This window comes from Triturus cristatus, chromosome 1_1 (genome assembly GCF_964204655.1).
Source record: "Triturus cristatus chromosome 1_1, aTriCri1.1, whole genome shotgun sequence".
Taxonomy (NCBI): domain Eukaryota; kingdom Metazoa; phylum Chordata; class Amphibia; order Caudata; family Salamandridae; genus Triturus; species Triturus cristatus.
In genome coordinates this window covers 335,587,954-335,732,132 of record NC_140579.1, presented here as the reverse complement: position 1 = coordinate 335,732,132, position 144,179 = coordinate 335,587,954, and positions in this window count along the sequence as shown.

Genomic DNA, 144,179 nt, shown 5'->3' with positions numbered 1-144,179 from the left:
CTGCAATTGATAAAGGGCCCATTCTTGGCGGTATAACCACATGGGGAAGGGTGCCATTAAACCAAATAAGATGCTGCCAAGCAGATATTGGTATTTCCTGTGTCCTATACGGCGTATGGTTCGCTGGCACGGCAGCGGCAGTGTAAGAATGAAAGGTGTCATCATCCCCCACCGCCGGAATCGTCACCCAAGAGTAGAACAACTCATAGGGATGAGCCGCATCGGCTCCCACCACAAAGATGACGTTCATACCAGTGTCCGGCACCCCATACTGCGTCAAATGAAGTTTCAGAGCTGCACGGCTATGCGCCGCAATATCCACCGACATTAGGACAACACACACTTGAAACTATCAGTAGCACAAGGGTTCAATAACCTTTTTAATGATCAAGCTTGAAGGAACCTATATCAATAGACCTAGGTAGGTTTAAATCCGTCAGACTTGTTATCCGGAAACAAGAATGAGGGTGTTGTGGACAAACGCGAGCACTACTAAGGCGTTTCAACTCATAGACCAAACGTTAGGTGCGCCATGTTGCAGGGATTCTGCTTATACACAGAACTATGCGTAGAACCCCAGGACCTCAGTGAGTTGTGGTGTACCAGAAACTCACCTCAGAACCCAGAACCCAGTATCTGGCTAGCATAAGTGTCCCATTCGTTATCCGAGATTTAGCTCGGCGGTCCCAATGAAAAGACAACCCAGAACAAGCGACTCAGTACATACTCAGGAATGGTGGGAATCGGAAATACCTGTTCGTATATTATTCTCACATCAGTCCACAACAAGAATCAACAGAGACACGGTGAAAATAAAAAGAGTTTATTTTTATAGACCACGTGTCCTAAGATGCAGTACTTTGGCTAATACAAGCAGACACATGATTAAAATCAAAACCATCAACATAGTTACAATTCCATAGAGTATAAAAGGGGTAATCATGTTATAATGACAGTGGATACTACCACCTTCCCTTTACTAAGAAGCTAATATTATTATTAGACTATCAGAAGGTCTCTTAGGCTTGAATAGGGGACCCCATACCTCAAAGATCAGCTTAGTGAAATCACATCACAGGAGCATCAGGAGTCTTCTCGCAGGAAGGCTCGTCTTCGGTTTGAATAATAAACATGATGTCTGTGATATTAAAAGCACCAACTTTCAGGTATGTGCAGCTGCTCGTGTGTTATGACTAAATAGTGGGTCGATCAACCTAGAGTGGAAAACATGCATTGTCTAACAACTCAGACTGTTTGTCACATCGTGTGCAGACCAAGGTCGCTGCGCAGAGCTCGGGATGGTAACAACAGATTGCTCTCGTGTGAGGCAAAACTCGAGTCAGCAGTTTGTTTAAGCAATAACATGTGAACGCAGTGTCATGTGCAAAAGCAGCAAGATGGCTTTCTAACTTCTAACGTGGTTATGCTAACTTAACAATGTATGTACGTATTAAGGGAGTCCTTACTACAATGCACCTAGGGTGCATAGTGTCAATTTAGTTAGAGAGAACAGCAGGCTGGGGGTCTGATTAGCAGGCCCACAGCCTCAATATATCAAAAACCAGTGAAGCAAAAAGCAAAAAATTTGGGGTGACCATTGGATAGCAGACCCTACTCTCCTACACCGACCCACACAAGTGTAGTACCATTTTTCTCGTAAGACTTTGGGGAACGTGGGGTGGGTGGAATTTTGTGGATCCACGCAGATTTCAGAACTTTCCATCACAGAAATGTGGGGAAAATGTGTTTTTTGACAATTTTTTAGGTTTGCAAGGGATTCTGGTTAACAGACCCTGGTGGGAGGCAGTCAAGTCACCCCATCCTGGATTCCCCTGGGTGTCTATTTTCGAAAATGTATAGGTTTGCTAGGTTTGCCTCGGAGCCGGCAGACCTACGGTTCAAAAACTACAGCTAGGCACTTTGCCAAAAAAGGGTCATTTTTCACTGCAAAATTGAGGTGTGACCACGTTGCGTTTTACACCGTTTCCTGTCCCGGGCACTAGGCCGACCCACACACCTGAAGTACCATCTTTCTCGTAAGACTTTGGGGAGCGTGGCGTGGGTGGAAATTTGTGGATCCATGCAGATTTCAGAACTTTCCATCACAGAAATGTGGGGAAAATGTGTTTTTTTTTGACAATTTATTAGGTTTGCAAGGGATTCTGGTTAACAGACCCTGGTGGGAGGCAGTCAAGTCACCCCATCCTTGTTTCCCTTAGGTGTCTAGTTTTCAGAAATTTATAGGTTTGCTAGTTTTCCCTAGGTCCCAGCAGACCTATGGTTCAAAAACAACAGCTACGCACTTTGCCAAAAAAGGGTCATCTCTCACTGTGAAATTGATGTGTGACCACGTTGCGTTTTGTGCCGTTTCCTGTCCCGGGCACTAGGCCGACCCACACAAGTGAAGTACCATTTTTCTCGTAAGACTTTGGGGAACGCGAGGTGAGTGAAAATTTGTGGATCCACGCAGATTCCAGAACCTTCCACCACAGAAATGTGGGGAAAATGTGTTTTTTGACAATTTTTTAGGTTTGCAAGGGATTCTGGGTAACAGACCCTGGTGGGAGGCAGCTAATTCACCCCATCCTGGATTCCCCTGGGTGTCTATTTTTTTGAAAATGTATAGGTTTGCTAGGTTTCCCTAGGTCCCGGCAGACCTATGGTTCAAAAACAACAGCTAGTCACTTTGACAAAAAAGGGTCATTTTTCACTGCAAAATTGAGGTGTGACCATGTTGTGTTTTACACCGTTTCCTTTCCCGGGCACTAGGTCGACCCACACAAGTGAGGTACCATTTTTCTCGAAAGAGTTTAGGGAACGTGGGGTGGGTGGACATTTGTGGATCTACGCAGATTTCAGAACTTTCCATCACAGAAATGTGGGGAAAATGTGTTTTTTTGGACAATTTTTTAGGTTTGCAAGGGATTCTGGGTAACAGAACTTGGAGGGAGGCAGCTAAGTCACCCCATCCTGGATTCCCCTGGTTGTCTATTTTCGAAAATGTATAGATTTGCTAGGTTTACCTCGGTGCCGGCAGACCTAGGGTTCAAAAACTACAGCTAGGCACTTTGCCAAAAAAGGGTCATTTTTCACTGCAAAATTGAGGTGTGACCATGTTGCGTTTTACATCGTTTCCTGTCCCGGGCACTAGGCCGACCCACACAAGTGAAGTACCATTTTTCTCGTAAGACTTTGGAGAGCGTGGCGTCGGTGGAAATTTGTGGATCCACGCACATTTCAGAACTTTCCATCACAGAAATGTGGGGAAAATGTGTTTTTTTTTTACAATCATTTAGGTTTGCAAGGGATTGTGGTTAACAGAACCTGGTGGGAGGCAGTCAAGACAACCCATCCTGGATTCCCCTGGGTGTCTAGTTCTCAAAAATGTATACGTTCGCTAGGTTTCCCTGGGTGCCGGCAGAGCTAGAGTTCAAAAACAACAGCTAGGCACTTTGCCAAAAAAGGGTCATTTTTCACTGCAAAATTGAGGTGTGACCACGTTGCGTTTTGTGCCGTTTCCTGTCACGGGAACTAGGCCGACCCGCACAAGTGAGGTACCATTTTTCTCGTAAGACTTTGGGGAACGCGGGGTGAGTGGAAATTTGTGGATCCACGCAGATTCCAGAACCTTCCACCACAGAAATGTGGGGAAAATGTGTTTTTTGACAATTTTTTAGGTTGGCAAAGGATTCTGGGTAACAGACCCTGGTGGGAGGCAGCTAATTCACCCCATCCTGGATTCCCCTGGGTGTCTATTTTCGAAAATGTATAGGTCTGCTAGGTTTCCCTAGGTCCCGGCAGACCTATGGTTAAAAAACAACAGCTAGGCACTTTGCCAAAAAAAGGTCATTTTTCACTGCAAAATTGAGGTGTGACCACGTTGTGTTTTACACCGTTTCCTTTCCCGAGCACTAGGTCGACCCACACAAGTGAGGTACCATTTTTCTCGAAAGACTTTAGGGAACATGGGGTGGGTGGACATTTGTGGATCTACGCAGATTTCAGAACTTTCCATCACAGAAATGTGGGGAAAATGTGTTTTTTTGGACAATTTTTTAGGTTTGCAAGGGATTCTGGGTAACAGAACTTGGTGGGAGGCAGCTAAGTCACCCCATCCTGGATTCCCCTGGGTGTCTATTTTAGAAAAAGGATTGGTTTGCTAGGTTTGCCTCAGTGCCGGCAGACCTACGGTTCAAAAACTACAGCTAGGCACTTTGCCAAAAAAGGGTCATTTTTCACTGCAAAATTGAGGTGTGACCACGTTGCGTTTTACACCGTTTCTTGTCCCGTGCACTAGGCCGACCCACACAAGTGAAGTACCATCTTTCTCGTAATACTTTGGGGAGCATGGCGTGGGTGGAAATTTGTGGATCCACGCAGATTTCAAAACTTTCCATCACAGAAATGTGGGGAAATGTGTTTTTTTTGACAATTTTTTAGGTTTGCAAGGGATTCTGGTTAACAGACCCTGGTGGGAGGCAGTCAAGTCACTCCATCCTGGATTCCCCTGGGTGTCTAGTTTTCAGAAATGTATAGGTTTGCTAGTTTTCCCTAGGTCCCAGCAGACCTATGGTTCAAAAACAACAGCTACGCACTTTGCCAAAAAAGGGTCATCTTTCACAGTGAAATTGAGGTGTGACCACGTTGCGTTTTGTGCCGTTTCCTGTCACGGGAACTAGGCCGACCCGCACAAGTGAGGTACCATTTTTCTCGTAAGACTTTGGGGAACGCGGGGTGAGTGGAAATTTGTGAATCCACGCAGATTCCAGAACCTTCCACCACAGAAATGTGGGGAAAATGTGTTTTTTGACAATTTTTTAGGTTTGCAAGGGATTCTGGGTAACAGACCCTGGTGGGAGGCAGCTAATTCACCCCATCCTGGATTCCCCTGGGTGTCTATTTTCGAAACTGTATAGGTTTGCTAGGTTTCCCTAGGTCCCAGCAGACCTATGGTTCAAAAACAACAGCTAGGCACTTTGCCAAAAAAGGGTCATTTTTCACTGCAAAATTGAGGTGTGGCCACGTTGGGTTTTACACCGTTTCCTGTCCCGGGCACTAGGCCGACCCACACAAGTGAAGTACCATTTTTCTCGTAAGACTTTGGGGAGCGTGGCGTCGGTGGAAATTTGTGGATCCACGCAGATTTCAGAACTTTCCATCACAGAATTGTGGGGAAAATGTGTTTTTTTTTACAATTATTTAGGTTTGCAAGGGATTGTGGTTAACAGAACCTGGTGGGAGGCAGTCAAGACACCCCATCCTGGATTCCCCTGGGTGTCTAGTTTTCAAAAATGTATACGTTTGCTAGGTTTCCCTGGGTGCCGGCAGAGCTAGAGTTAAAAAACAACAGCTAGGCACTTTGCCAAAAAAGGGTCATTTTTCACTGCAAAATTGAGGTGTGACCACGTTGCGTTTTGTGCCATTTCCTGTCACGGGAACTAGGTCGACCCGCACAAGTGAGGTACCATTTATCTCGTACGACTTTGGGAAACGCGGGGTGAGTGGATATTTGTGGATCCACGCAGATTCCAGAACCTTCCACCACAGAAATGTGGGGAAAATGTGTTTTTTGACAATTTTTTAGGTTTGCAAGGGATTCTGGGTAACAGACCCTGGTGGGAGGCAGCTAATTCACCCCATCCTGGATTCCCCTGGGTGTCTATTTTCGAAAATGTATAGGTTTGCTAGGTTTCCCTAGGTCCCGGCAGACCTATGGTTAAAAAACAACAGCTAGGCACTTTGCTAAAAAAGGGTCATTTTTCACTGCAAAATTGAGGTGTGACCACGTTGTGTTTTACACCGTTTCCTGTCCCGGGCACTAGGTCGACCCACACAAGTGAGGTACCATTTTTCTCGAAAGACTTTAGGGAACGTGGGGTGGGTGGACATTTGTGGATCTACGCAGATTTCAGAACTTTCCATCACAGAAATTTGGGGAAAATGTTTTTTTTTGGGACAATTTTGTAGGTTTGCAAGGGATTCTGGGTAGCAGAACCTGGTGGGAGGCAGTCAAGACACCCCATCCTGGATTCCCCTGGGTGTCTAGTTTTCAAAAATGTATACGTTTGCTAGGTTTCCCTGGGTGCCGGCAGAGCTAGAGTTCAAAAACGACAGCTAGGCACTTTGCCAAAAAAGGGTCATTTTTCACTGCAAAATTGAGGTGTGACCACGTTGTGTTTTGCGCCGTTTCCTATCGCGGGCACTAGGCCGACACACACAAGTGAGGTGTCATTTTTCTCGTAAGACTTTGGGGAACACGGGGTGGGTGGAATCTTGTGGATCCACGCTGATTTCAGAACTTTCCATCACAGAAATGTGGGGAAAATGTATTTTTTTAACAATTTTTTAGGTTTACAAGGGATTCTGGGTGACAGACCCTGGTGGGAGGCACTCAAGTCACCCCATCCTGGATTCCCTGGGTGTCTAGCTTTCAAAAATGTATAGGATTACTATGTTTCCCTAGGTGCCGGCAGAGCTAGGGTTCAAAATTTACAGCTAGGCACTTTGCCAAAAAATGGGTCATTAATCACTGCGAAAATGAGGTGTGACCACGTTGCGTTTTGCGCCGTTTCCTGTCGTGAGCACTTGGCCGACCCACACAATTGAGGTACCATTTTCTCGTAAGACTTTGGGGAACGAGGGGTGGGTAGAAATTTGTGGATCCACGCTGATTCCAGAATATCTACCACAGAAATGTAGGGAAAATTTGTTTTTTTGGACAATTTTTTAGGTTTGCAAGGGATTCTGGGTAACAGAACTTGGTGGGAGGCAGCTAAGTCACCCCATCCTGGATTCCCCTGGGTGTCTATTTTCGAAAATGTATAGGTTTGCTAGGTTTGCCTCGGTGCCGGCAGACCTACGGTTCAAAAACTACAGCTAGGCACTTTGCCAAAAAAGGGTTAATTTCCAACGCCAAAATTAAGGTGTGACCACGTTGCGTTTTACACCGTTTCGTGTCCTGGGCACTAGGCCGACCCACACAAGTAAAGTACAATTTTTCTCGTAAGACTTTGGGAAACATGGGGTGGGTGGAAAATTGTGGATCCACACAGATTTCAGAAGTTTCCATCACAGAAATGTGGGGAAAATATGTTTTTTTTGACAATTTTTTAGGTTTGCAAGGGATTCTGGGTAACAGAACCTGGTGGGTGGCAGTCAAGACACCAAATACTAGATTCGTCTGGGTGTTCAGTTTTCAAAAATGTATACGTTTGCTAGGTTTCCCTAGGTGCCGGCAGAGCTAGGGTTAAAAAACGACAGCTAGGCACTTTGCCAAAAAAGGGTCATTTTTCACTGCAAAATTGAGGTGTGACCACGTTGCGTTTTGCGCCGTTTCCTATCGCGGACACTAGGCCGACCCACACAAGTGAGGTGTCATTTTTCTCATAAGACTTTGGGGAACACGGGGTGGGTGGAAATTTGTGGATCCATGCTGATTTCAGAACTTTCCATCACAGAAATGTGGGGAAAATGTGTTTTTTTAACAATTTTTTAGGTTTACAAGGGATTCTGGGTGACAGACCCTGGTGGGAGGCACTCAAGTCACCCCATCCTGGATTCCCCTGGGTGTCTAGATTTCAAAAATGTATAGGATTACTATGTTACCCTAGGTGCCGGCAGAGCTAGGGTTCAAAATTTACAGCTAGGCACTTTGCCAAAAAATGGGTCATTAATCACTGCGAAAATGAGGTGTGACCACGTTGCGTTTTGCGCCGTTTCCTGTCGTGAGCACTAGGCCGACCCACACAAGTGAGGTACCATTTTCTCGTAAGACTTTGGGGAACGAGGGGTGGGTAGAAATTTGTGGATCCACGCTGATTCCAGAATATCCACCACTGAAATGTAGGGAAAATTTGTTTTTTTGGACAATTTTTTAGGTTTGCAAGGGATTCTGGGTAACAGAACTTGGTGGGAGGCAGCTAAGTCACCCCATCCTGGATTCCCCTGGGTGTCTATTTTAGAAAATGTATAGGTTTGCTAGGTTTGCCTCGGTGCCGGCACACCTACGGTTCAAAAACTACAGCTAGGCACTTTGCCAAAAAAGTGTTCATTTTCCACTGCAAAATTAAGGTGCGACCACGTTGCGTTTTACACCGTTTCGTGTCCTGGGCACTAGGCTGACCCACACAAGTAAAGTACAATTTTTCTCGTAAGACTTTGGGAAACATGGGGTGGGTGGAAATTTGTTGATCCACGCAGATTTCAGAAGTTTCCATCACAGAAATGTAGGGAAAATGTGTTTTTTTTTACAATTTTTTAGGTTTGCAAGGGATTCTGGGTAACAGAACCTGGTGGGTGGCAGTCAAGTCACCAAATCCTGGATTCCTCTGGGTGTCTAGTTTTCAAAAATGGATACGTTTTCTAGGTTTCGCCAGGTGCCGGCAGAGCTAGGGTTAACAAACGACAGCTAGGCACTTTGCCAAAAAAGGGTCATCTTTCACTGTGAAATTGGGGTGTGACCATGTTGCGTTTTGTGCCGTTTCCTGTCACGGGAACTAGGCCGTCCCACACAAGTGAGGTACCATTTTTCTCGTAAGACTTTGGGGAATGCGGGGTGAGTGGAAATTTGTGGATCCACGCAGATTCCAGAACCGTCCACCACAGAAATGTGGGGAAAATGTGGTTTTTGACAATTTTTTAGGTTTGCAAGGGATTCTGGGTAACAGACCCTGGTGGGAGGCAGCTAATTCACCCCATCCTGGATTCCCCTGGGTGTCTATTTTTTTCGAAAATGTATAGGTTTGCTAGGTTTGCCTAGTTCCCGGCAGACCTATGGTTCAAAAACAACAGCTAGTCACTTTGCCAAAAAAGGGTCATTTTTCACTGCAAAATTGAGGTGTGACCACCTTGTGTTTTACATCGTTTCCTTTCCAGGGCACTAGGTCGACCCACACAAGTGAGGTACCATTTTTCTCGAAAGACTTTAGGGAACGTGGGGTGGGTGGACATTTGTGGATCTACGCAGATTTCAGAACTTTCCATCACAGAAATGTGGGGAAAATGTGTTTTTTTGGACAATTTTTTAGGTTTGCAAGGAATTCTGGGTAACAGAACTTGGTGGGAGGCAGCTAAGTCACCCCATCCTGGATTCCCCTGGGTGTCTATTTTAGAAAATGTATAGGTTTGCTAGGTTTGCCTCAGTGCCGGCAGACCTACGGTTCAAAAACTACAGCTAGGCACTTTGCCAAAAAAGGGTCATTTTTCACTGCAAAATTGAGGTGTGACCACGTTGCGTTTTACACCGTTTCCTGTCCCGGGCACTAGGCCGACCCACACAAGTGAAGTACCATCTTTCTCGTAAATTTTGGGGAGCGTGGCATGGGTGGAAATTTGTGGATCCACGCAGATTTCAGAACTTTCCATCACAGAAATGTTGGGAAAATGTGTTTTTTTTGACAATTTTTTAGGTTTGCAAGGGATTCTGGTTAACAGACCCTGGTGGGAGGCAGTCAAGTCACCCCACCCTGGATTCCCCTAGGTGTCTAGTTTTAAGAAATGTATATGTTTGCTAGTTTTCCCTAGGTCCCAGCAGACCTATGGTTCAAAAACAACAGCTACGCACTTTGCCAAAAAAGGGTCATCTTTCACAGTGAAATTAAGGTGTGACCACGTTGCGTTTTGTGCCATTTCCTGTCACGGGAACTAGGCCGACCCGCACAAGTGAGGTACCATTTTTCTCGTAAGACTTTGGGGAACGCGGGGTGAGTGGAAATTTGTAGATCCATGCAGGTTCCAGAACCTTCCACCACAGAAATGTGGGGAAAATGTGTTTTTTGACAACTTTTTAGGTTTGCAAGGGATTCTGGGTAACAGACCCTGGTGGGAGGCAGCTAATTCACCCCATCCTGGATTCCCCTGGGTGTCTATTTTCGAAACTGTATAGGTTTGCTAGGTTTCCCTAGGTCCCGGCAGACCTATGGTTCAAAAACAACAGCTAGGCACTTTGCCAAAAAAGGGTCGTTTTTACCTGCAAAATTGATTTGTGACCACGTTGTGTTTTACACCGTTTCCTTTCCCGGGCACTAGGTCGACCCACACAAGTGAGGTACCATTTTTCTCGAAAGACTTTAGGGAACGTGGGGTGGGTGAACATTTGTGGATTCACTCAGATTTCAGAACTTTCCATCGCAGAAATGTGGGGAAAAAATTGTGTTTTTTTGGACAATTTTTTAGGTTTGCAAGGGATTCTTGGTAACAGAACCTGGTGGGTGGCAGTCAAGTCACCAAATCCTGGATTCCTCTAAGTGTCTAGTTTTAAAAAATGTATACGTTTGCTAGGTTTCCCTAGGTGCCGACAGAGCTAGGGTTAAAAAACGACAGCTAGGCACTTTGCCAAAAAAGGGTCATCTTTCACTGTGAAATTGAGGTGTGACCACGTTGTGTTTTGTGCCGTTTCCTGTCCCGGGCACTAGGTCGACCCACACAAGTGAGGTACCATTTTTCTCAAACGACTTTAGGGAATGTGGGGTGGGTGGACATTTGTGGATCTACGCACATTTCAGAACTTTCCATCACAGAAATTTGGGGAAAATATGTTTTTTTTGGACAATTTTTTAGGTTTGCAAGGGATTCTGGGTAACAGAACCTGGTGTGAGGCAGTCAAGACACCCCATTCTGGATTCCCCTGGGTGTCTAGTTTTCAAAAATGTATACGTTTGCTAGGTTTCCCTTGGTGCCGGCAGAGCTAGAGTTCAAAAACAACAGCTAGGCACTTTGCCAAAAAAGGGTCATTTTTCACTGCAAAATTGAGGTGTGACCACGTTGCGTTTTGCGCCGTTTCCTATCGCGGGCACTAGGCCGACCCACACAAGTGAGGTGTCATTTTTCTCGTAAGACTTTGGGGAACACGGGGTAGGTGGAAATTTGTGGATCCATGCTGATTTCAGAACTTTCCATCACAGAAATGTGGGGAAAATGTGTTTTTTTGACAATTTTTTAGGTTTACAAGGGATTCTGGGTGACAGACCCTGGTGGGAGGCACTCAAGTCACCCCATCCTGGATTCCCCTGGGTGTCTAGCTTTCAAAAATGTATAGGTTTACTATGTTTCCCTAGGTGCCGGCAGAGCTTAGGTTCAAAATTTACAGCTAGGCACTTTGCCAAAAAATGGGTCATAAATCACTGCAAACATGAGGTGTGACCACGTTGCGTTTTGCGCCGTTTCCTGTCGTGAGCAGTAGGCCGACCCGCACAAGTGAGGTACCATTTTCTCGTAAGACTTTGGGGAACGAGGGGTGGGTAGAAATTTGTGGATCCACGCTGATTCCAGAATATCCACCTCAGAAATGTGGGGCAAATGTGTTTTTTTGACAATTTTTTAGGTTTGCAAGGGATTCTGGGTAACAGACCCTGGTGGGAGGCAGCTAATTCACCCCATCCTGGATTCCCCTGGGTGTCTATTTTCGAAAATGTATAGGTTTGCTAGGTTTCCCTAGGTCCCGGCAGACCTATGGTTCAAAAACAACAGCTAGGCACTTTGCCAAAAAAGGGTCATTTTTCACTGCAAAATTGAGGTGTGACCACGTTGTGTTTTACACCGTTTCCTTTCCCGGGCACTAGGTCGACCCACACAAGTGAGGTACCATTTTTCTCGAAAGAGTTTAGGGAACGTGGGGTGGGTGGACATTTGTGGTTCTACGCAGATTTCAGAACTTTCCATCACAGAAATGTGGGGAAAATGTGTTTTTTTGGACAATTTTTTAGGTTTGCAAGGGATTCTGGGTAACAGAACTTGGTGGGAGGCAGCTAAGTCACCCCATCCTGGATTCCCCTGGGTGTCTATTTTCGAAAATATATAGGTTTGCTAGGTTTGCCTCGGTGCCGGCAGACCTACGGTTCAAAAACTACAGCTATGCACTTTGCAAAAAAAGGGTCATTTTTCACTGCAAAATTGAGATGTGACCACGTTGCGTTTTACACCGTTTCCTGCCCTGGGCACTAGGCCGACCCACACAAGTGAAGTACCATCTTTCTCGTAAGACTTTGGGGAGCGTGGCGTGGGTGGAAATTTGTGGATCCACGCAGATTTCAGAACTTTCCATCACAGAAATATGGGGAAAATGTGTTTTTTTGACAATTTTTTAGGTTTGCAAGGGATTCTGGTTAACAGACCCTGGTGGGAGGCAGTCAAGTCACCCCATCCTGGATTCCCCTAGGTGTCTAGTTTTCAGAAATGTATAGGTTTGCTAGTTTTCCCTAGGTCCCAGCAGACCTATGGTTCAAAAACAACAGCTACGCACTTTGCCAAAAAAGGGTCATCTTTCACAGTGAAATTGAGGTGTGACCACGTTGCGTTTTGTGCCGTTTCCTGTCACGGGAACTAGGCCGACCCACACAAGTGAGATACCATTTTTCTCGAAAGACTTTGGGGAACGCGGGGTGAGTGGAAATTTGTGGATCCACGCAGATTCCAGAACCTTCCACCACAGAAATGTGGGGAAAATGTGTTTTTTGACAATATTTAGGTTGCAAGGGATTCTGGGTAACAGACCCTGGTGGGAGGCAGCTAATTCACCCCATCCTGGATTTCCCTGGGTGTCTATTTTCGAAACTGTATAGGTTTGCTAGGTTTCCCTAGGTCCCGGCAGACCTATGGTTCAAAAACAACAGCTAGGCACTTTGCCAAAAAAGGGTCATTTTTCACTGCAAAATTGAGGTGTGACCACGTTGTGTTTTAAACCGTTTCCTTTCCTGGGCACTAGGTCGACCCACACAAGTGAGGTACCATTTTTCTCGAAAGAGTTTAGGGAACGTGGGGTGGGTGGACATTTGTGGTTCTACGCAGATTTCAGAACTTTCCATCACAGAAATGTGGGGAAAATGTGTTTTTTTGGACAATTTTTTAGGTTTGCAAGGGATTCTGGGTAACAGAACTTGGTGGGAGGCAGCTAATTCACCCCATCCTGGATTCCCCTGGGTGTCTATTTTCGAAAATGTATAGGTTTGCTAGGTTTCCCTAGGTCCCGGCAGACCTATGGTTCAAAAACAACAGCTAGGCACTTTGCCAAAAAAGGGTCATTTTTCACTGCAAAATTGAGGTGTGACCACGTTGTGTTTTACACCGTTTCCTTTCCCGGGCACTAGGTCGACCCACACAAGTGAGGTACCATTTTTCTCGAAAGAGTTTAGGGAACGTGGGGTGGGTGTACATTTGTGGTTCTGCGCAGATTTCAGAACTTTCCATCACAGAAATGTGGGGAAAATGTGTTTTTTTGGACAATTTTTTAGGTTTGCAAGGGATTCTGGGTAACAGAACTTGGTGGGAGGCAGCTAAGTCACCCCATCCTGGATTCCCCTGGGTGTCTATTTTCGAAAATATATAGGTTTGCTAGGTTTGCCTCGGTGCCGGCAGACCTACGGTTCAAAAACTACAGCTAGGCACTTTGCAAAAAAAGGGTCATTTTTCACTGCAAAATTGAGATGTGACCACGTTGCGTTTTACACCGTTTCCTGCCCCGGGCACTAGGCCGACCCACACAAGTGAAGTACCATCTTTCTCGTAAGACTTTGGGGAGCGTGGCGTGGGTGGAAATTTGTGGATCCACGCAGATTTCAGAACTTTCCATCACAGAAATATGGGGAAAATGTGTTTTTTTGACAATTTTTTAGGTTTGCAAGGGATTCTGGTTAACAGACCCTGGTGGGAGGCAGTCAAGTCACCCCATCCTGGATTCCCCTAGGTGTCTAGTTTTCAGAAATGTATAGGTTTGCTAGTTTTCCCTAGGTCCCAGCAGACCTATGGTTCAAAAACAACAGCTACGCACTTTGCCAAAAAAGGGTCATCTTTCACAGTGAAATTGAGGTGTGACCACGTTGCGTTTTGTGCCGTTTCCTGTCACGGGAACTAGGCCGACCCACACAAGTGAGATACCATTTTTCTCGAAAGACTTTGGGGAACGCGGGGTGAGTGGAAATTTGTGGATCCACGCAGATTCCAGAACCTTCCACCACAGAAATGTGGGGAAAATGTGTTTTTTGACAATATTTAGGTTGCAAGGGATTCTGGGTAACAGACCCTGGTGGGAGGCAGCTAATTCACCCCATCCTGGATTTCCCTGGGTGTCTATTTTCGAAACTGTATAGGTTTGCTAGGTTTCCCTAGGTCCCGGCAGACCTATGGTTCAAAAACAACAGCTAGGCACTTTGCCAAAAAAGGGTCATTTTTCACTGCAAAATTGAGGTGTGACCACGTTGTGTTTTACACCGTTTCCTTTCCCGGGCACTAGGTCGACCCACACAAGTGAGGTACCATTTTTCTCGAAAGAGTTTAGGGAACGTGGGGTGGGTGGACATTTGTGGATCTACGCAGATTTCAGAACTTTCCATCACAGGAATGTGGGGAAAATGTGTTTTTTTGGACAATTTTTTAGGTTTGCAAGGGATTCTGGGTAACAGAACTTGGTGGGAGGCAGCTAAGTCACCCCATCCTGGATTCCCCTGGGTGTCTAATTTCGAACATGTACAGGTTTGCTAGGTTTGCCTCGGTGCCGGCAGACCTACGGTTCAAAAACTACAGCTAGGCACTTTGCCAAAAAAGGGTCATTTTTCACTGCAAAATTGAGATGTGACCACGTTGCGTTTTACACCGTTTCCTGCCCCGGGCACTAGGCCGACCCACACAAGTGAAGTACCATATTTCTCGTAAGACTTTGGGGAGCGTGGCGTGGGTGGAAATTTGTGGATCCACGCAGTTTTCAGAACTTTCAATCACAGAAATGTTGGGAAAATGTGTTTTTTTGGACAATTTTTTACGTTTGCAAGGGATTCTGGTTAACAGACCCTGGTGGGAGGCAGTCAAGTCACCCCATCCTGGATTCCCCTAGGTGTCTAGTTTTCAGAAATGTATAGATTTGCTAGTTTTCCCTAGGTCCCAGCAGACCTATGGTTCAAAAACAACAGCTATGCACTTTGCCAAAAAAGGGTCATCTTTCACAGTGAAATTGAGGTGTGACCACGTTGCGTTTTGTGCCGTTTCCTGTCACGGGAACTAGGCCGACCCGCACAAGTGAGGTACCATTTTTCTCGTAAGACTTTGGGGAACGCGGGGTGAGTGGAAATTTTTGGATCCACGCAGATTCCAGAACCTTCCACCACAGAAATGTGGGGAAAATGTGTTTTTTGACAATTTTTTAGGTTTGCAAGGGATTCTGGGTAACAGACCCTGGTGGGAGGCAGCTATTTCACCCCATCCTGGATTCCCTTGGGTGTCTATTTTCGAAACTGTATAGGTTTGCTAGGTTTCCCTAGGTCCCGGCAGACCTATGGTTCAAAAACAACAGCTGGGCACTTTGCCAAAAAAGGGTCATTTTTCACTGCAAAATTGAGGTGTGACCACGTTGTGTTTTACACCGTTTCCTGTCCCGGGCACTAGGCCGACCCACACAAGTAAAGTACCATTTTTCTCGTAAGACTTTGGGAAACATGGGGTGGGTGGACATTTGTGGTTCTACGCAGATTTCAGAACTTTCCATCACAGAAATGTGGGGAAAATGTGTTTTTTTGGACAATTTTTTAGGTTTGCAAGGGATTCTGGGTAACAGAACTTGGTGGGAGGCAGCTAAGTCACCCCATCCTGGATTCCCCTTGTTGTCTATTTTCAAAAATGTATAGGTTTGCTAGGTTTGCCTCGGTGCCGGTAGACCTACGGTTCAAAAACTACAGCTAGGCACTTTGCCAAAAAAGGGTCATTTTTCACTGCAAAATTGAGGTGTGACCACGTTGCGTTTTACACCGTTTCCTGTCCCGGGCACTAGGCCGACCCACACAAGTGAAGTTCCATTTTTCTCTTAAGACTTTGGGGAGCGTGGCGTCGGTGGAAATTTGTGGATCCACGCAGATTTCAGAACTTTCCATCACAGAAATGTGGGGAAAATGTGGTTTTTTTTACAATTTTTTAGGTTTGCAAGGGATTCTGGGTAACAGAACCTGGTGGGAGGTAGTCAAGACACCCCATCCTGGATTCCCCTGGGTGTCTAGTTTTCAAAAATGTATACGTTTGCTAGGTTTCCCTTGGTGCCGGCAGAGCTAGAGTTCAAAAACAACAGCTAGGCACTTTGCCAAAAAATTGTCATTTTTCACTGCAAAATTGAGGTGTGACCATGTTGCGTTTTGCGCCGTTTCCTATCGCGGGCACTAGGCCGACCCACACAAGTGAGGTGTCATTTTTCTCGTAAGACTTTGGGAAAAACGGGGTGGGTGGAAATTTGTGGATCCACGCTGATTTCAGAACTTTCCATCACAGAAATGTGGGGAAAATGTGTTTTTTTGACAATCTTTTAGGTTTACAAGTGATTCTGGGTGACAGACCCTGGTGGGAGGCACTCAAGTCACCCCATCCTGGATTCCCCTGGGTGTCTAGCTTTCAAAAATGTATAGGTTTACTATGTTTCCCTAGGTGCCGGCAGAGCTAGGGTTCAAAATTTACAGCTAGGCACTTTGCCAAAAAATGGGTCATTAATCACTGCGAAAATGAGGTGTGACCACGTTGCGTTTTGCGCTGTTTCCTATCGTGAGCACTAGGCCGACCCATACAAGTGAGGTACCATTTTCTCGTAAGACTTTGGGGAACGAGGGGTGGGTAGAAATTTGTGGATCTACGCTGATTCCAGAATATCCACCACAGAAATGTAGGAAAAATTTGTTTTTTTGGACAATTTTTTAGGTTTGCAAGGGATTCTGGGTAACAGAACTTGGTGGGAGGCAGCTAAGTCACCCCATCCTGGATTCCCCTGGGTGTCTATTTTCGAAAATGTATAGGTTTGCTAGGTTTGCCTCAGTGCCGGCAGACCTACGGTTCAAAAACTACAGCTAGGCACTTTGCCAAAAAAGGGTTCATTTTTCACTGCAAAATTGAGGTGTGACCACGTTGCGTTTTACACCGTTTCGTGTCCCGGGCACTAGGCCGACCCACACAAGTGAAGTACCATTTTTCTCGTAAGACTTTGGGGAACGTGGGGTGGGTGGAAATTTGTGGATCCACGCAGATTTCAGAACTTTCCATAACAGAAATGTGGGGAAAATGTGTTTTTTTGGACAATTTTTTAGGTTTGCAAGGGATTCTGGGTAACAGAACCTGGTGGGAGGCAGTCAAGTCACCAAATCCTGGATTCCTCTGGGTGTCTAGTTTTCAAAAATGTATACGTTTGCTAGGTGTCCCCAGGTGCCGGCAGAGCTAGGGTTAAAAAACGACAGCTAGGCACTTTGCCAAAAAAGGGTCATCTTTCACTGTGAAATTGAGGTGTGACCACGTTGCGTTTTGTGCCGTTTCCTGTCACGGGAACTAGGCCGACCCGCACAAGTGAGGTACCATTTTTCTCGTAAGACTTTGGGGAACGCAGGGTGAGTGGAAATTTGTGGATCCACGCAGATTCTAGAACCTTCCACCACAGAAATGTGGGGAAAATGTGTTTTTGACAATATTTTAGGTTTGCAAGGGATTCTGGGTAACAGACCCTGGTGGGAGGCAGCTAATTCACCCCATCCTGGATTCCCCTGGGTGTCTATTTTCGAAAATGTATAGGTTTGCTAGGTTTCCCTAGGTCCCGGCAGACCTATGGTTTAAAAACAACAGCTAGGTACTTTGCCAAAAAAGGGTCATTTTTCACTGCAAAATTGAGGTGTGACCACGTTGTGTTTTACACCGTTTCCTTTCCCGGGCACTAGGTCGACCCACACAAGTGAGGTACCATTTTTCCCGAAAGACTTTAGGGAACGTGGGGTGGGTGGACATTTGTGGATCTACGCAGATTTCAGAACTTTCCATCACAGAAATGTGGGGAAAATGTGTTTTTTTGGACAATTGTTTTGGTTTGCAAGGGATTCTGGGTAACAGAACTTGGTGGGAGGCAGCTAAGTTACCCCATTCTGGATTCCCCTGGGTGTCTATTTTCGAAAATGTATAGGTTTGCTAGGTTTGCCTCGGTGCCGGCAAACCTACGGTTCAAAAACTACAGCTAGGCACTTTGCCAAAAAAGGGTCATTTTTCACTGTAAAATTAAGCTGTGACCACGTTGCGTTTTACACCGTTTCCTGTCCCGGGCACTAGGCCGACCCACACAAGTGAAGTACCATTTTTCTCTTAAGACTTTGGGGAGCGTGGCGTCGGTGGAAATTTGTGGATCCACGCAGATTTCAAAACTTTCCATCACAGAAATGTGGGGAAAATGTGTTTTTTAAAAAAAAGTTTTTAGGTTTGCAAGGGATTCTGGTTAACAGACCCTGGTGGGAGGCACTCAAGTCACCCCATCCTGGATTCCCCTGGGTGTCTAGTTTTCAGAAATGTATAGGTTTGCTAGTTTTCCCTAGGTCCCAGCAGACCTATGGTTCAAAAACAACAGCTACGCACTTTGCTAAAAAAGGGTCATCTTTCACTGTGAAATTGAGGTGTGACCACGTTGCGTTTTGTGCCGTTTCCTGTCACGGGAACTAGGCCGACCCGCACAAGTGAGGTACCATTTTTCTCGTAAGACTTTGGGGAACGCGGGGTGAGTGGAAATTTGTGGATCCACGCAGATTCCAGAACCTTCCACCACAGAAATGTGGGGAAAATGTGTTTTTTGAGAATATTTTTGGTTTGCAAGGGATTCTGGGTAACAGACCCTGGTGGGAGGCAGCTAATTCACACCATCCTGCATTCCCCTGGGTGTCTACTTTCAAAAATGTATAGGTTTGCTAGGTTTCCCTAGGTCCCGGCAGACCTATGGTTCAAAAACAACAGCTAGGCACTTTGCCAAAAAAGGGTCATTTTTCACTGCAAAATTGAGGTGTGACCACGTTGTGTTTTACACCGTTTCCTTTCCAGGGCACTAGGCCGACCCACACAAGTGAAGTACCATTTTTCTCTTAAGACTTTGGGGAGCGTGGCGTTGGTGGAAATTTGTGGATCCACGCAGATTTCAAAACTTTCCATCACAGAAATGTGGGGAAAATGTGTTTTAAAAAAAAAGTTTTTAGGATTGCAAGGGATTCTGGTTAACAGACCCTGGTGGGAGGCACTCAAGTCACCCCATCCTGGATTCCCCTGTTTGTCTAGTTTTCAGAAATGTATAGGTTTGCTAGTTTTCCCTAGGTCCCAGCAGACCTATGGTTCAAAAACAACAGCTACACACTTTGCCAAAAAAGGGTCATCTTTCACTGTGAAATTGAGGTGTGACCACGTTGCGTTTTGTGCCGTTTCCTGTCACGGGAACTAGGCCGACCCGCACAAGTGAGGTACCATTTTTCTCGTAAGACTTTGGGGAACGCGGGGTGAGTGGAAATTTGTGGATCCACGCAGATTCCAGAACCTTCCACCACAGAAATGTGGGGAAAATGTGTTTTTTGACAATATTTTAGGTTTGCAAGGGATTCTGGGTAACAGACCCTGGTGGGAGGCAGCTAATTCACACCATCCTGGATTCCCCCGGGTGTCTATTTTCGAAAATGTATAGGTTTGCTAGGTTTCCCTAGGTCCCGGCAGACCTATGGTTCAAAAACAACAGCTAGGCACTTTGCCAAAAAAGGGTCATTTTTCACTGCAAAATTGAGGTGTGACCACGTTGTGTTTTACACCGTTTCCTTTCCAGGGCACTAGGTCGACCCACACAAGTGAGGTACCATTTTTCCCAAAAGACTTTAGGGAACGTGGGGTGGGTGGACATTTGTGGATCTACGCAGATTTCAGAACTTTCCATCACAGAAATGTGGGGAAAATGTGTTTTTTTGGACAATTTTTTAGGTTTGCAAGGGATTCTGGATAACAGAACTTGGTGGGAGGCAGCTAAGTCACCCCATCCTGGATTCCCCTGGGTGTCTATTTTCGAAAATGTATAGGTTTGCTAGGTTTGCCTCGGTGCCGGCAGACCTACGGTTCAAAAATTACAGCTAGGCACTTTGCCAAAAAAGGGTCATTTTTCACTGCAACATTGAGGTGTGACCACGTTGCGTTTTACACCGTTTTCTGTCCCGGGCACTAGGCCCACCCACACAAGTGAAGTATCATTTTTCTCTTAAGACATTGGGGAGCATGGCATCTGTGGAAATTTGTGGATCCACGCAGATTTCAGAACTTTCCATCACAGAAATGTGGGGAAAATGTGTTTTTTTGACAATTTTTTAGGTTTACAAGGGATTCTGGGTGACAGACCCTGGTGGGAGGCACTCAAGTCACCCCATCCTGGATTCCCCTGGGTGTCTAGTTTTCAGAAATGTATAGGTTTGCTAGTTTTCCCTAGCTCCCAGCAGACCTATGGTTCAAAAACAACAGCTACGCACTTTGCCAAAAAAGGGTCATCTTCCACTGTGAAATTGAGGTGTGACCACGTTGCGTTTTGTGCCGTTTCCTGTCACGGGAACTAGGCTGACCCGCACAAGTGAGGTACCATTTTTCTCGTAAGACTTTGGGTAATGCGGGGTGAGTTGAAATTTGTGGGTCCACGCAGATTCCAGAACCTTCCACCACAGAAATGTGGGGAAAATGTGTTTTTTGAGAATTTTTTAGGTTTGCAAGGGATTCTGGGTAACAGACCCTGGTGGGAGGCAGCTAATTCACCCCATCCTGGATTCCCCTGGGTGTCTATTTTCGAAAATGTATAGGTTTGCTAGGTTTCCCTAGGTCCCGGCAGACCTATGGTTCAAAAACAACAGCTAGGCACTTTGCCAAAAAAGGGTCATTTTTCACTGCAAAATTGAGGTGTGACCACGTTGTGTTTTACACCGTTTCCTGTCCCGGGCACTAGGTCGACCCACACAAGTGAAGTACCATTTTTCTCGTAAGACTTTGGGGAGCGTGGCGTGGGTGGAAATTTGTGGATCCATGCAGATTTCAGAACTTTCCATCACAGAAATGTGGGGAAAATGTGTTTTTTTTGACAATTTTTTAGGTTTGCAAGGGATTCTGGTTAAAAGACCCTGGTGGGAGGCAGTCAAGACACCCCATCCTGGATTCCCCTGGGTGTCTAATTTTTAAAAATGTATACGTTTGCTAGGTTTCCCTGGGTGCTGGCAGAGCTAGAGTTCAAAAACGACAGCTAGGCACTTTGCCCAAAAAGGGTCATTTTTCACTGCAAAATTGAGGTGTGACCACATTGCGTTTTGCGCCGTTTCCTATCGCGGGCACTAGGCCGACCCACACAAGTGAGGTGCCATTTTTCTTGTAAGACTTTGGGGAACACGGGGTGGGTGGAAATTTGTGGATCCACTTAGATTTCAGAACTTTCCATCACAGAAATGTGGGGAAAATGTGTTTTTTTTGACAATTTTTTAGGTTTGCAAGGGATTCTGGGTAACAGAACCTGGTGGGAGGCAGGCAAGTCAACAAATCCTGGATTCCTCTGGGTGTCTAGTTTTCAAAAATGGATACGTTTGCTAGGTTTCCCTAGGTGCCGGCAGAGCTAGGGTTAAAAATTTACAGCTAGGCACTTTGCCAAAAAATGGGTCATTATTCACTGCGAAAATGAGGCTTGACCACGTTGCGTTTTGCGCCGTTTCCTGTCGCGGGCACTAGGCCGACCCACACAAGTGAGGTACCATTTTTCTCGTAAGACTTTGGGGAATGTGGCTTGCGTGGACATTTGTGGATCCACGCAGATTTCAGAACTTTCCATCACAGAAATGTGGGGAAGATGGGTTTTTTTGACAATTTTTTAGGTTTGCAAGGGATTCTGGTTAACAGACCCTGTTGGCAGGCAGTCAAGTCACCCCATCCTGGATTCCCCTGGGTGTCTAGTTTTAAAAAATGTATAGGTTTGCTAGGTTTCCCTAGGTGCCGGCAGAGCTACGGTACACAAACTACAGCAAGGCACTTTGCCAAAAAAGGGTCACTTTTCAGTTCGAAATTGTGGTGTGACCACGTTGCGTTTTGCGCCGTTTCCTGTCGCGAACACTAGGCTGACCCACACAAGTGAGGTACCATTTTCTCGTAAGAATTTGTGGAACGAGGGGTGGGTAGAAATTTGTGGATCCACGCTGATTCCAGAATTTCCACCACAGAAATGTAGGGAAATGTGTTTTTTTGGACAATTTTTTAGGTTTGAAAGGGATTCTGGTTAACAGACCCTGGTGGGAGGCAGTCAAGTCACCCCATCCTGGATTCCCCTGGGTGTCTAGTTTTCAAAAATGTATACGTTTGCTAGGTTTCCCTTGGTGCCGGCAGAGCTAGAGTTCAAAAACGACAGCTAGGCACTTTGCCAAAAAAGGGTCATTTTTCACTGCAAAATTGAGGTGTGACCACGTTGCGTTTTACACCGTTTCCTATCGCGGGCACTAGGCCGACCCACACAAGTGAGGTGTCATTTTTCTCGTAAGACTTTGGGGAACACGGGGTGGGTGGAAATTTGTGGATCCACGCAGATTCAAGAACTTTCCACCACAGAAATATGGGAAAATTTGTTTTTTTTACAATTATTTAGGTTTACAATGGATTCTGGGTAACAGACCCTGGTGGGAGGCACTCAAGTCACCCCATCCTGGATTCCACTGGGTGTCTACCTTTCAAAAATGTATAGGTTTACTATGTTTCCCTAGGTGCCTGCAGACCTAGGGTTCAAAATTTACAGCTAGGCACTTTGCCAAAAAATGGGTCATTATTCACTGCGAAAATGAGGCGTGACCACGTTGCGTTTTGCGCCGTTTCCTGTCGCGAGCACTAGGCCGACCCACACAAGTGAGGTACCATTTTCTCGTAAGACTTTGTGGAACGAGGGGTGGGTAGAAATTTGTGGATCCACGCTGATTCCAGAATTTCCACCACAGAAATGTAGGGAAAATGTGTTTTTTTGGACAATTTTTTAGGTTTGCAAGGGATTCTGGTTAACAGAACTTGGTGGGAGGCAGCTAAGTCACCCCATCCTGGATTCCCCTGGGTGTCTATTTTCTAAAATATATAGGTTTGCTAGGTTTGCCTCGGTGCCGGCAGACCTACGGTTCAAAAACTACAGCTAGGCTCTTTGCCAAAAAAGGATCATTTTTCACTGCAAAATTGAGGTGTGACCACGTTGCGTTTTACACTGTTTCGTGTCCTGGGCACTAGGCCGACCAACACAAGTGAAGTACCATTTTTCTCGTAAGACTTTGGGGAATTTGGGGTGGGTGGAAATTTGTGGATCCACGCAGATTTCAGAACTTTCCATCACAGAAATGTGGGTAAAATGTGTTTTTTTTTACAATTTTTTAGGTTTGCAAGGGATTCTGGGTAACAGAACCTGGTGGGAGGCAGTCAAGTCACCAAATTCTGGATTCCTCTGGGTGTCTAGTTTTCAAAAATGTATACGTTTGCTAGGTTTCCCTAGGTGCCGGCAGAGCTAGGGTTAAAAAACGATAGCTAGGCACTTTGCCAAAAAAGGGTCATTTTTTCTGCAAAATTGAGGTGTGACCATGTTGCGTTTTATGCCGTTTCCTATCGCGGGCACTAGGCCGACCCACACAAGTGAGGTACCATTTTTCTCGTAGGACTTTGGGGAATGTGGCTTGGGTGGAAATTTGTGGATCCACGCATATTTCAGAACTTTCCATCACAGAAATGTGGGGAAAATGTGTTTTTTTGACAATTTTTTAGGTTTGCAAGGGATTCTGGTTAACTGACCCTGGTGGGAGGCAGTCAAGTCACCCCATCCTGGATTCCCCTGGGTGTCTAGTTTAAAAAAATGTATAGGTTTGCTAGGTTTCCCTAGGTGCCGGCAGAGCTAGGATGCACAAACTACAGCTAGGCACTTTGCCAAAAAAGGGTCACTTTTCACTGCGAAATTGAGGTGTGACCACGTTGCGTTTTGCGCCGTTGGGGAACAAGGGGTGGGTGGAAATTTGTGGATCCACGCAGATTCAAGAACTTTCCACCACAGAAATATGGGGAAAATGTGTTTTTTTAATAATTATTTAGGTTTACAATGGATTCTGGGTAACAGACCCTGGTGTCTAGCTTTCAAAAATGTATAGGTTTACTATGTTTCCCTAGGTGGCGGCAGAGCTAGGGTTCAAAATTTACAGCTAGGCACTTTGCCAAAAAATGGGTCATTATTCACTGCGAAAATGAGGCGTGACCACGTTGCGTTTTGCGCCGTTTCCTGTCGCGAGTACTAGGCCGACCCACACAAGTGAGGTACCATTTTCTCGTCAGACTTTGGGGAACGAGGGGTGGGTAGAAATTTGTGGATCCACGCTGATTCCAGAATTTTCTCCACAGAAATGTAGGGAAAATGTGTTTTTTTGGACAATTTTTTAGGTTTGCAAGGGATTCGTTTCGTGTCCCGGGCACTAGGCCGACCCACACAAGTGAAGTACCGTTTTTCTCGTAAGACTTTGGGGAACGTGGGGTGGGTGGAAATTTGTGGATCCACGCAGATTTCAGAACTTTCCATCACAGAAATGTGGGGAAAATGTTTTTTTTTGTGACTATTTTTTAGGTTTGCAAGGGATTCTGGGTAACAGAACCTGGTGGGAGGCAGTCAAGTCACCCCATCCTGGATTCCCCTGGGTGTCTAGTTTTCGAAAATGTATAGGTTTGCTAGGTTTGCCTCGGTGCCGGCAGACCTACGGTTCAAAAACTACAGCTAGGCACTTTGCCAAAAAAGGGTCGTTTTTCACTGCAAAATTGAGGTGTGACCACGTTGCGTTTTACACCGTTTCCTGTCCCGGGCACTAGGCTGACCCACATAAGTGAAGAACCATTTTTCTCATAAGACTTTGGGGAGCGTGGCGTGGGTGGAAATTTGTGGATCCACGCAGATTTCAGAACTTTCTATCACAGAAATGTGGGGAAAATGTGGTTTTTTGAGAATTGATTAGGTTTGCAAGGGATTCTGGTTAACAGACCCTGGTGGAAGGCAGTCAAGTCACCCCATCCTGGATTCCCCTGGGTGTCTAGTTTTCAGAAATGTATAGGTTTGCTAGTTTTCCCTAGGTCTCAGCAGACCTACGGTTCAAAAACAACAGCTACGCACTTTGCCAAAAAAGGGTCATCTTTCACTGTGAAATTGAGGTTTGACCACGTTGCGTTTTGTGCCGTTTCCTGTCACGGGAACTAGGCCGACCCGCACAAGTGAGGTACCATTTTTCTCGTAAGACTTTGGGGAATGCGGGGTGAGTGGAAATTTGTGGATCCACGCAGATTCCAGAACCCTCCACCACAGAAATGTGGGGAAAATGTGTTTTTTGACAATTTTTTAGGTTTGCAAGGGATTCTGGGTAACAGAACCTGGTGGGAGGCAGTCAAGTCACCAAATCCTGGATTCCTCTGGGTGTCTAGTTTTCAAAAATGTATAGGTTTGCTAGTTTTCCCTAGGTCTCAGCAGACCTATAGTTCAAAAACAACAGCTACGCACTTTGCCAAAAAAGGGTCATCTTTCACTGTGAAATTGAGGTGTGACCACGTTGCGTTTTGTGCCGTTTCCTGTCACGGGAACTAGGCCGACCCGCACAAGTGAGGTACCATTTTTCTCGTAAGACTTTGGGGAATGCGGGGTGAGTGGAAATTTGTGGATCCACGCAGATTCTAGAACCTTCCACCACAGAAATGTGGGGAAAATGTGTTTTATGACAATATTTTAGGTTTGCAAGGGATTGTGGGTAACAGACCCTGGTGGGAGGCAGCTAATTCACCCCATCCTGGATTCCCCTGGGTGTCTAGTTTTCGAAAATGTATAGGTTTGCTAGGTTTGCCTCGGTGCCGGCAGACCTACGGTTCAAAAACTACAGCTAGGCACTTTGCCAAAAAAGGGTCGTTTTTCACTGCAAAATTGAGGTGTGACCACGTTGCGTTTTACACCGTTTCCTGTCCCGGGCACCAGGCTGACCCACACAAGTGAAGAACCATTTTTCTCGTAAGACTTTGGGGAGCGTGGCGTGGGTGGAAATTTGTGGATCCATGCAGATTTCAGAACTTTCCATCACAGAAATGTGGGGAAAATGTGGTTTTTTGACAATTGTTTAGGTTTGCAAGGGATTCTGGTTAACAGACCCTGGTGGGAGGCAGTCAAGTCACCCCATCCTGGATTCCCCTGGGTGTCTAGTTTTCAGAAATGTATAGGTTTGCTAGTTTTCCCTAGGTCTCAGCAGACCTATGGTTCAAAAACAACAGCTACGCACTTTGCCAAAAAAGGGTCATCTTTCACTGTAAAATTGAGGTGTGACCACGTTGCGTTTTGTGCCGTTTCCTGTCACGGGAACTAGGCCGACCTGCACAAGTGAGGTACCATTTTTCTCATAAGACTTTGGGGAATGCGGGGTGAGTGGAAATTTGTGGATCCACGCAGATTCCAGAACCCTCCACCACAGAAATGTGGGGAAAATGTGTTTTTTGACAATTTTTTAGGTTTGCAAGGGATTCTGGGTAACAGAACCTGGTGGGAGGCAGTCAAGTCACCAAATCCTGGATTCCTCTGGGTGTCTAGTTTTCAAAAATGTATACGTTTGCTAGGTTTCCCTAGGTGCCGGCAGAGCTAGGGTTAAAAAACGACAGCTAGGCACTTTGCCAAAAAAGGGTCATTTTTTCTGCAAAATTGAGGTGTGACCACGTTGCGTTTTATGCCGTTTCCTATCGCGGGCACTAGGCCGACCCACACAAGTGAGGTACCATTTTTCTTGAAAGACTTTGGGGAATGTGGCTTGGGTGGAAATTTGTGGATCCACGCAGATTTCAGAACTTTCCATCACAGAAATGTGGGGAAAATGTATTTTTTTGGACAATTTTTTAGGTTTGCAAGGGATTCTGGTTAACAGACCCTGGTGGGAGACAGTCAAGTCACCCCATCCTGGATTCCCCTGGGTGTCTAGTTTTCGAAAATGTATAGGTTTGCTAGGTTTGCCTCGGTGCCGGCAGACCTACGGTTTAAAAACTACAGCTAGGCACTTTGCCAAAAAAGGGTCATTTTTCACTGCAAAATTGAGGTGTGACCACGTTGCGTTTTACACCGTTTCCTGTCCCGGGCACTAGGCTGACCCACACAAGTGAAGAACCATTTTTCTTGTAAGACTTTGGGGAGCGTGGCGTGGGTGGAAATTTGTGGATCCACGCAGATTTCAGAACTTTCCATCACAGAAATGTGGGGAAAATGTGTTTTTTTTGACAATTGTTTAGGTTTGCAAGGGATTCTGGTTAACAGACCCTGGTGGGAGGCAGTCAAGTCACCCCATCCTGGATTCCCCTGGGTGTCTAGTTTTCAGAAATGTATAGGTTTGCTAGTTTTCCCTAGGTCTCAGGAGACCTATGGTTCAAAAACAACAGCTACGCACTTTGCCAAAAAAGGGTCATCTTTCACTGTGAAATTGAGGTGTGACCACGTTGCGTTGTGTGCCGTTTCCTGTCACGGGAACTAGGCCGACCCGCACAAGTGAGGTACCATTTTTCTCGTAAGACTTTGGGGAATGCGGGGTGACTGGAAATTTGTGGATCCACGCAGATTCTAGAACCTTCCACCACAGAAATGTGGGGAAAATGTGTTTTTTGACAATATTTTAGGTTTGCAAGGGATTCTGGGTAACCGACCCTGGTGGGAGGCAGCTAATTTACCCCATCCTGGATTCCTCTGGGTGTCTAGTTTTCAAAAATGTATACGTTTGCTAGGTTTCCCTAGGTGCCGGCAGAGCTAGGGTTAAAAAACGACAGCTAGGCACTTTGCCAAAAAAGGGTCATTTTTTCTGCAAAATTGAGGTGTGACCGCGTTGCGTTTTACGCCGTTTCCTATCGCGGGCACTAGGCCGACCCACACAAGTGAGGTACCATTTTTCTTGAAAGACTTTGGGGAATGTGGCTTGGGTGGAAATTTGTGGATCCACGCAGATTTCAGAACTTTCCATCACAGAAATGTGGGGAAAATGTGTTTTTTTGGACAATTTTTTAGGTTTGCAAGGGATTCTGGTTAACAGACCCTGGTGGGAGGCAGTCAAGTTACCGCATCCTGGATTCCCCTGGGTGTCTAGTTTTCGAAAATGTATAGGTTTGCTAGGTTTGCCTCGGTGCCGGCAGACCTACGGTTCAAAAACTACAGCTAGGCACTTTGCCAAAAAAGGGTCATTTTTCACTGCAAAATTGAGGTGTGACCACGTTGCGTTTTACACCGTTTCCTGTCCCGGGCACTAGGCTGACCCACACAAGTGAAGAACCATTTTTCTCGTAAGACTTTGGGGAGCGTGGCGTGGGTGGAAATTTGTGGATCCACGCAGATTTCAGAACTTTCCATCACAGAAATGTGGGGAAAATGTGTTTTTTTTTACAATTGTTTAGGTTTGCAAGGGATTCTGGTTAACAGACCCTGGTGGGAGGCAGTCAAGTCACCCCATCCTGGATTCCCCTGGGTGTCTAGTTTTCAGAAATGTATAGGTTTGCTAGTTTTCCCTAGGTCTCAGGAGACCTATGGTTCAAAAACAACAGCTACGCACTTTGCCAAAAAAGGTCATCTTTCACTGTGAAATTGAGGTGTGACCACGTTGCGTTTTGTGCCGTTTCCTGTCACGGGAACTAGGCCGACCCGCAAAAGTGAGGTACTATTTTTCTCGTAAGACTTTGGGGAATGCGGGGTGAGTGGAAATTTGTGGATCCACGCAGATTCTAGAACCTTCCACCACAGAAATGTGGGGAAAATGTGTTTTTTGACAATATTTAAGGTTTGCAAGGGATTCTGGGTAACAGACCCTGGTGGGAGGCAGCTAATTCACCCCATCCTGGATTCCCCTGGGTGTCTATTTTCGAAAATGTATAGGTTTGCTAGGTTTCCCTAGGTTCCGGCAGACCTATGGTTCAAAAACAACAGCTAGGCACTTTGCCAAAAAAGGGTCATTTTTCACTGCAAAATTGAGGTGTGACCACGTTGTGTTTTACACCGTTTCCTTTCCCGGGCACTAGGTCGACCCACACAAGTGAGGTACCATTTTTCCCGAAAGACTTTAGGGAACGTGGGGTGGGTGGACATTTGTGGATCTACTCAGATTTCAGAACTTTCCATCACAGAAATGTGGGGAAAATGTGTTTTTTTTGATAATTTTTTAGGTTTGCAAGGAATTCTGGGTAACAGAACTTGGTGGGAGGCAGCTAAGTCACCCCATCCTGGATTCCCCTGGGTGTCTATTTTCGAAAATTTATAGGTTTGCTAGGTTTCCCTAGGTGCCGGCAGAGCTACGGTACACAAACTACAGCAAGGCACTTTGCCAAAAAAGGGTCACTTTTCACTTCGAAATTGTGGTGTGACCACGTTGCGTTTTGCGCTGTTTCCTGTCGCGAACACTAGGCCGACCCACACAAGTGAGGTACCATTTTCTTGTAAGACTTTGTGGAACGAGGGGTGGGAAGAAATTTTTGGATCCACGCTGATTCCAGAATTTCCACCACAGAAATGTAGGGAAAATGTGTTTTTTTGGACAATTTTTTAGGTTTGCAAGGGATTCTGGGTAACAGAACTTGGTGAGAGGCAGCTAAGTCACCCCATCCTGGATTCCCCTGGGTGTCTATTTTCGAAAATGTATAGGTTTGCTAGGTTTGCCTCGGTGCCGGCAGACCTACGGTTGAAAAACTACAGCTAGGCACTTTGCAAAAAAAGGGTCATTTTTCACTGCAAAATTGAGGTGTGACCACGTTGCGTTTTACGCCATTTCCTATCGCGGGAACTAGGCCGACCCACACAAGTGAGGTACCATTTTTCTCGTAAGACTTTGGGGAATGTGGCTTGCGTGGAAATTTGTGGATCCACGCAGATTTCAGAACTTTCCATCACAGAAATGTGGGGAAAATGTTTTTTTTGGACAATTTTTTAGGTTTGCAAGGGATTCTGGTTAACAGACCCTGGTGGGAGGCAGTCAAGTCACCCCATCCTGGATTCCCCTGGGTGTCTAATTTTCAAAAATGTATACGTTTGCTAGGTTTCCCTTGGTGCCGGCAGAGCTAGAGTTCAAAAACGACAGCTAGGCACTTTGCCAAAAAAGGGTCATTTTTCACTGCAAAATTGAGGTGTGACCACGTTGTGTTTTACGCCGTTTCCTATCGCGGGCACTAGGCCGACCCACACAAGTGAGGTGCCATTTTCTCGTAAGACTTTGGGGAACACGGGGTGGGTAGAAATTTGTGGATCCACGCAGATTCAAGAACTTTCCACCACAGAAATATGGGAAAATTTGTTTTTTTTACAATTATTTAGGTTTACAATGGATTCTGGGTAACAGACCCTGGTGGGAGGCACTCAAGTCACCCCATCCTGGATTCCACTGGGTGTCTACCTTTCAAAAATGTATAGGTTTACTATGTTTCCCTAGGTGCCGGCAGACCTAGGGTTCAAAATTTACAGCTAGGCACTTTGCCAAAAAATGGGTCATTATTCACTGCGAAAATGAGGCGTGACCACGTTGCGTTTTGCGCCGTTTCCTGTTGCGAGCACTAGGCCGACCCACACAAGTGAGGTACCATTTTCTCGTAAGACTTTGTGGAACGAGGGGTGGGTAGAAATTTGTGGATCCACGCTGATTCCAGAATTTCCACCACAGAAATGTAGGGAAAATGTGTTTTTTTGGACAATTTTTTAGGTTTGCAAGGGATTCTGGTTAACAGAACTTGGTGGGAGGCAGCTAAGTCACCCCATCCTGGATTCCCCTGGGTGTCTATTTTCGAAAATGTATAGGTTTGCTAGGTTTGCCTCGGTGCCGGCAGACCTACGGTTAAAAAACTACAGCTAGGCTCTTTGCCAAAAAAGGATCATTTTTCACTGCAAAATTGAGGTGTGACCACGTTGCGTTTTACACTGTTTCGTGTCCTGGGCACTAGGCCGACCAACACAAGTGAAGTACCATTTTTCTCGTAAGACTTTGGGGAATTTGGAGTGGGTGGAAATTTGTGGATCCACGCAGATTTCAGAACTTCCCATCACAGAAAAGTGGGGAAAATGTGTTTTTTTTGACAATTTTTTAGGTTTGCAAGGGATTCTGGGTAACAGAACCTGGTGGGAGGCAGTCAAGTCACCAAATTCTGGATTCCTCTGGGTGTCTAGTTTTCAAAAATGTATACGTTTGCTAGGTTTCCCTAGGTGCCGGCAGAGCTAGGGTTAAAAAACGACAGCTAGGCACTTTGCCAAAAAAGGGTCATTTTTTCTGCAAATTTGAGGTGTGACCATGTTGCGTTTTACGCCGTTTCCTATCGCGGGCACTAGGCCGACCCACACAAGTGAGGTACCATTTTTCTCGTAAGACTTTGGGGAATGTGGCTTGGGTGGAAATTTGTGGATCCACACATATTTCAGAACTTTCCATCATAGAAATGTGGGGAAAATGTGTTTTTTTGACAACTTTTTTAGGTTTGCAAGGGATTCTGATTAACAGACCCTGGTGGGAGGCAGTCAAGTCACCCCATCCTGGATTCTCCTGGGTGTCTAGTTTTAAAAAATGTAAAGGTTTGCTAGGTTTCCCTAGGTGCCGGCAGAGCTAGGGTGCACAAACTACAGCTAGGCACTTTGCCAAAAAAGGGTCACTTTTCACTGCGAAATTGAGGTGTGACCATGTTGCGTTTTGCGCCGTTGGGGAACACGGGGTGGGTGGAAATTTGTGGATCCACGCAGATTCAAGAACTTTCCACCACAGAAATATGGGGAAAATGTGTTTTTTTAATAATTATTTAGGTTTACAATGGATTCTGGGTAACAGACCCTGGTGGGAGGCACTCAAGTCACCCCATCCTGGATTCCCCTGGGTGTCTAGCTTTCAAAAATGTATAGGTTTACTATGTTTCCCTAGGTGGCGGCAGAGCTAGGGTTCAAAATTTACAGCTAGGCACTTTGCCAAAAAATGGGTCATTATTCACTGCGAAAATGAGGCGTGACCACGTTGCGTTTTGCGCCGTTTCCTGTCGCGAGTACTAGGCCGACCCACACAAGTGAGGTACCATTTTCTCGTCAGACTTTGGGGAACGAGGGGTGGGTAGAAATTTGTGGATCCACGCTGATTCCAGAATTTTCTCCACAGAAATGTAGGGAAAATGTGTTTTTTTGGACAATTTTTTAGGTTTGCAAGGGATTCGTATCGTGTCCCGGGCACTAGGCCGACCCACACAAGTGAAGTACCGTTTTTCTCGTAAGACTTTGGGGAACGTGGGGTGGGTGGAAATTTGTGGATCCACGCAGATTTCAGAACTTTCCATCACAGAAATGTGGGGAAAATGTTTTTTTTTGTGACTATTTTTTAGGTTTGCAAGGGATTCTGGGTAACAGAACCTGGTGGGAGGCACTCTAGTCACCCCATCCTGGATTCCCCTGGGTGTCTAGTTTTCGAAAATGTATAGGTTTGCTAGGTTTGCCTCGGTGCCGGCAGACCTACGGTTCAAAAACTACAGCTAGGCACTTTGCCAAAAAAGGGTCGTTTTTCACTGCAAAATTGAGGTGTGACCACGTTGCGTTTTACACCGTTTCCTGTCCCGGGCACTAGGCTGACCCACATAAGTGAAGAACCATTTTTCTCATAAGACTTTGGGGAGCGTGGCGTGGGTGGAAATTTGTGGATCCACGCAGATTTCAGAACTTTCTATCACAGAAATGTGGGGAAAATGTGGTTTTTTGAGAATTGATTAGGTTTGCAAGGGATTCTGGTTAACAGACCCTGGTGGAAGGCAGTCAAGTCACCCCATCCTGGATTCCCCTGGGTGTCTAGTTTTCAGAAATGTATAGGTTTGCTAGTTTTCCCTAGGTCTCAGCAGACCTACGGTTCAAAAACAACAGCTACGCACTTTGCCAAAAAAGGGTCATCTTTCACTGTGAAATTGAGGTTTGACCACGTTGCGTTTTGTGCCGTTTCCTGTCACGGGAACTAGGCCGACCCGCACAAGTGAGGTACCATTTTTCTCGTAAGACTTTGGGGAATGCGGGGTGAGTGGAAATTTGTGGATCCACGCAGATTCCAGAACCCTCCACCACAGAAATGTGGGGAAAATGTGTTTTTTGACAATTTTTTAGGTTTGCAAGGGATTCTGGGTAACAGAACCTGGTGGGAGGCAGTCAAGTCACCAAATCCTGGATTCCTCTGGGTGTCTAGTTTTCAAAAATGTATAGGTTTGCTAGTTTTCCCTAGGTCTCAGCAGACCTATAGTTCAAAAACAACAGCTACGCACTTTGCCAAAAAAGGGTCATCTTTCACTGTGAAATTGAGGTGTGACCACGTTGCGTTTTGTGCCGTTTCCTGTCACGGGAACTAGGCCGACCCGCACAAGTGAGGTACCATTTTTCTCGTAAGACTTTGGGGAATGCGGGGTGAGTGGAAATTTGTGGATCCACGCAGATTCTAGAACCTTCCACCACAGAAATGTGGGGAAAATGTGTTTTTTGACAATATTTTAGGTTTGCAAGGGATTCTGGGTAACAGACCCTGGTGGGAGGCAGCTAATTCACCCCATCCTGGATTCCCCTGGGTGTCTAGTTTTCGAAAATGTATAGGTTTGCTAGGTTTGCCTCGGTGCCGGCAGACCTACGGTTCAAAAACTACAGCTAGGCACTTTGCCAAAAAAGGGTCGTTTTTCACTGCAAAATTGAGGTGTGACCACGTTGCGTTTTACACCGTTTCCTGTCCCGGGCACCAGGCTGACCCACACAAGTGAAGAACCATTTTTCTCGTAAGACTTTGGGGAGCGTGGCGTGGGTGGAAATTTGTGGATCCATGCAGATTTCAGAACTTTCCATCACAGAAATGTGGGGAAAATGTGGTTTTTTGACAATTGTTTAGGTTTGCAAGGGATTCTGGTTAACAGACCCTGGTGGGAGGCAGTCAAGTCACCCCATCCTGGATTCCCCTGGGTGTCTAGTTTTCAGAAATGTATAGGTTTGCTAGTTTTCCCTAGGTCTCAGCAGACCTATGGTTCAAAAACAACAGCTACGCACTTTGCCAAAAAAGGGTCATCTTTCACTGTAAAATTGAGGTGTGACCACGTTGCGTTTTGTGCCGTTTCCTGTCACGGGAACTAGGCCGACCTGCACAAGTGAGGTACCATTTTTCTCATAAGACTTTGGGGAATGCGGGGTGAGTGGAAATTTGTGGATCCACGCAGATTCCAGAACCCTCCACCACAGAAATGTGGGGAAAATGTGTTTTTTGACAATTTTTTAGGTTTGCAAGGGATTCTGGGTAACAGAACCTGGTGGGAGGCAGTCAAGTCACCAAATCCTGGATTCCTCTGGGTGTCTAGTTTTCAAAAATGTATACGTTTGCTAGGTTTCCCTAGGTGCCGGCAGAGCTAGGGTTAAAAAACGACAGCTAGGCACTTTGCCAAAAAAGGGTCATTTTTTCTGCAAAATTGAGGTGTGACCACGTTGCGTTTTATGCCGTTTCCTATCGCGGGCACTAGGCCGACCCACACAAGTGAGGTACCATTTTTCTTGAAAGACTTTGGGGAATGTGGCTTGGGTGGAAATTTGTGGATCCACGCAGATTTCAGAACTTTCCATCACAGAAATGTGGGGAAAATGTGTTTTTTTGGACAATTTTTTAGGTTTGCAAGGGATTCTGGTTAACAGACCCTGGTGGGAGACAGTCAAGTCACCCCATCCTGGATTCCCCTGGGTGTCTAGTTTTCGAAAATGTATAGGTTTGCTAGGTTTGCCTCGGTGCCGGCAGACCTACGGTTTAAAAACTACAGCTAGGCACTTTGCCAAAAAAGGGTCATTTTTCACTGCAAAATTGAGGTGTGACCACGTTGCGTTTTACACCGTTTCCTGTCCCGGGCACTAGGCTGACCCACACAAGTGAAGAACCATTTTTCTTGTAAGACTTTGGGGAGCGTGGCGTGGGTGGAAATTTGTGGATCCACGCAGATTTCAGAACTTTCCATCACAGAAATGTGGGGAAAATGTGTTTTTTTTGACAATTGTTTAGGTTTGCAAGGGATTCTGGTTAACAGACCCTGGTGGGAGGCAGTCAAGTCACCCCATCCTGGATTCCCCTGGGTGTCTAGTTTTCAGAAATGTATAGGTTTGCTAGTTTTCCCTAGGTCTCAGGAGACCTATGGTTCAAAAACAACAGCTACGCACTTTGCCAAAAAAGGGTCATCTTTCACTGTGAAATTGAGGTGTGACCACGTTGCGTTGTGTGCCGTTTCCTGTCACGGGAACTAGGCCGACCCGCACAAGTGAGGTACCATTTTTCTCGTAAGACTTTGGGGAATGCGGGGTGAGTGGAAATTTGTGGATCCACGCAGATTCTAGAACCTTCCACCACAGAAATGTGGGGAAAATGTGTTTTTTGACAATATTTTAGGTTTGCAAGGGATTCTGGGTAACAGACCCTGGTGGGAGGCAGCTAATTTACCCCATCCTGGATTCCTCTGGGTGTCTAGTTTTCAAAAATGTATACGTTTGCTAGGTTTCCCTAGGTGCCGGCAGAGCTAGGGTTAAAAAACGACAGCTAGGCACTTTGCCAAAAAAGGGTCATTTTTTCTGCAAAATTGAGGTGTGACCGCGTTGCGTTTTACGCCGTTTCCTATCGCGGGCACTAGGCCGACCCACACAAGTGAGGTACCATTTTTCTTGAAAGACTTTGGGGAATGTGGCTTGGGTGGAAATTTGTGGATCCACGCAGATTTCAGAACTTTCCATCACAGAAATGTGGGGAAAATGTGTTTTTTTGGACAATTTTTTAGGTTTGCAAGGGATTCTGGTTAACAGACCCTGGTGGGAGGCAGTCAAGTTACCGCATCCTGGATTCCCCTGGGTGTCTAGTTTTCGAAAATGTATAGGTTTGCTAGGTTTGCCTCGGTGCCGGCAGACCTACGGTTCAAAAACTACAGCTAGGCACTTTGCCAAAAAAGGGTCATTTTTCACTGCAAAATTGAGGTGTGACCACGTTGCGTTTTACACCGTTTCCTGTCCCGGGCACTAGGCTGACCCACACAAGTGAAGAACCATTTTTCTCGTAAGACTTTGGGGAGCGTGGCGTGGGTGGAAATTTGTGGATCCACGCAGATTTCAGAACTTTCCATCACAGAAATGTGGGGAAAATGTGTTTTTTTTTACAATTGTTTAGGTTTGCAAGGGATTCTGGTTAACAGACCCTGGTGGGAGGCAGTCAAGTCACCCCATCCTGGATTCCCCTGGGTGTCTAGTTTTCAGAAATGTATAGGTTTGCTAGTTTTCCCTAGGTCTCAGGAGACCTATGGTTCAAAAACAACAGCTACGCACTTTGCCAAAAAAGGTCATCTTTCACTGTGAAATTGAGGTGTGACCACGTTGCGTTTTGTGCCGTTTCCTGTCACGGGAACTAGGCCGACCCGCAAAAGTGAGGTACTATTTTTCTCGTAAGACTTTGGGGAATGCGGGGTGAGTGGAAATTTGGGGATCCACGCAGATTCTAGAACCTTCCACCACAGAAATGTGGGGAAAATGTGTTTTTTGACAATATTTAAGGTTTGCAAGGGATTCTGGGTAACAGACCCTGGTGGGAGGCAGCTAATTCACCCCATCCTGGATTCCCCTGGGTGTCTATTTTCGAAAATGTATAGGTTTGCTAGGTTTCCCTAGGTTCCGGCAGACCTATGGTTCAAAAACAACAGCTAGGCACTTTGCCAAAAAAGGGTCATTTTTCACTGCAAAATTGAGGTGTGACCACGTTGTGTTTTACACCGTTTCCTTTCCCGGGCACTAGGTCGACCCACACAAGTGAGGTACCATTTTTCCCGAAAGACTTTAGGGAACGTGGGGTGGGTGGACATTTGTGGATCTACTCAGATTTCAGAACTTTCCATCACAGAAATGTGGGGAAAATGTGTTTTTTTTGATAATTTTTTAGGTTTGCAAGGAATTCTGGGTAACAGAACTTGGTGGGAGGCAGCTAAGTCACCCCATCCTGGATTCCCCTGGGTGTCTATTTTCGAAAATTTATAGGTTTGCTAGGTTTCCCTAGGTGCCGGCAGAGCTACGGTACACAAACTACAGCAAGGCACTTTGCCAAAAAAGGGTCACTTTTCACTTCGAAATTGTGGTGTGACCACGTTGCGTTTTGCGCTGTTTCCTGTCGCGAACACTAGGCCGACCCACACAAGTGAGGTACCATTTTCTCGTAAGACTTTGTGGAACGAGGGGTGGGAAGAAATTTTTGGATCCACGCTGATTCCAGAATTTCCACCACAGAAATGTAGGGAAAATGTGTTTTTTTGGACAATTTTTTAGGTTTGCAAGGGATTCTGGGTAACAGAACTTGGTGAGAGGCAGCTAAGTCACCCCATCCTGGATTCCCCTGGGTGTCTATTTTCGAAAATGTATAGGTTTGCTAGGTTTGCCTCGGTGCCGGCAGACCTACGGTTGAAAAACTACAGCTAGGCACTTTGCAAAAAAAGGGTCATTTTTCACTGCAAAATTGAGGTGTGACCACGTTGCGTTTTACGCCGTTTCCTATCGCGGGAACTAGGCCGACCCACACAAGTGAGGTACCATTTTTCTCGTAAGACTTTGGGGAATGTGGCTTGCGTGGAAATTTGTGGATCCACGCAGATTTCAGAACTTTCCATCACAGAAATGTGGGGAAAATGTTTTTTTTTGGACAATTTTTTAGGTTTGCAAGGGATTCTGGTTAACAGACCCTGGTGGGAGGCAGTCAAGTCACCCCATCCTGGATTCCCCTGGGTGTCTAATTTTCAAAAATGTATACGTTTGCTAGGTTTCCCTTGGTGCCGGCAGAGCTAGAGTTCAAAAACGACAGCTAGGCACTTTGCCAAAAAAGGGTCATTTTTCACTGCAAAATTGAGGTGTGACCACGTTGTGTTTTACGCCGTTTCCTATCGCGGGCACTAGGCCGACCCACACAAGTGAGGTGCCATTTTCTCGTAAGACTTTGGGGAACACGGGGTGGGTAGAAATTTGTGGATCCACGCAGATTCAAGAACTTTCCACCACAGAAATATGGGAAAATTTGTTTTTTTTACAATTATTTAGGTTTACAATGGATTCTGGGTAACAGACCCTGGTGGGAGGCACTCAAGTCACCCCATCCTGGATTCCACTGGGTGTCTACCTTTCAAAAATGTATAGGTTTACTATGTTTCCCTAGGTGCCGGCAGACCTAGGGTTCAAAATTTACAGCTAGGCACTTTGCCAAAAAATGGGTCATTATTCACTGCGAAAATGAGGCGTGACCACGTTGCGTTTTGCGCCGTTTCCTGTTGCGAGCACTAGGCCGACCCACACAAGTGAGGTACCATTTTCTCGTAAGACTTTGTGGAACGAGGGGTGGGTAGAAATTTGTGGATCCACGCTGATTCCAGAATTTCCACCACAGAAATGTAGGGAAAATGTGTTTTTTTGGACAATTTTTTAGGTTTGCAAGGGATTCTGGTTAACAGAACTTGGTGGGAGGCAGCTAAGTCACCCCATCCTGGATTCCCCTGGGTGTCTATTTTCGAAAATGTATAGGTTTGCTAGGTTTGCCTCGGTGCCGGCAGACCTACGGTTAAAAAACTACAGCTAGGCTCTCTGCCAAAAAAGGATCATTTTTCACTGCAAAATTGAGGTGTGACCACGTTGCGTTTTACACTGTTTCGTGTCCTGGGCACTAGGCCGACCAACACAAGTGAAGTACCATTTTTCTCGTAAGACTTTGGGGAATTTGGAGTGGGTGGAAATTTGTGGATCCACGCAGATTTCAGAACTTCCCATCACAGAAAAGTGGGGAAAATGTGGTTTTTTTGACAATTTTTTAGGTTTGCAAGGGATTCTGGGTAACAGAACCTGGTGGGAGGCAGTCAAGTCACCAAATTCTGGATTCCTCTGGGTGTCTAGTTTTCAAAAATGTATACGTTTGCTAGGTTTCCCTAGGTGCCGGCAGAGCTAGGGTTAAAAAACGACAGCTAGGCACTTTGCCAAAAAAGGGTCATTTTTTCTGCAAATTTGAGGTGTGACCATGTTGCGTTTTACGCCGTTTCCTATCGCGGGCACTAGGCCGACCCAAACAAGTGAGGTACCATTTTTCTCGTAAGACTTTGGGGAATGTGGCTTGGGTGGAAATTTGTGGATCCACACATATTTCAGAACTTTCCATCATAGAAATGTGGGGAAAATGTGTTTTTTTGACAACTTTTTTAGGTTTGCAAGGGATTCTGATTAACAGACCCTGGTGGGAGGCAGTCAAGTCACCCCATCCTGGATTCTCCTGGGTGTCTAGTTTTAAAAAATGTAAAGGTTTGCTAGGTTTCCCTAGGTGCCGGCAGAGCTAGGGTGCACAAACTACAGCTAGGCACTTTGCCAAAAAAGGGTCACTTTTCACTGCGAAATTGAGGTGTGACCATGTTGCGTTTTGCGCCGTTGGGGAACACGGGGTGGGTGGAAATTTGTGGATCCACGCAGATTCAAGAACTTTCCACCACAGAAATATGGGGAAAATGTGTTTTTTTAATAATTATTTAGGTTTACAATGGATTCTGGGTAACAGACCCTGGTGGGAGGCACTCAAGTCACCCCATCCTGGATTCCCCTGGGTGTCTAGCTTTCAAAAATGTATAGGTTTACTATGTTTCCCTAGGTGGCGGCAGAGCTAGGGTTCAAAATTTACAGCTAGGCACTTTGCCAAAAAATGGGTCATTATTCACTGCGAAAATGAGGCGTGACCTCGTTGCGTTTTGCGCCGTTTCCTGTCGCGAGCACTAGGCCGACCCACACAAGTGAGGTACCATTTTCTCGTAAGACTTTGGGGAACGAGGGGTGGGTAGACATTTGTGGATCCACGCTGATTCCAGAATTTCCTCCACAGAAATGTAGGGAAAATGTGTTTTTTTGGACAATTTTTTAGGTTTGCAAGGGATTCGTTTCGTGTCCCGGGCACTAGGCCGACCCACACAAGTGAAGTACCGTTTTTCTCGTAAGACTTTGGGGAACGTGGGGTGGGTGGAAATTTGTGGATCCACGCAGATTTCAGAACTTTCCATCACAGAAATATGGGGAAAATGTTTTTTTTTGGACAATTTTTTAGGTTTGCAAGGGATTCTGGGTAACAGAACCTGGTGGGAGGCAGTCAAGTCACCAAATCCTGGATTCCTCTGGGTGTCTAGTTTTCAAAAATGTATACGTTTGCTAGGTTTCCCTAGGTGCCGGCAGAGCTAGGGTTAAAAAACGACAGCTAGGCACTTTGCCAAAAAAGGGTCATTTTTTCTGCAAAACTGAGGTGTGACCGCGTTGCCTTTTACGCCGTTTCCTATCGCGGGCACTAGGCCGACCCACACAAGTGAGGTACAATTTTTCTTGAAAGACTTTGGGGAATGTGGCTTGGGTGGAAATTTGTGGATCCACGCAGATTTCAGAACTTTCCATCACAGAAATGTGGGGAAAATGTGTTTTTTTTGACAATTTTTTAGGTTTGCAAGGGATTCTGGTTAACAGACCCTGGTGGGAGGCAGTCTAGTCACCCTATCCTGGATTCCCCTGGGTGTCTAGTTTTCGAAAATTTATAGGTTTGCTAGGTTTGCCTCGGTGCCGGCAGACCTACGGTTCAAAAACTACAGCTAGGCACTTTGCCAAAAAAGGGTCATTTTTTACTGCAAAATTGAGGTGTGACCACGTTGCGTTTTACACCGTTTCCTGTCCCGGGCACTAGGCTGACCCACACAAGTGAAGAACCATTTTTCTTGTAAGACTTTGGGGAGCGTGGCGTGGGTGGAAATTTGTGGATCCACGCAGATTTCAGAACTTGCCATCACAGAAATGTGGGGAAAATGTGGTTTTTTGACAATTGTTTAGGTTTGCAAGGGATTCTGGTTAACAGAACCTGGTGGGAGGCAGTCAAGTCACCCCATCCTGGATTCCCCTGGGTGTCTAGTTTTCAGAAATGTATAGGTTTGCTAGTTTTCCCTAGGTCTCAGCAGACCTATGGTTCAAAAACAACAGCTACGCACCTTGCCAAAAAAGGGTCATCTTTCAATGTGAAATTGAGGTGTGACCACGTTGCGTTTTGTGCCGTTTCCTGTCACGGGAACTAGGCCGACCCGCACAAGTGAGGTACCATTTTTCTCGTAAGACTTTGGGGAATGCGGGGTGAGTGGAAATTTGTGGATCCACGCAGATTCCAGAACCCTCCACCACAGAAATGTGGGGAAAATGTGTTTTTTGACAATTTTTTAGGTTTGCAAGGGATTCTGGGTAACAGAACCTGGTGGGAGGCAGTCAAGTCACCAAATCCTGGATTCCTCTGGGTGTCTAGTTTTCAAAAATGTATACGTTTGCTAGGTTTCCCTAGGTGCCGGCAGAGCTAGGGTTAAAAAACGACAGCTAGGCACTTTGCCAAAAAAGGGTAATTTTTTCTGCAAAATTGAGGTGTGACCGCGTTGCGTTTTACGCCGTTTCCTATCGCGGGCACTAGGCCGACCCACACAAGTGAGGTACCATTTTTCTTGAAAGACTTTGGGGAATGTGGCTTGGGTGGAAATTTGTGGATCCACGCAGATTTCAGAACTTTCCATCACAGAAATGTGGGGAAAATGTGTTTTTTTGACAATTGTTTAGGTTTGCAAGGGATTCTGGTTAACAGACCCTGGTGGGAGGCAGTCAAGTCACCCCATCCTGGATTCCCCTGGGTGTCTAGTTTTCAGAAATGTATAGGTTTGCTTGTTTTCCCTAGGTCTCAGGAGACCTATGGTTCAAAAACAACAGCTTCGCACTTTGCCAAAAAAGGGTCATCTTTCACTGTGAAATTGAGGTGTGACCACGTTGCGTTTTGTGCCGTTTCCTGTCACGGTAACTAGGCCGACCCGCACAAGTGAGGTACCATTTTTCTCGTAAGACTTTGGGGAATGCGGGGTGAGTGGAAATTTGTGGATCCACGCAGATTCTAGAACCTTCCACCACAGAAATGTGGGGAAAATGTGTTTTTTGACAATATTTTAGGTTTGCAAGGGATTCTGGGTAACAGACCCTGGTGGGAGGCAGCTAATTCACCCCATCCTGGATTCCCCTGGGTGTCTATTTTCGAAAATGTATAGGTTTGCTAGGTTTCCCTAGGTCCCGGCAGACCTATGGTTCAAAAACAACAGCTAGGCACTTTGCCAAAAAAGGGTCATTTTTCACTGCAAAATTGAGGTGTGACCACGTTGTGTTTTACACCGTTTCCTTTCCCGGGCACTAGGTCGACCAACACAAGTGAGGTACCATTTTTCCCGAAAGACTTTAGGAAACGTGGGGTGGGTGGACATTTGTGGATCTACGCAGATTTCAGAACTTTCCATCACAGAAATGTGGGGAAAATGTGTTTTTTTTTATATTTTTTTAGGTTTGCAAGGAATTCTGGGTAACAGAACTTGGTGGGAGGCAGCTAAGTCACCCCATCCTGGATTCTCCTGGGTGTCTATTTTCGAAAATGTATAGGTTTGCTAGGTTTGCCTCGGTGCCGGCAGACCTACGGTTCAAAAACTACAGCTAGGCACTTTGCCAAAAAAGGGTCATTTTTCACTGCAAAATTGAGGTCTGACCACGTTGCGTTTTACACGTTTCCTGTCCCGGGCACTAGGCCGACCCACACAAGTGAAGTACCATTTTTCTCTTAATACTTTGGGGAGCGTGGCGTCGGTGGAAATTTGTGGATCCACGCAGATTTCAGAACTTTCTATCACAGAAATGTGGGGAAAATGTGTTTAAAAAAAAAAAATTAGGTTTGCAAGGGATTCTGGGTAACAGAACCTGGTGGGAGGCAGTCAAGACACCCCATCCTGGATTGCCCTGGGTGTCTAGTTTTCAAAAATGTATACGTTTGCTAGGTTTCCCTGGGTGCCGGCAGAGCTAGAGTTCAAAAACAACAGCTAGGCACTTTGCCAAAAAAGGGTCATTTTCACTGCAAAATTGAGGTGTGACCACGTTGCGTTTTGCGCCGTTTCCTATCGCGGGCACTAGGCAGACCCACACAAGTGAGGTGTCATTTTTCTCGTAAGACTTTGGGAAACACGGGGTGGGTGGAAATTTGTGGATCCACGCTGATTTCAGAGCTTTCCATCACAGAAATGTGGGGAAAATGTGTTTTTTTGATAATTTTTTAGGTTTACAAGGGATTCTGGGTGACAGACCCTGGTGGGAGGCACTCAAGTCACCCCATCCTGGATTCCCCTGGGTGTCTAGCTTTCAAAAATGTATAGGTGTACTATGTTTCCCTAGGTTCCGGTAGAGCTAGGGTTCAAAATTTACAGCTAGGCACTTTGCCAAAAAATGGGTCATTAATCACTGCGAAAATGAGGTGTGACCACGTTGCGTTTTGCGCCGTTTCCTGTCGTGAGCACTAGGCCGACCCACACAAGTGAGGTACAATTTTCTCGTAAGACTTTGGGGAACGAGGGGTGGGTAGAAATTTGTGGATCCACGCTGATTCCAGAATATCCACCACAGAAATGTAGGGAAAATGTGGTTTTATGGACAATTTTTTAGGTTTGCAAGGGATTCTGGGTAACAGAACTTGGTGGGAGGCAGCTAAGTCACACCATCCTGGATTCCCCTGGGTTTTTTTTTTCGAAAATGTATAGGTTTGCTAGGTTTGCCTCGGTGCCGGCAGACCTACGGTTCAAAAACTACAGCTAGGCACTTTGCCAAAAAAGGTTTCATTTTTCACTGCAAAATTGAGGTGTGACCACGTTGCGTTTTACACCGTTTCGTGTCCCGGGCACTAGGCCGACCCACACAAGTGAAGTACCATTTTTCTCGTAAGACTTTGGGGAACGTGGGGTGGGTGGAAATTTGTGGATCCACGCAGATTTCAGAACTTTCCATCACAGAAATGTGGGGAAAATGTGTTTTTTTAAAAGTTTTTTTTAGGTTTGCAAGGGATTCTGGTTAACAGACCCTGGTGGGAGGCACTCAAGTCACCCCATCCTGGATTCCCCTGGGTGTCTAGTTTTCAGAAATGTATAGGTTTGCTAGTTTTCCCTAGGTCCCAGCAGACCTATGGTTAAAAAAAAACAGCTACACACTTTGCCAAAAAAGGGTCATCTTTCACTGTGAAATTGAGGTGTGACCACGTTGCGTTTTGTGCCGTTTCCTGTCACGGGAACTAGGCTGACCCGCACAAGTGAGGTACCATTTTTCTCGTAAGACTTTGGGGAACGCGGGGTGAGTTGAAATGTGTGGATCCACGCAGATTCCAGAACCTTCCACCACAGAATTGTGGGGAAAATGTGTTTTTTGAGAATTTTTTAGGTTTGCAAGGGATTCTGGGTAACAGACCCTGGTGGGAGGCAGCTAATTCACCCCATCCTGGATTCCCCTGGGTGTCTATTTTTGAAAATGTATAGGTTTGCTAGGTTTCCCCAGGTCCTGGCAGACATATGGTTAAAAAACAACAGCTAGGCACTTTGCCAAAAAAGGGTCATTTTTCACTGCAAAATTGAGGTGTGACCACGTTGTGTTTTACACCGTTTCCTGTCCCGGGCACTAGGTCGACCCACACAAGTGAAGTACCATTTTTCTCGTAAGACTTTGGGGAGCGTGGGGTGGGTGGAAATGTGTGGATCCATGCCAGATTTCAGAACTTTCCATCACAGAAATGTGGGGAAAATGTGTTTTTTTTGACAATTTTTTAGGTTTGCATGGGATTCTGGTTAACAGACCCTGGTGGGAGGCAGTCAAGTCACCCCATCCTGGATTCCCCTGGGTGTCTAGTTTTCAGAAATGTATACGTTTGCTAGGTTTCCCTCGGTGCCGGCAGAGCTAGAGTTAAAAAACGACAGCTAGGCACTTTGCCAAAAAAGGGTCATTTTTCAATGCAAAATTGAGGTGTGACCACATTGCAATTTGCGCCGTTTCCTATCGCGGGCACTAGGCCGACCCACACAAGTGAGGTGCCATTTTACTCGTAAGACTTTGGGGAACACGGGGTGGGTGGAAATTTGTGGATCCACTCAGATTTCAGAACTTTCCATCACAGAAATGTGGGGAAAATGTGTTTTTTTTGACAATTTGTTAGGTTTGCAAGGGATTCTGGGTAACAGAACCTGGTGGGAGGCAGTCAAGTCAACAAATCCTGGATTCCTCTGGGTGTCTAGTTTTCAAAAATGTATACGTTTGCTAGGTTTCCCAAGGTGCCGGCAGAGCTAGGGTTAAAAAACGACAGCTAGGCACTTCGCCAAAAAAGGGTCATTTTTTCTGCAAAATTGAGGTGTGACCACATTGCGTTTTACGCCGTTTCCTATCGCGGGCACTAGGCCGACGCACACAAGTGAGGTACCATTTTTCTCGTAAGACTTTGGGGAATGTGGCTTGCGTGGAAATTTGTGGATCCACGCAGATTTCAGAACTTTCCATCACAGAAATGTGGGGAAGATGTGTTTTTTTGACAATTTTTTAGGTTTGCAAGGAATTCTGGTTAACAGACCCTGGTGGGAGGCAGTCAAGTCACCCCATCCTGAATTCCCCTGGGTGTCTAGTTTTAAAAAATGTATAGGTTTTCTAGGTTTCCCTAGGTGCCGGCAGAGCTACGGTACACAAACTACAGCAAGGCACTTTGCCAAAAAAGGGTCACTTTTCACTTCGAAATTGTGGTGTGACCACGTTGCGTTTTGCGCCGTTTCCTGTCGCGAACACTAGGCCGACCCACACAAGTGAGGTACCATTTTCTCGTAAGACTTTGTGGAACGAGGGGTGGGTAGAAATTTGTGGATCCACGCTGATTCCAGAATTTCCACCACAGAAATGTAGGGAAAATGTGTTTTTTTGGACAATTTTTTAGGTTTGCAAGGGATTCTGGGTAACAGAACTTGGTGAGAGGCAGCTAAGTCACCCCATCCTGGATTCCCCTGGGTGTCTATTTTCGAAAATGTATAGGTTTGCTAGGTTTGCCTCGGTGCCGGCAGACCTACGGTTCAAAAACTACAGCTAGGCACTTTGCCAAAAAAGGGTCATTTTTCACTGCAAAATTGAGGTGTGACCACGTTGCGTTTTACACCATTTCCTGTCCCGGGCACTAGGCCGACCCACACAAGTGAAGTACCATTTTTCTCGTAAGACTTTGGGGAGCGTGGCGTGGGTGGAAATTTGTGGATCCACGCAGATTTCAGAACTTTCCATCACAGAAAAGTGGGGAAAATGTGTTTTTTTTGACAATTTTTTAGGTTTGCAAGGGATTCTGGTTAACAGACCCTGGTGGGAGTCAGTCAAGTCACCCCATCCTGGATTCCCCTGGGTGTCTAGTTTTCAAAAATGTATACGTTTGCTAGGTTTCCCTCGGTGCCGGCAGAGCTAGAGTTCAAAAACGACAGCTAGGCACTTTGCCAAAAAAGGGTCATTTTTCACTGCAAAATTGAGGTGTGACCACATTGCAATTTGCGCCGTTTCCTATCGCGGGCACTAGGCCGACCCACACAAGTGAGGTGCCATTTTCCTCGTAAGACTTTGGGGAACACGGGGTGGGTGGAAATTTGTTGATCCACTCAGATTTCAGAACTTTCCATTACAGAAATGTGGGGGAAATGTGTTTGTTTTGACAATTTGTTAGGTTTGCAAGGGATTCTGGGTAACAGAACCTGGTGGGAGGCAGTCAAGTCAACAAATCCTGGATTCCTCTGGGTGTCTAGTTTTCAAAAATGTATACGTTTGCTAGGTTTCCCAAGGTGCCGGCAGAGCTAGGGTTAAAAATTTACAGCTAGGCACTTTGCCAAAAAATGGGTCATTATTCACTGCGAAAATGAGGCGTGACCACGTTGCGTTTTGCACCGTTTCCTGTCGCGAGCACTAGGCCGACCCACACAAGTGAGGTACCATTTTCTCGTAAGACTTTGCGGAACGAGGGGTGGGTAGAAATTTGTGGATCCACGCTGATTCCAGAAGTTCCACCACAGAAATGTAGGGAAAATGTGTTTTTTTGGACAATTTTTTAGGTTTGCAAGGGATTTTGGTTAACAGAACTTGGTGGGAGGCGGCTAAGTCACCCCATCCTGGATTCCCCTGGGTGTCTATTTTCGAAAATGTATAGGTTTGCTAGGTTTGCCTCGGTGCCGGCAGACCTACGGTTCAAAAACTACAGCTAGGCTCTTTGCCAAAAAAGGGTCATTTTTCACTGCAAAATTGAGGTGTAACCACGTTGCGTTTTACACTGTTTCGTGTCCTGGGCACTAGGCCGACCCACACAAGTGAAGTACCATTTTTCTCGTAAGACTTTGGGGAATTTGGGGTGGGTGGAAATTTGTGGATCCACGCAGATTTCAGAACTTTCCATCACAGAAATGTGGGGAAAATGTGTTTTTTTTGACAATTTTTTAGGTTTGCAAGGGATTCTGGGTAACAGAACCTGGTGGGAGGCAGTCAAGTCACCAAATCCTGGATTCCTCTGGGTGTCTAGTTTTCAAAAATGTATACGTTTGCTAGGTTTCCCTAGGTGCCGGCATAGCTAGGGTTAAAAAACGACAGCTAGGCACTTTGCCAAAAAAGGGTCATTTTTTCTGCAAAATTGAGGTGTGACCATGTTGCGTTTTACGCCGTTTCCTATGACGGGCACTAGGCCGACCCACACAAGTGAGGTACCATTTTTCTCGTAAGACTTTGGGGAATGTGGCTTGGGTGGAAATTTGTGGATCCACGCAGATTTCCGAACTTTCCATCACAGAAATGTGGGGAAAATGTGTTTTTTTGACAATTTTTTAGGTTTGCAAGGGATTCTGGTTAACAGACCCTGGTGGGAGGCAGTCAAGTCACCCCATCCTGGATTCTCCTGGGTGTCTAGTTTTCAAAAATGTATAGGTTTGCTAGGTTTCCCTAGGTGTCGGCAGAGCTAGGGTGCACAAACTACAGCTAGGCACTTTGCCAAAAAAGGGTCACTTTTCACTGCGAAATTGAGGTGTGACCACGTTGCGTTTTGCGCCGTTGGGGAACACGGGGTGGGTGGAAATTTGTGGATCCACGCAGATTCAAGAACTTTCCACCACAGAAATATGAGGAAAATGTGTTTTTTTAATAATTATTTAGGTTTACAATGGATTCTGGGTAACAGACCCTGGTGGGAGGCACTCAAGTCACCCCATCCTGCATTCCCCTGGGTGTCTAGCTTTCAAAAATGTATAGGTTTACTATGTTTCCCTAGGTGGCGGCAGAGCTAGGGTTCAAAATTTACAGCTAGGCACTTTGCCAAAAAATGGGTTATTATTCACTGCGAAAATAAGGAGTGACCACGTTGCACTAGGCCGACCCACACAAGTGAGGTACCATTTTCTCGTAAGACTTTGGGGAACGAGGGGTGGGTAGACATTTGTGGATCCACACTGATTCCAGAATTTCCTCCACAGGAATGTAGGGAAAATGTGTTTTTTTGGACAATTTTTTAGGTTTGCAAGGGATTCGTTTCGTGTCCCGGGCACTAGGCCGACCCACACAAGTGAAGTACTGTTTTTCTCGTAAGACTTTGGGGAACGTGGGGTGGGTGGAAATTTGTGGATCCACGCAGATTTCAGAACTTCCCATCACAGAAATGTGGGGAAAATGGTTTTTTTTTTGACAATTTGTTAGGTTTGCAAGGGATTCTGGGTAACAGAACCTGGTGGGAGGCAGTCAAGTCACCAAATCCTGGATTCCTCTGGGTGTATAGTTTTTAAAAATGTATACGTTTGCTAGGTTTCCCTAGGTGCCGGCAGAGCTAGGGTTAAAAAACGACAGCTAGGCACTTTGCCAAAAAAGGGTCATTTTTTCTGCAAACTTGAGGTGTGACCGCGTTGCCTTTTACGCCGTTTTCTGTTGCGGGCACTAGGCCAACCCGCACAAGTGAGGTATCATTTTTCTTGTAATCCTTTGGGGAACGCGGGGTGGGTGGAAATTTGTGGATCCACGCAGATTCCATACTTTCCACCACAGAAATGTGGGGAAAATGTGTTTTTTTGACAATTCTTTCGGTTTGCAAGGGATTCTTGGTAACAGACCCTGGTGGGAGGCAGTCAAGTCACGCCATCCTGGATTTCCCTGGGTGTCTAGTTTTCCAAAATGTATAGGTTTGCTAGGTTTCCCTAGTTACCGGCAGAGCTAGGGTTCACAAACTACAGCTAGGCACTTTGCCAAAAAAGTGTCATTTTTCACTGCAAAATTGAGGTGTGACCACGTTGCGTTTTGCGCCGTTTCGTGTCGCGGGCACTAGGCCGACCCGTACAAGTGAGGTATAATTTTTCTCATAAGACTTTGGGGAACGCGGGGTGGGTGGAAAATTGTGGATCCACGCAGATTCCAGAACTTTCCACCACAGAAATGTGGAGAAAATGTGTTTTTTTTACATGTTTTTAGGTTTGCAAGGGATTCTGGGTAACAGAACCTGGTGGGAGGCAGCTAAGTCGCCCCATTATGGAGTCCCCTCGGTGTCTAGTTTTCAAAAATGTATAGATTTGCTAAGTTTCCCTAGGTCCCAGAAGATCTATTGTTAAAAAACGACAGCTAGGCACTTTGCCAAAAAAGGGTCATTTTTCACTGCGAAATTGAGGTGTGACCACGTTCCGTTTTGAGCTGTTTACTGTCGCGGACACTAGGCCGACCCACACAAGTGAGGTACCATTTTTCTCGTAAGACTTTGGGGAACGCGGGGTGGGTGGAAATTTATGGATCCATGCAGATTCCAGAACTTTCCACCACAGAAATGTGGGGAAAATGTGTTTTTTTGACAATTCTTTAGGTTTGCAAGGGATTCTGGGTAACAGACCCTTGTGGGAGGCGGTCAAGTCACCCCATCCTGGATTTCCCTGGGTGTCTAGTTTTCAATAATGTATAGGTTTGGTAGGTTTCCCTAGGTGCCGGCAGAGCTAGGGTTCTCAAACAACAGCTAGGCACTTTGCAAAAAAAGGGTCATTTTTCACTGCAAAATTTAGGTGTGACCACGTTGCGTTTTGTGCCATTTTCTGTTGCGGGCACTACGCCGACCCGCACAAGTGAGGTATCATTTTTCTTGTAATCCTTTGGGGAACGCGGGGTGGGTGGAAATTTGTGAATCCATGCAGATTCCATACTTTCCACCACAGAAATGTGGGGACAATATGTTTTTTTGACAATTCTTTAGATTTGCAAGGGATTCTTGGTAACAGACCCTGGTGGGAGGCAGTCAAGTCACCCCATCCTGGATTTCCCTGGGTGTCTAGTTTTCCAAAATGCATAGGTTTGCTAGGTTTCCCTAGTTGCCGGCAGAGCTAGGGTTCACAAACTACAGCTAGGCACTTTGCCAAAAAAGGGTCATTTTTCACTGCAAAATTGAGGTGTGACCATGTTGCGTTTTGCGCCGTTTCCTGTCGCGGGCACTAGGCCGACCCACACAAGTGAGGTACCATTTTTCTCATAAGACTTGGGGGAACACGGGGTGGGTGGAAATTTGTGGATCCACGCAGATTCCAGAACTTTCCACCACAAAAATATGGGGAAAATGTGTTGTTTTTTACAATTATTTAGGTTTACAAGGGATTCTGGGTAACAGACCCTGGTGGGAGGCACTCAAGTAACCCCTTCCTGGATTCCCCTGGGTGTCTAGCTTTCAAAAATGTATAGGCTTGCTATGTTTCCCTAGGTGCCGGCAGAGCTAGGGTTCAAAATTTACAGCTAGGCACTTTGCCAAAAAATGGGTCATTTTTCACTGCGAAAATGAGGTGTGACCATGTTGCGTTTTGCGCCGTTTCCTGTCGTGGGCACTAGGCCGACCCGCACAAGTGAGGTACCATTTTTCTCGTACGACCTTGGGGAAAGCGGGGTGGGTGTAAATTTGTGGATCCACGCAGATTCCAGAACTTTCCACCACAGAAATGTGGGAAGAATGTGTTTTTTGACAATTTTTTAGGTTTGCAAGGGATTCTGGGTAACAGACCCTGGTGGGAGGCAGTCAAGTCACCCTATCCTAGATTCCCCTGGGTGTCTAGTTTAAAAAAAAATGTATAGGTTTGTTAGGTTTCCCTAGGTGCTGGCAGAGCTAGGGTTCACAACCTACAGCTAGGCACTTTGCCAAAAAAGGGTCACTTTTCACTGCGAAATTGAGGTGTGACCACGTTGCGTTTTGCGCCGTTTCCTGTCGCGAGCACTAGGCCAACCCACACAAGTGAGGTACCATTTTCTCTTGAGACTTTGGGGAACGAGGGGTGGGTAGAAATGTGTGGATCCACGCTGATTCCAGAATTTCCACCACAGAAATGTAGGGAAAATGTGTTTTTGGACAATTTTTTAGGTTTGCAAGGGATTCTGGGTAACATAACTTGGTGGGAGGCAGCTAAGTCACCCCATCCTGGATTCCCCTGGGTGTCTATTTTCGAAAATGTATAGGTTTGCTAGGTTTGCCTCGGTGCCAGCAGACCTACGGTTCAAAAACTACAGCTACGCACTTTGCCAAAAAAGGGTCATTTTTCACTGCAAAATTGAGGTGTGACCACGTTGCGTTTTACACCGTTTCCTGTCCCGGGCACTAGGCCGACCCACACAAGTGAAGTACCATTTTTCTCGTAAGACTTTGGGGAACGTGGGGTGGGTGGAAATTTGTGGATCCACGCAGATTTTAGAACTTTCCATCACAGAAATGTGGGGAAAATGTGGTTTTTTTGACAATCTTTAAGGTTTGCAAGGGATTCTGGGTAACAGAACCTGGTGGGAGGCAGTCAAGTCACCCAATCCTGGATTCCTCTGGGTGTCTAGTTTTCAAAAATGTATACGTTTGCTAGGTTTCCCTAGGTGCCGGCAGAGCTAGGGTTCACAAACTACAGCTAGGCACTTTGCCAAAAAGGGTCATTTTTCACTGCAAAATTGAGGTGTGACCATGTTGCGTTTTGCGCTGTTTCCTATCGCGTGCACTATGCCTACCCACACAAGTGAGGTACCATTTTTATCGGGAGACTTAGGGTAATTCAGATTTGTAAAGCAACTGTTATTACCTATTGATTTTTGATGCATTTCTGCCTTCCAAATGAAAGACATTGTGTAAAAAAGAAGTCATTTTGAAAAATGACCGACAATTCTATTGCTAGTATGAGTATTCCCAATTTCGAAAATGTGCAAATATGTACTGTTTCTAACCTCTATAATTTGTTCCCATTTCAGAAATATATAGGTGTCTTTCATACCGATTTTTCCATGTATAGATTTTCCCACAATAATTGCTATATACCCGGAACATAAAAAAAACATTGCAAATTGCTGCTTAGTTTTTTCCTCTGGGTTCGTCAGGTTCATGGTGAACCTACAAGTCCTATATATCCCCACAACCAGGAAGGTCAAGCGGATATATCAATATATTGCTTTCAAAGAGCTGTCATAATAAGAAGAAGTTACAGGTGAAAGCGTTGACACAAAAGGCTGTTTTGTTCAACTAATTTTCAATTTTTCCTATATCTATCTTTGTTTCTATAAAGAAACCTTGATGGATCTACACAAATGACCCCTTGCTGAATTCAGAATGTTATCTACTTTTCTCAAATGTATAGCTTTCCAGGATCCATTATTGCTTTTACACCCATTTCTACCATTAACTGGAAGGTGGTTGAAAGCACCAAAAATAGCAAAAATAGACCATGTCCCAGAAAAATGCCTGTGGAAAAAAATGTTGGTTTTCTGTCAAAAGTCTGTCATTCCCTAAAATCTGGGAAAATGGTGATTTCATCCCCACAAACCCTTTTTTGATACCATTTGCAGAGAAAAACCCAGACGCTTTCATTTGCAGCCCTTTTTTCCAATTTTTCCCCCAAAAAACAAAATTTTGCTGTATTTTGACTAATTTCTGGGACCCCTCCAGGGGAATTCACAAACCCTGGGTACCTTTAGAATCCCCATGATGTTGGAAGAAAAGGACGCAAATTTGGTGTAGATACCTTATTTGGTCAAAAAGTTACAGAGGCCTAAGCGCGCACTACCCCAAATAGTCCAAAAAAGGCTTAGCACATGGGGAAAAGGCCTAGCAGCGAAGGGGTTAAACATAAGCTCATCTGTTGAGGACAAAAAGGCTGTTACACTCTGTTCTTTTCACTTTCATGTCTCATTAGACTGATACTCTAATTCGTCTGCACGTGGGTAAATGTGTATCTGTCCCGGATTGCACGCTAGTGGGTGCTTAGTGCCTACTTTGTGCTCAGATAATGGCAGTGGCCCCTCATGGACGCTCCTCGTTTCTGGCAGAGCCTCATACCCAGGAATGCTCTACTGTGAATGTGGGAAATGGCTGCACAAAGAATCCTTCCTCTGAAAACAACAGTGGCGTCATCACTCATAGCCTGTAGAAGATGATGATGGCGGAGAAGAGGGCCATTAACAGCTTTATTGCTCCAGATACAGAAACGCTCATTGGCACCTGATCTAACCAACGTAGATGCACTGCATTCTCTGATCTGCTTTGCTATGGAAAGAAAAGAGAGCAAAAATAGAGGAAAGAGCACAACTGCCAGCTCCAATGACAAAAGCATCCAACCAAATGAGATCACTTGGACACCCAAAATATCCCCATACCAAAATATTGTGACCAAAATATCGAAGTAAAAAATATCTACATCCTATACTTATGATGGTAAGTGCAAAAATATCGGAAAAAAATCGATGTCATAAATATAGTTCTACAAAATATCGTTTTTATGCATATATAGAATGTATTAATAAATATTAAATATATTAAAGAATAAAATAAATAAATTAGATTTAATATACATTTTAACAATTATAACAAATAAACTTAATTAAAATAGGTAAACACACATATAAAATAATTTATATATATATATATAGCTATAGATATATTCTTCCACCTGTGAGCAAGGCTACTGAAGCCGAAATGTTGGGAAATGGTAGCTGGCGCTGCTCAACCATGCAAGTAACTTAAACTGCAGTAGTGGGCTTCATGTTTGTTTCTGCACGGCAAGTGTAATTGATGGGCTGCTCCGTGCCCATTTCTTGAGGCCGCCCTGTAGGGTCTGGGGCTCTAGAACGAGAGACTCTTGTGTTTGATATTAATGGAGGAGCCTGACCCACTCGCGCACCCTACCTACGAAGAATATGCTAATTAGCTAAACTAAGGGATGCGTGAGGAAGGGATTTGTTGCAGGCTGATGTCCTGCTACAATCGTGCTGCAGTTTGAAATTCCTTCTGGTCGCACGTAGTAGTAAGAACAAAACTCCGGAATTTCATCTACTCACCTGACTGTCATCATATAGCATTCCATGTCAAACATCAGTGCATGTGCCAAAAGAACTTTCCAAATTGTATGAAATGCGAGGACTTCCAGTTCGTATATTCTCAGAATGCACATTGCACTATGGGATTTGAAGTATTGTAAATTCAGTCACGTAAATAAAACCTTTTAAACAACGCCCGAGCTTACGTCTGCTTCTTCTTCCACCTGTGAGCAAGGCTACTGAAACCGAAACATTGGGAAATGGAAGCTGGCGCTGCTTGACCATGCAATTAATTTTAACTGCAGTAGTGAGCTTCATGTTTCTTTATGCATGGCAAGTGTAATTGATGGGCTGCTCCGTGCCCATTTCTTGAGGCCGCCCTGTAGGGTCTAAGGCTCCAGAACGAGAGACTCTTGTGTTTGATATATATAGATATATATATTATCTACTGGCGGTCACCAGTAGATAGTTATAGTTAGGACCGAGTTCCCATAGGAAATCTGAAAATTCTATTTTGAATAACTTTGGCGCCGGTTGACTTATCTTCGTGAAATGTTCAAAACTAATGGGGCGCTCCGCTCAGCTCCTACCCTGAAAGTCTCGGGGTGATTCGTCAAGTGGGGGCTGAGAAAAAAGGGGGGTCCCAAAACGTGTTTTCCCCATGCATTTTCCCATAGGACCTTTAGTCGAAGGTACAGCCCGAACGGCTGAACAGAATTACTTGAATTTTGGCAAAGAAGCAGTCCTCAGGTCAGGCATGTGCCTTTTGCTTAAATGGTGTAAATCCGTTCAGTAGCTCCTGAGAAAATCAAAAGTAAAATCACATATATATCTGGGCGGAGCCTAACCACACATCTCATCGTGAGATCTGATTGGCTGTCAGCACTTCATCCAAGAAGTGTTGGCAGCCATCTTGGGACCAATATACATGATAGCACCTCATTAAAAAGCATTGCAGTTAATAGAAGGTTTTAAGACTTTAGTTATATTATAAATCATTTGTTGATGGTACCATACTCATTTTAGGAATTGTGGTGTGTTCTAAGGTGATTTTATCATGCGAAAAAGCCTTCTGCTGTGATATCATGAATCATGTTTGAGAGAAAACTATTTTCTCATGCTTTTCCAACAGAGGTTTGGAAGGTGATCTATAAGCTAACTGAGAGCATATTTTCTGTAAATTCACATTATCTTTCTCAGTCATGTGAGAATGAAGTCTGACATTCTCAGTAAAACATGTACATCCAACAAGGGCAGAGACTGTCAGTTGATTCCATTGTGTTCTACTGCAGCTTCCCAGAGTGTTCTGAAGAACAACTAGAGCGCTAACAGTCCTACTTATGACAAAAGTATGGCACACCTGAAGCCATCTTGATTGGAATAAACTGGTAACACTTAAAACATTTAATTTAAAAAGGAACACAATGAGGGGGTTCATTTTGCCATAGAAATTATGATTAGTGCTGAAGAAAGAAAAATTAGGGCACATTTTGAGTGACTTCTCAAATCCTCTTCTATTTCATTAAAAAATTCTGATATGCAGACTGAAACATGCACTTTTAATACCAGCAGCAGACTTCCCTGGTGAGCAGTAGCTTTACTACAGTGATCTAATGAGCAACTAGCGTGCTAACATTCAGAATTTATGGCAAATATGTGACATATCTGAATACCTTCTTGATGGAATCAAAGTAAGAAACTGAAAGCATTTCCTACTGAGGAGACTGCAGTAAATGAGGAAATTAGGAAACTTCATAACAAATGAATCTCCTAAGATGGCCACCAGACACAAAAGAGCCTAAATGCAGCACAAATATCACCCAGATGTAGCCCACATGTAGCCCAATGACAGAAGTGTGCAAAACACTTATTTTTTGTGTATTTGCAGTTTTACATAGTGCAGACTTGTCAGGTATTGGAATGCTTTAAATGAGCATTGGTTACATCACACAAGATCAAATTCATTTTGGTTGTAGACATGGGGAGATTAAGTGATTTGACCACAATCACAGAATGTTGAGCTGAAGCAGAAACTCCAACCTGGTTCCCCAGTTGCAAAGTCTGCAGCTCTGGAAGTAACACCACATCCTCTCGCCAAGGTGCAACATTTAGTCAACTGGATAAAAAAACATAAAGATTACAAATAATTTAAAAGTTCTTTGTCGCTATTTGAAAACTCAGAAAATATGTTCTCATTTTAGTTTTTTAGAGCACTAACCATAATTTTGATGCAAATAAGACCCTCTCATATATGTAATTTCTAAAGGAAATACTCTAGGTATTACAGTTTTGATTACATCAAGATGACGTCAGGCGTTCCACACTTTTGTAATAAATATAGAATGTTAGCAATCTAGTTTTTCATTGGGATACTGTTGAGAGGCAAAGGCCAGGGGCACGGACTCTGAAAATTGAAGGCAGGTAGGAGAGTGCAGAGGCAATAATTTGACCACATTGGAATGGCAGGAAGGGCAGTGGCAGCACAACAGACTATGGAGGTTAGTGGAAAGGGGGGCAGGGGCAACAAACCAACAATACAGGACTGGCAAGAGAGGCTGTGGAAATATAATAGACCATTGTGGGCAGAAGGAAGAGGCTGTGGTAGTATAACCATACATGCCAACAGACCCGTTTCAGCCAGGAAACGTCCAATGTTTTTAAGCTCAAATGGGATTTATTTGATCTGTTTCCTGTCTACAATCTCCTCTTTTTCAATGTAACTCAAAGGGGAAAATCAATACCCCAGTTTTTTTTCAAAATCTCCCTCTTACCAAGTTCAAAATGTTCGCAAGTATGGTACATTGAATCATGTTAGGCAGGAGGAATTGGGGTAGGGACATGGACTCAGATAACAGAGGACAGGAGGGACATGGAGAGGTGCACCAAACTGACCCTACAGGGCAGGCATCAGGGTTTGCAGCAGCACAATACACCACACAGTGCATGCGGGACGGAAGTGCAGCACAACAATCCATAGAAAGCAATAGGGAGGGGACAGGACCATGCACATGGACAACAGAGAACAGATGGGAAAGAGGCAATGGTAGCTAGCTGACCATAATGGACAGACAGGAGAGAAAGCTGCAGCATAACAGACCATAAAGGGCAGGAGGGACGGATCAGGGGCATTACAATGGAACAGACAAGCCAGGAGGGAGGGAATAGGGTGTCTGCACATGGAAACAGAGGGCTGGGGGCAAGGTGGCAGGGCAGGAGCAGCAAGATGACCATGGAGGTCAGGCAGGATGGGCACTAGAAACAAGACACACCATGGAGAGCAACAATGAGACTATGGTGGCATACACACAGACCATGGAGGGAAGGTGGGAGGGGTCAGGGGCAGCTAGCTGACCACACAGGGAAGGTGGGAGGGGCCATGGCAGCACAGAAGACCATGCATGGCAAGCGGGAGGGTTAGTGGCAGCACAATGGCTAGGATGGGCAAGAAGGAGGGTGCAGGGGCATGCACAAAGGACCATGAAGGATAGAAGGGAGGGTCTTGACCTGGGCACAGACAAGAGAGTTCAGGGGAAGGGGCCTCACAACAGACCGCGCGGGGCAGGCAGGAGGAGCAGTTGCAGCACAACAGATCAGGGAGGGCAGAAGGGTGTGGCAGTAAAATGGACCATGGAGGACAGGAGGAAGGCGATAGGGGCATGGCATGTGGACAGGCAGGGTGGAGGTGGCATGGACGGTTACAGTCATCTGACAATGCTAGGCAGGTGGGAGGGGAGTGGCAGCTCAACAGAACACTCAGAGTAGATAGGAGTGGCAGGTCCATGGAACATAGTGGGCAAAAAGGATGGAGCAGGGGCATGCACAAAGACATCGGAGGGCAGGAGGAAGGAGAATAGGGGCAGCAAGCTAAGCACAGAGGCTGAGCAGGAGGTCAATGATGGGCCATACAATTGGGCAATGGAGGGCAGGAGGAGTGGACTGGTACATCATGCTAAATGGAGGGCAGTGGCAGCACATCAGACCATGCATGGCAGGAGGGAGGAGGCTAGTCCATGGATTCAGACAACAGAGGATAGGGAGGAGGTGGATGGGGCAGCAAGCTAACTGTTCAGAGAAGGTGGGTATTAGGAACTTTATTGTTTTTAAAATATGTGTCTGTGCGAACTACTTAAAATATGAACAAGTATGCAGCATAATCTCACTTTTATTCAGGAAGAAGAGGACGTTTGTGACTGTGACTCTGGGCTCACTTGGCAGAAACACCCCCTGACCCTCCACCCCCATCGCAAAATGTAATGCCCGTGAAAAGGGTAGGTGGACGCAGTGTTATACAGAACATAGTCCTGAGAGCACGATTGAAATTGAAAACTAGATGTAGTATATGGTATAACCTATGCACCAAAAAGTGTGATATAAGATGAACCGGGGCGTGAAATATAATATGCAATACATTGTGCGCAATGACAGATTCATTGGAGAGTGCGAGATAGCACAGGCACTAGCGCGTGCTATGCGATATGCGCCTTGGAGTGTAATATGCACAGGGCAGTGTTGTGTAACATAACTAGTCTCTAAAGTTGTAATATAAAATATGTGCTGGGGAGTGTAACGTTGCATATGCACTGTGACACAGATATGGATCCCAGATTGTAATATGTATGGCATAGCGCTGTGCGTTATAACATACACATCGAGGAAGGCACGTTAGATGGGGCAATATAACCCGTGCGAAGGCAAGTGTGGCATGACATATTCACGGGGTGGTGTTACAGTGCACATGGGCTAGAGAGTGTTATAGCATACGCACTAGCTGGTGGAATACAACACAGAGGTGTGAGGCAATCGGCGGGCACTGGGGGGTGTAACACAGCATTGGGCTCAGCCAGGAGCACGCTGTGACTCTCAAGTGAGGTTCGTCTCCTTTACAGAAAGTAAAATAAAAAGCATTACACATCCGGCGGTGGATGTGTTTTTTATTAACCGTGAGGGGGGTTTCTTGCATAGTTTGGACGAATATTTGTCGAATCCCCTTTGAATGGCTTGGTGTGCGTGTATATTAAATGTGCCAATAGCTACCCATGTTTGTATAAATAAACGACAAGGGTGTCTACTTGGAGAGTACCCACCGGCGGGGGCGCCGGGATTAGGCATGGTAGGGCGTCAGACACGTCAGAGCTTCACTAGCGGTGTAAATACATTCCATGTGGATTCATTCTATGCATAGTCGCCTTTTAATGAATATCACGCAAATCGTCATGGTGATAGGTACATACGGTTTGTCCAGCATGTCCTAGGTGTTTCTATAAATGTATATATTTTTAAAATAATTAAAAACAAAAGCCGGCCCCGGGGGATGGGGTCCCCGGAGCCATAAGTGGCCTGAGAAGGGGGGCATCACAGCCCCCTCCTAAAGAATTTAAATTAAAAAAAGGCCATGACCCAGGGGTTGGGGTCCCCGGGGCTTGGGGTCCCCGGGGCCGATTAAGGCCTTGGGAGGGCCAAATTAATTTTTTTCAACAAATGGGGTCCCCAGGGCCAGTAAATTAGAAAAAGAAGGGAGGCCACACAGCCCTCCTTCTTAAAAAAATAAAATAAATAAAAGACCGGCATCGCACTGGAGGCCACGCCCCCTCCTAGCAGCACTCTGCAAACGCGCCCCCTGGCCAGTTGTAAGTTGGGGAATTAATTCCCCTTCAATACTGAGGGTCCCTGAGGGCCAACTAGCCCAACAGGTATCTCAAGTGTGCGCCAGGGAGCTGTGTTGCAGACAGGTGTTCTGAGGCCTCGCCCCTTTTTACACCTCTATGCAATGCAGCTCTGTGGCACTTACTGGAGGTACTTAGTGGACTAGTTTGACCCTAGGGACCCTTAGGATTCAAGGGGACTTAATCTCTCAACTTAGAACGGCCACAGGGCGCGTTACACAGTGGTGAAGGGAGGGGACGGGGCCTGAGGTGACGTGTGCAAACACGCCCTGTGGCGCGTTTTAAGTTGGGGAAATAATTCCCTTACAATCCTGAGGGACCCTGGGGGCCAACTAGCCCACCAGGTGCTTCCAGTAAGTGCCACTGCTCTGCGTTGCAGAGAGGTGGTGCAGGCCGTGCCCCTTTTTACACCTCTCTGCAATGGCGCTTACTGGACGTACCTAGTGGGCTTTTTTGCCCCTAGGGATCCTCAGGATTCAAGGGGACTTAATCTCCCAACTTAAAAAACGGCCACAGGGCATGTTTACAAAGTGGGGAAGGAAGGGGACGGGGCCTGAGGTGACAGGTGCAAACACGCTCTATGGCGCGTTTTAAGTTGGGGAAATAATTCCCCTTCAATCCTGAGGGCCCCTGGGGGCTAACTAGCCCACTAGGTGCTTCCATTAAGCGCCACTGAGCTGCGTTGCAGAGAGGTGGTCCAGGCCGTGCCACTTTTAACACATCTCTGCAACGCAGCACTGTGGCGCATACTGGACGTATCTAGTGGGCTAGTTGGACCCTAGGGACCCTCAGGATTCAAATTAACTTAATCTCCCAACTAAAAATGGCCACAGGGCTTGTTTACACAGTGGTGAAGGGAGGGGACGGGGCCTGAGGTAACGTGTGCAAACAATCCCTGTGGCGCGTTTTAAGTTGGGGAAATAATTCCCCTTCAATCTTGAGGGACCCTGGGGGCCAACTAGCCCACCAGGTGCTTCCAGTAAGCACCACTCCGCTGCGTTGCAGAGAGGTGGTCTAGGCCGTGCCCCTTTTTACATCTCTCTGCAACGTAGCTCTGTGGCGCTTACTGGAGGTACCTAATGGTCTAGTTGGACCCTAGGGACCCTCAGGATTCAAGGGGACTTAATCTCCCAACTAAAACGGCCACAGGGCGTGTTTACACAGTGGGGAAGTGAGGGGACGGGGCCTGAGGTGACGTGTGCAAACACGCCCTGTGGCGCGTTTTAAGAGGTAGTTTTACTCCCCTGCCCTATTATATACTAGGGGCTTACAGAGGAGGTCATGCTGATCACAGGGGGACCCCAACGCATAGTGTTCCCTAGTGTATGTAGGTGTTTTCACTGTATTCTGAGGGTCTTTTAACATAGCACTGGCTCTAGGACTGGTTAGTCAGACTCAGTTACAACCAGTATCCATCTGAAAAAGTTGAGGGTACAGGATAATTTTGCAACAAGGCTTCTTTCTGCTCTTCTGTTTGTTCTTTCTGCACGTTATCCTTCTTCCTGCACTTTTCTTTGTCTTTGAGGACCTCTGTTGCTTCTTTCTGCATTTCTTTTCTTTCTTTCTGTGCGTTTTTTCTTCTTTCTTCACATGTCCTATCTCTGTAGGCATAGTTAGAAATTAGCATTTAAAAAACCTTTGAAATTCACTGAAAAAACCATAGGTTTCAGGCACGTTATAGTTAGGAATTAGCATTTAAAAAACCTTAGAAATTCACTGAAAAAACCATAGGTTTCAGGGGCGTTATAGTTAGCTGGACTTTTCACTCATACAAAACCATTGAAATTCCCCCGTTATAGTTAGTTCAGCTTACTATAACTCGCGTGCCCGCAATGCACTGCTGATGACGTCACATATTACATCACTCATGACATGGTCAGTGGCATCACTCATGACATCACTGATGTCATCTCAAATGACATCACTAATGACATCACTGATGACATCATCCTTGTGATAGAATGGCAGACCTCATCTTCCCCTAATATAACCTTTGATACACACATTCAAAAATAGAAACTACAATGTGCAAAACAATGGACATACCAATACCAGTTACAACAACCTATTCAGTGATTCTAAGATCCACATACACATCCACTCATTCACCAACAGTCCTATACAGTCACTCATACATGTACTCACTCATCATATGTACTCACACACCTATACATCCTGTTACACAACGCCACTCATCCATAGAGTTACTCACACAGTAACTCATGCTAATAAAGAATCAAACATCCATTTACTTGCATATACAGTTATACACACACCACCACACTTACTTCTACAGAAACTTACACATACTTAGTCTTTTAAACAATCACCTATAGAAACACATACTTATTCATACAGGAACTCTTTCAATCTCTCACTCTCACATATACTCACTTATATACACCAATAGTCACATATACTAGTTTAAAACATATGTAGTTACTCATAAAGACACTATTGAGACAGTCTATCACTCACTAACACACCCATGCACACACTCATCCACCCATACAGTCTTACACCCATCTGTCTTCAACACATACAAACAGTGAGTCACTCATTCATGCACCTATGCACTACGTAATACCCCCCACCGAACCATACAGACACTCAGACACTCATACTGATACTCAAAAAAACAACTAATAACCTATATAGACACTCATGTAGCCACTCACCAACCCATGCAGCCACTTATACACAAAGTGAGAGACTGATACAGATATTTACACATTTAAACATTACTCACTAAGCCATGTATTCACTAAGATACACTTAATCAGTCAGTTATACAATCAATTTTTCAAAAACAAATCATCCATTTAGATACTTATATACCCATGTATTCTTCCATCGACCTTGAGATATACTTATATAAAACATATGTAATTTTCAGAAAAACACACATTCACTGGATGATGTCATCAGTGATGTCATTTGAGATGTCATCAGTGATGTCATGAGTGATGTCACTGACCATGTCATGAGTGATGTAATATGTGACGTCATCAGCGGTGCATTGCGGGTGCGCGAGTTATAGTTAGCTGAACTAACTATAACGGGGGAATTTCAATGGTTTTGTACGAGTGAAAAGTCCAGCTAACTATAACGCCCCTGAAACCTATGGTTTTTTCAGTGAATATAGATATATATACTGAGTGCAACAGTCGGGAAAGAGTTGGACAGCGAAGGGGTAAAAATTACTATTCGCACTCCAGTCAGTGCAACACTAGGGAAAGTGTTGGATTGCGGAGGGGTAACATTTACGATTCTCACTGCAGTCAGTTAAAAATTAAAAACAAACTAAATATCATCAACAAAATAAAAATATTTTTACAAAAATTTTAAAAAATATTTAGGAATATGTGAAAAATAAAAATAAAAATATATTTAATATTAAAAATAAAAAATAAGAACATAGTATGTTAAATGCATAACACAAATACCTACGAATGTTATATTAAAAAAAATCAAACAAATAAATATTTGTATTTAGTAATCATTTATTAACAAATCATTAAGTATTATATAAACTTAGTCTATTTACTTCCTACCCTATAACACCACCCAACTCACAAACCACATCAAAAACATCTTTGTATAATTAACATAATTAATTATCAATTAAACAAATATAATTAATTAAAAAAACAAATGAAAACACAAAAAATCTAATTAACTTCCCACCCTTTACACCTAGAATCCCCACAACCCGCACCTAAAATTAAACTGTAAAAAAATATTTACACAGTTCAAAAACATTCTCAACTAAACAACTAATTAATAAGTAAGTAAAATTAATTTACACCCAACCCTTCAGCCCTATAAACTCCAAATCCCCCAAAATAATTGAACAGTTACACTAATTAATTATCAATTAAATAATATTAATTTTCAACTAATCATTAATTAATTAAACTTAAAATACTTCCCACCCTTTACCCCTAAAAACCTTACAGACTGCACCAAAAATTAAGTACAGAATTACCATAATTTTCAATTAATTAATTTATAATAATTAACAAAAAATATTAATTAATTAAAAATTAATTACTTTCCACCCTTTACCCCTATAAACCCCACAACCCACATCTAAAATTTACCCAAAAAATTCAAAAACAATTAACATTATACAATCTCAAATAAAACAATATTAATAAATAAATACATTCATTAATTTATTATAATTAAATTACTTCCGACCCAATTCCCCTATATACCCATAACCCGCTAAGGTACTAAAAAATGCAAAATGTAATTAAAATAAAATGAATAACTACAAAAAATGTAACACATATATTAAAAAAACATAAACAATACACATACATTTAAAATATATACAAAAATACATAACACTAATTTAAAAATCGATGTTTTAAACAACTTTGGGGCCGATTCCGATCCGTTAAAAATATTCCCCGTACGAATCGTATCCGGATTTTTTTCCGTACGAATCGTACAAGTTCCGTACAAACTGGCAAGTACGATTCGTATGTTAAAAAATCCATACGAATCGCACTGGGAAAATTCCCCGACATGTCCTCGGGTCGGAAACAGTGTCCGACACGTCCCCGGACAGTTTTGCGTACGAATCGGGAAACTGAAGTCCGAGTGCGCAAGTACGATCCGTCCGTCCGAATGCACAACCGTATGGAAAAAACACCGTACGGAGCGAACTCCCATGGCAACCATGGAGACGTCCAAACATGTGCCCGCATTTGCGCCGAACACCCACCCAGCCCACGCCCCCATGTACGTGCCGTACCCCAGCACCCCCCCATGTCCGCGCCGTACCCCCACCCCCGTAGGTACGGAGTGTACCCCCACCCCCGTAGATACGGAGCGTACCCCCACCCCACCCCGTAGGTACAGAGCATACCCACACCCCCGTAGGTACGGAGCGTACCCCCACCCCCGTAGGTACGGAGCGTACCCACACCCCACCCCCGTAGGTACGGAGCGTACCCCCACCCCCGCAGGTACGGAGCGTACCCCCAGCACACCCCCGTAGGTACGGAGCGTACCCACACCCCCATAGGTACGGAGCGTACCCCCACCCCCGTAGGTATGGAGCGAACCCCACCCCCGTAGGTACGGAGCGTACCCCCACCCCACCCCCGTAGGTACGGAGCGTGCCCCCACCCCCGTAGATACGGAGCGTACCCCCACCCCACCCCGTAGGTACAGAGCGTACCCACACCCCCGTAGGTACGGAGTGTACCCCCACCCCCGTAGGTACGGAGCGTACCCCCACCCCCGTAGGTACGGAGCATACCCCCACCCCACCCCATAGGTACGGAGCGTACCCACAGCCCCGTAGGTATGGAGCGTACCCCCACCCCCGTAGGTACGGAGCGTACCCCACCCCCGTAGGTACGGAGCATACCCACACACCCGTAGGTACGGTGCATACCCCCACCCCCGTAGGTACGGAGCATACCCCCACCCTACCCCCGTAGGTACGGAGCGTACCCACACCCCCGTAGGTACGGAGCGTACCCCCACCCCACCCCCGTAGGTACAAAGCATACCCACACCCCCGTAGGTACGGAGCATACCCCCACCCCCGTAGGTACGGTGCGGACCCCCAGTGAGTAGCGCTGGGGGTCCGCACCGTACCTACGGGGGTTTTGGGGGTACGCTCCATACCTATGGGGGTGTGGGTACGCTCTGTACCTACGGGGTGGAGTTACGCTCTGAACCTATGGGGGTGGGGGTACGCTCTGAACCTACGGGGGTGGGGTTACGCTCCGTACCTACGGGGGTGGGGTGTGGGTACGCTCCGTACCTACGGGGGTGGGGGTACGCTCCGTACCTACGGGGGTGGGGTGTGGGTACGCTCCGTACCTACGGGGGTGGGGGTACGCTCCGTACCTACGGGGGTGGGGTGTGGGTACGCTCCGTACCTACGGGGGTGGGGGTACGCTCCGTACCTACGGGGGTGGGGGTATGGTGCGGACATGGGGGGGTGCAGGGGTACGGCGCGGACATGGGGGGGTGCTGGGGTACGGCACGGACATGCAGGGATGGGGGTACGGTGCGTACCGGGCCCCCTTTTCGCCGTGTATCGTGACGTACTTAGCTTTTCCGGCACTTTTTGGGTCCCGTAAAAATATTTGCCGTGCGAAGTGCTGTTGGTACGAATCGTACTTGCTGGTCCGTAAAACGCTGCCTGACTCCATGCGAATGTCGCGTACGCGGTGTTCCGGATCGGAATTGTGGGTATGTTTTAGCCGGTCGGTGTTTTTTACGATTCGTACGGAAATGGTGTTTCGGTACGAATCGTACTTGCGGGTTTGTAAGGTGTTTTTCCCGGGTACGAGTCGGACGGAGAAAACGCTCCGTTCGACGGTTCGTACCCGGGTTTTACAGGATCGGAATCGGCCCCTATATTTTTGCAAACAATATTAATGACTTCTATATATATATATTTTGTAATTCTTTTTATTAAACAATCCAAAGAAAATGGTCATTGTATACAAGAAGTCATTACTAATATCTGTGTTACAGGTTCGCAGTCAGGCAGAAGTGTGAATTCTATATTTTTAAAACTGATATTTCTTACCTTAAATGTCGATATTCTTGATCACAATATTCTTGCTGTTGATATTTCTGTGTCACAAAATTTAAAACTTGATATTAGTGTAAGTCGACATTTCAAACTCGATATTTGGACTGAATACCAAGCACACCCACATTCAGTGCCCACAAGAAGCTCATCAAAGAGGCACCCCCCCAAACCCTCAGGAATTGGAAGAAATATTTGTAAATTAAAAGTGGAAGCAAGCCAGAGCGGACTTTAGGATTCTCAGCCTCACCCACTGGACACTACACAAAAAGACACTACGACACCTTTCACACAAATATTGTGATACTTCACTTCCATAAATATCTCATCTAAATTATCTGTCCCAAAATCGAAATCTTACCTCAGAGTTAATTGCTCCTTCCTAAATCCATCCTATAGAAACCAGCAGGTACACCAGAATCTTCAGGATGAGGACAACAGCAATAACTTCACTTAGAGCATTGCAATCTTTTTCCATATCATATGGTTTAAGGCCATGGGTTAAATACTACCCTGGCTTGGATACCCATATCCTTATAGATGCACAGTACTTAGAACATCAGCATCACATGTTTAATATAAACAATTGTATAAATGCATAGGAAAATTAGTTTCTATATTGGTGATAGCGGTTATATCTATTACCACATTCTCTGCCACTATATCACCTGTCACTTAATGCCTTCCTCTGCATCACCGGAGACACGGTGGTTTCGAGGGCGTGCTCCTGGCCCTCAACTTTTAAAACCAAAGTTAGCCTTCTTCTGTTTAAATAAATAAACCATACTTCTTCTGATTTTTCTGTAATTTATCTTGATGTTGTGGTATCATGTAATGCATTGCAGGTGATTTAATGGGGTATTCCCGTAGTCCCTATGCTGTAGGCTATCACAATAGTATTATTGTCGAACCAACGTTATCTGAGAAGAATAATACAGTATATTCTATTTTGCACAGCAAATGGATGATTTGCTGCAAGAAGGGAACGAAGCACTAATGTGGATGATCTATGGCTCAACTGGAGAAACTTGAGAAACCTCATCTATAAGGTATAAGAACAAATACGTTGGTTGCCTTCCCATTTCTTTCAGTTTGCTTCAGTTTCCATCATAACTCTTACCGGAATTATACTGTTCTGTTCCTCTACACGAATGCCTCTGGTACCATAAATAAAATGTGTTAATAGCAAACAAAATGTACTCTCGTGTACAGTTGGAAGCTCAGGGCTACATCTAAATTGTACAAAGATGTTTAGACGCTCTTAATAAAAAGAAAATGACTGATTGATACACTACTCAAAATAAGTATTGGCAAAGCCAAGAGGCTTGGTTTGCATTTTCGAGTACAGACTAAACAATTTAAATATTCTAAAAATTGCCTGCAAAACATAATCGATTTTATGTGAAAGAGAATTTAATGTGTGATGATTTAGATTACTCTAAGATGTAAAGTAGCCCCTCATTCAAGGCAATGCAATACTACATTGAAGACGGAATAATACACCAAACCGCTAATAGTATGTGGTGAGAGAGCACTACTCCTCTGAGTCTAACAATAGCCCACTCTGGGTATATTTAAAAAATTGGGATGTGAAATGTGCTGTCAAGTTAGATCTAAAAACGTTGTACTTTTCTGAATTAATCAACTATTTAAAAGAAATCTGCCTTTTTAACCTTAATATATTAAAGAAAGCCGAAGATATTTCTTAATGTATTATAACTAAAGGCAATAACAGCTTCATCAAACATGATCAAAGATACCAAATATACTGTGGTTGACGATGAAACAATCCAACCTATAACAAGCATGCACGCTAGGAATGTTGGACTAGGTTTAGTTTGTTACCTTCTTGCAGCCTTAGCATCAACTCTATGGGGGGTCGAGGGTGTGTACGTTTTTCAAAACATGGTGAAATAACCTCTATAACCAGAATGAATCAATTTGTATCTTAGCCATTAGAATTGTTACTTTCATGCATGTGTGATTGTGTCTTGGTTAAAGAACCAGAGTAACATATTGAGATTGGCCTCCTAGTTCCATCCGTATTGGTTTGATTGCAATTTGTAGAATGCAGAAGGATTTAGTTTAATATAGGATGAAGAAGGATGATCATCTCGATATTTCTATGTTCATTAAGGTTAAATATACAGGAATAAGATATTTTATCTTTGAAAATAGGCATTAATCTGACATTAGTTTGGACCAATAAAAGGTTTCTAGAATATAGGTGGGTAACAGTGTATAACAAGGTGTTTCACTGAGAGTTTCTGAGTGAGATCAAATAGATAACAAAAGCAAAACACAACTTGCGTATGATGTTACTCAGAGCCTCAGGGTGAAAAACATCCCCGTTATTCATCCAGCTACAAACTTACGTTATGCATGGCCCCCAAAATCACTGCCCTCTGCATTCAAGTGCTACAGAGGGGTAGAGGTGTAATGGAGAATCATACATTATATGGCTTCTCTTTCTTGTCCCAAAAGTACAAAAAAATACCTGGTGTTGGAAATGTGTCTTTTCTGCAGGACCACCCCAGATTTTTTAACCTTTATTTTCTGAACTCTATTTTTTCTTTCTATAGAACTCAGCGCACTTTACTCCTGTTAACCAGCAATGAAATGTGTGTGCTCCTCCTTTCAGCATGATTAATTTGGCATATCCCCAACAGAGGGGCCGATTCCGATCCGTTAAAAATTTCCCCCGTACGAATCGTATCCATTTTTTTTACCGTACGAATCGTACAAGTCCCGTACAAACTGGCAAGTACGATTCGTATGTGGAAAATTCCATACGAATCTCATTGGGAAAATACCCCGACACGTCCTCGGGTCGGAAAAAGTGTCTGACACGTCCCTGGACAGTTTTACCTACGATTCGGGAAACTGAAGTCCGAGTGCGCAAGTACGATCCGTCCCGTCCGTCCGAATGCACAACCGTATGGAAAAAACACCGTACGGTGCGATCTCCCATAGCAACTATGGAGACGTCCAAATAGTTGCCTGCATACGCGCCGAACACCCCCCCAGCACACACCCCCATGTACGCGCCATACCCCAGCACCCCCCCATGTCCGCGCCGTACCCCCACCCCACCTCGTAGGTACGGAGCGTACCACCACCCCCGTAGGTACGGAGCGTACCACCACCCCGTAGGTACGGAGCGTACCCCCACCCCGTAGGTACGGAGCGTACCCCCACCCCGTAGGTACGCAGCATACCCCCACCCCGTAGGTACGAGGCGTACCCCCACGCCCCCTATGTACGGGCCGTTAGGTGCTGGGGGGTCCACAGCGCACCTACGGGGTTGGTGGTACGCTCCGTACCTAGGGGGGGGTACGCTCCGTCCATAGGGGGGCTGGTGGTATGGCGCGTACATACGGGGGGCGGGTGTACGGCACGTACATACGGGGGCTGGGGGTACTGCACGTACATACGGGGGTGGGGGTATGTGCTGGGGGACGGTGCTTACATACGGAGGCTGGGGGTACGCACCGTCCATACGGGGGTGGGGGCACACACCATACCCACAGCACCCCGTATGTACGCGCCATACCCCCAGCCCCCCCATGTATGCGTCGTACCCTCGGTTCACGTATGTACTGCATGTACCCCCAGGCCCCCACACCCTGCCCATGCCTGTACGCACCCTACCGAGGCCCCTACACCAGCACCCTCACCCAGCCGTGCGCATGTATGAGTCGTACAAAGCCATAGCAAATGTGAGCACTGTACAACAACATGGCCGATGTACGCACCGCACTGACGCGAAAAACACACGTACTGAACCAGGACACTGCAAAACACCACAAGGAGAGTCAATTTGAATCGCACAACACCACAAAACACGTCCAACAAGCCAAAATACATCCAATACACTGACCTGCAACAGCCAAACAGGTAAACAGAGGCCCAAAACACAACCACCCCTTATAACACACCCACCCAAAGTTCAAACACAGCCACACCCACAAATGGACCAATAAAAAGGGCCCACACACACACAAACCATGAGCCTTTGCAACAGACCCACTGATGCCAGACCCCACAGACAACCCACAGCACCAGACTTGAACCTTTACTACACCTTACACTTGCACACCTTCACATAACCACCTTCACAAACACCCCCTCATCACATTCACACACACACCTTCACAACCCTACACACACACCCACAACCATCCACACCCACACCCCACACCATGCCCACAGACAGGAATCCAAAGTTCACAACAGCGGAGCTGGAGATCCTTGTCAACGAAATCATCAGAGTCGAGCCACAGCTCTTTGGAACATTGGTCAGACAGACCAGCGTATCAGAAAAATCAGCCATGTGGCAGAGGATCATCGAGAGGGTGAATGCTGTTGCGCCCATCAGAAGGATCAGGCATGAATGCCAAGCCAGGTGGTACGATCTGCGGAGGACGGTCCGCCGCAAAATGACCGACGAATACAACCAGGGGAACATCACTGGAGGTGGGCCGCCCTGCAGACCGGTACACTACCATCCCTGGGAGGAGAAGGTGATGCGCACGCTGCCGCCGGTGGGAGTACACGGAGTAGAAGGACTCGCCGAGCCTAGTGAGTACACAAACAAATCACCCCACATGGGGGGAACCGCATCCACAACCCAACTCCCGATAATGCACGCAAATGCCCCAAATCTATCACCGGACGCAACCACATTCCAACTACATGCACATACCACTATCGGCTCCATGCCCCATGCACCAAGCAAGGCCATGCCAAGTCACAGGCCACACAAAACACCAACACAAGACAGGATGTCCGTGATGCCGGGAGGGGGGGCCTCCAAAATCACATTGTGCAACTCAGAAGCAGACACCAATGCCCTCAGCCCATATGGCCTAGGGCAGAGCTATACAAACAGTGTGTCCCGACACTGTACTGTGTCGCCTGCAAATGGCGGCCGCGTCGCAGGATGACATGGGTATGAAAGCCCAATTTGCACATAACAGCAGCTAATGAAGAGGCAACACTGTGAAAGAGTGTCAGCACACACCGCCGCTGCAGCTCAGACTCAGAGACACTCTGCCCAATGGGGTCCGGGAGATTCTAAACAAAGCCACATGAACAAGCCAATGGCCTTTGAAAGACCTGCAAAGTGTGTGTGCCCAGGAAGCTGTGCTGAGGTGACAGAGGGTGACAGACAGACGGAGGGAGAGGGAGAGGGAGGGAGACAGAGGGCGACAGAGGGCGACAGAGGGTGACAGAGAGACGGAGGGAGAGGGAGAGAGAGGGAGGGAGACAGAGGACGACAGAGGGTGACAGAGGGTGACAGACAGACGGAGGGAGAGGGAGAGGGAGGGAGGGAGAGGGAGAGAGAGGGAGGGAGACAGAGGGCGACAGAGGGAGACAGAGAGAGGGAGGGAGAGGGAGAGAGAGAGAGGGAGACAGAGGACGACAGAGGGCGACAGAGGGCGACAGAGGGTGACAGACAGATGGAGGGAGAGGGAGAGAGAGGGAGGGAGATGGAGAGAGAGGGAGGGAGACAGAGGGCGACAGAGGGCGACAGAGGGCGACAGAGGGTGACAGACAGACGGAGGGAGAGGGAGAGAGAGGGAGGGAGAAGGAAAGAGAGGGAGGGAGACAGAGGGCGACAGAGGGAGACAGACGGAGGGAGAGGGAGAGAGAGGGAGGGAGACAGAGGGCGACAGAGGGTGACAGAGGGTGACAGACAGACGGAGGGAGAGGGAGAGAGAGGGAGGGAGACAGAGGGAGACAGAGGGAGACAGACAGAGGAAGGGAGAGGGAGAGAGAGGGAGGGAGACAGAGGGCGACAGAGGGTGACAGAGGGTGACAGACAGACGGAGGGAGAGGGAGAGAGAGGGAGGGAGACAGAGGGCGACAGAGGGAGACAGACAGAGGGAGGGGGAGGGAGAGAGAGGGAGTGAGACAGAGGGCGACAGAGGGCGACAGAGGGTGACAGAGGGTGACAGACAGACGGAGGGAGAGGGAGAGAGAGGGAGGGAGGGAGACAGAGGGAGACAGAGGGAGATAGCCAGAGGGAGGGAGGAGGGTGACAGAGGGAGGGAGAGAGAGAGACAGAGGGAGACAAAATCACCCTTGGGTGGTGTGGGCATGTCCGCTTATTAGCAGGTGGACTGTGTGCATGTTGACAAGGTCTGGCAGTGCGTGAAACACCCCTCATTCGTTTGGAAAGCACTGGCCCATGTGTCAAACTGTGCACGAGTCGATCGTCGCTGCAGGCACAAACCTAACCTCACACCCAGTATACCCACTCACTGTGTTTGTTAGAACCCAGTCACAAATGCATAAGTTTCCTACCTGCATTCTCCAATAGACATGACAAAGCAACATTTGGCCGCGTACAGTGCAACACGTAAGTCGGTTCTGCAGCGCTCGCTGCGCACGCTTGCTACACTGCTCACTGCGTTCAAAACTGATGCAACAACAAAGAGTGTGTCACACATAGGAAAAGTATTGACAGCCGTAGCCAAGGGACATACCCATGCACCATGCACAATGCACAGGGACTTGTCAAGTACAGACAAGGTAGATGACACTTGGCACTGCTGTAGACAGCACAAGGCAAACCTGTGACAACTGTACACTCAAACACCAACTCCACATGCCACCTACCTACCACAGGAACTCACATTCACTGTCATGCCAGCAGGCACCATGAGGGGATAGACACATCACCTGGTCGACCCAATGACAAATCACACCACACCCAACAGCATGCCCGGTCACACATCCCCCCTTACACAAGCACACACCCCCGGGGCAGCCAACGCAAAATTGGCACTCCCACAATGGATATGTGACACAACAAGACCAATCCATAGCCAAATAAGCATCCCAACACTCATTAGACAGGCCAAATAACCAGGAGTACATATCAATCTGACCCCCACAACATACCCATCCACAAGTGCACTGTGAGAGGAATGCTAGACATATCCAACTACCCAGAGCAACTGTGCCAACTTGAATATGTATGAAACATGGATGACGCATGTTGTGGATTAACATTGTCTCTCTCTCACACACAGGGCAACGTCGTCGATCTCCGCCCAACACTGGGGGGGAAGACACACAGGACCCGGCTCGGCGTGACGATGATCCCACCGGCAGCGACGACTCTCACCACACCGTGGAGGACCCCGACCAACCTGGCCCCTCTGGTGCCCAAGCACCTGCAGCACCTGCGTCAGGTACAACTGTGCCAACCACCACCCCCATTCCTGCCACATCCCAGGATACACACAGGAGCCTTGCTCGCACATAACGCAGCCAGTCTGACCAGGAGGGACGAGGGACCCCGGGCACCCAGGAGGAGGCAGGCGACCCCGCAAATGCCATCCCTCAGGGGTCCCGGAGACCAGACGTGCCCACAAGGGCAGGCCAGGCTCAAGTGGGCAGGGGTGGTGGGAGTGGAGGACGGCGGAGGCGCGAACCTGACCAGCCAGCTGAGGAACCGGTTATGTCACACGTCCGCAACATCTTGGACACATACCGGCGTGACACCAGAGGCATCGACCAGGTCGTGTCAAGACTCTCCGAGATGCAGGGGACCCTTGATGAGATTAAGAACCTGCAGGTCGAGTATAATGCCAGTCATCAACAACACCAAGGACGGATGGAGGCAAGACTGGCTGAGCTCCTGGCGGTGCACAGGGACGTGAGCCAATCACTCCGTCAGATCGCCCAAAGCCTGGCAAACCCTCCCTGTGCCACCAGGCGTAGACCAGCACCAGACACAGGGAGAGAGGAGGAGGAGGATTCATCTGACGGAGCGTCCCCAGCATCGTCAAGGCCTGCATCTGAGGGTCCCCGGAGGAAGGTGGATCGTCCACGCAAAAGACCGTGAGAGTCAGCGGACCATCACCATCTCCCAGGTCACCTGGCCTGGCACCTGGCCCTCTGGCGCAACAGCAGCACCTCATCCAATGACATTCTCTGCCAAATGGACTTGCTGGTCACTGACCAATGTTGACAAAGACTGTGGCATGGACTCTGATGACTTCCAATGGCAAGGATACCATCTCCCCCTGTGAACTTTGGATTCTATTCCCCCGGTACAGCACCTGATTGCATCCCCCCAAACACGTTCCCCACCACCAATAAAAATATTAGAAATCACGAGATGATGCCGTCATTTAGCATTATTCCATTACATGTGTGTGTTGGCAAGTCAAACCATGCCTGAGTTTTGAAGTAACTCCAACCATGCATACCCTGGTGTCTGAGTCTGGCACAGGACACACATGGGTCACAATGTATCATCCAATACAGACATGGAGCACCATACTCACCCGTGAAGGGCCCAACCAGCTGAGGGGGTGCCTGCACAACTGTGCGGACAGACCTATTTCGAAGAGCAACAGTCATGCGCAGAGGTCAGGGATCATGTGGAGTGTCCTGGGGTGGGAGTCCCAGGTATGTGTAGCCAGGTAGGAGAACTATGTCCTGCAAGCAGGAGTCAGGTGGATGTGGAGAATGGTGGCCAGGCCAAGGTTGGATGCATGGAGATGGCACAATGGGGTCTTGGATGACAGTGCCACATGGTTGTGTTGGGGGCGTGGTTGTGGGCTGCATCCTGAGTGTGGCCGTGGATTGTGAAGGTCATCCTGCAGATGACAGTGATCCATTGCCGCTATCCCTGTTGGACGGTGATGTGGCTGGGTTACCGGATGTTGAAGCAGAGCTGTGCTGATGCACCCTGGATGTGGACAAGTGTCATGGGAGTTGTAAGGTACTTCTCCCTAGAGTGCAGGGTAGGATTGGACATGGATGTCGAAGTTGACCTGGGGGATGGTCTGGCTTGCCTTGAGGTGGATCGAACAGTGGACCTTGTGCATAATGCAGAGTGTGCTGAGGCCTGAGGTACAGATAATGGTGATCAGCATAGCACATGTGAGCAAGCATTCCATGATGCACACCAGCTCGTGTGCGTGGACACTGTGTGCCTGTGCAGGGCCCTTGCGGGTGGGACACAAGCAGTTGACCCAGCTGTAAGGGGACAATCTGCGAATGAACACCTCAGTCGTGTACAAGTCCAGCATCAGGTGGCCAACGTGCAGCCATCTGCCAATGGATACCATGCATTCTTCAATATGGGAACTGGCAAGGACTGCATCTTTGGGGAGGGTGAGGAGCACCTGCCTGTCAATGGGACACCAGATGATGAAGAGATACAGTGCACATGTCATGGTGTAGAGGGGTATCCTGGACACATTGTATACTGACACGCTGAGACATGAAACCTGTGCCATCTGTCCCACAACGACACCATACTACATGCAGAGGCCTGGAGTACCACTCACATGGCCATGTTGGGGTACAGAGCCGGTGGGGAGTAGGAGGGACATGACCTGGTTGGTGTGACAGGGCCTGGAACGCGTGCCAGCGCTGTGTAGGCAGTTGGAGTTGCACACTCATTATGCAAAGGTGTTGTGTGGGCGATGAGTGCATGCCTGAGTGCATGCAACAGATGTATTGGATGGACATTGCTTGGTGGGTGGCCTCAACATCATGGTGTAGCGTGATGTGGCATATGCAAGGACATGAGGCACGTGCAATGTGCACGTAGCATGTGCAGACGGTCCAGCCTTTGCCACCGCAACTGTGTCACACACAAGCAGATTACACCAAAATGAATGGGTGGAGGGAGGAAGGGGGTGCGTCTTAGAGGCGTGTGTGAGGGCAAATATAGAAACTCTGTGAGCCCTTGCTGCAGGGCCTGTAGCAGCATGCGCCATGTCCTGGAAACCATGCCACAAGTTGCACACTAACACAAGCATGTCAGAAAGGACTACTGCAAAAGGTGTATGAGAAGGGAGGAGTGTCTGGTTCAACATGGCACACACACAGACAATGGATGCACATGCAGCAAAGTGGCCGTTGTGGGGACTGAGATGGCAAAATACCTACACAGCCATGTACATCGTGCACAATACATATCATAATCCCTGACAAACAGCTTGCATCTTGCTACTCTACACATAGACTCATATGCACAATCTGTGACAACTATGCCAGACATGCCGCATGCATAGTGGCAAGAGACCTGCATTGACAGAGATGAGGCACCTTTGAGGCTGAGGGACACCTTTATTAGTCATGTTTGCCGGAGGGCAAATGCATCTATATTAACAGATGCACAGGTCATGTGGATGAACATGTGGAACCTACACTGGCACCCCCCTTTGCACTACAGATGCAGGAAACCCATAGAACTGGCACACAAGTGACAGGTTTGAGGCAAACACCCCGTGCTGCTCACGGAGAGGCTGCAATTCACCATTGAACCACTAATGGGGATATCCCACACTATGTCAACCCGGTGCATCCCGTATGTTTCCGAGGGCAGTGTTACACACATTGATGCCTTCATTACAATCCACAATCACATTACAGATGACTGTCACCAAGTGTGACTATCAATTCAGGTGAATCCAGCTCCATGTCATGTGACCCATGGTGATTCTACATGTCTGCTAAGTAACCAAACATGAACAGGAGCAGTGCACACACATTCCAAACACATAGCACACCCAAAAAGCCGTGGTGCATCCCTTACCCTAAGGCAGAGGTCTTCAAACTTTTGGATGCCGAGACCCCCCTGTCAACATTTTGAGGCGTAAGGACCCCCTCGTGACAAAAATGTCTAAACCTGTTGACTAAATTGCGTGGGATGAAAATGTAAATAAGGTTATGTGATGCCGCGTATTTTGGGATAGCATTGCTTCATTATTTTGATATTTGTTACACATAGTAACGCTGAGGAAAGATTTCACCCAATCAGTACCCATTTATAACCAAAATACAGCAATTATCATCAGAAAGATTTCAAGTCAACCTTTGTGAAGGGCCTTCCACTCTGCAGCAATACGTGCTGCCACATTAGAAGCTCACCTGGCCCTGACCGGAAGAAGCAGGGGTCCCTTAAAACCCTGGCGGTTTTGTGTAGAGTTAAGCCTTTTACCCATGCAGCTTTCCTCTCACCCCCTCCCTTCCATCCCTCTCTCCTCTCCTAACCCCGGATCCCTCTCTCACTTTGCAGGTCATTTTCTTTCACCCCTTTTTACAACTTCTGAACTCTCCCCATTCAACCTCTCACTTCACCTTTAATCACCTCTTGCCATTCTGTCCTTTCACTGCCCTCATCTCTAACAGTCTCTCACATTTATCTCATGGCCTCTCTGGCCCTGTCACCTCCCGTGCCCCTCAGCACTTCTCATTCACCTCGTCTCTTCATTCAAATTTTTGTCTATTTGTATCTTACACCTCTCCAGTCCCCCCATTCCTCTTTCACATCTCCCCTTTGTTCTAACAGAAGCCCTCACCTTTGGATCACACTCACTTCTTGCGTGTCCACACTTCTCTTCGGCAATTCACATTTCTCCTCATCCCTGACCTCTGTGGTAAATATTTCGTTACCGGTACTATTTTTATGCGGTAAAGTCTTAGTGAGAATAACTCAGTAAAAATAAGAGGCAGAATCCGTGGTATTAGAGGTTTTAAAAGGCTTTATTCCTATACAAAGGAATACAATTCGAATTGTAGGCATTCTATTCCATCACCACGAAAGTTCAGGAAGGAAGGGCATATATTATTGACAGATAAGCAGTTTTATAGAAAATGCATTACAGTGAAACAGATGCAAGAGGCGTAACAGCTGATAATACAGATAAACTGTGCATACGTAACTAATAGAGGCGTATACATGGGTGTAACTAAAATACGTCATTAAACATGATGTCACAAGTGGGTGGATCCATAAAAGAATCCTGCAATGTCAGCAGAAATATTTGGCAGAGATGCGCGCGCAGCCGCATGACGTGTGATTGACGTGCAACTAGAGGGTGAAGGGGACTTGACATTTAGCTCTACATGTGGAGACAGAAGTCTGGGGTTATGTCAACCTAATCCCAAATCATATCTAATATCCTATGTTTAAAGAACTGTGTTATCCAAAAGGAAAGGTCTCTAGGATAGAATCTATTCTATACTGACTGTTAGTGCGTGTACAAGCGTCTAAGTGTCTACACTAGATGCGAGGGGGTAGGAATATTCCATGGCAACGGAGCTATGAATTACTTGCATGAGGACAGCGAGGCCTGGCCCCTTTGCACGGTAGCTGGAGGAATGTTTACCTAAACTACTAGACAGGAATGCATCGGATGAGGAGGGAGGAGATAATCTTGAAGGTGAAATACAGTTTTTGGCAGGCGATAGGCTGGATCAGGCACCGTTAGCCGCGCAGGGAGTAGGACAAAGTTCATGGATACAGATGCAGGCTCAGACTGGAGCTTTCAGAAGCAGAAGGCAGAAAAAGGCTTGATGACAGAATTCAGGGCCTACTCGCCTGAATCTGTAAAATGTGGAAAGTGAACCACATAAAGTCGGTGGCCTTTCATACTTAGGAATGGAATATCTGACCCATTCATGGCGGATCTGAAAGAGGACATGTTGGCGGTGGACGCACATATATTTGCGTCTTCAAAACTGGAGTAGGAGGGAACATACATGTACTTATAGCATGCACATGGAGCCGTTGGGGTCTACGATAGGGGACATAACTGATCACAAAATTCATATTTCCTCACCTCTTCAATCAAATTCTCTCACTCCCTTGCTGTCCTCTCTCATTTTGGGTGCGGATGCAAGTTCAGAATGGGATGAATGAATGTATGATTACTGATGGGCTTGTTTGAGTGAGTTGCATATTGAGTAGTGAGGGGGACAGGTGAGTGAAGTGTCACATGAGTGCAGGATGAGTAGTGTACTCGTGTGACTGCAGGTTGAGGTATAGTGTGAGCAGGACAAGTGCATTTTGAGAGCAGAGTGATCACTGTGAGTGCAGGGTGAGCGGGTGAATGGTGCAAGTGCATGGTGATCAGTGTGAGTGCATTGTGATCGCTGTGAGTGCAAGGTGAGCGGGTGAATGGTGCAAGTGCATGGTGATCAGTGTGAGTGCATTGTGATCACTGTGAGTGCAAGGTGAGCGGGTGAATGGTGCAAGTGCATGGTGATCAGTGTGAGTGCATTGTGATCGCTGTGAGTGCAAGGTGAGCGGGTGAATGGTGCAAGTGCATGGTGATCAGTGTGAGTGCATTGTGATCACTGTGAGTGCAAGGTGAGCGGGTGAATGGTGCAAGTGCATGGTGATCAGTGTGAGTGCATTGTGATCGCTGTGAGTGCAAGATGAGCGGGTGAATGGTGCAAGTGCATGGTGATCAGTGTGAGTGCATTGTGATCACTGTGAGTGCAGGGTGAGCGTGACAATGAAGGGCGAGAATGAGGAATGAGTTGTCTGAATGCAGGGTGCATTCCCAGACCCATGAAGTAACTCAGCATGTTATTGACGGGGCGTAGACTTTAAGATCTAAGTTAAACTATTGCGGCATTAATCGGGGATCGAGGGTGAAGGAAATAAATAATGTGCTGATCCTGCAACAAACTTCCAGTCCTATGGTTAGGGTTGCCAGCAGATTATTTTGGTGGCCCAGTCGGTACAAAAAAAAACAATCACCTAAAGCGGTATTTTCAGCGCTTATCTGTGCATACTTCCCAGGGCCGGCTTTAGTGCTGGTGGTGCCCTGTGCGACCATGTTTGTTGGTGCCCCCCACAATGACCACCCCCACCACGGATTCTCTCACTAGCACCCTTTAACAGTGACCAAGTCTCCATAACCCCACACTCTCAGATGCATTGAATTAGTTATATAGTGCCACTCATACCAGTGTAGGGTGTCTGAGCACTTTGCATCACACACACATTACTCAGAGACAATCATAAGTGTGTAAATCAGTGTATAGGAAATGTTACATAAGCCAAAGGACTAAAAGTATAGGAGTCACATGTCATCCATACTGGTAGGCAGTATAGTTCAAGAGTGCTTGGTGTGGAGAAGCACAAACTCAGAGTCGAAAAAGAAACAGCATAGATGGGAGTTTCCTTTAATAATAAGAATTGATTTCTAGCCAAATTAACCCTTTTTGCAACATTAATCAATGGTCTAATAATGTATTCTTTGTAGTGTGCATGCTGTTCTAGGATGAAAGTTAATAGCTCACTATTCTCTATTAGGGCTTTAAGTTATAAATTGCAAGTAACAAAAGGATGTCTCTTTTGAAAGCAGTAACCTGCTGATCTCTTCACATCATACGCACTCTGTAATCTACTTGGTACACGTTCTTTGCAGCAGGCATATTAACCCTCTGCACTAACATCACCCAAGTCAAAACCTCAACTATACAACATTCTGATCTCTCTCCAGGAAGATAATTAATCACACAAGTTATCTTGACATTTATGTGAGGCCTGGCAATTGCCGGGGAAAGACTGCAGCAGGTGCTTCAAAAGCACAATAAACTTTCACACACGGCGCCCCCAGGAAGCCAACTTTGTATTCCTTTCCATGAAATGCATTCTCACACTAAGGCAGTGAATGTAAAATCCAAATGTAAGGAATAGGCACAGTGGGGACCCGGGGGGTACTGGAACCAGCAAAAACAAGCATTTGCAATGCAATAGGTCTCGCAGTTACACGAGTTAAAGCTATTGGCATTGTAAATGACAATGCCAATAGGCATTGTTATTTGCAATGTCAATAGCTCAAACTCGCGTAAATGCGAGACCTAATGCATTGCAAATGCTTGTTTCCTTTAGCCTTGATTCGGACCCCATTCCACACTCGTTGGCCACGCGCCCGTTGACTCATGATCACAGTTCCTATACTTTTCCTTATGCTCTTCAGCCGCTGCTGGAAGGTCAGGCATAGGAAGGACTTAGTGGAATTTCTGCCATGCTGAGGGCCAGTTTAGGGATAAGGCGGCAGGAGTGTTGGACAGGAAGACAGCAGGAGTGATGGACAGGAAGGCAGCAGGAGTGATGGACAGGAAGGCAGTAGGAGAGATGGACAGGAAGGCAGCAGGAGTGATGGACAGGAAGGCAGCAGGAGTGATGGACAGGAAGGCAGCAGGAGTGATGGACATGAAGGCAGCAGGAGTGATGGACAGGAAGGCAGCAGGAGTGATGGACAGGAAGGCAGCAGAAGAGATGGACATGAAGGCAGCAGGAGTGATGGACAGGAAGGCAGCAGGAGTGATGGACATGAAGGCAGCAGGAGTGATGGACAGGAAGGCTGCAGGAGTGATGGACAGGAAGGCAGCAGGGCAGGAGTGATGGACAGGAAGGCAGCAGGAGTGATGGACAGTAAGGCAGCAGGGCAGGATTGATGGACAGGAAGGCAGCAGGAGTGATGGACATGAAGGCAGCAGGAGTGATGGACAGGAAGGCAGCAGGAGTGATGGACAGGAAGGCAGCAGGAGTGATGGACAGGAAGGCAGCAGGAGTGATGGACAGGAAGGCAGCAGGGCAGGAGTGAAGGACAGGAAGGCAGCAGGAGTGATGGACAGGAAGGCCACTGCTGTGGCGATGAACAGCTTTCCTAGTGGACTTCCTGAAATCGTCTCAGAAAGGCCTGGGAAATACTTCTGGAAATCTGGTGGTTTTGGACATTTTTAACCTGGAAACTCCTTGGTGCAGTTAACTCTGTCTAACATGCATGCCAAAAGACCCAATTCAGGCGGGAGACTCCCGAATTTGAAGCCAAAAAAGGCTTTCTTTTAGCTGTCTCTGGCCTAGAACTGTCTCTGCTTCAATTTCAGTGACTGGGGATTTGTTTTGTCAATACCCCCGCTCTCTTATTCTAAATAAAACATTGGCATGTATGGTGTGATGAATAATACCATACGGTGTCGACGATTACATGTTTTTGGATTAAATATTACCAGAAGGCAGCAAGCGCTCTCAATTCTATGAAAAACTTTCACACCAACCACTACCAATCCCTTCAGTCTCAAGCAGCGGGTTTTGAAAGTATTTCAGGCGTAGGCACGCAGCGAGTTGCTTCCCAGGACTGTCTCAGCAGTGGGGCATCCATCTATCTGGGGGACCTGTCATGTGAAGTCAGCAGCTCCCTCGGGTTGCGGCTTGGAGACCCCGTGGCTTCTAAGAACGGATTAAGTGACAGCAGAAAACAAGGCATCTGGAGCCATGTTTACTTTCTGTTCCTGTGAGTGGTTTCAAGACCCGTGAGTCTAGTGCAAGGTTAGGAAAACGCAGACCAGCAACTGCTAACCCTCTCTATCCCTATTTGACACACAGACTAATCATTTCAAAGAGATTCAGGGTGCTGCAAGAATATTGTGATGTGAACAACTGGAAGTTAAAATATTGTTTCTATGTACATCGTTTTTTCCTTCAGTATGTAATATTGTGGGGCATAGTCTATTGTAATATAGTGAGGTTTAATATCGTTGCTGTGTGATTATGTAGTTGTGTTTAGCATTGCGGGATTCCTTGTGGCAGAGTGAAACGTCTTCAACAAATAAACTTGTGGAGTACGGAAACTATCAAAGACACTGGCGGAAAGCAGCTGATAACCCTGTAGCTGCAGGGAGGAGGAGGAGGTAACACTAGGACTAGAAACATCCAAGAAGCCGACAATCCTAGTCAGAAACAGAACAGGAGAGATTATAAAAGCGCGATGCTGAAAGCCAAACTGTAGTGCATTTTTGTGGATGTATATAGACGGAGGTTCAGATATTAGCATGTTTGCTCATGTGTATACTGCGTTCGTGTGGTGTAACTGTGCGCTACTATGTGTGACCACCCACATGCGTTTGGTACGATTCCTTAATAACATTTAAAACAAGCTTTCGCCACGCGGCCGCGGCCACGAAAGTGAAAGTGATCGCGATTGCGATCGCATGCTGCCGAGGAACGACACATGGCGCTGCGCGCGTGCACGTTCACGTGCACTGAAGCTTTAGGCCACGGCAGCACTTTGAAAATCCCAACTATAAAATGTCTCTCCGAGCCAGCGCAAGCGCTGGGGCTCAGCGAGACCTAAAAACTAAGCCTCTGTAACCAGTTTACAAAGGCATGTTAAATGGTCTTTAAAGACCTGTGAAAAAACACGGGGGTGCCGGAGATAGGAATCCAGACACTGCCCAGCTGAGCCCCCAGCAGCTCAAGTTTCACTGCAGCAGCCCGGGCTGAGACACAGGACGGGGGAAGGGGGGGGGGGGGCTGAAGCCCTTGGGCCTGGGCAGAAGTGTGACTGGGAAGGCGTGACCCCCTTTGCATCACTCCACGGCCCCCCTGGGGGTCGCGCCCCACAGTTTGAAGACCCCTGCCCTAAGGTGATTTTTCGACATGTCCGTGCATGTTACGCTGATTCAGCACACGTTGCTGTATTCATGAGGAATAGCAGGAGCACAACAATGCCACCAGCAGACCGCATGCGCAAATACCTGGGGATGAGAGACACACAAGAAGTGAGCCAAAAGAAGTACATCCGCATGCATGGGCATGTACTCGACACGTATAAGGTTGTCAACATGCTAGGTGAAAATAGTGTCTCAGGTAAGACATACTGTTATTACATCATCACTCGAGTGACACATCCAAACACACCTCTGACTCACTTGCCAGACATGCAGATGGACCCACACATTGCAACACATGCCACACAAGGCTCAATGCGTGCACACTCAGACACTGCGACTCACCACTAAGCAAAGAAGTTGCGTGTGAGCCGACTCCGGATGTCCTCTTCCTCCTCCTCCTCAACATCACTTGCCTCGTCACCAAGCCCCTCGTCCTCCACGGGTGGATGTTCCTGCTCATCCGGATCCAGGATGAGTTGCACAGCTTTCTCCACTGCCATGTTGTGCAGCATGCAGCACACGAGGAAGATTTTGCAGACCTTCACAGGTGCATATGGGAGTGCGCCACCGGTCTTGTCGAGGCACCAGAATCGGCTCTTCAGGAGGCCAAAGGTCCTCTCTATCACTCGCCTGGTCTGCCCATGGGCGTTGTTGTACCGGTGATCGGCAGCCGTTCTGGGTTGCGGAGAGGTGTGATCAGCCGTGGCATGTTGGGATAGCCAGAGTCCCCTACATGGAAACATCATGGACAGAAGTGGGTCAGGAGAAGCAGTAAGACAGAAAGATGAAGCTAAATACAGGAGTAACAGAGTATACCCACCAACAAGACATGCTCGTTCGTTGCGCAGCTGCAGCATCATTTCAGGTACCCTGCTATGCCTCATGATGTAGGCATCGTGTGCTGATCCTGGAAAACGAGCACAGACATGGGAAATCACCATGTTAGCAAGACACACCACAAGGGCATTAATGGAGTGGTAATGTTTCCTGTTCCTATAGGCTACCTCCTGTGCCTGTGGTGGTACCAAAGCCACATGTGTCCCATCAATAGACCCAATGACATGGGGCATCCCTCCCAGGGCATAGAAGTCACATTTGACACCTGTCAACTGCTCAGGAGTTAGGAAATGTATAATCTCATCCAGGTGAACCAACATGGCCTCTAAAAAATCATGCAGGACATGGCTGAACATGGTCTGGGACATGCCACCAACATGAGCAATGGTATGTTGGAACGTACCCGTGGCAAAGAAATGTAGGGCTGCCATCACCTTCATCTTGGGTGTCAGTGCAGTAGGATACCTGTGTAGCGGTTGGAGGTGTGGTGCCAGCCTTGCTGTCAAGTTCAGAATCAACCGTTGGGTGAAGCGGTAGCGGCGTATACAGTCACGTTCCCTCAGGGCAGCCAAGTCTGGGATTGGTCGGGGGAGAGGCGGAGCCCTGCAGTAATTTGGAAGGGACAACGAAGAGTGAGTACAGTACAACAACACTGTCAATGTACTGAGCACATGTTGAACAACCAATACACATATGCTACATGCAGAGTCAGGTCTGTGCAATATATCCTGGACACGTATGCCAGGCAGGTGACACTCCTACCAAGAGCCATCTACAAATGTGGATTCACAAGCTCAACATGACATGGCATGAGACTAGCTGTTGGCCAGTGTAAGTGAACAGGCAGACGCATTACAGGAGTGACAGACATCCACATGTGTGCAGGAGAAGGATGTTTATCATACAGACAGGTTGCGGAACACTAGAGGCACAGGTCACATGTCCCTGAAAAAAGGACAGACCACACACCTTGCCATGAAGGGGTACATGTCAAAACTGATCACACATACATTGATACTACGCAGATATGTCCTTGTCTCGTAAGTCCATGTCCGATGCATACATACACACGCTACGTCTGATTCCACATGTGTCCTGGTGTGCATAATAGTGTGCCATGCCCATCCACACACATGCACATGTTGGATGCAGCAACTGCAGATGCATTTGACGGAACACCAACAGCAAGCTTATGGGAACACATGACACACACATGACATACTCACATCGTGCAACGCCGGTAGTCACATGTCAGGTGTCATTATCCGTGTACCTGGCATCAGGGGACAGTTGCGGGTGTTGGCGACTGTGCCATGCCAGTGACGCAGTCCTCAACAAGTCTGTACTACATGCACACATGTCAAAGGTGTGAAGGGGATGTGTGGCACATAGTGCACCATCACACATGACATGTGTACACAGCTCATCACACATCTACTGGGTTCAAACATGAGGAGATTTGTGCAACATCACACACACATGACATACTCACATCGTGCAATGCCGGTAGTCACATGTCAGGTGTCATTATCCGTGTACCTGGCATCAGGGGACAGTTGCGGGTGTTGGCGACTGTGCCATGCCAGTGACGCAGTGCTCAACAAGTCTGTACTACATGCACACATGTCAAAGGTGTGAAGGGGATGTGTGGCACATAGTGCACCATCACACATGACATGTGTACACAGCTCATCACACATCTACTAGGTTCAAACATGAGGAGATTTGTGCAACATCACAGCCTGACACACCTAGGCCCGAGTCATGTAGGACTGCACTGACAATGACTTGATGTCCAGCCTCGGCCAAGTATGACAGCTCAATTCCTTTCTGTGTGTCGCCTGTCACCAGTGTAAGGTGTGAAACGCACCATACACACGCTCTGAGGGCGTGTGTAGGGTCCTTATCACTATGGTAGTGCAGCCGTAGGCGTACGCCATAGGGATACGGTCCGTACACGTGTGTGTAGGGTCTGTACCACTATGGTTGTGTCACCGTAGGCGTACGCCATAGTGATACGGTCCGTACACGTGTGTGTAGGGTTTGTACCACTATGGTTGTGTCGCGTAGGCATACGCCATAGTGATACGGTCCGTACACGCGTGTGTAGGGTCCGTATCACTATGGTTGTGTCGCCGTAGGCGTACGCCATAGTTATACAGTCCATACACGCGTGTGTAGGGTCCGTACCACTATGGTTGTGTCGCCGTAGGCGTACGCCATAGTGATACGGTCCGTACACGTGTGTGTAGGGCCGTACCACTATGGTTGTGTCGCCGTAGGCGTACGCCATAGGGATACAGTCCGTACATGTGTGTGTAAGGTCCGTATCACCATGGCGTACGCGTACGGCAACACTACCATAGTGATACGGACCCTACACACGCGTGTACGGACTGTATCCCTATGGTGTACGCCTACGGCGACACAACCATAGTGGTACGGACCCTACACACGCGTGTACGGACCGTATCCCTATGGCGTACGCCTACGGCGACACAACCATAGTGGTACGGACCCTACACACACGTGTACGGACCGTATCCCTATGGCATAATCCTACGGCGACACAACCATAGTGGTACGGACCCTACACACGCGTGTACGGATCGTATCCCTATGGCATATGCCTACGGCTGCACTACCATAGTGATACGGACCCTACACACACATGTACGGACCGTATCACTGGAGTAGTGGTGCCCTAGGGGCGTGGAACCTGTGTGTGTATAGTGAAATTACATAGGGGACACAGGAGGGAAAATTATAAGGGCCTAAATGCATGCTGGTTGTCATGGAGACCCAGTTTCAAGTTCAAATTTTTTCATCAGGTGGCCAGCAGAAGTCGGTTGGAGACAATATACAAAGTTGCAAAGTGGTTGTTGACTTGACATCATGCTCATTTTTTATAACATGCAAAGGCACCCACTGGGGTAGGTTTAAAGGGATTGGAGGAAACGTAGGATGCAAATGAGATTGACCAATCACTCTGTACTCCTGTAAATGAAACAGGCCAGCAAGGCAAATATAAGGCAGCCAGGCCTCATTAGAGAGCACTTGCCTGCACAACCTTTCATTCCACACCACTGCTGCTGCTCGTGATTCCTCTGGCACCATGTCCAGGTCTGTGGAGAGGGCCCAGCCATTCACCCAGGAGGAGAACCAGGCCCTGCTGGACGTGATCCTCCCACAGTACCCTTGCCTGTATGGGAGACCAGGGGAGCAGGTGAGTGCTGACTCCATTAGCTCAGACTGTGCCCCTGTTTTGTGACTGTCACTTCTGGCATTGTGTCCAGGTGTGACAGACATGCAATGTTCTTCAGAGTGGGTCCCAGGGGGGAAGGCCTCATGTCTCCCATGCAGAGCATGCTGTAGTGCATGTCTGCACTCCTCACTTGCATGGTGCTTACTGTGACAATCACTGCATGGTGCATCCCACATTCAGCCTGGCTAATCCTCTTGGGAATGTTGTTTCTACAGTCCTGATGTGATTCTGTGGTCCCCCCAGTGTGACAGGTGGCTGTACCCACAGATGTGTGTGAGTTGAGTGTACCTGTGGTGAGAGTGTCCAAATGATGTGTTCGTCCCCTGGACATTGGTGTGTGTGTAAGTCCCCTGTCATGTGGGTGAGTGTCTATGTGGAGTGTTGCACCCCAGCTGCATGAGGGATGCATATACCCTACCCATCTGATGTGAGCAGGGAGCAGTGCTGTGTGTCTGACGTTCTGAGCCTGCCCCACACCTGTGACACCCCCCGGTCTAGTGCCACATGTGCAGAGTGATGTTTGTACCCGCAGTTGCCAATGGCTTTTGGAAGTGCGCAGTTGCATGGATACACTGCCAGGGTTCATATGTGCAGTACATATCCTGTTCCCCCAAAGTAAACCGGTGCTGTTCTTCCTCCCTTCCCCTCCTTGACACGTGTTCCCTGGTCTGTGTGTAGTCACTCTTGCACAAGGTCATCTAGGCTGCCAGTTAATCCAAGCGCCCAATGCTTGCAGCATCATGTGTGGGGGTGGTGTGTAACATGTGTTGGGACCTTGCCTGTGCCCTGGCCAGTTCAGTCAATGTGGGGTCCACGTTAGTTGGCACTGATGCTGAGTCCCGACATAGGAGTGTGTCTAAAAAGTGTACTGCCTTACAGCATGCATGACCAATGTTGTGGCCTCAGACATGATGTGCATGAGTGGGAGATATGCATAGTGCAGGGACGTTTGCTTCTGTTGCAGTCATATCCATCCCGGACCATGGAGGAGTGTGGCCACTACAGCCCCCTGGTGCACCTTTTCCTAGGTATCATGTGTGTCATCCAACAATGTGGACATTCACTGTGTCTTCAGCATAGGTTGGGCTCTGTGGCATTGTACCCTGGCCTAATGTGTATATACGTAAAGTGTGCTACATGTGTCCACTGTACAGGGTGACCCAATTTGGCTTGTGCATACTCACAGTGGCCGGTGCCAGTGTGTTTTGGTACAACTATCTGATGATGGTTGTTTGTCAATTTTATGTGTGGACAGGCGCACAAGGGTTAGTTCGTGTACATTCAGGATTTATTGAAGGGCATTTTAGTAATCCCTGAGTAAGAGGTGTAAGTACTTCCTCTGTGTCACTCACATTGTCTCAGGTAGGGGGGGGTTTGTGCAGGAAAGGCCTACATGTCCAAACCGTATGTGTCCTTGCCAGGTCTGGCCTGTGTGTGATGATTGTCTGGACATACACTCAACATGCAGTGACCCAGTCATGTTGGGCAGGGTTTAATGTATTTGCTAAGCAGCATGTGCCAAAAGTTACAAGACATGGTTCCTGCTCATCCCTTTTTTGGCTACGGTGTGTGGTCCAGATGCTGTACTCGACTGTCCCCAGAGACTTGCTCCTCTGTCTAATTTGATATCAAGTTCTTTGCTGTTGTGTCATGCTCTCCATTGTTTCTCAGTGGCATGGTGGGTCAACCAACTGTGTGGTGCAGGGCCTACATATGTGCGTGGTATTGTAGATGTTGCTCATGTTGCTTTTCATGCTATGCACTGTGACCTATGTAGTTTTGAATCATGTGTCATATTTATACAGGTGTCTGATTATTTCCTGTCTCTTCACCTTGCCCACAGCAGCGTCGGGGGAAACCGAGGGAGACACTGGCATGGAAATTGAGGAGGGATCCAGCAGCGGTGCCACCAGTGCTGGCGAGTCTGTCTCAGCGAGTGGCACGGAGGCGCAGGGGAGTGCGGCGGAGGACCTGTCCAGTCCCACCACCGACTATGATGCTGACGGGTCCGAGGCTGAGCTCCCTGAGAGGGCGGACGCTGCTCCCAGAGCTGAGAGCAGCACTCCATCTGTCGCCGCCCCCTCCATTCCCATCACCCGCCTCCCACCTGCTCGGGTCCCTTCCCACCGTGCTAGGCGCCAACAGGTCTCCTTCGTGCCAGGCACTGCACCCCCTGCCCCTGTCTCCCCTGCTGCCGTCAATGCCGAGTCTGTGGACATTCAGCGGCAGTTGCAGGTTGGTCAGGCATCGATGCTTACTGTCCTCCATGAGCACACCAGACTGCTGACACAGATGTTGTCGTACATGGAGGGCATGTCAACAGCGATGTCTGATCAACGGATGTTGCTGAAGTCCATAGACTCCTCACTGACTGCAGCAGTGGATCTCCAGCAGCGCTCCGTCCCCCCCTACCCCTGCACCATCCACACTTCCTACTCCCATGCCTGTCCCACGCACACCCAGACGTCCCCATGCACGCACCCCACCAGACACAGGCAGCACACCACCAGGGAAGGCAAAGCGCACTCCTCCAGTCATGCACACACAGGGGGAAGTAGGCACACCCACTGGGTCTGGGGGCAAACGGCAGGCCAGAGTGGGAGTCCACATTCCTCAAGACCCACTTCCTCCAAAACCACTCCCCTTAGCTCTCCTGGCCAACTGTCACCGAATGAGCCCTTGGTGGCCACTGTGTCCCTCCCCCAGTGTGGCACCACCCCGCAAGCGGTGGAGGCAGTGCCCGGCCATGGGAGTAGAGTACCCCCCCTGTCCACACCCCCCCCCGGGAGCGCTGCAACCCATCCCTCCGACCCCCCCTCCTTGGGGCCTGTGGTTCATTCGGGTGCAGGGGAGACGCTGGGCGACCTGGCAGTAGTGTGTAGCGCCGTGCTGGAATCCACCTTTGGCGCTGCCCCACCCCCTGTGGTGGAGTCGTCCGTCCCTGCACCCACAATACCTTCCCTTGCCCCTCCTGTCCCTGCGGTGCCTGGTCCTTCCCCCCCACATGATGCCCCCCCTTCTGTGGATGAAATGGACATGTGAACTGTGCAGGCAAGCTAGGGGACACACATCCCGATGTGTACCCCCCCAGGACTTTGCTGATGGCCTGGCCCATGGGCCTTGTAAATAGTGGACATTTAAAACAATTTATTTTGAATGCTGAATAAAGCATTTTGTTTTTCTTTTGCACACTTATGCTTTCCTGGACTTGCTGTCGGTGGTGCTGCTCCATGATTTGGGGTGGTGATAATGTGTGAGGTGTCTGGGAAATGTTGTAGTGTGCTGCTCATGGGGTGGACCCTGGTATCTGTGTGCCATCACAAGGGCTCTGCAAATAATCTTTGATCACGTGTGCTCTTACTGTATGGTGATATTGTCCCAAGGTGTCTTCCTTCCTTTGTGGACCCTGACATCTTCCCTGCAGGCTGTTTCCCAATTGTTCTGCTGAGCTGTGTCTACATATCCTGGATGTGTGACGGATCCCTTCAACTTTGGCCATGCCTGCTCAGCAATGTCTCCACCTGCATCATTTTTGGCATCCTTGGTGGTCACTGTACTAGTGTATGGAGTATATTGACATGACTTCATGTGGACATGTTCCCTTTTACGCCCTATGCATGTGTGTACTCCCAGCCTCGCACACATGTGTTACGTGTTCTGCAGGGTCTTTGGTCACCTGACTGACAATTGTGGGCATTGTATCTGTGGGCACTCCACCCTTTTCCTTCCATGGGAGGCAACAACTTGTTGGCTGCCCCAGCACCTGTACATTCCTATCAGTCCTGGAATGTGCGTGACAGTGTGTATCCCCTTTGGGTCTCTTAGTTTAGTGGGTTGGCACATGAGTATACAGTCTTGTCGCATGCTCTCATTGTGTGTATTGTGCTGCCAGCACCAGGGGTGGGTATGCATGTGTCATATGTCTGGGTACTGCTGGGGGGACTCTGCACCCACCCCTCCTATGTCTGGGCACTGCTGGGAGTGATAGGCACCCACCCCTCCTATGTCTAGGCACTGCTGGGAGTGATAGGCATACACCCCTCCTATGTCTGGGCACTGCTGGGGGGACTCTGCACCCACCCCTCCTATGTCTGGGAACTGCTGGGAGTGATATGCACACACCCCTAATATGTCTGGGCACTGCTGGGAGTGATAGGCACTCACCCCTCCTATGTCTGGGCACTGCTGGGTGGACTCTGCACCCACCCCTCCTATGTCTGGGAACTGCTGTGAGTGACAGGCACACACCCCTCCTATGTCTGGGCACTGCAGGGAGTGATAGGCACACACCCCTCCTATGTCTGGGCACTGCTGGGGGGACTCTGCACCCACCCCTCCTATGTCTGGGCACTGCTGGGAGTGATAGGCACACACCCCTCCCATGTCTGGGCACTGCTGGGGGGACTCTGCACCCACCCCTCCTATGTCTGGGCACTGCTGGGAGTGATAGGCACACACCCCTCCTATGTCTGGGCACTGCTGGGGGGACTCTGCACCCACCCCTCCTATGTCTGGGCACTGCTGGGAGTGATAGGCACACACCCCTCCTATGTCTGGGCACTGCTGGGGGGACTCTGCACCCACCCTTCCTATGTCTGGGCACTGCTGGGAGTGATAGGCACCCACCCCTCCAATGTCTGGGCACTGCTGGGAGTGATAGGCACACAGCCCTCCTATGTCTGGGCACTGCTGGGGGGACTCTGCACCCACCCCTCCTATGTCTGGGCACTGCTGGGAGTGATAGGCACACACCCCTCCTATGTCTGGGCACTGCTGGGGGGACTCTGCACCCACCCCTCCTATGTCTGGGCACTGCTGGGAGTGATAGGCACACACCCCTCCTATGTCTGGGCACTGCTTGGGGGACTCTGCACCCACCCCTCCTATGTCTGGGCACTGCTGGGAGTGATAGGCACACACCCCTCCTATGTCTGGGCACTGCTGGGGGGACTCTGCACCCACCCCTCCTATGTCTGGGCACTGCTGGGGGGACTCTGCACCCACCCCTCATATGTCTGGGCACTGCTGGGAGGACTCTGCACCCACCCCTCCTATGTCTGGGCACTGCTGGGAGTGATAGGCACACACCCCTCATATGTCTGGGCACTGCTGGGAGTGATAGGCACACACCCCTCCTATATCTGGGCACTGCTGGGGGACTCTGCACCCACTCCTCCTATGTCTGGGCACTGCTGGGAGTGATAGGCACACACCCCTCATATGTCTGGGCACTGCTGGGAGGACTCTGCACCCACGCCTCCTATGTCTGGGCACTGCTGGGAATGATAGGCACCCACCCCTCCTAGGTCTGGGCACTGCTGGGAGTGATAGGCACACACCCCTCCTATGTCTGGGCACGGCTGGGGGGACTCTGCACCTACCCCTCCTATATCTGGGCACTGCTGGGGGGACTCTGCACCCACCCCTCCTATGTCTGGGCACTGCTGGGAGTGATATGCACCCACCCCTCCTATGGCTGGGCACTTCTGGGAGTGATAGGCACCCACCCCTCCTATGTCTGGGCACTGCTGGGGGGACTCTGCACCCACCCTTCCTATGTCTGGGCACTGCTGGGAGTGATAGGCACACACCCCTCCTATGTCTGGGCACTGCTGGGGGGACTCTGCACCCACCCCTCCTATGTCTGGGCACTGCTGGGAGTGATAGGCACACACCCCTCCTATGTCTGGGCACTGCTGGGGGGACTCTGCACCCACCCCTCCTATGTCTGGGCACTGCTAGGAGTGATAGGAACACACCCCTCCTATGTCTGGGCACTGCTGGGGGGACTCTGCACCCACCCCCCCTATGTCTGGGCACTGCTGGGAGTGATAGGCACACACCCCTCCTATGTCTGGGCACTGCTGGGGGGACTCTGCACCCACCCTTCCTATGTCTGGGCACTGCTGGGAGTGATAGGCACCCACCCATCCAATGTCTCGGTACTGCTGGGAGTGATAGGCACACACCCCTCCTATGTCTGGGCACTGCTGGGGGGACTCTGCACTCACCCCTCCTATGTCTGGGCACTGCTGGGAGTGATAGGCACACACCCCTCCTATGTCTGGGCACTGCTGGGGGGACTCTGCACCCACCCCTCCTATGTCTGGGCACTGCTGGGAGTGATAGGCACACACCCCTCCTATGTCTGGGCACTGCTTGGGGGACTCTGCACCCACCCCTCCTATGTCTGGGCACTGCTGGGAGTGATAGGCACACACCCCTCCTATGTCTGGGCACTGCTGGGGGGACTCTGCACCCACCCCTCCTATGTCTGGGCACTGCTGGGGGGACTCTGCACCCACCCCTCATATGTCTGGGCACTGCTGGGAGGACTCTGCACCCACCTCTCCTATGTCTGGGCACTGCTGGGAGTGATAGGCACACACCCCTCCTATGTCTGGGCACTGCTGGGGGGACTCTGCACCCACCCCTCCTATGTCTGGGAACTGCTGTGAGTGATAGGCACACACCCCTCCTATGTCTGGGCACTGCTGGGAGTGATAGGCACACACCCCTCCTATGTCTGGGCACTGCTGGGGGGACTCTGCACCCACCACTCCTATGTCTGGGCACTGCTGGGAGTGATAGGCACACACCCCTCCTATGTCTGGGCACTGCTGGGGGGACTCTGCACCCACCCCTCCTATGTCTGGGCACTGCTGGGAGTGATAGGAACTCACCCCTCCTATGTCTGGGCACTGCTGGGGGGACTCTGCACCCACCCCTCCTATGTCTGGGCACTGCTGGGAGTGATAGGCACACACCCCTCCTATGTCTGGGCACTGCTGGGGGGACTCTGCACCCACCCTTCCTATGTCTGGGCACTGCTGGGAGTGATAGGCACCCACCCCTCCAATGTCTGGGCACTGCTGGGAGTGATAGGCACACAGCCCTCCTATGTCTGGGCACTGCTGGGGGGACTCTGCACCCACCCCTCCTATGTCTGGGCACTGCTGGGAGTGATAGGCACACACCCCTCCTATGTCTGGGCACTGCTGGGGGGACTCTGCACCCACCCCTCCTATGTCTGGGCACTGCTGGGAGTGATAGGCACACACCCCTCCTATGTCTGGGTACTGCTTGGGGGACTCTGCACCCACCCCTCCTATGTTTGGGCACTGCTGGGAGTGATAGGCACACACCCCTCCTATGTCTGGGCACTGCTGGGGGGACTCTGCACCCACCCCTCCTATGTCTGGGCACTGCTGGGGGGACTCTGCACCCACCCCTCATATGTCTGGGCACTGCTGGGAGGACTCTGCACCCACCCCTCCTATGTCTGGGCACTGCTGGGAGTGATAGGCACACACCCCTCATATGTCTGGGCACTGCTGGGAGTGATAGGCACACACCCCTCCTATATCTGGGCACTGCTGGGGGGACTCTGCACCCACTCCTCCTATGGCTGGGCACTGCTGGGAGTGATAGGCACACACCCCTCATATGTCTGGGCACTGCTGGGAGGACTCTGCACCCACGCCTCCTATGTCTGGGCACTGCTGGGAATGATAGGCACCCACCCCTCCTAGGTCTGGGCACTGCTGGAAGTGATAGGCACACACCCCTCTTATGTCTGGGCACTGCTGGGGGGACTCTGCACCCACCACTCCTATATCTGGGCACTGCTGGGGGGACTCTGCACCCACCCCTCATATGTCTGGGCACTGCTGTGAGGACTCTGCACCCACCCCTCCTATGTCTGGGCACTGCTGGGAGTGATATGCACCCACCCCTCCTATGGCTGGGCACTGCTGGGAGTGATAGGCACCCACCCCTCCTATGTCTGGGCACTGCTGGGGGGACTCTGCACCCACCCCTCCTATGTCTGGGCACTGCTGGGAGTGATAGGCACACACCCCTCCTATGTCTGGGCACTGCTGGGGGGACTCTGCACCCACCCCTCCTATGTCTGGGCACTGCTGGGAGTGATAGGCACACACCCCTCCTATGTCTGGGCACTGCTGGGGGGACTCTGCACCCACCCCTCCTATGTCTGGGCACTGCTGGGAGTGATAGGAACACACCCCTCCTATGTCTGGGCACTGCTGGGGGGACTCTGCACCCACCCCTCCTATGTCTGGGCACTGCTGGGAGTGATAGGCACACACCCCTCCTATGTCTGGGCACTGCTGGGGGGACTCTGCACCCACCCTTCCTATGTCTGGGCACTGCTGGGAGTGATAGGCACCCACCCCTCCAATGTCTGGGCACTGCTGGGAGTGATAGGCACACACCCCTCCTATGTCTGGGCACTGCTGGGGGGACTCTGCACTCACCCCTCCTATGTCTGGGCACTGCTGGGAGTGATAGGCACACACCCCTCCTATGTCTGGGCACTGCTGGGGGGACTCTGCACCCACCCCTCCTATGTCTGGGCACTGCTGGGAGTGATAGGCACACACCCCTCCTATGTCTGGGCACTGCTTGGGGGACTCTGCACCCACCCCTCCTATGTCTGGGCACTGCTGGGAGTGATAGGCACACACCCCTCCTATGTCTGGGCACTGCTGGGGGGACTCTGCACCCACCCCTCCTATGTCTGGGCACTGCTGGGGGGACTCTGCACCCACCCCTCATATGTCTGGGCACTGCTGGGAGGACTCTGCACCCACCCCTCCTATGTCTGGGCACTGCTGGGAGTGATAGGCACACACCCCTCCTATGTCTGGGCACTGCTGGGGGGACTCTGCACCCACCCCTCCTATGTCTGGGAACTGCTGTGAGTGATAGGCACACACCCCTCCTATGTCTGGGCACTGCTGGGAGTGATAGGCACACACCCCTCCTATGTCTGGGCACTGCTGGGGGGACTCTGCACCCACCACTCCTATGTCTGGGCACTGCTGGGAGTGATAGGCACACACCCCTCCTATGTCTGGGCACTGCTGGGGGGACTCTGCACCCACCCCTCCTATGTCTGGGCACTGCTGGGAGTGATAGGAACACACCCCTCCTATGTCTGGGCACTGCTGGGGGGACTCTGCACCCACCCCTCCTATGTCTGGGCACTGCTGGGAGTGATGGGCACACACCCCTCCTATGTCTGGGCACTGCTGGGGGGACTCTGCACCCACCCTTCCTATGTCTGGGCACTGCTGGGAGTGATAGGCACCCACCCCTCCAATGTCTGGGCACTGCTGGGAGTGATAGGCACACACCCCTCCTATGTCTGGGCACTGCTGGGGGGACTCTGCACCCACCCCTCCTATGTCTGGGCACTGCTGGGAGTGATAGGCACACACCCCTCCTATGTCTGGGCACTGCTGGGGGGACTCTGCACCCACCCCTCCTATGTCTGGGCACTGCTGGGAGTGATAGGCACACACCCCTCCTATGTCTGGGTACTGCTTGGGGGACTCTGCACCCACCCCTCCTATGTTTGGGCACTGCTGGGAGTGATAGGCACACACCCCTCCTATGTCTGGGCACTGCTGGGGGGACTCTGCACCCACCCCTCCTATGTCTGGGCACTGCTGGGAGTGATAGGCACACACCCCTCCTATGTCTGGGCACTGCTGGGGGGACTCTGCACCCACCCCTCCTATGTCTGGGCACTGCTGGGAGTGATAGGCACACACCCCTCCTATGTCTGGGCACTGCTGGGGGGACTCTGCACCCACCCCTCCTATGTCTGGGCACTGCTGGGAGTGATAGGAACACACCCCTCCTATGTCTGGGCACTGCTGGGGGGACTCTGCACCCACCCCTCCTATGTCTGGGCACTGCTGGGAGTGATAGGCACACACCCCTCCTATGTCTGGGCACTGCTGGGGGGACTCTGCACCCACCCTTCCTATGTCTGGGCACTGCTGGGAGTGATAGGCACCCACCCCTCCAATGTCTGGGCACTGCTGGGAGTGATAGGCACACACCCCTCCTATGTCTGGGCACTGCTGGGGGGACTCTGCACTCACCCCTCCTATGTCTGGGCACTGCTGGGAGTGATAGGCACACACCCCTCCTATGTCTGGGCACTGCTGGGGGGACTCTGCACCCACCCCTCCTATGTCTGGGCACTGCTGGGAGTGATAGGCACACACCCCTCCTATGTCTGGGCACTGCTTGGGGGACTCTGCACCCACCCCTCCTATGTCTGGGCACTGCTGGGAGTGATAGGCACACACCCCTCCTATGTCTGGGCACTGCTGGGGGGACTCTGCACCCACCCCTCCTATGTCTGGGCACTGCTGGGGGGACTCTGCACCCACCCCTCATATGTCTGGGCACTGCTGGGAGGACTCTGCACCCACCCCTCCTATGTCTGGGCACTGCTGGGAGTGATAGGCACACACCCCTCCTATGTCTGGGCACTGCTGGGGGGACTCTGCACCCACCCCTCCTATGTCTGGGAACTGCTGTGAGTGATAGGCACACACCCCTCCTATGTCTGGGCACTGCTGGGAGTGATAGGCACACACCCCTCCTATGTCTGGGCACTGCTGGGGGGACTCTGCACCCACCACTCCTATGTCTGGGCACTGCTGGGAGTGATAGGCACACACCCCTCCTATGTCTGGGCACTGCTGGGGGGACTCTGCACCCACCCCTCCTATGTCTGGGCACTGCTGGGAGTGATAGGAACACACCCCTCCTATGTCTGGGCACTGCTGGGGGGACTCTGCACCCACCCCTCCTATGTCTGGGCACTGCTGGGAGTGATGGGCACACACCCCTCCTATGTCTGGGCACTGCTGGGGGGACTCTGCACCCACCCTTCCTATGTCTGGGCACTGCTGGGAGTGATAGGCACCCACCCCTCCAATGTCTGGGCACTGCTGGGAGTGATAGGCACACACCCCTCCTATGTCTGGGCACTGCTGGGGGGACTCTGCACTCACCCCTTCTATGTCTGGGCACTGCTGGGAGTGATAGGCACACACCCCTCCTATGTCTGGGCACTGCTGGGGGGACTCTGCACCCACCCCTCCTATGTCTGGGCACTGCTGGGAGTGATAGGCACACACCCCTCCTATATCTGGGCACTGCTTGGGGGACTCTGCACCCACCCCTCCTATGTCTGGGCACTGCTGGGAGTGATAGGCACACACCCCTCCTATGTCTGAGCACTGCTGGGGGGACTCTGCACCCACCCCTCCTATGTCTGGGCACTGCTGGGGGGACTCTGCACCCACCCCTCATATGTCTGGGCACTGCTGGGTGGACTCTGCACCCACCCCTCCTATGTCTGGGCACTGCTGGGAGTGATAGGCACACACCCCTCATATGTCTGGGCACTGCTGGGAGTGATAGGCACACACCCCTCCTATATCTGGGCACTGCTGGGGGGACTCTGCACCCACTCCTCCTATGTCTGGGCACTGCTGGGAGTGATAGGCACACACCCCTCATATGTCTGGGCACTGCTGGGAGGACTCTGCACCCACGCCTCCTATGTCTGGGCACTGCTGGGAATGATAGGCACCCACCCCTCCTAGGTCTGGGCTCTGCTGGGAGTGATAGGCACACACCCCTCCTATGTCTGGGCACCACTGGGGGGACTCTGCACCCACCCCTCCTATATCTGGGCACTGCTGGGGGGACTCTGCACCCACCCCTCATGTGTCTGGGCACTGCTGGGAGGACTCTGCACCCACCCCTCCTATGTCTGGGCACTGCTGGGAGTGATATGCACCCACCCCTCCTATGGCTGGGCACTGCTGGGAGTGATAGGCACCCACCCCTCCTATGTATGGGCACTGCTGGGGGGACTCTGCACCCACCCCTCCTATGTCTGGGCACTGCTGGGAGTGATAGGCACACACCCCTCATATGTCTGGGCACTGCTGGGAGGACTCTGCACCCACCCCTCCTATGTCTGGGCACTGCTGGGAATGATAGGCACCCACCCCTCCTAGGTCTGGGCACTGCTGGGAGTGATAGGCACACACCCCTCATATGTCTGGGCACTGCTGGGAGGACTCTGCACCCACCCCTCCTATGTCTGGGCACTGCTGGGAATGATAGGCACCCACCCCTCCTAGGTCTGGGCACTGCTGGGAGTGATAGGCACACACCCCTCCTATGTCTGGGCACTGCTGGGAGTGATAGGCACACACCCCTCTTATGTCTGGGCACTGCTGGGGGGACTCTGCACCCACCCCTCCTATGTCTGGGCACTGCTGGGAGGACTCTGCACCCACCTCTCCTATGTCTGGGCACTGCTGGGAGTGATAGGCACCCACCCCTCCTATGTCTGGGCACTGCTGGGAGTGATAGGCACCCACCCCTCCTATGTTTGGGCACTGCTGGGAGTGATAGGCACACACCCCTCATATGTCTGGGCACTGCCGGGAGAACTCTGCACCCACCCCTCCTATGTCTGGGCACTGCTGGGGGGACTCTGCACCCACCCCTCCTATGTCTGGGCACTGCTGGGGGGACTCTGCACCCACCCCTCCTATGTCTGGGCATTGCTGGGGTTGATGGCCACACACCCCTATGTGTCTGTCCACTGGCGTGGTACGACCCGTACCCACGTCCTACGGCCTGGGTACGGCCCGTACCACCATTGCAGTGGTGATATAGTGGTACGCTTTGTACGAGCCGTACCCACATCTTTGAGGCATGGGTACGGGTCGTACCCCCATTGTTGGGGTGCCGTAATGGTACGTACCGTACCCATGCCTTTAGGACGTGGGTACGGCCCGTACCAAGCGTACCCCTGTACCCCTACATCGCCACTGCAATGGTGGTACGGGCCGTACCCATGCCTGTGGGACGTGGGTACGGGCCGTACCACCATTGTGGCGGTGACGTAGGGGAATGCGTGGTACGGGCCGTACCCACGCTCTGGGGGCTTGGGTACGGGCCGTACCACCATTGTTGGGGTGCCGTAGGGGTATGCACCGTACCCATGCCTTTAGGACGTTGGTACGGCTCATACCAAGTGTACCCCTACATCACCACTGCAATGGTGGTACGGGCCGTACCCATGCCTTTAGGACGTGGGTACGGCCCGTACCAAGCGTACCCCTGTACCCCTACATCGCCACTGCAATGGTGGTACGGGCCGTACCCATGCCTGTGGGACGTGGGTACGGGCCGTACCACCATTGTGGCGGTGACGTAGGGGAATGCGTGGTACGGGCCGTACCCACGCTCTGGGGGCTTGGGTACGGGCCGTACCACCATTGTTGGGGTGCCGTAGGGGTATGCACCGTACCCATGCCTTTAGGACGTTGGTACGGCTCATACCAAGCGTACCCCTACATCACCACTGCAATGGTGGTACGGGCCGTACCCATGCCTGTGGGACGTGGGTACGGGCCGTGCCACCATTGTGGCAGTGACATAGGGGTACGCATGGTACTGGCCGTACCCACGCCATTGTTGGGGTGACGTAGGGGTAGGCTTGGTACAACCCGTACCCACGCTCTTAAGGTACGGTGCGTACCACAATTGTTGTGTTGCCGGTTCGCGTCCATGTTGACTTCCGTTGTGGCGGACGCAGGCCTTGGTGGAGACGCCCCAACCCCCGAAGTGACCAGGCCCTGGGGGTCAGGTATGTACAGGGTATGTTTGATTTTGTACTTGGGTCGGGGTTATGTTTCCTGCCCCTGCCCCCCCCTTTGACCCTGGGTGTTGTTCTGACCTTCTGCGGCGTCTGCGTCGGTTCCTGTACACCAGGCGGACTGCAATGAGGGCCAGGTTGACACGTAGGTTGGGGTCCATGGCTGTCCGTCACGTACAGGTGCTCCTTGTGCGTGTCGTCCTGATTTCCCGACAGTTTTTGGCTCCCGTAAAATATTGTCCGTGCGGATTGACGTCGGTACGAATCGCACTTGCTGGTTCGTGAAACGCTGCCTGACTCCGTCCGGACGACACGTCCGCGGTGTCCCGGATCGGAATTGTGGGTATTTTTTGTTCGGTCGGTGTTTTTTACGATTCGTACGCAAATGGTGTTTGCGTACGAATCGTACTTGCATGTTTGTAAGGTATTTCGACCGGGTACGAGTCGGACGGAGAAAACGCTCCGTCCGACGGTTCGTACCCGGTATATCCAGGATCGGAATCGGCCCCAGAATATTTAACTTACCTCTAAGTCCATAGCATATACCTAAAGTGTTCCAGAGCCTGTAAGTTAAATGTCACCAGTGGGCGACAGCAGTACACATTGTGCTGCCTAATGCAGTGACAAGACATACATGACTGCAGGCCTGACATCTGTAGCACAGTTGTGCAGGTTTATATTACAAATTAGACCTGCCATCCTGTTACAAAACCACTTTGGACCAGCCTAAATCCCTCCTTAAACATGTATAATTTACCACTAAGTAAGCCTTACTGACCATTAGGGCAGGGGGTATGATATTTAAAAGTAGGACATGTATAGTTTGATGTTAAACAACTCCTTACAATAACAGACACCTGAACACTTTTTCATTGTAAGAGGGTTAGTTGTTCTATAGGAAAGCTTTAGGAGAGACGTTAAATTTAAAAAATGTTCTCTCTGTCTAGGAAACAGCTAGATAAATATTTCAAGGATTCTTTTTTATAGTTAAATAAAATTCAATTTAATGGCACAATCGCATTTTGTCTATTACATAAAGGGTACATTAGAAAATGCCTTTCTGTATTTAACTGTCACCTGGCAGCTTCATGGTTCCCCTATGGTGAGGTGTAATTTGCTCCCAGGAAAGGGAAAGTAATGAAGCTTGGTTGTTGGAAGGAGTTTTCCTCCTCATGACAGGTTACCCGCAAGCTATCTCCAGACCCTTGGTGCCTTTCAGAGGGGCCTCTCCTGTTACAAGCAGATACAGCTCAGATTCCGGCCTGCCACCCTGTTAGAAATGGGTTTCCTAGCTAGTTACGGTATGCACCTAAGCCAGGCAGAATCCACCACTCTAGTCAGAATAAGGGGAGTACACATCCAAAATAACTCCTGCTCATGCCCTTGGTAGCTTGGCAGGAGCAGTCAGGCTTATCTCACAGGCAGTGTGTAAAGCATTTGCAGATAACAAACAATAATACAGTGAAAACACTACAAAAGGCCACCACACCTTTTTTAGAAAAATATCCAATATTTATGTGTGAAAAACAAGAACAAAATGATATAAATCCAACATACATTGATCAAAATAAGAATAATGCAAAAATAGGTTTTATGTACAGTTCCTTGAAGTCGATAGTTCCATCTGCGGCTATCACGGCAACAGTTCCAGCCAGGTGTGGCATCGTGGGCCAGCTATAGTGTCAGGGAGACCCGTAAAACAGTACCTTTGAAAATGCAGGGTATTGTATCTTTCGGTGAGCTCTGGAGGAGCAGCGTAGGAAGGTATCGGTTCTGGAAGTCAGTGCAGGAGTCGTCCCTTGAAGTCATGCACAATGCAGGTAGATTTCGTGAGTTTGATGCCAGGAGCACCGGCGTCGGCAGGCGACAGGGCTGGGGAGTGAAGTGGAGCAGTGTGATGTGAGGTGCTCTCAGGTCAGGGTGCAGGCAGCGGCTCGGTGACGGTCATCCAGCAGCATTGCTTAGACCAGGGCTGCAGTGCAAAAGTGGTGCAGTGCTCATTGTGGGGCTTGTTGTGGTGCTGACAGGTCACGCTGCAAGCAGCGGGGTCATCATTACTGAAAAGCTGTCATCCGTCGACCCAAGGGTGCATTGAGGCATGGGGCAATGCAATGTGTGGGGCCCACAGGCCACGGTGCAGGCAGTGGCGTTGGTTGATGAACTGTAATCGATGACACTGGCATCAGTGGGCCAAGACTGTGGTGTGGGACGGGGCGTGCGCCGAGTAACCTGCAAGCGGTACCCCCAAACCACTGTGCAGGCTGCAGAGTCAATGTCAGCTTGGAGCAGAATCGTCGGTGAAACCAGGGCTGCGGTGCAAAGCAGGACGGTGCTCCGTGTTCTCCGTGAGTGGCATCCACAGGCCATGGTGCAGCCAGTGGTGTCTGTGATGGCATCACAACATCGTTGGGGATACCAGGACTGTTAGAATCCGGGTTCTCTGGTTGGCACAGGTAGGTACTTGTGACAAGCAGGGAACCTTTCCTCTAGTCAGGGTAAGGGGTTACACTCCTAAAATAACCCCTGCTCACCCTCTAGGTAGCTTAGCGCGAGCAGACAAGGCTTATCTCAGAGCGTTATAGGTTAAGCATTTGTAAACACATACAGTAACCCAGTGACAACACTACAAATGGACACCACACAGGTAGGTATATTAAAAATAAGGATTCTTTATATAGGATTTTCACAAGACCTTTAAACGATTAAAAATACACAATACGGTTGCTTAGTTGGTAAAAGGTTGCTTAGTTTCTCTTAAGTTCTTAAATACGACACTTTAAGTCAATGTACCTTAGATGCGACACGCAGTGCAACAAAAGTGTTGCAGCGATGCAGATGCGTTAAAGTTCTAGGTGCAAAAGAAATAAAGACGGGATCTTCCAGATGCGTGACGCTTCTCCGAGGTTGCGAGAAGGCCCGACTCGATGCGTCAGCTACAGCGGCGTCACCTTTGACGAGATGCGATGACAGCGGCCTTGGCAGCGGCACTCTTCTCCGACGTTGCGAGACGCTTCCGCTCGATGCGATGCTGCAGCGGCGACACCCCTTCTGCGAGGTGCGGCAACCGCGGCTCCGACGGCGGCATGCTTCTCCGTGGATGGGAGACACTTCCGGACGATGCGAGATGCTTCCGCTCGATGCGATGCTGCAGCGGCGACACTCTCTGCGAGATGCGACGGCAACAGCTCCGACGGCGATACGCTTCTCTCCCTTGCGTCGCGCTTCCAGCTCCTTGCGACACGCAGTCCCTCAGAAGGCCCAACAACAGCAGCAGGCACTTCCAAAAGACTTTGGGGAGTTGGGGATGAAGTCCACTGGTCCTGGGACTTCGCTCAGGGGGCAAGCTCAGTTCAAGCCCTTGGAGATCTTTAAGCACAAGTTGAAATAAAAGTCTTTGTAGTCTTTTCTCCTCTCCTTCAGCAGCAAGGCAACCACTGCAGGCCAATCCCCCAGGTCAGGGACAGTTACTCCTCCTACAGCTTTTCCAGTTCCTTCTCTTCTGGCAGAGGTTCTTCTTGTTTCAGCAGGATCTGATCTAATTTCTTGGGAGCAGGGTCCCAATACTTATACCCCTAATTCCTTTGTTCCTCTGGGGTAGAGGGGCCTTTGCCCAGTCCAAACCAGTTCTTGAGCACTCCGTTGACATGACTCGGCCTTTCTATTCAGGGTGCAGGGCAGAGACATCAGCCGCTCCGCAGGAGGCGGCACCAGCATTGTGGCAGCAGAGCACAACCCTATTCAGAGCCCAGGTGTACTCCTCCCACCCATCTGACTGCCAATCTTCCTATTCACCACCAGGCTACCTAGCCCTGCCCCTCTGGGTTTCCCCAGCCCTGTCACTCACACAACCAGACAGGCAGATACACATCATAGCAGAGGCGGGCTGAAATGGTCAGGCAAGCAAATACCAACTTTCTAAAAGTGGTATTTGCAAACACAGAATATTAAAATAAACTTTACCAAAAGATGTATTTTATTATTCTGAATTCAGGCATACTAAACTCGAATTTCTACCATGTTCCCTGGGTCTGTTAGGATCATAGAATGTAACGATTCTGACAGCCCATTCTGGCCTATGGAGAACAGGTAGCCTTACAATAGTGAAAAAGGAAAATGGCAGTAAATCACTATTAGGACATGCCACACACATCAGGGCTTGTCCTACCTTATGCTTACAATGCACCCTGCCCTTGGGCCTACCATAGGGGTGACTAATATGAAGTTAAGGGAAGGTTTAGGGACTGGGAAGTGGGTGCACTTACCCAGTCAGCATGACAGTACCAGACTGCACGCAGGTTCTGCAGTGGTAGACCCTAGACACATTTTACTAGGCCGCTTCTGTGGGTGGCACAACCAGTGCTGCAACCCCACCAGCAGCATTTGTATTTACAAGCCCTGGGCACTCCTGGTGCACTTTACTGGGGTCTGACAGTAAACCAAATAAGCCAATCATGGAATCCAAACAACATAAACATTTTAAATAGGGAGCACTTGCACTGTGGCACTGGTTGGCAGTGGCACAGTGCCCTGAGCAGCTAACACCAGCAAAAACATATGAGGCACAACGACAAAATGTGGAAGGGAGACTCACGCCAAGGTGCCAGGTCTAACACGTGTCCCCTCCAGCTGAAAAGTGGGGAGAACTACCCTACCCCAGGGAGTTCCTCATCACTAAGGCGGAAAAATCTGGACAGACCGTCCGCATTGGCGTGATCTGTAGCAGGGCGATGTTCCACCGTGAAATCCATACCCTGTAGGGAAATGGACCACCTCAACAGCTTTGGATTCTCACCTCTCATATGCATTAACCATCTGAGGGGCCTGTGGTCTGTCTGAACCCGGAAGTGAGACCCAAACAGGTAGGGTCTTAGCTTCTTCAGCGCCCAGACCACAGCAAATGCCTCACGCTCAATAGCACTCCATCTCTGTCCCCGTGGTAGTAACCTCCTGCTAATAAAGGCTACAGGTTGATCTAGGCCCTCCTCATTAATCTGTGAAAGAACAGCCCCCACACCATGCTCTGAAGCGTCTGTCTGGACGATAAACTCTTTGGAGAAGTTGGGAGCCAAGAGCACGGGCGCCATGCACATAGCAGCTTTCAGGGCCTCAAAAGATTTCTGACAGGTGTCAGTCCAGATCACCTTCCTGGGCTGCTTCCTTGAAGTCAGCGCAGTCAAGGGGACAACGATGTTGCCATACCCATTGACAAACCTCCTGTAGTACCCGGTGAGACCTAGGAAGGCTCTCACCTCTGTCTGGGTTTTGGGCGACTCCCAATTCAGGATGGTTTCTATCTTGGGTTGAAGGGGTGCCACCTGGCCACTCCCAACTTGGTGTCCCAAGTACACCACTGAACCCTGCCCGATCTGGCACTTACTCGCCTTGATCGTGAGGCCTGCCCTCCGCAGCGCCATCAACACTTCCCAGAGGTGGTGCAGATGTTCCTCCCACGTGGAGCTAAACACTGCGATGTCATCCAGGTAGGCTGCACTGACCGAATCCAGCCCAACCAACACCCGGTTGACCAACCTCTGGAAGGTGGCAGGGGCATTTTTCATCCCAAAGGGCATAACCCGGAACTGGTAATGCCCATCAGGGGTGGAAAATGCTGACCTCTCTTTGGCCCCCTCGGTTAAGGCGATCTGCCAATACCCAGACGTTAAATCAAACGTACTGAGGTAGTTGGCAGCCCCTAGCCGATCTATGAGCTCATCAGCTCTGGGGATGGGGTGTGCGTCAGTCCTAGTGACCGAATTGAGTCCTCTGTAGCCCACACAGAACCGGAGTTCGGGTGTGGCTCCCGGCGCGGCAGCCTTTGGGACCAAGACCACTGGGCTGGCCCAAGGACGGCTTGAAGACTCAATTACCCCAAGGGCAAACATCTTGGAGACCTCCTCCTTGATGCAGGCCCTTACCCTGTCAGTCACCCTGTAGGCCTTGTGCCTCACAGGTGTACTATCCCCAGTGTCCACATCATGGACGCACCACTCAGTGACACCGGTAACCAGGGAAAACAGGTCAGAAAATTGTCCCAGCAGCTGTCGACAATCATTCTGTTGCTCAGGGGTCAGGGTGGAAGAGAGGATGACACCATCCACTGACCCATCTTGCTCTTTGACTGACAGGAGGTCAGGAAGAGGCTCGGTCTCCTCCTCCATCCCAGCATCTGTTGCTATGAGCATGCCCACTTGGGACCTCTCCAAGTGGGGCTTGAGGCGGTTGACATGTAGGACCCTTAAGGGGTTCCTAGGAGACTTCAGGTCCACCAAGTAGGTAACAGGACTCTTGCGCTCCACAACCTCAAAGGGACCGGTCCACTTATCCTGGAGCGCACAGGGCTCCACGGGGGCCAAGACCCTTACTTTCTGCCCAGGCTGAAGCTCTACCAGAGTGGCATTCCGGTCGTACCACCGCTTCATCTCCTCCTGGCTGGCTTCCAGGTTTGCCTCAGCAAGTTCCCTGAAACGCCTAGTCTGGTTTCTGAAGGCCAGCATGTAACTATATACATTCTGGGGAGGTTTCCTGGGAGATTGCTCCCAGCCTTCCTTTACCAGACTTAGAGGTCCTCTCACTGGGTGTCCGTACAGCAGCTCAAAGGGACTGAACCCCAGAGACTTCTGTGGCACCTCTCTGTAAGCAAAGAGAAGGCATGGTAAGAGGACGTCCCACTTACGCCTCATGGGTTCCTTAAGACCCATTATCATGCCCTTTAGGGTTCGGTTGAATCTCTCAACCAACCCGTTTCCTTGGGGGTGGTAAGGTGTGGTGAACTTGTAGGTTACACCACACTCTTGCCAAAGGGACTTCATATATTTAGATATGAAGTTGGTACCTCGGTCAGACACCACCTCTAGAGGGAATCCCACATTTGGGAGAAAATTACCATCAGCGTACGTCCCACCACGGGGGCCGTCACTGTCCTAAGAGGTATGGCTTCCGGGTACCGGGTGGCATGGTCCACCAGGACCAGGATGAACCTATTGCCCATCGCTGTCCTAGGGTCCAGTGGCCCTACGATGTCAATCCCCACTCGCTGGAATGGGGTACCGACCACAGGGAATGGTTGGAGTGGAGCCTTCTGCTTCCTTCCACTCTTCCCACTTGCCTGGCAAGTTTGGCATGTTCTGCAGTGAGTATCTGAACTCCTGCGCATTTGGGGCCAAAAGAAGTGGGTGACAAGCCTTTCAAAGGTCTTGTCCTGCCCCAAATGTCCTGCTAATGGCACATCGTGAGCCAGCCCCAGTAGGAAGGCTCTGAAGCACTGGGGTACCACCAGCACACGGGCTGCCCCAGGCTCAGCAACCTTAGGCTCAGAATACAGGAGGTCGTTCTCCCAGTAAATGAAGTGTGTTCCAGACTGGTCACCGTTGGCCTGGTCTGCAGCCTGCTGCCGCATACCCACAAGAGAAGGGCATTCTTTCTGCTCCCTGCAGAATTCTTCCCTGGAGGGTCCTCCTTCCTGCTGCCAATGGGTCAGCTCAGGCAGGTCCCCCCGTTCAGCTATCTGTTCCCCTGTAGGTTCCAGGGCATCCCCCTCAAGGTCTGCTCCCTCCTGGACCGTGGGAACTTCAGGAGCCGGTTTCCCGCGCCCCCTGCTCCTTCTCTTTAAGGCCGGTCCCTGGGCCTCCCTCTCAGGCTCCAGGACCTCTTGAGTACCCCTACTGGCTGCCATGGACCGTGTGGTGACACACGCCCAATCCGGCATACCCAACATCTCCAGGTGAGCACTCCGCTCCACCTTAGCTCAAGGTGAGCTCTCCAAGTCGTTCCCTAACAGACAGTCAACAGGCATGGCGGGCCTCACAGCTACCTGAAGAGTACCAGAGACCCCCCCCACTGAAAGGGAACCTGAGCCACTGGGCAGTGACTCTCGGTGTTGTCGGCGGCAACAGCCGGATAGAATGCTCCTGGGATAACCTGCTCTTGAGACACCAGGTGGCGCTTGACAGCCGTCACACTGGCTCCTGTATCTCTGAGAGCTTCAACCCTATGGCCATTTATGGTCACCCACTGCCTGTATTTTTTAGTGTTCTCAGGCAGCTGGGTTTGGGGGACCACTTCACAGTCTCCTAATGAGACAAGGGACATCTCTGAGGGACCCCACCCACCTTGGACATTCACCTCCTCCCCCAGGGCTACACTAGTCACCTGCCGGGATGGAGCACCAGTGGGTGCGGGTTTACCAAATAATGGACACTTCACATCAGAGGCAAAATGCCCCAGGTTACCACACTTGTAACATCTGATGGGCCCCTTCTGAACAGGTGTACCTGTCGGGGCCCCGGTCTGCTTCTGGGGTGGGGGAGGCTGAGAACCTTTCCCTTGGTTCCCTTGGGGATTACTTTGGGGCCCCTTCTGGAACTCCCTCTGTTTACCCTTGTCCTCCCCACTCTTCTGCTGGGGACCCTGCCCACCTTTGGCGGAATCTCCCACTTGACCCTTGTGGACCCTGGTACTGACCCAGCGGTCCGCCTCCTCAGCAAGCTTCCTAGGGTTAGTCAGCCTACTATCAATCAGGTGCTGGCGTAGCTCAGGAAAACAATTACTAGACAAGTGCTCCCATGCCATTAAATCAAGAAGCCCTTGAAAATCATTAACTTTGCTACCCTTCACCCAACCATCCAGTGCTCTGCAAAAAAAAGTCACATACTCAACATACGTACTGTTTGGAATCTTAGTGAAACCCCTGAACCTTTGTCTATACAACTCAGGGGTCAATCATACCTAGACATCAAAGCAGCCTTCATATGGGGATAGGAATTATAATCATCTGAAGGCAAATCCAGCAGTGTATCCCGCCCCTCACTAAGGAACCGTCCCCACAACCCCGCTCCCCAATCTTTCTCAGGGATCCGGTGGGAAGACATGGCTACCTCATAGGCCTTAAACCACTGCCCTATGTCATCATTTTAAAAAAATTCCTTCACTACATCTTTGGGTATGTACACTCCAGACTCTACCTGCACTGGGGGTGTGCTGTCACCAGAGGGAGTGCTTCCCAAGCCCTGGGCTTTCAAATCCAGCTCCCTCATTATTCTGTCATGCTCCATTTGGATTTTTTTCTCTTCCATTAGCATTTTTCTCTCTTCCATTTCCATTCTTTTTTGTTCCATGGCTAACTGCCCATTTAGTTTGGCCATCTCTATTTCATGAGCTCTGGTGTCTTTCCTGTCTGCCAACTCCTCTGGAGATAAACTTTTGTCAGAGACACTGCTACCTGCAGGGGAAGGGCTTCTCCTTCCTCTTGAACCCACTGGCTCCTCTGCATTCTCATCATCACTGGCATTCTTTGCTTCTACCCAGGCCCTCAGCGCCGTGTAGAACCCTGTTTTGTTTTTACATCCAGTTGTAGCAACATTAAACTTTTTGCAAAAGAATTTCAGCTGTGATAATGTGTAGCTGTCTAGTTTCTCTTCTTCCCATTTAAATTCAGTATCCACCGAGACTATGGATGATGCTTTCTCCACCATGGTTAAGCTTGGCAGTGCTCAAAAATAGACAGTCCAAAAAAAGAAATCTACCAACAAGTATTGGTTGCGTTTAAGGTCTGCACTCACTAAGTAATGTTCACCAATCACTGTACATGAGTCACAAATGCAAATACAGAATCCTCACCGCTGACCACCAATGTTAGAATCCGGGTTCTCTGGTTGGCACAGGTAGGTACTTGTGACAAGCAGGGAACCTTTCCTCTAGTCAGGGTAAGGGGTTACACTCCTAAAATAACCCCTGCTCACCCTCTAGGTAGCTTGGCGCGAGCAGACAAGGCTTATCTCAGAGCGTTATAGGTTAAGCATTTGTGAACACATACAGTAACCCAGTGACAACACTACAAATGGACACCACACAGGTAGGTATATTAAAAATAAGGATTCTTTATATAGGATTATCACAAGACCATTAAACGATTAAAAATACACAATACGGTTGCTTAGTTGGTAAAAGGTTGCTTAGTTTCTCTTAAGTTCTTAAATGCGACACTTTAAGTCAATGTACCTTAGATGCGACACGCAGGGCAACGAAAGTGTTGCAGCGATGCAGATGCGTTGAAGTTCTTGGTGCAAAAGAAATAAAGACGGGATCTTCCAGATGCGTGACGCTTCTCCGAGGTTGCGAGAAGGCCCGACTCGATGCGTCAGCTACAGCGGCGTCACCTTTGACGAGATGCGACGACAGCGGCCTTGGCAGCGGCACTCTTCTCCGACGTTGCGAGACGCTTCCGCTCGATGCGATGCTGCAGCGGCGACACCCCTTCTGCGAGGTGCGGCAACCGCGGCTCCGACGGCGGCACGCTTCTCCGTGGATGCGAGACACTTCCGGACGATGCGAGACGCTTCCGCTCGATGCCATGCTACAGCGGCGACACTCTCTGCGAGATGCGACGGCAACAGCTCCGACAGCGATACGCTTCTCTCCCTTGCGTCGCGCTTCCAGCTCCTTGCGACACGCAGTCCCTCAGAAGGCCCAACAACAGCAGCAGGCACTTCCAAAAGACTTTGGGGAGTTGGGGATGAAGTCCACTGGTCCTGGGACTTCGCTCAGGGGGCAAGCTCAGTTCAAGCCCTTGGAGATCTTTAAGCACAAGTTGAAATAAAAGTCTTTGTAGTCTTTTCTCCTCTCCTTCAGCAGCAAGGCAACCACTGCAGGCCAATCCCCCAGGTCAGGGACAGTTACTCCTCCTACAGCTTTTCCAGTTCCTTCTCTTCTGGCAGAGGTTCTTCTTGTTTCAGCAGGATCTGATCTAATTTCTTGGGAGCAGGGTCCCAATACTTATACCCCTAATTCCTTTGTTCCTCTGGGGTAGAGGGGCCTTTGCCCAGTCCAAACCAGTTCTTGAGCACTCCGTTGACATGCCTTTCTATTCAGGTTGCAGGGCAGAGACATCAGCCGCTCCGCAGGAGGCGGCGCCAGCATTGTGGTAGCAGAGCACAACCCTATTCAGAGCCCAGGTGTACTCCTCCCACCCATCTGACTGCCAATCTTCCTATTCACCACCAGGCTACCTAGCCCTGCCCCTCTGGGTTTCCCCAGCCCTGTCACTCACACAACCAGACAGGCAGATACACATCATAGCAGAGGCGGGCTGAAATGGTCAGGCAAGCAAATACCAACTTTCTAAAAGTGGTATTTGCAAACACAGAATATTAAAATAAACTTTACTAAAAGATGTATTTTATTATTCTGAATTCAGGCATACTAAACTCGAATTTCTATCATGTTCCCTGGGTCTGTTAGGATCATAGAATGTAACAATTCTGACAGCTCATTCTGGCCTATTGAGAACAGGTAGCCTTACAATAGTGAAAAACGAAAATGGCAGTAATTCACTATTAGGACATGCCACACACATCAGGGCTTGTCCTACCTTATGCTTACAATGCACCCTGCCCTTGGGCCTACCATAGGGGTGACTAATATGAAGTTAAGGGAAGGTTTAGGGACTGGGAAGTGGGTGCACTTACCCAGTCAGCATGACAGTACCAGACTGCACGCAGGTTCTGCAGTGGCAGACCCTAGACACATTTTACTAGGCCGCTTCTGTGGGTGGCACAACCAGTGCTGCAAGCCCACCAGCAGCATTTGTATTTACAAGCCCTGGGCACTCCTGGTGCACTTTACTGGGGTCTGACAGTAAACCAAATAGGCCAATCATGGAATCCAAACAACATAAACATTTTAAATAGGGAGCACTTGCACTGTGGCACTGGTTGGCAGTGGCACAGTGCCCTGAGCAGCTAACACCAGCAAAAACATATGAGGCACAACGACAAAATGTGGAAGGGAGACTCACGCCAAGGTGCCAGGTCTAACAAGGACAGTTGTGTGAAGTGAGGTAGTGCTGAGTGCAGTACCCACAGGTCACAGTGCAAGCAGCGGCTCAGTGGCAGCGGCATGCGGCATTGTCGGTGGGCCCAGGGTTGCAGTGCGAAGTGCCACGGTGCCCTCTATGGGGCCTTCAGGTTATGGAGCTGGCAGCAGCTTTGTTGATGGCGTCGGGTTACCTTTACCCTCTGTGGCAGCTGAAACATCCAGTTCCAGAAGCTGGTACCCAGAAGGAGTTGAAGTCCTTGATTTCCCAGAGACGTCCAACAGTAGGCATGCTCTACATCAAGCCCTTGGAGATATATAGGATGCCGAAAGCACAGTCCAGTCCTTTCCCTGCCCAAGACAGAAGCAGCAACTACAGGCCAACCCAGAAAAGCACACAGCAAAGTGGTAGTCCCTACCCACAGCTCTTCCAGCACTTTTTCCTGGCAGGTTTGTTAGTCCAACATTAATCTAAACTTCTGGGGTTAGGGCCCCAATACATATAGCACATTTCTTTTGAAGTTGGCACAAACAAAGTTGCACTGACATACTTATTTCCAATTCTGCCTTGCTCAGGCCAGGCTCACTCCAGGGGCTGGAGACAGCATTGTGGAAGACAGACACAGTCCGTTCAGGTGCAAGCAACAACCCCTCCTACTACTCCTACTACTCCTACTACTCGAGATGCAGCCAGGTCTAACCCCCGTTGTGTCTATCTAGTGTGAATGCTCACCCCCTGGTCCTGTCACTGTAAACCCAGACAGGAAATACACAAAAGGCAGAGGCACACAAAATGGTTAGACAAGAAAATATCCACTTTCTAAAAGTGGTATTTTCAAACACACAATTTCAAAATCATCTTTACCAAAATAAGTATTTTTAAATCCTGAGTTGAGGAAGCCTAAACTGGATTTTTCTATCTTGTCCCAATGGAAAGTTATGCCTGTAAGATGTTACAAAGCAACTCCCATATCAGTCTGGGGGACAGATAGCCTTGCAATAGTGAAAAACAAAATACACAATCTTTCACTATGAGGACATGTAAAACACACCAGTACATGTCCCACCTTTCATATACACTGCACCCTGCCCATGGGTGTACCTTGGGCCTACCTGAGGGGTAACTTACATGTAAGAAAAGTGAAGGTTTGGGCCTGGTAAGAGGGAGGACTTGCCAGGTCAACATGGCAGTAAAAACTGGGGACAGACACTGCAGTAGCAGGTCTGAGACACCTTTGAAAGGCTGCCTGTGTGAGTGGCACGATCAGTGCTGCAGACCCCTAGCAGCACTTGATTTACAGGCCCTGGGAACACATGTGCACATTACTAGGGACTTATAGGAAATCAAATAAACCAATCATGGAAACACCAATCCATAAACACAATTTACACAGAGAGCATATGCATTTTAGCACTAAATAGCAGTGGTACAGTGTCCAGAGTCCTAAAACTAACAAGAGCAAGGTCAAACATAGGAGGTCAAAAAGCAAAATGCCTTGGGTAAACCCACTGAAAAAGCTAAGTCTAACACACCCCTTTTGTCCATCTAGTCAGTCAGGAACCAACACTAGTGGGAATTGCCCCAGAGCTGGTTTAGAATGACAACTGGGGTTGAACTATGAGCATCCTCTTTGACTTTAGAGTGTCAAGTCCTACTTGAGTTTCATATCCCACTTGACAGGTGTGCTGGAGTTTTTCAGATTCCACTTGGGGCACACTTCAAAGAGTCCTCTTCGATCACATGCAAATATGGGTTGACACTTGGGCAGGGCTATTCTTTTATCCTGCCAGTCAGTCAGGCTGAACCATAGCGGGACATTCTTGGCTATTACAGTGTCGGAGCCTCTTTGACAGATTTACTGGATTTACATATAACATGTTGGGAGCCCTTCAAAAAAGGGAAACAGAATGCCAACATGCTTTGTATGTATCCACTGTCTGGTTGCTGAAAGTTCAGTTTTGTATTTACTAGATTTCTGTCGTTGAGTTTGTTGACCAGGATTACCACAGAATACTCCCTACTTATGCGTCTAGTCCTCAGAGCCCAAGTTTACCCCACTGGCTAGGGAATCGCTAGGGGTCATTCCCATCCACTAGCTTGTGCAAGACATTAACATGGCTCATCCACGCACCTACTTCAGAACACTCCTCTACCTGTCAAAATCAACAGAGGGCAGAACCTACTGCCAGAGACCAGAGAAGAGCCTGCAATACTAGTAGTGGACTTCAAGAGTCATTAAGCTGACCTCCTGTTAAAGATAAAAGGATACAATAAGCCACAAGATGCCTTTTTCTACCACTACCCAGCTGACCAATGGCAACTGGACCTGGACTGAACCCTGATGTTTATCCTCTGCCTGGCGCACTTTGAGTCTCTAAGTACTTCCCCTGAGGTCCTGGTGGCATTAGAAGTAAACTCCTGTGATGGATTGGGACTGAAAGTACTGTAGTCAGAAGTTAAAATACTTAACCAGGAAAAACCTCAGTCAGTGTCAAATTACACCTAGGTCCTGTTCTGTGGTAATCATTGACATTGGCACTTTGTGCTTCTTGGTGCCATTTGTACTTAAAAATTAAAAAAACTGTGGCTCCTCTTGTTAGAATTTTGACATTCTGGTGTCAGTTTATTTATTAAATTTTACTGTGGTTTTATAATTCATTTAGGATTTTTTATTGTTTTGCATTTCAACTTTTTTTCTGCATAAATATTTTAAACAGTGGTTCTAAGTTAAGTCTGTCTGCTTTGTGCCACAGCTGACATGGGGTTAAGCTCAGGTTTAATTAGTGATTTAGTGGTTCACCCTGACACGGATTGTGGTTATTGCCTGAGGTGGGTACCTAACCCCCCAACTAATATCCCAATTTCTTACATTGGTGTTCAACATAGGGTTCCTGGACTTGTTTTTGCATTACCACTCAGTGATTACATTTAAAATCAAAGAACTCTTTTGTGATCTGACATTAACATTGGCTTTAATCTTTCAAATTAATCTCCTATTTTTGACTGGCCATTTTTTGATTTTCATAAATGTAATTCCTGTCCTCTGGCTTTTTGTACCCGTGATTTTGAGAGAATGGAAGTGGATCTAAGCGACATTAAAAGCCTGAACATGGTTCTGCAATGAGAAAGGGATGAAGTTGACAAAAGTGGAGTACCAGATAGCCCTCATAGCCTGGCACGAGGTCCATGGACTGCAAGCACATACACGGGGACAAGAGGATGATGGAGCAGAGGATAAGTGTGAGATAGAAGAGGATGAAGGGGAAGAAAATGCAAAGCCGCTGCATAAACTCCAGTGCAAGGAGAGCAAAAGCTTGTAGGTGCTAGATCCTCTGTATTGTTCATAGTGGAAAGCAGTGTGTTCTCACACAGCATGATCCCATCTGAGATAGAGGGCAGATACGCAGAGTGGTCTCTGGAGATACAACTGGCAACTCTTTCCCTTGGGGAAAGGAAGTTAGCTACAGAGAAGAAAAAAGAAGCAGCAGAAGTTGTACTGAAGGACACAAGATTAACCTTGGCCTTGAAGAAAAAGAAGACCCTGATGGCCCATGAGACTAAACAGGGAAAACTGGACCTTAGAACTAAAAGGGCTTCAGATCCCTGTGTAGGTGGTGGCACCAACAGTGAAGCTCCTAGTGGAGGTATAAGAGTCCACATTCCCCAAGACATGGCGTCTAGTTATGTGGGGAGGCATCTTCTTCTCCCTAGTGTCCAATAATGACCAGTGTTTCCTTATTATCTGTCTCACTTTAGTGGACAGAGGATCAAAGGTGGTAACCACAGGTAAACACTGTTCCTTCTGTTTGATATTCCTCTCCAATTGGGCCTCACGGGGTGTATTTAGTGCTCACTTGCGTGCCCTTTTTACCACCTTAGTAGGATACTCCCTATTTTTCAGTTTGGTGAACAAATATTCAGATTGTTCCATAAACTTTCCGTGGAGGAACAGTTCCTGGGGTACCTCATGAACTTTCCCACTGGAAGATTTTCACGTAATGCTTGAGCGATAATGCAATAAGGAGTTCCTATCGGTGGGCTTTTGATGGACCGTTGTGGATAGTCTGTTGTCCATCGCCTTGATATCTACATCTAGATATACCGCGGACTCCCTACTGATAGTCCAAGTAAACCGCAGACAGCTGTCTGCTTCATTCAGCCATGATAAGAATGCCTGTAACTGGTCCTCCGATCCCGTCCAAATGCACAGGACATCATCAATAAACCTCTTCCAGAGAGAAATATTCTCCTGGAAGGGGTTGGAAGCATGATAAATCAAAGTCTTCTTGAACTGGCCCACATAAATGCAGGCCAGACTTGGCGCAAATGTAGCCCCTATTGATGTTCCTGACACTTGAAGGTATAACTGATCTTTATATCCAAAGAAATTTCCTGTGAGGGCCAGTTCTATACATTGCAGGACAAAAGATTGAAGGGTATCATAAAACCACTCAAGTGCCCCAAGAGCTCGCGCTGCTGCCACCAGTGTGGCATCTTGGGGTATACTGGTATACAACGATTCAATATCGATGGTTACCAGAAATTGCCTCATAGGTTCATACTCCAAGATATTCAAGACATCAGTGGTGTCCTGTCCAAAAGATGGTTGTGTAATGACTGATTCCATTAGGAAGATGTCCACAAATTGGGACAATGGCTCCAATACAGACTGGATACCCGAAACAATTGGGCGGCCAGGCGGCGGACACTGTGGTTTGTGGATCTTCGGCAAGATGTAAAATGCCGTTACTCTCAGTTTTTAAATTACAAGGAAGTCCGCTTCCTTATACGTGATCCAATTCTTCTCCTTAGCATCCGCCACCAAAGCCTTGATGGTATCCTGCAAGTCCGATGTAGGGTCACGTGCTAAGGGTTGGTAGTTAGTGCGCACTCCCAGAAGTCTCAAGACTTCCGCTTCACGGTCCTGTGTATTAAGGACTGCCACCGCACTGCCTTTATCGGCTTGTTTGATTGTTATCAACCCATTGTTCTGTACTGACTTAACTGCTGACCAGTCGGTGCTGCTCATATTATGAAAGCGAGACTGATTCTGTGACTGTTCCAATGTCTCTATGTCATGTAATACACGCTGTTTAAAGACAGCCCTTCGGGCCCACAGCCGAACTAGGGGGACAGAACCCATAGGGGCAGTGCAAATTAGTGGTAAATATTGATGGAGGTTCTTTTTCTTTGTTCACAAAGAACTTATAAATCTTGATTTTCCTCATTAATTCATAAAATTCAACTCTACATTTAAAGATGTCATGCTCGGGTGTGGGGACAAACCCCAAACCCTTATTCAGGACTTGTGACTCTTCAGGAGATAGTGAATAATAAGAGAGATTGATAACTATGTCCATAGTGTCAGGTATGGGGGCATCAAGCACCTGCTGTGGACTGTTCAAAAAGTTGGTTAGAATGGTGTTCTACCTCTGCTGCGGGTTATGCGAGGTGAGTATGCCTGCCATGTTGGCTGTTGGTTGAGCCACATGAGGTCACAATTCTTTGTGGGCATACATTTTCTCTTACAGCTTGTATGTAATGTGGTACATCGACGTTTTATGTTGACATTGAATAGTAGGACTAACAGGCTGGTGGCAGTGAATATGACCTGTGAGGGAAGTTTTATGATTGAAAACACCCCCTATGTCTCATAAATACAGTTAACTTTTCTGAGGTAGTCGGGTCTTCTTGTGTTTATACATTGCTGAGTGGGAGGCGACCTGACTACTTATCCCCTGGTGCTCCTTTTTGTGATTCAGATCTGATATGCCCCTTGTTAGAAGGCCTTATCACTAAGTCTGGTCTGATGCCGGAGGAATAGTATCTGAAGTCCAGGGAGAGCCAGAAACAGTCACAACAGTCATGGATTGATTTTGTGGATTCATCAAGTAAGGCACTGGATGGTTGAGTTAAGTACAGCAAAGTAATTGACTGTGATAGGCTTTATAATTTGATCATGAAGGAGCACCCACTAAGTAATTGTTTAATGGAATTGCATCAGCACCTAATTGATTCCCAGCTAAATGTATCCAGAAAGCGTGGGAAAGAGGCTGAACCCTTGATCAGTACCAGAGTGTCTAGAAAGGTACCTGGGAGTGACCCCAAGAAGGGTGGTTCAGGTCTCCCTCAACAAAGGGAGGGAAAAGGCCAGGCTGAAACTTAGAAGTTCCCAGAATGGCCCCCAAAAGTTTGAGGGAAATGATTCTCATACCCCTTCTGAGCTAAAGGGGGAGGGTCAGATTGGTGAAAGCCCAGGGTGCCCTTTTTCATGCCCAGGTGTTATGACTGTCATCTGTTGGGGCACCAGAAAATAGACTCTAGTTGTTTCAGGAAGCAAACCATACACAGGTGACCACTCACCAGGGGTGGCCAGTGTGGCCTTGGGGGAGGTTGTCCCTAGGAAGAGAGATAGAACATGCCCTAGTGGCCCTTAGTTGGTGAGCATACACAGAGGATAAGCTGGTGATCCACGAGGGTAGGAGTTGTCACTTTCATCAGATCACACGCCTGTTACTTCACCTTTGAGATTAGCAGACAATGGTAAACATATGATATCCAGAATCAAGAAGTTACTGTGAGAGGGTTGCAGGGTCTGATTTTTAATGAGTGAGAGGAGAACAATGGCTGACCCTCTCAGATGCTCAGTGGAGATGATAAACGGGAACCCAAGGATGGGTATAAGTCATGTCCAGGGATTATTAACACCATTTTGCCCAGATTGCAACATATCCAAATCTTGACATTATGCTATTGACAGTAATACAGCATACACATTTTGGAGTCTATGTGACAACATGGGAACACACACATATAATGGAGATGTGGCAAAATATAGGATTATTGGGGGTGAAAGAGGAAGACATGCAGTCGAGGTGTGTTATACTAGAGTGGTCTCCCTAGAAATGCAATGGTCAAGGCAAGAACACTGCTGCATCCATCAATATCATGCTATTGTCTGTCAAACTTGTCCTTTTTTATGGGAAATGGAGGAGAGCATGGATTCCTCACTTTGATTATCATACTATCGACTAAGGAATATTTTGGTCATGGAAAAACATTACATGATATCATAGTTATAGAATGCTCTTTTTGGGTGCTGTAGGATATTTTGCCAAGGACTGTAGGGTTGATACACACCCCACAAAGTTAACAGCAATACAAATTTTAGGGATTGAATGTCGCTTTTGATACTTAATGAACCTATTGCATGCTTCCACCTTGCTTCACAATTTGTTTCTCCCATTGGGATTATTTAACAGTACTGCCTGGGGAAGGGAGCAAAGATGTGGGAAATGTATCTTCTTCTTTCTATTGTTTAATACAAATCTATTTAAACCTGAAGGATTATGCTCAGCATCAATTTTGATTTAGGGTGGGCTATGTCCGACTACATGCAAATCTGGTATCATAACTTTGATTTTGTCCAGGGTTCATCTTAACTTAGTGTGTGCACACATCGGTTTAGAACTGTCTGTGACAATGCTAGGTTTCAGAAGCTTTCCTGTTACATGGAGAGGCACATCTAGCATAGCCTCATAGTGGATGGAACAAGCCAGTTTACATGACAGAACATAACTGCTGTAGAACCTGTAGTGTTATTTCATCCCTCATGCCCCTGCCATGCTGTGCTCTTCCAACAATGCTGAAGCTTCAGCACTGAACAGAGAATATAGCTTGGGGGGCTGCAACTGCTGGAGGAGGCATATCAGGACACGTATTTCACAGCACCTGACCCGCGAGATCACAGCACAGGCAGTGCAGGGCTTCAGCCACAACCAGAGCAAAGGACTAAGATACCATCCAAGGATGCTGAGTGGAAGGTCGTGATTTCCTGCCTGCATTAAACCTGGGGTAAGAACTACTGACTGAGTTGTGCATCAGAACCCAATGGGGGTGAACAGTTAAAGACTCTTTATCTGTGCTTACTTTATGCCCCTGCCACAGAATACGGGGACTGCAACTGGTAGGGTCACTGGGGTGAGGAGAGAAAACTAAAATGGGGGTTGTAGCACTTATGGAGGGCGCAACCACAGATATAACCCTGTATGCAGGTGGCACTGGAGAGAACTTCTTAGTGTGCAGATAAGGCTGTCTATCAAAAGAGGCAGAAGTGGATGACAACCTGTAGTTCGGAACTGCTCCAGGGAATGACTCAGCAAGCAGGGAAAAAACTGGAGTTCAGAAAAAAATGTCAAGCTCCTCCAGACTGGAATCAGAATTCAGGAGACAATGGCAAAATAGGATGGTGATAAGTAACTGGAGACCAACGAGGAAATAATCGCGCCGCAACTGGCCCCCGGATGGAGTTCACTTTTTATACAGGAAGTGACCTATAAAAGAAAAGGTTCAGCTACCTTAGAATGGAATAAAAGGTAAGGATAAAAATATGCAATAATATCTGTACCATATTCTTTAAAGAAGGACATGTGGGCATATCTAATGCGCCCATTACAACTTATTTAAATCTGCATGCGGAGTATCCCAAAAGCTTGCATGCAGGTTAGGCCCTTCGGTACCTGCGCGGTGCCCAATCCAAAATGGTGGCAGCTCAGGATGCCGCCATGTCCCTGAAGCAGCAGAGAGACACTGCCCAAAGACCGCCATGTGCCACACGGCAAAGCAGCAGACAGTCGACGTGTGCTGTGCTGCAAAACAGCAGGAAGTCAACACGCAGCATAGGTATGGAGGAATACCTTACACATTCATTGGTTTTTGTTTTTAATTGGGTACATGCTGTCAACGGTTTAATACAATTTGCTTTGGATTAAATGTAGGTTGTATGTCTTTTTTTTAAGTTTACAGGAAGTGAGAAGCAGTGTTTGGAGAAAACTGATTAAATAGGTGAGGGAGATATTATGGGTGTAATGGGTGTTAAACAACTGTCCAGTACCTGGGTGCCAGCGAACATTTGCCAGGGAGACAGAAAGTCTGGCCTGTGGTGTGACCAAGAGCCGCACTGATTCAGCAGAGTGGCAGTTTGTGGAAGGGGCAGCAAATCATGTACATCAAATAAGACGAATTGCACATTGTGAAACAAGAAAGCCTGGGATCAGTACTGGCTTGCCAATTTGACCAAATTGGGCTATACTAGGCAACAGATTTATTTCACTCTGCCTCCTTTTTAGGTCTCGTCTGAGACAGCGCTTTAGCGCTGCTCTGGCGAGACTTATAGTAAGCGAGTTTTGGAAGTGCAAACAGTGCTTTTCAGGCCTCCAAATACAGTGCATGTGCCCGGGGCGCGCGCACCATTTGGCAGCCTGAAAAGCACTGCCTGATCACTTGCTTTGATGTCCTCAGTGAGCCGCGCGGCCATTGAGGACATCAAAGTGCACACCATTTGCCACCCCCTTCTTGTTTCCTTTGATCCCTATCTTTCCCTTCCTCAATTTCACCCTCTCCCTGCCTTTTACAACTGCGGCCCGCACCACTGTGCCCGCCCCCACTCCCCCCTCCCACTCCCTCCTCGTCAGCTTCAGTGCGCTCTTGTTCTCTGTCTACTTAAAGCCTTGTTGGGAGAGTCATCCAGTCGTGTGTTCAGTTGTAGGTAATATGCAGGATAAGTTATGCATTACTAAAGTAGCAGTTAAGATTTTTTATCGAGGGGACATGTACGGAAGGGACTTCTAAACAACGCCCTGCGACCAACTACCAAGCAAGCTGCTGAAGTATTTGTGCTAGGATGCTTGGTAGGATTGAGTGGTGTGTACATTAAGAATTAAATTAAGGGTGCTTAATAGTTGATAATTGAGGGAGATGAGGTTTGAGGTCCAGGTAATATTTACATTTTGCAGCATCTTGTGGCTTTTAATGCATTTAATGCTTCGTACAGGTCTCGGTGCTCTTTAGCGGAAAGCTTTTGCTGTCTATTTGACTGTTGTATACCGAAGGTGTCACTCTGAGCTTGTAGCTGAAAATAGTTGTGTTTATACCCATGTACAATTCTACATGTTACATTTAGCTTTACGACAGGCCTCTGAGGCAGGGCATAAAACTTAGGCTGTTGTATCAGTAAACTCACAACAGTGCTCAGTCAGTTTTGTTCACTGTTGTAATGTCTTCCAGGGCTTAAAGTGTAGGACCACTCCAGCTCTGCTTTAATTCCTTATGGTGCATTTTTGAACCGTTATGTGGAAAACACTCATATTTGGGAAAACTTTTTTAAAAAAAAACATGTTTTGATAGTGAGTCATCCTCAGATTGACATCCTCAGGTGGACACATCTACTAACCGATTCCAGATCTTACACTATTGATCATTGGACTTCGAGTTTCCTTGTCTGGATATGCTTTAACTCTGGAATGCATTACACAGTGGATTTGTATAATTGAGTAGAGTGTAAACCGCAAAGCAGTTGAGCATGCCTTCTGTGGAGCAAACACCAGTAATGTGTGACATTAAATTAATTTGGTCTGCTGGGAAGGAACTACAATTACGAATAGACAAAAAGGCAAGCACGAATATTGCAATGTTGGCTACTCCCACTGATTATGCAAAGCTTTTTGTGCAACTGGGCTACAGAAATGATGCTCATTTGATTGGACCCTTCTGTAAAAATGTCCGAATTGATTGCGAAGTGGTTGGCACACTCCCCTGGTTTCATTATGTCCTGTATTGACTTAGTTTGGAGACTCTGCAGTCTTTGTTTTGTTTCCTCATAAGTAAAACTAGACATGGGCCAGAATTGTATTCTCACAATGATCTTCTGGTTACATCCTTGTTCTGAAAGGAGTGTCAGATGTCTAGGAACTTGGGACTATCCTCTGTCTAGGGCATTGTCCCTTCTAAAACAGTTTGTTAACTGCAGTGTTGTCCTTTGAGACCTGGGCTATCGGGAGCAATGATTATGCTCATACATCATGCAGTGTGGCATATCTGTCTCAGGCATGATGCATACAGTTTAGAAGATTCCTGAGCACACTGCTGCTTAGGTTCCTAGCCAATATGCTCACAATAGATCGATTGTCTTGCCACAGGTAGATGAAGTTGTGATGGCTCTGTGCTCACCAGCAGTAACAGATCGGCATGAGGCCAAACACCCCTGTTAAAACTCTGCTACTCTGGTGCAGTAGCACTCCATAATTTTCTTGATGTCCATTTAATAAAGTTGTAATGGAATGATGCTTTGTTTTGAGGAGGGATAGAATAATGTAACTAGGGAAGCTGTGAGTTACTGGAAGTAATGGACATGTACGCCTGTTAGACGAATTTGATAAAAGGAGAAGAAAGATTGAAAAGGATATGTGGGAGTTCATAGTCCGAAACGCTTGGGATGTGTCAGAAAATAGGGATGGGATAAAGGTTGAAGGGAATTGAATTTTGTATTTCTTTTAACAGATAACTAAAATGAACATACAATGTATGGAAACATAACCGCCCATTTAACCCTTTTGCTGCTAGGCCTTTTCCCCCTAGCCTTTTTTTTGGGGCTATTTGGGGTAGTTCGCTCTTGGGCCTCCATAACCTTTTCTCCACATAAGGCATCCATGCCTAATTTGTATCCTTGTTTTCCAAGATCCTGTGGATTCTAAAGGTATCCAGGGATTACCTGGAGGGTTCTAAGAAAATAGGTAAAATGTAGCAGAATTTCGGGTTTGTAGGGGAAAATGAGGACAAATGTGATCTGCAAAAAAGTCTGACTCTTCCCCTGAAAATGGCAGCAATTAAACTTTTGCTGTGCTTGAATAATTATCTTCCCGGCTTTCAAGCACATGCAGAGCTGAATCAAACAAGCATTTGCAATGCAATAGGTCTCGCATTTACCCGAGTTTGAGCTATTGACATTGCAAATAACAATGCCTTTTATTGTGGTTTTAATTTTTAAAACCTAAATAAAAGGCATTGCCATTTACAATGCCAATAGCTTAAACTTGCGTAAATGCGAGACCTATTGCATTGCAAATGCTTGTTCTTTATTATCACATATAAGAGGGCCTCAAAATACATGACCTTAGGATGCACGCTGTTCAAAACCTTCTCTTGTGTTGTATTAAATAAACTATAATGTTGCCCATGTTTTATAGAAACCCTGGCCACTCTAGGGTGCACATAACAACTGACATATTTCCTGGGCCGTGCTTTGAGTGTCACAGGTCTAGGACATACATTTAGACACTGCTGCTTACTACAATAGAGTAGATTTCTTGATACTTGAGCTTTTAAAGCATAAATCTTTGCTCAAAACTAACCCTGGGCGGACAACTACCCTACGCTCGCGAAGTTTGCGTAGTTTATGCTACTTCGCGCTACGTGAATTGCACGTAACACAGAGCAAAATTGCGTAGTTGGCATCTTTTGCTCGCTCGCGGTCCTCAACGTCAAGTTGGCGACCATGAGCGAGCAAAATGACATCCCAGCGAGACTTTTTCCTCGTTCGCGATCAGCAACATCAAGTTGCCGATCGCAAGTGTGGAAAATAAACCTCCCGGTGAGATTCTCAACGCAGGGAGGTCAGGTTTCTCATTGTGAGCGGTCGTGTGTGCTCGCGACTGCTCACGTCACTCACAATCCCATATTGATTACCTTTTCTTAAGTAAGTCTTTGGCCCAACATGCCATTCAATCTCAAATTGGTTCAATTTTCATTTCAGATCACTCTCTTGTGCATGTACATATAGACCTTATCCCTTTTTCTTCTCTCCCAGAGAGATGGCTCTTTAATAACTCCCTACTTCTAGATCCTAATTTCTGCCAACAATTTAATGCCTTTGCCTCCAAATGTTTTATTCTTAACTCAACCCCAGAATCCCCGTTTGTTATGATATGGGATTCCTTTAAGCAGCCACTAGGAGTTTTATTATAAATTTTGCATCACAAAAGAAAAAATCCCTAGAATCCCAATCCACTCAATTACTTAAAAAAATTAAACAGTTAGAGTATTCTTATTATCAATCTAATTATGATTCTGCCTTGAAGAATCCTATTGATGCTAAACTTGCTTTTTATAGATTATCTACAGAAGCTGCCTCTAATTACTTATTAAAAAGTAGTTCTCGCTATTATGGGGGTCAAAACAAAATGGGAAATTGCTGGCTAACTACTTAAAAGTAAGAAAGGAAAGAACTAGAATAGAATCTTTACAGGGCCCTACTGGTACCCCTATTTTTAAAGATAATGATATTTTAAATGAATTTGTTTAATTCTATAAGGATTTATATACGCCTGAAATCAACCCAGTATAGTGTAGTTCCTATATCCCTGATAGGCTCTGCGCATTGGAATAATATACACTATGGTTTTGACATAGGACTGAGGTCAGTATGTCTCTATCGAGTACATTAAACTTAATTACTTGTGTGTGGCAGCTAACTCAGAGGTCACTAGAAACTTCTCGAATAAACAAGAAGGGATTAGTTTCTGACAACCGCATAAACATAACAACTTTGTTTCCCTTGGAGTCGGAACAATCTCAGAACCGTGGAAACAATAGATAACAGTTTCACTCAGTCAATCGTGCATGCTTCGTTTCTACAGAGTTGTATAGAAATAGAGAGACGGCCATTTCAATAAAAAATATTTATTGAACAGTTTTATGTCTCGTGCAAGAGATATGAACTGCTACAATCGTAAGACAGGATGCGAAGTACAATGTACAGTGTTAGCAGTAAGATAAAATAATACTGCAATAGCATGGTTTGAAGCTATGACATATATTAATTAAAATACATTCATAAATAACACAGGCTAAAATGTGAATACTCATCTGATGCTTCTAAATTGTTCTACCCCAGTATACCTAACCTAAGTGTAGTACGAGGTAAGAAGTAGGTGCTGTTTTCTAAAGTATAGCTAGCTATAGTTTAGTTTTGCCAAGAGTTGCCAAAACTTTCTCTAAGTTCTAGTCTGTCTCCATACCTTAGAATGTACGAGGTTGGAATCTCTTTCCGGGACTCGATATCTAACACCCGGCAAGGGGAGTCAGAAACACTGGAGCTAGATTCTCTGTGAGGAGAATGACAGCGTCTGGTCAGTGCATCAGGCTAGAACTCGATCTCCTTCCGAACTTGCCGCGGCGAACCGCAAGTAGGCAGTTGAACTGGACCGTACCGGAACCGTGGTTTGCCAGGGCAAGTGCAGGTATATTTAGGAATGCCTGTATTGACGTAAATGTCGGGCATCGGAACGTCATGAATGAACCCCAAGGAATAGATGTTCAGGCATATTAATGAGTTCTTGGAGAAATCAATATCCAAGCAAGGGAAATTCCTAAAGTCTGGTTTTCCAAGATCTCGCCGTGACGTGGATTGATGGATGTAGGAGACCATGCCTGTATTTGGTTAGCATGGACAATGCCTAAATAAGGGCTGGATTTTCTATGCCTAAATAAGGGCAATATGAATTGTACCTATATAAGGGCATAAATCAGGAAACCCATATACGAAATCTAAATCTACACACAACACCAGAACAGTCTGATCTTTCCACTTATTTTCAATATATTGCTTCTCTTACTTCTCAACACATTGACTTTTATCCCTTGGGGATAGATATTTCTTTAGCGGAAATTTCCCATGCACTCACGGTTATACGTCACGGTAAATCGCCCGGACTAGACGGCTTTACTATTGAGTTTTATGATAATTTTTCAAAACTCCTTTTACCTAATCTGTTACTTTTATTTAAATCTTTCTCTGATAATGGATCATCTCAAGGCACGTTTCAGGAGGCCTTGATCTGTTTAATCCCAAGGGAAGACAAGGATCACTCGTTTTGTAAGAATTATCGTCCCATTTCTCTAGTTAATACTGATTACAAGATTTTCGCAAAGATTTTGGCACTCCGTATTGATCCAGTTTTACCTCATCGGATTGGCCCTGAACAATCCGGCTTCGTTAAAGGAAGACTAGTCTCTGACAACTCTCGGGTCTTCTTCAATATCTTAAGCAAAGCCTCATCCTTAGATTACCCTATTGCCGCTATTGCCTTAGATGCAGAAAAGGCCTTTAATAGGATTGGCTGTGATTTTATGTTTTACGCATTAAAATAGGCTGGCTTTCAGTTTAAGCTGATTGCTTTAATTTCTTTTCTATACTCAAGTCCCGATGCTTCAATATTTGTCAACGGTAAAACTTCTGATTATTTCCCTTTGCTTAGAGGAGTGCGACAAGGGTGTCCCTTATCACCGTTGTTATTTGTCTTAGCGTTAGAACGTTTTTAACTAAGATTACGCAAGATGACCATATTTCAAGATTTCCGTTTGGTACACAACAGGTCAAAATGTCAGTATACGCCGATGACATTCTTTTGTACTGTTCTAACCCTACAACCTCACTCCTCCCTTTTCTTCAACAGGTAGCCTCCTTTTGTCAGCTCTCTGGCTACCGTCGTAACACCGACAAATGTGAAGTCTTACCTTTAAAGGTTTTAAGTCAAAAACATCTCTTTGTTCATTCCGGTTTAACATGGCCGTCATCTAAAATAAAATATTTGGGTTTTTGGTTCGCCCCGTTAATCCCTGAAACATTAAAGTTAAACTTTGATTACAACACCAAAAAACTGAATGACGCTATTATACGTTGGCAAACCCTTTTTCTCTCCTGGTGTTGTCGACTGGACTCGATTAAAATGATGCTCTCTCCTCTTATATTATATATTATCTCCATAATTCAAATACATATTCCTGGGTATTACATTAGGAGAATTGATTCTATCTTAACAAAATTTCTATGGCAAGGCAAGCCCTCTCGTATAGCTTTCTCTTCTTTAAAAAAGGATAGATCTAATGGGGGTCTTAGGTTTCCTGATTTTAAAACGTATCATTCAGTTTTCTCCCTAAAACAAGCTACTCGTTGGTTCTCTATGGAGCTCACTACATATCCTCCATTGTGCCTAGAAATACAGAAATTTCTTATTGCTCCTTTTGATTTCATGAAATCCTAGCTTTTACTACTATTTCATCATTACGTACGTCCGTCATTTCCCACTCTCGTAAACTTTTGGTTCCTCTCTTATCATCGACATATCCCTCAATCAACTCCTATCAGCAACAACCCATTTGGTATAATAAATCATTACAAATTCATAACCGCTCTATATACTGGAAAACCTGGCGCACTGAAGGCTTACGTTGGATATATCAGCTTCTACTCGATGATCAACCCCTCTCTTTTTGTGATCTCCAAACAAAATTTTCTTGACCAGCGTCCTCTAGATTGCAATACAATTTTCTCTGTTCCTCCCTCAATCAGTATCTCCTTACTTTACCAAGATCTCCTAAGTTTCCTGCAAATTACAAGAACCTCTTCTTCAATATTGGGCACTTCACCCTCTGCGTCTACTATATACAAATCTTTACAACTGCCTCCAGACAGACTCAAATCAAAGATTGATTTTGCTTGGGAAAAGGATCTATGACAAAGTTGGCCAATCACTACATGGGACAAACTGTGGTCTAAGCTTCACAAAACATCTCGAGCTGCGAATACCACACAAACCCTTTACTTCATTTATAAACGGTTGCTGCTTTCTTCAGTGACTCTGTTGGACAGGCCACGTGAAGGGCTTGCTCCCTCCCCGCATGACAGGGCCCGAGCCCCAGCCCTCCAGGTGTTACCCACAGAAACAACCCGCACCCCGTCCCCAGACGGGACTCCTGCCCCCGGACCTCTCTGTATCATGGGGCCGAACCCCTACCGGCTCCCTCGCCCGGCCCGGCTGCCATCTTGGACACTGCACCACGAGGCCGCGTGGCCTCAGCTCGACCCTAACCCTGGGCCTGGCCAGGCCCCGACATCCCGGCACCACCATCCACCCAGGAGGTGAACGGACCACTTGGCAGGTCGATGGGAGAAAGAAGTGTCGATGGCTCTCCCCCGCCAGGTGCCGATCGCCCCCCAGCTCCCCCGGGCGCTGGCTCCACCCCCCTGCTGGGTGTCTGGACTCCCTCATCCCGGACCTCCCGACCTCCAAGTGCGAGGGTCCGGACATCAAAGGGCGCCAGACCTATAACTGGGGCAGCTCCAGAGCAGGAAGGCAGTTGTATCCTGGAGTCGAGAGACACCGTGAAGAACTCATCCCTGACGGACTACTGGTGCTGCCGTAGCCCTGCCTTGCGAACTATCGTCCTGCCTGCTGGCGCTGCCGCGGCCTTCTGCATCCTCCATCCTCGTTGGGACCTGCTGGCGCTGCCGCGGACCGTTGTAACTACCACCTTCACTGGGACCTGCTGGCGCTGCCGCGGACCGTTGTAACTACCACCTTCACTGGGACCTGCTGGCGCTGCCGCGGACCGTTGTACTTACCACCTTCACTGGGACCTGCTGGCGCTGCCGCAGACCGTTGTAACTACCACCTTCACCGGGACCTGCTGGCGCCGCCGCCGCCCGTCCATCTAGAAAGCCGAGCTCGAGGATTGTGAGCTATCCATCATACCATCTCAGCTACCAGATTGGTAACAAGACTGTCCCGCTACCCCCTTTCCCAACCAAGAGACTAGAATCGAGGGGACCCCTGAGTCCTGACCTCCTTGTACCATTCTATCGTACCTGAAGATTGCTTATAAAGAACGTCGAAACCTTATCTTTGTGTGGTGTACATCTGTGGGGGGGAAGTTACTCGTCTGTACGATCACTGGAGACGGCTCTCCCCGGAGACCTCTCCCCTTGTCCTCGGCCGACCCTCCCGGTCCGTCTAACATTGGTGGCCAGCGGCGCGATCCGAATCAACGCATAATCGTACAGAGAGTAGCTCACCCCACGACGAAACCACAATGTCAACCAAAGAGAGCGGATCCACCGAGAAATTCCAGATGGAGAAATTGGAAGAGTACAGCCATCGTGAATTGAAACAATTCTGCATTGAACTAGGCATTGCTACCACCGGCCTGAGTACCAAAGACGATTTCAAGCACGCCATTGAGTCGTGGGCAGAAACCGGGGCCGCCAGATCCCCGGACCAAAACATTGCAGCATCAGAGAGGAACACCACGGCTCCCGAGGAGCGAAGAACGGGTCTCTCGCAGGAAGAGATCCAAGAGAGAGAAAAAAGCAGACTACATGAGCTAGAAATGGCACGGCTCAAAATGGACGGTGAACTAAAATTAGCCGAACAAAAACTGAACCTAGAACATCTGCGGCTCCGAGAAGAACGGGAAGAAAAACAGAGGCAGAGAGAGCTCGAAGAAAAGAGATTAGCGTACGAACACGAGCGCAAACTGGCAGAAATAGACCTATGGAAGCAGAACAAAGAACTGGAGGTGCCCGAGCGACCGCGCACCCCGGGAGCGACAGAAAAGAAAGTCCACATCCCCAAGGATGTCGTTCGAGAGTATGTCCGAGAGGACGACATACAACAGTGGTTCAAGGCCTACGAGATCGCCATGACCTCCCACCAGATCGATCGAAGTGACTGGGGAGCCGGACTATGGGGGAGGTTCGTCAATGAAGGCCGCGATGCCCTGTTACAGCTCCCAGACCATCTGATGTCATCCTATGACCACATGAAGGCTGCCCTCCTCACCCGATATGGGCTCACACCCGAAATGTACCGCCAGAGGTTCCGAGACTGCACCCGGATCCCGGGTACAACTTCGGTGGAATATGTCAACTATTTCAGCCGAGCCTTCGAGGGTTGGATCAAGGGAAGCCACGTAACGACCTACGAGCAACTTTTTAATCTCATGGTGTGGGAGCACCTCTCTAACAACTGCTTCGTCGAGCTCAGGCAGCACCTCCTCGACAGTAAATTGACTGACCCACGGCAACTCGCCGCCGAAGCTGACCGGTGGGAAAGCACCCGAGTGGGCCGGAGAGGGCCGCACGAACAGAACCGGAATAACCAAGGTCAGCACCGTCCCCGAGGAGGAGGAGGAGGCCAGGGACGAGGAAGAGACACCGTCCCGGCCGCTCCCGCTGCCAGCACCCCGCCCCCGGCCAGCCGGGGCAACCCCCCGATGCGCCCGGGGTTCCGAGCCAATGTCACGTGTCACCGATGCCAGCGAGTCGGCCACTACGCCAATGACCCGAACTGTCCACAGAACCAAACTCCGAGACCCGGCCAGGTAGCTGCCGCCGCCCTGGGGGGAGAACAAATCTCCGAAGAACAGGAAGAATACGAGCAGGAACAACAAGAGTGGGAACCGGCCGCCATGGTTCTAGCGTGCCTAGGGGGAAGAGACATGGTCCCGCGGGCTCCCCTACCCGCCAACACCAGAAAATATAGTCAGTGGGTGAACATTAATGGACGCCGGGCCGAAGCACTACGTGACACGGGGGCCAGTGTGACGGCCGTCCGCTGTCACCTGGTAAAACCAGAGCAGATCCTGCCGAACATTCTCTGCCCCGTCCGTTCAGCCGACAATTCGGAGAGTCTATGTCGGATGGCCTGCGTCCCCTTCGAATGGGGAGGAGTCTCCGGCATGTTGAAGGTGACGGTCTGAGATGATGCCCCCGTGGACTGTCTCCTGGGGAATGATCTTGAGAGTTCCCCGTGGGCCGCCGTAGAAAGAAGAGAGCACCTGGGGATGTTGGGCCTCCCGGACTGGGCGTGCGTAACCACCCGGTCCATGGCCGCCCGTGCCATCCCCCAACCAGAAGAACCAGAATGGCCAGCACCTCCTCCCCCGATCGCTCCAGTAGAGGACACCGACCATACCGACCCCCCAGAGCAAACCCCCGAAGGGCTCGCTCAGCCCCAGGACCTTCCCAACCTGGCTCAGTGGCGTCAAGAAGGGGGGCCCACCCAGGAACAGTTCCGTCAAGAACAGAAGACCTGTCCCTCCCTCGAGGGACTCCGCCAGCAAGCCCTCGCCCAGAGCGCAGGGGACACCACCGGAGCCCATTGGATCTATTGGGACAACGACCTATTGTACAGTGAACAGAGAATCGCGGAGTTAGGGGCCAGTCGAGTGCTGGTGGTGCCCCTCCGTTTTAGAGACTTCCTGTTAAATTTGGCCCACGATGTCCCTCTGGCTGGACACCTGGACCAGGACAAAACCTACAGTCGCCTGGTGACCCACTTTTTCTGGCCAAAGATGAGAAACGACGTCCTCAACCACTGCCGGTCCTGCCCCACGTGCCAGGCCAGCGGGAAGAGCGGCCGCAAACTCAAAGCACCTCTGCAACCCTTCCCAGTTGTCACCACCCCGTTCGAGAGGGTGGGAATAGACATTGTGGGGCCCCTGGACCCCCGTACAGCACAAGGACATCGGTTCATCCTGGTACTGGTGGACCACGCCACCCGCTACCCTGAGGCTGTGCCCCTGCGAACTGTAACAGCCCCGGTGGTCGGCCGGGCCTTAATGGGGATCTTCTCCCGGGTGGGCTTCCCCCGAGAAGTCGTCAGCGACAGAGGCACAAACTTTATTTCGAAGTATATGAAGTCCCTCTGGCAACAGTGCGGGGTCACCTACCGATTCACGACCCCCTATCACCCTCAAGGAAACGGACTAGTCGAGCGGTTCAACCGCACGCTCAAGGGAATGATTGGGGGATTGGAAGAGCCCCTCCGTCGCCAATGGGATGTACTACTTCCGTGCCTCCTCTTCGCCTATCGAGAAGTTCCCCAGAAGTCCCTCGGCTTTAGCCCTTTCGAACTCTTGTACGGCCACCCTGTGCGAGGGCCCCTCAGCCTAGTCAAAGAAGGTTGGTAGATGGCCCCCCTAAAGACCCCTCCAGACGTCTTCAAGTACCTCCTGACCCTACGCAATCAGACCAGGCGATTCAGAGAAATGGCGAAAGCGAACCTTGAGGCCAGTCAGGAGGACATGAAAAAATGGTACGATCAAAATGCCTCCTCCATCGAATTCGAACCTGGCCAACAAGTGTGGGTGATGTCCCCCACCGAACCATGTGCCTTGCAGGACAAGTGGACGGGGCCCTTCAAAGTGGTCGAACGCAAGAGCCCCGTCACCTATCTCATCGATATGGAATCTCCACGGAACCCCCTCCGGGTCCTCCACACCAACAGACTCAAACCCCACTTTGTGCGCTCGGAGCTCAGCCTCCTGATGGCTATAGACAGTGGAGCGGAAGAAGACTCCGAGCCTCTCCCTGATCTCCTGAAGACTCGTGAGGAAGATGGTTCCGTGGACGGGGTCCGGCTCTCCGATGCCCTCACCCCGGAACAGCGCCAAGGCTGCCGGGACCTCCTGCTGCAGTTTGCTACCTTGTTTTCCCTCACCCCAGGGGTCACCCCCTGGTGCTTGCATGACGTGGACACTGGGGACAGTCCCCCTATCAGACACCGGGCGTACCGCGTACCAGATCGGGTACGGGCCTGCATCCAAGAGGAGGTATCAAAGATGCTCACGCTCGGGGTCATCGAGCCCTCGGACAGCCCCTGGGCCAGCCCGGTCGTGCTGGTCCCCAAAGCTGCTGCCCCCGGCACCACTCCTGAGCTCCGATTCTGCGTCGACTATCGGGGCTTGAATGCTGTCACCAGAACCGACGCTCATCCCATCCCCCGAGCGGATGAACTGATCGACCGCATGGGGGCTGCCCGCTACCTCAGCATCTTCGACCTGACAGCGGGCTACTGGCAGATCGGTCTCACACCCCGGGCCCAAGAACGATCTGCCTTTTCTACCCCCGATGGCCACTACCACTTCAAAGTCACGCCCTTCGGCATGAAGAATGCCCCAGCTACCTTTCAGCGACTGGTGAACCAGGTCTTGGCGGGGCTCGAGGAGTTCAGCGCCGCCTACCTGGACGATATCGCTGTGTACAGCCGCCACTGGTCCGACCACCTCCACCACCTCCGAGAGGTCCTGCAGGCCCTCCAACGGGCCAGCCTCACAATCAAGGCCAGCAAGTGCCAAATTGGTCAGGGGTCCGTGACCTATCTCGGACACCAGGTGGGAAGCGGTCTGGTGGCCCCTCTGCAACTCAAAATCGCTGCCATCCAGTCCTGGCAGCCTCCAGTCACGCAGACAGAGGTCCGAGCCTTCTTGGGGCTCACCGGCTACTACCGGCGGTTCGTGAGGGACTATGGCAGCATTGTGGGGCCCCTCATGGGACTCACATCCAAAAACCACCCGAAGAAGGTCAACTGGACCCCAGACTGTCAAGCGGCCTTCGAGAAGCTGAAAGCCGCCATGTGCACTGCCCCTGTGCTCCAGGCCCCCGACTACAGTCGGGAATTCATCGTACAAACAGATGCCTCCGACCATGGCATCGGGGCGGTCCTCTCCCAGCTGAACTCCGAGGGACTTGACCAACCGGTGGCCTTCATCAGCAGACTCCTCCTGGCCCGAGAACAGCGCTGGAGCACCATCGAGAGGGAGGCCTTCGCAGTGGTGTGGGCCCTCAAAAAGCTCCGGCCCTATCTCTTCGGTACCCACTTCCCGGTGCAAACAGATCATCGACCCCTGCAGTGGCTAATGCAGATGCGGGGGGAAAACCCCAAACTATTGCGTTGGTCCATCTCCCTGCAGGGGATGGACTTCACTGTGGAACATCGACCGGGCCAAGACCACGCCAACGCAGATGGCCTGTCACGCTTTTTCCGCCTCGACGAGGAGAGTCCCCAAGAGGGTGGGTGACTCTCCCCGCCTTCAGCTGGGGGGGACGCATGTTGGACAGGCCACGTGAAGGGCTTGCTCCCTCCCCGCATGACAGGGCCCGAGCCCCGGCCCTCCAGGTGTTACCCACAGAAACAACCCGCACCCCGTCCCCAGACGGGACTCCTGCCCCCGGACCTCTCTGTATCATGGGGCCGAACCCCTACCGGCTCCCTCGCCCGGCCCGGCCGCCATCTTGGACACTGCACCACGAGGCCGCGTGGCCTCAGCTCGACCCTAACCCTGGGCCTGGCCAGGCCCCGACATCCCGGCCCCACCATCCACCCAGGAGGTGAACGGACCACTTGGCAGGTCGATGGGAGAAAGAAGTGTCGATGGCTCTCCCCCGCCAGGTGCCGATCGCCCCCCAGCTCCCCCGGGCGCTGGCTCCACCCCCCTGCTGGGTGTCTGGACTCCCTCATCCTGGACCTCCCGACCTCCAAGTGCGAGGGTCCAGACATCAAAGGGCGCCAGACCTATAACTGGGGCAGCTCCAGAGCAGGAAGGCAGTTGTATCCTGGAGTCGAGAGACACCGTGAAGAACTCATCCCTGACGGACTACTGGCGCTGCCGTAGCCCTGCCTTGCGAACTATCGTCCTGCCTGCTGGCGCTGCTGCGGCCTTCTGCATCCTCCATCCTCGTTGGGACCTGCTGGCGCTGCCGCATACCGTTGTAACTACCACCTTCACTGGGACCTGCTGGCGCTGCCGCGGACCGTTGTAACTACCACCTTCACTGGGACCTGCTGGCGCTGCCGCGGACCGTTGTACTTACCACCTTCACTAGGACCTGCTGGTGCTGCCGCGGACCGTTGTAACTACCACCTTCACCGGGACCTGCTGGCGCCGCCGCGGCCCGTCCATCTAGAAAGCCGAGCTCGAGGATTGTGAGCTATCCATCATACCATCTCAGCTACCAGATTGGTAACAAGACTGTCCCGCTACCCCCTTTCCCAACCAAGAGACTAGAATCGAGGGGACCCCTGAGTCCTGACCTCCTTGTACCATTCTATCGTACCTAAAGATTGCTTATAAAGAACGTCGAAACCTTATCTTTGTGTGGTGTACATCTGTGGGGGGAAAGTTACTCGTCTGTACGATCACTGGAGACGGCTCTCCCCGGAGACCTCTCCCCTTGTCCTCGGCCGACCCTCCCGGTCCGTCTAACAGACTCTAGCATCTTTTTCCTCAGATGTGTCCTCTACTTGTTGGTCTTGCCCTTGTCCTTCTGCCGACTTAATTTCAATTTACAGTACTTTACAGAAGGACTGCAATTTAATTGAATTATTTGTGGCTGTAATAGTCTCACATTGCTTCTTTTGAATTATTTGGAAAGTGATGTTCCTATACGCAATGTATGAACCTTCTGGGTAGTCCACACTATTTAAAGGTGGCTCCACAATAGAAAATAATTCATGGTGGACAGTAGCCTTAGTTTGTCTTTGTTGTAGAGATGTCATTTGTAAATATATGTTCCTTTTATATGCTCACTTATAAAATGGCTAAATAAGAAAATGTGAATATATACACATAAGATAGGATAATTAAAGGTATCCTTGTTTAAAATAATTCTCTATTGTTTCCTCCTTACCAATTTCTTCTAAATTGTGTTTCAGATACCCAGGTAATAGGAGGGTTATTGATGGGTATACTCCTAACCAATATAATTCTTCTGCCGACTTAAAAACATGTTGTTTGAGTGTCCCCCTATCCACCAATTTTGGCAGTTGGTCTGGCCCCAAATTAAGATCATTTTCAATGTTTGGATTCCTTTTTCTTTAACAAATATATTTCTAGGCACTCTATCACCTCAATGGCCCCAGTCACCACTGACTTTTAAACTTTTGGATTTATTGGTAGCTATTGCATTTCATTTAATAACCTCAAATTGGAAACAGGATAATAAAGTCACTTTTAGATCCTGGTGGAATGCTGTCTGTTTTTATCATCGACTAGACACTAATTATGTTTTCCCTATATCTCTAGCAAGTAAAAGAGATTTTTTATGGCTTCCATTAACCACATTTTTATCTTTATCTGCCTCTTTAATGTTAAATCAACGAATGATTCAGATGATGAACGGAAACCACCTTAATTTCTGCCTTTGCCTCTCTACTCCTAATTGATAAGAAGGTTTTTACACCGCTATGTTTCTAACATGTTATTCAATCTTTGGTATTGTATGCTTAAAATATTGAAGTATTTATTTCTTATGTCTTTTGCTCATACTTGTTATACATTAATTGCATAGTACTCCCCTTCCCACGCCCTTTCCCCTTATTGTTTATACTATGTATATTTTCTTTTTGTATACAGCATGACAGATCTATCCTTATATATCCTGACTTTCTCCCAATTTTGTTTTTTTAATGGTAAATAGGATTTGTTCTATTCATTTTATTGCTGTTCTTTTTCTTGTTATTCTTTAATAGCCTCAAACTTAAAAAAAAAATAAAGTTGTGGTCTCTAATTGGGTTCCTATGTCTTTGCATTAAAGCCTTGAAAGATGGTTCTTTTTATTTTTTCTACATAATGCTACAAGAATAGCTTTGTTCTGTTTCATTTTTATTTGCTACATAACAGTATCCACATAAACTTTATAAATCTTAAAATAACAGCTACAAATCGTCTAACTTTACAGAGAACACTCCCAATAAACGTAAATGTTTGCTTATTGGTCTCAATCTTGCTTCTTGATGAGTTGCTGAACTGTGCCAAAAGGACCTTATGAAATGACACCAGACACATTCGTACAGGTTACTGCTGACACCTGTAGCTGCTGTCAGGTGAAATCCAAGGTTTTTTTTAACTACGCAGCCTCTATTTCAAGGCTGTTAATGGCCTTTCCCCAAACACTTGTCCAAAACACTTACAAGAGACACCTCTTAATGCACTGTTCAATGGGCAGACCTACATTTACCGTTATCACTGAGACATCCTTGTGCAGCATTGAAGTTTTGATCATTTTATCTCCTCAGACCCATCCACAGGAAGTTGTTCCTACCAAATCTATGTTTCATCATTTCTCTCTCTTTCAAGATGGCCCTTTAAGCTTGTCTGCTCAAGCAAAAGGGCTAAATTGATTACATTCCCTGCACACATTTATTACATCAGCATCTAAGGTCACCCGCCAATAACTGCCATTGTTAATATGAACATTTAGCACTGTAGGTCCTATTTTGTAACTTTTCTCAAATACTCACTTTCCAATCAAATTACTTACAAATCTCTTTGTTTTTCACCCAAACTGTAAATGCCCTCATGTTTCATTCTTTTGTTGCTATACACAGAATTTCTTGTTAAAATACTGTTACTGCCTCTCCAAATAGACAAATGAAAAAAAAGCACAAACCTCTGCAGTTGGGACTTAGCCCACTGAGCTAGATTAAAAAAATGAATTATAAAAGATATGTGCATTCTCCCACAGTATAAATACCATTGGTAAAGCAGGAACATTTCAATAGATGTACTTCTATAAATAAAGCCAATATAGGATGAGCTGTTTGTCAGTCATAAAGAGCTATAATGTATGCTAGGAAATGAATTTTGAAGTAATAACATTTTATTTTAGGATATTGTGATGAAAAATGGTGAAAAATAGTACACGTGTGACCCTCTATGCACGATAAAAACATGGATGGTCTCCAGCTGGCTCAAAATAAACATGAAGAAAACGTATGTACTAATTGTACGAAAATATGCTGATGCTTGGTCCTGCACATATTGACATTCGTCCTAAGACCTTTTTCCAGCTCCAAAACAAGTAAAAGGCATATGCATTAGACGTGAAAACAAACGTAAGATAAATACTCAAGTATCAGAAATTGCTTCTTCCTGTTATTTAAAAAAAAATCGAATTTTTCCCTTGTTGCCTGAAGATTGCATGAAAGTGCTGTGGTGGCTATTATTGGCTCTAGGATTCACTACAATAATTCTCGGTACTTAGGAATGGCTAAGAAACCAAGCTGCCAGATAAGTAACTCTAGCCCTAGTTTTGCATCTGCTAAGAATATTCTACATAAACATTGCTGGCTTTCTGTAACTAAAAAAAATTTCCTTTAAGGTTATTTGCCTAGCGCATCAATGCCTGTTATGCTCCTCTCCTCTATTTCGGAAGATTACATTGTCTAGATACATCACAGTTCCCTTCTGCGCTCTACTGCCTCCAATTGTCTTACCATCCCCTCTTCAATAAGGCATCCTTTCAGTTCTAGTTCCCAAATTGTTGAATGCATTGCTGTCTGACAACCGCCATTTCTTTACACTCCAGAAAAGTTACACTATAAATTTACATAATGAGGGTTCACATCAATGACCTCAGATACAGAACCCTTATCATCTCTTCTTCACACCACTCCCATCAAATGTCAGCTGGGACCCACTTGGTTTGGTTAGAGATTTCCATCTTAGGTCGTATTTATTAACATTATCATAACTCAGTAAATTCACAATATTACACAACACTTTTATGTACGGGATTATACAGCACATACTTTTCCCAGATACTTAGCTAGACAGACACCAAGTTACCTAAAATCCCCCTGTGCATCAATCAATTTAGTGAATTCATGGATTGGCCTTCCACTTGATCACAAACCTTCAGGGCCAAATATGGTCCCCCCTCCAGAGCAGGAAGTCCACTCTTATGGGAATCCAGGCTCTATTCACTAATGTTAGTATCCTCTCACCCCGTAGCAACTGTTAGAAATGGGGTTCTCTAGTTGGCAGTGGCTTGCACGCTGTCGAAGTAGGAACCCTTCCTTCTAATCAAGATAAGAGAGTTACACACACAGTTAACCCTTGCTCACCTTCTTGGTTGCTTGGCACAAGCAGTAAGGCTTATCTCAGAAGTAATGTGTAATATATTTGTACATAACTCACAGTAACACAGTAAAACCATTACAAATGGACACCACAGCAGTTTAGAAAAATAAAGGGGGATATTCACAAGGATCTATCGCCAAGTTAACGGCACTTTATCGCAGCCAAAGTTGTGATAAAACGTATTGCCCCAATCACAAGCTGGTGTTAACATCCCACAGCACCAGTGTACCCGCGATAGCAGCCGCAAAAAACATCACCACAGATGACCCCGCAACTATCGCTAATGAGATGCATAGTAGGCATTCCCATTGCCAAAAGCTGCAAAAACACCACTCCACAACATTCACAACGACCAGCCAGAACTGCGATAAGAAAACAAAACAGCCGATAAGGCACGTTAGCAGCAGGAAAATAACACCTGCTCTGACCTGGTGCAAAGTCGGACCACAACCTGCACCAAAAAAGGGAGCACAGCCCAGAGCCACACCTGAAGAACAACAGATGCACCTGGGCAACTGAACATGCAGCCCGGAGGGCCGAAAGGGCAACAACACCTGCCGCCACCACCCCCAGAACCCCCCTCCCCGGCATCCCCCGACCAAAGACATGCCACATCAGCTGCAGCTAAACATGTACAAAATAATCCCCTTGATGTCGCACAAACACAACTGGTGACATGCATGTGTCATCACAAAAATCAGCATCACACATTCACTTTCAAAGCAACAACTGAAACTTTATTAAAATGAACACAGAACAGAAATGAAGACACATGGCAGCTCCCCTCGGGTCAATCCGTAGGTCACACCCTGCAAGACAAAAATCATGATGAGAAGGTTTGTCCTGCGCACATAAAAGGACAGAGAGAGAGCAAAGGTGAGAGAGAAGAATAGAGGGAGAGAGAGAGAGAAGAAGAGAGGGGGAGAGAGGGAGAAGAAGAGAGGGGGAGAGAGTGAAGATGAGAGGGGGAGAGAGAGAGAAGAAGAGAGGGTGAGGGAGGGAGAGAGAAGAAGAGAGGGGGAGAGCCAGAGAGAGAACAGAAGAGAGGGCGAGCGAGAGAGAGAGAGAGAGTGCCGCCCCTGCACACCCAGGCCACACTGCTCACCTGCTGCCACCGGTGTGTCTCCAACCACTTGCCGGTATGTATAGCAGTCCACCAGGTCACACATCTGATACAGACCCGTCATCTGAAGCAGAGTCCAGATACATGATTGGCAGAGTACACACAATTGCACAAGACAACATCGCCTGCCTGCCCATGCACACCCAGGCAGAGGCACCCCAGCCCCTCCCGCCGCCCATCAGAGCATGCCCGCCCAAGCACACCCAGGCCTCACTGCTCACCTTCCATCACTGGCTTGCAGACAGGAGGTCCCACCACGTGCGCTGCAATCAACAAGCCCGGGGCCCATGGACATGGTACCCTCCACACCATGCAGCCCTGCTCCGCAGGCCACCAGGTCTCACATTTGGTGCTGGATCTTGATTACTCCATGGCAGAGGACATACCAGTGCACACCCGCTCAGTAGAGGTGGGTGGAATTTGCGAAGTTGGCTTTCGCAAATTCCGCGAAACTGCAAGAAATCTCCGCGAGCACGTGAAATTTCGCGTGCTTGAGGAGATTTTGGTGCGCCCATTATAATCTATGCATGGTCACTCTCAGGGGCAGACGAGCATCGTGCCAGCCAGAATGAATCCTGCCCTGCAAATTTATCCAAGAAAGTGCCACCGTTTTGTGCAATTCCTCTACTCAGCTGGAGTACTTTTATAAACATGAGGCATGTGAACTCGCATTGAAGGCAGCACTGCCCCACACACACTAGCGGTATGCAACGTCTTCCTGGCATTTCCCCACTATGATTGACAGCTCAATCAAGGGACCTCGGCGCCATTCGAGGTAGTACTTACTGATTAGCCAGTAGAAAGTTTCTACTAGCTAATCAGTAAGTGCTACCTTGAATGGTGCCGAGGTCCCTTCTGGCTAATCAGTAAGTGTTGCCCCGAATGGCGCCGAGGTCCCTTGATTGAGCTGTGAGCTGTCAATCATAGTGGGGAAATGCCGGGGAGACGTTGCATACCGCTAGTGTGTTTGGGGCGGTGCTGCCTTAAACTTTTTTTTCCCACCCTTTTCCCGCTGCACTTTGAAATAGAAAAATGAAAGAAACAGACTGCTTTTCCAGCAATATCATCGCAGGCTGCACACCCGCTCAGCAGCTTAAGGTGCCCCTACCTCAGTGCACCTAAAGTCACCGTCCCGTGGCGGGGTTGCGGGGTGCCTGTGCCTCGGCCAGCCGCAATGCTCCGGGTGCCACTAACCCTGTGCAACCCCAGTTAGCGCCACTTGGTGGTAGGCCCGTGACGGTCGCATGGGCTCGGGCGCCACTAACCCTGTGCGCAGCAACTCATGGGCCCTTTATGATTGAGAACCGTGGAGCGTCCGTCATACAGTCACCACCGGCAGAGCGGAATGTGACGCCGTCGGCCCCTTATGTTGGCAGTCACATCACCTGTGCTGGATGGGTGTGGTGTGTGTGCAAACCTGCCTTCAGTGAATGGCTGTGACATGCTGACAACTAGACCAGTGACCTGCACAACATCAGCGAGTACGCCTACGAAGGGTAGCAATGAGGGCCCCCCCTCGGAGAGTAAGCGGAGTGGTCTGGCCTGCCGCACACTGGACCAGCGCAGGGCTTGCAATAATGACTCGTGGGCTCTGGGTGTGGTTCAGTCCATGTCCGGATATGGAAGTGACTGATGCGTGTGGCCCTGTTGTAGTGTTCACGGGATCCAGTACACAATATGCAATGTAGCACCCTCTGACTGGCATCCCACAGAATGAGCATCATTGACGCAAGGGAAATCACTGTCCCTACATTCATCCACACATTCATACATGAATGATGAAAGACATAACACAGCAGGGCGTCACTTGATGATTATTGCACATCCAGTGCAGTTCTGTAGCTGGAGCAGTACAGGGCAATGCCGAGCACACTACACAATATGGGCCTGTGGAGGGCCAGCCAAAGTCCATCCGGGGATGACAAGTACTGCGGAAGAGGAAGGGTAAAGTCTGCAGTCTGGTCGCCATGTTATTGGTCATCAAACAGGATATGGCAGTCCATGTCGCTGTCCAAGGTGAGGGCATCAGAGTGTATCGGGGGTCAGTGGTAGGTCATGGGGCCATGTGTGGCACCAAGCAGAAACAGGCCAGGTGGCGGAAATGAATGCTAGTGCCTCCTGATCACAAGCCCATCCACGTCCTTGTCCCCGGATGTGTGCTCTGCCCCACCTGTGGGTGTTATAGTACCAGCTGAGGCACTGTGTGCCACTGACACATCAGGTGCCGGAGTGGATACGTCTGCCGCACTGTGAGGCACTGGCACACCAGGGGGCAGAGATGTGGATGGTGTGGGGGCAGCAGCATTCATCATCGCCATGCCTTGTGGCAGCAATGCCATGATGATGATCTGCAGGGCATGGTAGATCGCAGCTACATTTCGCTGGTGTGCAGCGGTGGCTGCCATCCTTTCTGCCTCCATCCACACCATGTCCTCAATGAGCCTCCGCATGTGTGCCCGCTCACGGATGGTATTGCTGGTGCCCCTCTGAGTGGACAGGTGTTCTTCTCTCCGCGTCAGGACTCCAGCGATGTCAGTCAGGGCTCATTGGAGACCTTGGAGTGGGCCTAGACACTCATGGATGGCATCCAGTTTGGTAGCCATGAGGTCGAACCCCACCCACACCTACTCAGCCATCTCCCTCTGGGACTCCAGCACACGGCCTTGGAAGGCCGTGTGTTTTTCCAGGGGGTCTTGGGAGACTGCCGGGCCGTAGGTGCCTCCTGCTGGGTGGTTTGGATGGTGGGTGGGGTCTCCTCGATGCAGCTGGTCAGCTCTGATCCTGGAGGTGAGTCGTGGATGATGTCAATGATGTCTAGGAGGGCTTGTGCGTTGATGCTGGGGTTGTCCTCCTCGTCATCAGTGAAGAGTGGCTGGGACTGCTTTGCAGGGG